The 103,236-nt window shown below is 36.0% G+C and overlaps 1 protein-coding gene and 1 non-coding gene across 5 annotated transcripts; one reads left to right on the top strand and one right to left on the bottom strand.

The window, feature by feature from the left end:
* Nucleotides 1–4,539: 4,539 nt before the first annotated feature.
* PGAP1 (post-GPI attachment to proteins inositol deacylase 1) lies at nucleotides 4,540–95,960 on the top strand. 4 transcript variants are annotated; one of them, XM_078328067.1, is made up of 28 exons: nucleotides 4,540–4,803; nucleotides 18,425–18,578; nucleotides 22,243–22,418; nucleotides 26,438–26,609; nucleotides 30,174–30,331; nucleotides 31,209–31,258; nucleotides 34,115–34,167; nucleotides 35,284–35,350; nucleotides 38,947–39,052; nucleotides 39,798–39,853; nucleotides 41,046–41,129; nucleotides 45,399–45,445; nucleotides 45,801–45,852; nucleotides 51,129–51,206; nucleotides 55,718–55,793; nucleotides 58,101–58,174; nucleotides 58,280–58,331; nucleotides 58,915–58,981; nucleotides 59,382–59,490; nucleotides 60,956–60,994; nucleotides 65,096–65,189; nucleotides 80,433–80,523; nucleotides 81,274–81,471; nucleotides 82,455–82,590; nucleotides 83,876–83,926; nucleotides 84,378–84,565; nucleotides 86,449–86,553; nucleotides 87,609–95,960. In XM_078328067.1, the coding sequence occupies exons 10-28, from the start codon at nucleotides 39,806–39,808 to the stop codon at nucleotides 87,745–87,747; spliced, it is 1,728 nt and encodes a 575-aa protein (XP_078184193.1). In that variant the 5' UTR covers nucleotides 4,540–4,803; nucleotides 18,425–18,578; nucleotides 22,243–22,418; nucleotides 26,438–26,609; nucleotides 30,174–30,331; nucleotides 31,209–31,258; nucleotides 34,115–34,167; nucleotides 35,284–35,350; nucleotides 38,947–39,052; nucleotides 39,798–39,805; the 3' UTR covers nucleotides 87,748–95,960. The 4 variants fall into 4 exon arrangements, with proteins under 4 accessions (XP_078184193.1, XP_002749633.1, XP_035161093.1 ...); XM_002749587.6 differs by lacking the exon at nucleotides 31,209–31,258; XM_035305202.3 differs by lacking the exons at nucleotides 4,540–4,803; nucleotides 31,209–31,258 and adding an exon at nucleotides 5,187–5,383.
* LOC118154832 (U4 spliceosomal RNA) lies at nucleotides 80,204–80,342 on the bottom strand. Its single transcript, XR_004745090.1, has one exon. It is a non-coding gene; the product is annotated as a U4 spliceosomal RNA (small nuclear RNA).
* Nucleotides 95,961–103,236: the final 7,276 nt, after the last annotated feature.

Genomic DNA, 103,236 nt, shown 5'->3' with positions numbered 1-103,236 from the left:
GTGTCAAACACTTTAGATGTATTAACTGAATTAGGACAGGATGAAGATAATGAACTTAGGAATGAGGAGCTGAAGCAATGTGCATCTGAAAATCAAAATTATCTTTGCAATATGAAGATAAGGTTAGTACTAAAAATTTACTAAAAGAGAAGTAAGAAGAAATGTAGGGAGCTTAAAAAGTAGTGGTCTGAAATTTAGAAGAGGAAGGTGGTGACCAGAAACATATACAAGTATTTTTTGGGACAGTCTCATTCTGTTGCCCAGGCTAGAGTGAAGTGGCCAGAGCTCGGCTCACTGCAACTTCTGCCTACAGGGTTCAAGCAATTCTTGTGCCTCAGCCTCCCCAGTAGTTGGGATTACAGGCATGTACCACCATGCCTGGCTAGTTTTTGTATTTTTAGTAGAGATGGGGTTTTGCCATGTTGGCCAGGCTGGTCTTGAACTCCTGAGCTCAGGAAGTCTGCCCTCCTCGGCCTCCCAAAGTGCTAGGATTGGGAGGCATGAGCCCTGTGCCTGGCCAAGTATTTTTGAAGAGTAATGCAAATGACTGTGTCATTTTCTCTAGCAGTAGTCAGATACAGTAGTGTCAAAGTTCAGAGCCAGATTATATTGTTCCAAGGTTGGAAGTTTGTAAGTAGAGTGGGATAGAAAGGCAAGCATTCAACATAGTTGACAGCTCTGGCAGAGGGTGGTTGAACTGATGCTCAGTAAGGTTAGGTTAGATATAAAAGGAAGTAAAGCTAGGGGTGAATAATGATGGATAGGAAAAAAGACAGTAAAATATTAGAAGGAAAATTACAAACATGAAGAATCTATTGACTCTCTATCCCACTCCTTTCTGAGTGAACAGTCAATGCGGCAGGTTGCCACAACTCATGAAGGACACCAGAAGAGGAAGTGCTGTCATCTTGGAATTCAGGGATTCCTCCATAGAACAGAGTCCTCAGGCAGGACAGGTCTGTGCTATTCAAAGTGCAGTCCACTGACCAGTATATTTGGCATCACCTAGGAGTTTGTCAGAAATGCAGAACTGCCTACCCCAGAACTATTAAATCAGAATCTGTCTTTTTTCTCTTTTTTTTTTTTTTTGAGACAGTCTCACACTATTGCCCAGGCTAGAGTGCAGTGGTGTAATCTTGGCTCACTGCAACCTCTGCCTCCCTAGTTCAAGTGATTCTCCTGCCTCAGCCTCCTGAATAGCTGGGATTACAGGCACACACCATGCCTCGCTAAGTTTTTGTATTTTTAGTAGAGACGGGGTTTCGCCATGTTGGTCAGGCTGGTCTTGAACTCCTGACCTTGTGATCCGCCTGCCTCGGGCTCCCCAAGTGCTGGGATTACAAGCATGAGCCACTGCTCCCAGCCCAGAATCTGCTTTTTAACAAAATTTCCAAGTGATTCATATGCACATTAACTTTAAGCACTGGGATAGACAGATGAGGGGGTATGAATTCACCCTGGGTTTATTTGTCATAATACTGCTCATAACATGCTAGGAGAAATAGAGGAGACATTCTGCCCATGATGTTCTCTAGCAACCAGACTCAATGTATTCCTCCCTTTTATCTATTAACTTAAAGCCTTCCTCAAATGATTTGTAATCCTCTGCACTCACTGGTAATTCCATTCCAAACTCCAAATGCCTTCTTCTCTTTTACGGTCAATAGTGTCAGAACCCTATAGTATATATTCCTTTTTATCACATTTCTCTTTTAACGTCTTGTTGATAAAAAAGTTCTTTTTGATAATGCAGTCATGTTGGTGTAAATCTACAAATTTAACACCCCCCCTTTTTTTTCTTTTTGAGATGAAATCTTGCTCTGTTTCCCAGGCTGGAGTGCAGTGGCGTGATTTCAGCTCACTGCAACCTCCACCTCCCAGGTTCAAGCAATCCCCCCTCCTCAGCCTCCAAAGTAACTTTTACAAATTACAGACGTCTGCTACCACACCTGGCTAATTTTTGTATTTTTAGTAGAGACAGGGTTTTACCACATTGGCCAGGCTGGTCTCAAACTCCTGACCTCTAGTGATCCACCAGTCCTTGGCCTCCCAAAGTGTTGGGATTACAGACATGAGCCAACGTGCCCAGTCAAATTTAACACATTCTATACCTATCAATAGAATATAACAGACATGACATTCTCAAGTGAACTCACCACCTCATAAAGAACTTCAGGCTATGTGCCATTGCTCACACCTATAATCCCAGCACTTTGGGAGGCTAAATTGAACGGATCACTTGAGGACAGGAGTTTGAGACCACCCTGGCCAAAATGGCAAAATGCCTTCTCTACTAAAAATACAAAAAATTGAACCAGGCCTGGTGGCTTATGTCTGTAATCCTGGCATTTTGGGAGGCCGAGGTGGGTAGATCATGAGGTCAGGAGTTTGAGACCAGCCTGGCTAACATGGTGAAACCCTGTCTCTATTAAAAATACAAAAATTAGCCAGGTGTGAGGGTGCACACCTATAATCCCAGCTACTTGAGAGGCTGAGGCAGGAGAATTGCTTGACCCAGGGAAGCAGAGGTTGCAGTGAGCTGAGATCACGCCACTGCACTCCAGCTTGGGCAAAAGAGCAAGACTCTGTCTCAAAAAAAAAAAAAAAAAAAAATTAGTCGGGCTTGGTGGTGCACACCTACCTATAATCCCAGCTACTCAGAGGGCTGAGGCACAAGGACTGCTTGAACCTTCGAGGTGGAGGTGGTGCCACTGCACTCCAGCCTGGGCAACAGAGCAAGACTGGTCTCAAAACAAAACAAAACAAACAAAAACCTAATACAGGACACATTTCAATTACATATTACTTAACAATTACCCTTGCAGACTTATCTCCTTACAAAAAAGAGACTGCTTCTGCATTTCCCCATTTCTGTCTGTCTCCATCAATTTTTCACATTCAGTAGCTAGCTGTGTTTGTTTAGACTTGCAACTGTTTCTCTGTAAGGTAAAGAATATTTTGGCCGGGTTCGGTGGCTCACGCCTGTAATCCCAGCACTTTCAAAGGCCGAGGCGGGTGGATCACGAGGTCTAGAGATCAAGACCATCCTGGTCAACATGGTGAAACCCTGTCTCTACTAAAAATACAAAAAATCAGCTGGGCATGGTGGCGCGTGCCTGTAATCCCAGCTACTCAGGAGGCTGAGGCAGGAGAATTGCCTGAACCCAGGAGGTGGAGGTTGCAGTGAGCCGAGATAGCGCCATTGCACTCCAGCCTGGGTAACAAGAGTGAAACTCCGTCTCAAAAAAAAAAAAAAAAAAAAAAGAATATTTTGATTATCAGATCACTTCACCTCTCCTTCATAGTTTTGTAATCTGAATATCGGAGTGTTGTACAAGATAAACTATAAGCTTCCTTTCAGTTTTAAAATTATTTGATTTTATGTATCATAGCCAAATTTCCTGTGCGCGGAAAATATACCAGAAAATCAGCCCAAGTTCTTTGAAATTCAGTTAGTGCCAAATGCCATTCCAAGAAACCTGTAGTTAGCTACACACATACACACATTATCTATGATTGAGTGAGCTTTAAAGAGCGAGTCTTTCTCCTAACATTCTAGTGTTTTGAAGCTGCTACACGTTATTATGATTTCGAGCTACTTTTTTTTTTTTTCTCCTCCCCCGAAATTCTTCCAAACGAATTAAATCACCTGTGAATCTGAATGGAAGCTGGACAAAATTATCTCCTCAAGTTAATGTGGAACCGATTCCTCAAGAGATGGAGGTTCTGGGGAGCAAGGCGAGTCAGCGTCAAGCTGATCACGCAGATACCTGTTGGGGACGTCAGTGCTAACGGATATTTTGGTAACATTTTTTAAGGACTAACGATGCTTTTTGTGATTCAGGCTTTCATCTGATCCAAGAGCAGAATCTCGTCGGCCTGTAGGTGTTTTTTTATGAGCCGCTGCTTTTAAGCGCTGTTACCTCCTGGGCCCAAGCACGCGGTGGAAAAGGGGAAATAAAGCTATTTGTTCCCTCCTCAAGCTAATTGCTCCAGAGAGCTGTGAGTGTGCTCTATTACCGCTGGGAAAACCGAAATTGCGGAAGCCCGAGGCGCTTCAAAATTGAACGGGAAGGGTTTTTAAACTGCCGCAGGGATAGGCGTAGGCGACATGACAGCTGATGACCCCCTGGGCTTTTAAAGTCCTTCTCCCCTCTCTCCGTCCGCTCACAGTCCTTAATCGCCTCTGGGTTCTGGGATCTGGGCTTCAGCCCCCTCCCCAGATTAACCCATCTGTTACCCGCCTCCTGCCCTATCCTCCCCCCTACCCAGGCTCTGCTCCAGGGCTCCCGCGCTCTGCCCATCCCCCTCTGGATGCCTCCTAGCTCCCTCTTCTTTCCCTCCCTCCAGCCACTCCTCGCGCCTTCCCCTCCCCACTTTTCTCCCACTTCCTTTTCCCCCTCAGATTCGCGCTCCCGCTGCAACATCTCCTCCCTCAGCTCTGGGAGTCGCCAGGCCAGAGGCGCCGCGGACCTGGTGCACGCAGGCGCACTGAGCGGCTGGCGAACGGGCAGGCCAGGCATCAGCGCAGGCGCGCGCGGCTGGGGCTCGGCTCCGGGGCTGGCGGTCGGACAGTCCTCGGGCTCGCTCAGTCCGGGCTTGGGGCCCCGCGGCGGAGGCGGAGGTAGAGGGGGCGTCGGCGGTGGCGGCGGCACCATGTTACTTCACTCAGTCAACCTCTGCAACCTGGCGTTTTATGTCTTCATGGTCTTCATAGCAACCCTGGGGCTGTGGGATGTCTTTTTCGGCTTCGAGGAGAATAAGTGCAGTATGAGCTACATGTTTGAGTACCCGGAGTATCAGGTAAGGTTCTGCCCTCTCCTTGGCCGGGTGCTCCAAGACTCTGGCCCTTGGTGCCTTTTTCCTTCTTGTGGGTTCATCCTGCCTTGGCTCTCGGCGCCTCTCGGGCCCCCTGTCCCGTCCTCGCCTCTGTTTTCTCCGCCCAGGGAGACTCTGCATCCCCTTTCTGCCCCCCTCACCTACGCTTTGTGTCCTTTCTCCACGGTGAGGTGTTTGTCAGACGATTTCCCGAGAGCATCCTCGTGGTTGCACTGGTAGTTACTCCGCTGACCCTCCGCCTCCTCCTGAGTCCCAAATCCTGGGCGCGAGCTCTTCTGACTGGCCGGGCCCAGCCCCAGTCACACCCAGAGAGGCAGCCTCAACCCTTCTCCCTAAACCCAAGCTCCATTCCTCTCGCGTTCCTGCCTTAACCCGTGCCCCAGGACCTTCCTTTCCTTCCCACGCGCCTAAATTCTTCCCCTCGCGCCCAGTGATTTGCGCGTCAGATTTCGCATTTCTGCAAAGGGACCGAGCGTCTGCAGAGTGTATATTGGCTAGATAGTTCCCAAGGCTGTTTTTGGAGACTCCAGGGTTTTGCCTAAGGGTAAGCTGGTGAGTCATGAAATTGGAAACTAGATTCCCTTTGAAAAGATGTTGCGGATCCTCTTGTTTTGCGGGTTAGGGTGCTGTGCGTGTGTGGGCTTGCTTGTATGTGCATACCTGTGTTTATCTATGTCTCCCAGCTGCCGAGCCTCTTACTAGTTGCATACAAAATCTATTAAATGGTGCTATTTTTTTTTTCTCCCTGGGTTCGGAGTTTAAGAGACACGCGACCCTTCTCTCTCCACCCCCATTGCTTCCATGCCATTTTGAATGTTTTCAATCAATGGCTTCGTTAGTTCGGCATCGTAGAATCTAGAATTTCATTCATGACTAGATGTAAAAACAGGCGCAGACAAATTACACAACTGTCCTAAGATTTTTTTTCCGAATGATTCTTTTATTTCTAAGTGCATCTCTTAATTACGGACTACCTAGTAATTCCCTACCATAAATGTATATGTAATAATAGTAATAGTAATTCCCTACCATAAATGTATATGCACTATAATACATATTGTAAAATACATTTTTAGTATACTCTTAAAATCACAGCAGTTCTTTTTCAGGGTGAAGGATGTAAGTCCTGATTGCTTCTTTGTACAAGTCATTATGGAGGAAACCTATTATTTGATTATTCTGCTATTATTTTGATCTTAAGACTACTTAAGGTTTAAATTGCTGAATAACATTCTTTCCTATGGACAGAATTCTAGTAAATTTAGATTTCATTTGTGTTTAGATCCTTACCTTGGTTTTGCATTTATGATGATAAGAGAGTGGAAACATTTGGTCGGGATGTTATCAAAGGAGAAGATTTTGACATGTTACTATCTCTGTTCATTTCTAAGCAAACCTTTTTAGTTTAGTTTTTTAAAAACGGAAAATAGAGCCATCATAATTCCCTCCTTATGTTTGGTTTAATAATAAGGGACCTCCTAATAAATTGAAGTAGGTCACTTTAGTTTTGTATTGCATTGAAGAGTTTGGTTAAAATCATTTTGGAATAGTACAGTACTAACCCCCATTTATTTTTAGATTTCCTACAATTATTGAAGCTATTTTAATATTCACAGAAGTAGAAATTGTTCTCCTTAGTGTTGGGAACAAAACATATGGATCTCACAGATGCATTTCCTGCCTCATAAAATTGACTGGAAAGACAGAAAATTAGTGTAGCTAATGGTGAAGAGCTCTTTGGGTTTTTTGTTGTTGTTGGGTAGTGGAGGTTTAGTTATTCTGATTGAAGTTGCTTTTTTGGGATTTTACACTTCTATCTGCTAATACAGCAATAATCACAGTGACAGTTTTTGATTTTTAGCAGATTTTATTTTTATGACATAAAAAGCTGTGTTAATTCATGATAGTATTTATATTGTATTCTTAGTCTTTTTATCTTGCATACCAGGTCATGTTATCTTACAGATACAATAAAACCTGCCTATAGAAATGAGTCATTTTGAACATAGTGAGATTTTTGAATAAATGAGGCCATTCTGTTAAGAACCAAATGGCTTCCATGAATAAAAATGTTTTAAAGATATTTTACATATTGCTTACTTTTAATTATGTTTTATAGTCAGCTCTCTAATTGTTCACAGGTTGATACCCAGATGTGAGATGTCCAGGTCATTGGCTTTTCTTCTCTTTTTGATGTCTTTCTTCTTTTTTATTGCTTATTTGCATCTTCTTTAGCTAGCCAGCAGAAATAGAAAGTTAGTTGAAATGCACTCGATTTTCTTCTTCTTTTTTTTTTTTGTAAAAAAGAAAGATGGACCATAAATTTGAAGCTCTTTGCAAAAATGAAGTTTTGAATTTAAAATTGTTTGATTATCTCTGTTAATATTCTACCTCTGGTTTTCCCAGAGTCACTTAGTCAGAGTTAATTAAACATCTCACAAACCCATATCTCAAACCTGTGAGGCAAAATATACTTTTCCTTTGAAGCTTCTTGCCCTGTTATGACAGCAAGGCAAAACTTTTATTTGTTAGTAAATGGTTTTAGGCAAATTGCAGAATTTTAGAAGAAACATCTGAGTTGTTTTCTCTCATACAGTGATTTGTTTGGCTGTCTCCATATGTGTAACCTAACAGTTGCTCTCTGGAAGAAAGTGTTAGTGTGCGCCTGTCGTCCCAGCTATTCAGGAGGCTGAGGCTGGAGAATCGCTTAAACCCAGAAGGCGGAGGTTGCAGTGAGCCAGTATTGTGCCATTGCCCTCCTGGTGGGGTGACAGCAAGACTCTGTCTCACAAAAAAAAGTCATATATTTTGTTATTAAGTGTGTTATTTATTTAGAAAGTCATTTATTGAATGAGCAGTCTTTGCCAGGTATATCTAGATACTTGGTGTAGGTGAAAGGGAATTAGAACCAAATCAGATCTTGTGTCTTTATGTCTTTATAATACAATGGGCGAAATGGACATGTAATTTTTAATTACAATATAATGTACTGTTATAATTTCACAATAAGAGAATATGTACAAAGCATTTCACAGAAAGGAGAGTCTCCAAGTTTTTCTTGGGTGTTCAAAGGCTTTAGGGAAGATACAAAGTGAATTGGGCCATGGAGGGTGTATAAAGTAATGAAAGAACATTGCAGGCATAAATAGTATATGTGAAGGTGGTAATGCACCAGGACATGTTGCATGAACAGTATTTATAATATATTACCATTATATCAAAACTAAAATCTATAAACATATTTGCTTGTATATATGTAAAATATTTCTAGACGCACACACAAACTGGTAACAGGTTGCCTTCGAGGGGAGGTCAACTGGATGGCTGAAGGACCATGGGCAGGAGAGATCCTTTTCAATATATATCCTTTTGAATCTTGAATTCAAAAACATATTAAAAATACATTTTAAAACATGTCATGTGTAAGTTTTAAGAAAGTAGGTAAAGGCAGGGCAAGGTGGCTCACACCTGTAATCCTATCAATTTGGGAGGCCAAGGTGGGCGAATTACTTGAGCTCAGGAGTTAGAGACCAGCTTGGATAACATGGTAAAACTCTGTCTCTACTTAAAAAAAAAAATACAAAAAATTAGCCAAGTGTGATGGCATGGGCCACCTGTAGTCTCAGCTACTCTAAGGAGGCTGAGATGGGAGGATCACTTTAGCCCAGGAAGTCAAAGCTGCAGTGAGACAAGATTACACCACTGCACTGTAGCTTGGGCAACAAGAGTGGGACCCTGTCTCAAAAAAAAAGTAGGTCAGAATTATTAGAGCTAGATTTTAAAGGACTCTCTCTTAAGCCGTGTGTGTGTGTGTGTTAGTAGTGTGAACTATGGATTATAGAAGGGAGCCTATGGCAAGGAGAGACAAGTCTGAAAAATTCGGTTGTCCTTAAGGCCTTTTTTTTTTTTTTAGAAGGGGTCTAGCTCTATCACTAGGCTGGAGTGCAGTGGCACGATCTTGGCTCACTGCAACCGCCTCCTCCCTGGTTCAAAGGATTCTCCCGCCTCAGCCTTTCAAGTAGCTGGGATTACAGGCATGCATTTGTAAAATACAAATTGTTGTATTTTAGTAGAGACAGGGTTTCACCATGTTGGCCAAACTGTTCTCGACCTCCAGACCAGCCTGACCAACATGATCGAGGTGGGTCTCGATCTACCCACGTCGGCCACCCAAAGTGCTGGAATTACAGGCATGAGCCACTCTGCCCAGACGCCCCTAGAACTACTCTTATTGGGGGTGGTAAGCAAAGGGCTGACTGAGAGCTCTTTGAGAGAATTTAAAAACTGTGTATTCATCTTGATCAAAGTTGTTTTTCTTTTTGGTTAGTTATGGAGATCAAACTTTATTTTTCAGTTTAAGTTCACAATTAAATAATATCATAAAATAGATTAGTTTCTTGAATCAATGTTTTTCTAGTACTTGGGAGTTTGTTAAAAATTTTGTCTTTTGAGAGAATTTATGTAGAGCTAAGAAGAACTCAGAGTAGAGTCAAGGAAGGAGGACTGGAGAGGTAGGATTGTGGAGATAATATTTAAATATAAAGGTAATTGATCTTAATATGGAGGAGGTGTTGCTTATTTAAAATAAACTATATAGAGGCTGGGTGCAGTGGCTCACGCCTGTAATCCCAGAACTTTGGGAGGCCGTGGTGGGCAGATCATGAGGTCAGAAATTCAAGACCATCCTGGCTAACATGGTGAAACTCCATCTCTACTAAAAATACAAAAAAATTAGCTGGGCTTGGTGACTCATGCCTGTAGTCCCAGCTACTTGGGAGGCTGAGGCAGGAGAATTGCTTGAACCTGGGAGGCGGAGACTACAGTGAGCCGAGATCATGCCACTGTACTATAGTCTGGGCGACAGTGCGAGACTCCGACTCCAAAAAAAAAAAACTAAAAAAAACTATATGGAATAAAAAATTTACATTGGAGTCCTGCTCCCTTAAGTATTTTCCTTTTAAATCCCTTGACCGTATTCTGTTTTCTTATCAGCAACCTTTTTGTCTTTTCTGTCAATCTGGTAAATTACCTCTCCTGGGTCTTTCCTACTCCCTTTCAACTTGAACTCTGTCTGGAAATGGAGTTTTGCCATTGCTACAACTCCCACCATTCTTGCCTCTTCTCTTATTTTTTTGTTCTACCTTCTTTTTCCATCTCCATACTTTTTTAAAAAAACTCTGTATACATTCATATTTTTAAAAAATATTCTTTCTCACTATAAAATTGCTTTCACAGTAGTATTTCATGACATATATCAAATATATTTTTTGCTTCCTTTTCTGTCTCAAAAAAAATTAAATATTTCTTTTTAGATGTATTTATAGTTTCCTGTTTTTCTGAGTTCATTTTCAACTAGTCCAAACTTTGTTTATCTACTGTTCCAAAAGAATAACGGTGTACTCAAGATGGCCCCTTTAGGAGCAGCTCAGGATTGCAGCTCCCAGTGAAAGCACAGAGGGTGAGTGGACACCGCATTTCCAGATGGATCTTTATTGCCCACAGACCAGGAGATTCCTAGGCGGAGAAACCCTACAGGTTGCCAGTGCGGCTGATTTGGTCAGCGCAGCTGTTTTAGTGGGCACGGCTGTTTTGCTGGCGCCGTGGTGCAGTGGCTCTCCATACAAAATACACTGGTCTGGTTGCCCTATTAAGCTGGCCAGGAGATTCGCAGGTAGCGCCATTGTTTCAGCCGGGGCAGTGGGTCGCCATACGGGAAATCACACAGATCCCGGTGCCCTTTCAGCAGGCGACTGGAACACCTAGGAGAGAGTCAACATTTCAACTTTAAAAAAAAAAACGGCTCTGAGGCAGGGAGCCAGGTGATCAGGCTCAGTGGGTCCCACCCCCACAAAAACAAACAAAAAAACCCAGCAATTGGAAATGCTCTGGGTTGAGAGTTTCACGGCAAGCACAGCTGAACCCAGGATGGTGCAGCTCAGTGGGGGAGGGGTGTCTGCCATTACCAAGGCACTCCACCCCTACGGAGGTAGTCCCCCATTGCTGAGGCAGCTTGCTGTTGCCAAGGAAACCCGCCACAGCAGAGAGAGTCCGCCATTACAGAGGTGGGCCACCATTGCTAAGGCAGTTCTAACCACACCCATATAAACAGGACTACAGGGAAGCTCAATGGCAGCAGAGCGGAGCTCAGCAAAGCCTCTGCAGGCAGGCAGTGACTAGGCTGCCTCCTTGCTGGCAGGGCAGCCCTGGGGAAAAAAAAGGCAGCAGCACAACAGATACTCATAAATAAAGCCCTAACTCCCTGGGACAGAGCACCTGGGGGAAAAATGGCGGTTTATGAGTTCTACTGCAGCAGACTTAAATGTACCTGCGTAGCAGCTCTGAATGAACAATGGAGCTCACAGCTCAACACTTGAGCTCCTGTAAAGAACAGACTGTCTCCTCAAGCAGCTTTCTGACCCCCGTATGTCCAAAGTCACCTCACAAAAGACTGATCAGACTGACATTTGGCGGGCATCATTCTGGGATAAAGCAGAAGAAGAAACTGGTAGCATCCCTTACTGTTCTGCAGCTGCTGCAGGTGATTCCCGGGCAAGCAGGGCCTGGAGTGGACCTCAGCAGTTCTACAGCAGAGGGGCCAGACTGTTAGAAGGAAAACTAAGAAACAGAAATAACTTCATCATCAACAATCTGGATGTCCACTCAGAGACCCAATCGGAAAATCAGCAACTACACAGACGACAGGTGGATAAATCCACAAAGATGGGAAGAAACCAGTGCAAAAAGGAGGAAAACACCCGAAACCAGAACGCCTCGCCTCCTACAAGAGATCACAACTCCTCACCAGCAAGGGAACAAAGCTGGATGGACAATGAGTGTGATGAAATGACATAATCAGAATTCAGAAGGTGGGTAATGAGAAACTTCTGTGAGCTAAAAGAACATGTTCTAACTCAATGCAAAGAAACTAAGAACCTTGAAAAAAGATTTGAGGAAATGATAACAAGAATGGACAACTTAGAGAGGAACATAAGTGAATTGATGGAGCTGAAAAACATAACACGAGAACTTCGCAAAGCATGCACAAGTTTCAGCAGCCAAATTGACCAAGCAGAAGAAAGGATATCAGAAGTCGAAGATCAACTCAATGAAATAAAATGAGAAGGCAAGATTAGGGAAAAAAGCGCAAAAAGGAATGAACAAAGTCTCCAAGAAATGTGGGACTATGAGAAGAGACCTAATCTACGTTTGATAGGTGTACCAGAATGTGACAAAGAGAATGAATCCAAGCTGGAAAATACTCTTCAAGATATTATCCAGGAAAACTTCCCCAACCTAGCAAGGCAGGCCAATATTCAAGTCCAGGAAATACAGAGAACACCACAAAGATACTCCTCAAGAAGAGCAACCCCAACGCACATAATCGTCAGATTCACGAGGGTTGAAATGAAGGAGAAAATGCTAAGGGCAGCCAGAGAGAAAGGTCAGGTTACCCACAAAGGGAAGCCCATCAGACTCACAGCAGATCTCTTGGCAGAAACCCTACAAGCCAGAAGAGAGTGGGGGCCAATATTCAACATCCTTAAAGAAAAGAACTTTCAACCCAGAATTTCATATCTAGCCAAACTGAGCTTCATAAGTGAAGGAAAAATAAAATCCTTCATGAACAAGCAAGTACTCAGAGATTTTGTCACCACCAGCCCTGCTTTACAACAGCTGCTGAAAGAGGCACAACACATGGAAAGGAACAACCAGAACCAGCCACTCCAAAAACATACCAAATGGTAAAGAACATCAACAAAATGAAAACTCTGCATCAACTAATGGGCAAAACAGCCAGCTAGCATCAAAATGGCAGGATCAAATTCACACATAACAATATTAACCCTAAATGTAAATGAGCTAAATGCACCAATCAAAAGACACAGACTGGCAAATTGGATAAAAAGCCAAAAGCCATCAGTGTGCTGTATCCAGGAAACCCATCTCACATGCAAGGATACACAGTCTCAAAATAAAGGGATGGAGGAAGATTTATGAAGCAAACGGAGAGCAAAAAAAAAAAAAAAAAAAAAAAAGGCAGGAGTTGAAATTCTCGTCTCTGATAAAATAGACTTTAAAGCAACAAAGATCAAAAGAGACAAAGAAGGACATTACATAATGGTAAAACGATCGATACAACAAGAAGAGCTAACGATCCTAAATATATACAGACCCAGTACAGGAGCACCCAGATACGTAAGGCAAGTTCTTAATGACTTACAAAGAGACTTAGACTCCCACACAATAATAGTGGGAGACTTTAACACTCCACTGTCAATATTAGACAGATCAACCAGACAGAAAATTAACAAGGATATCCAGGACCTGAACTCAGACCTGGAACAAGCAAACCTGATAGACATTTACAGAACTCTCCACCCCAATCCACAGAATATACATTCTTCTCAGCACCACATCACACCTACTCTAAAATTGACCACATAATTGGAAGTAAATCACTCTTCAGCAAATGCAAAAGAACGGAAATCATAACAAACAGTCTCTCAGACCATAGTGCAATAAGTTAGAACTCAGAATTCAGAAACTGACTCAGAACCGCACAGCCTCATGGAAACTGAACAACTGGCTCTTGAATGTTGATTGGATAAACAATGAAATGAAGGCAGAAATAAAGAAGTTCTTCAAAACCAATGAAAATGAAGACAAAACATACCAGGATCCCTGGGACACATTTAAAGCAGTCTCTAGAGGAAAATATATAGCAATAACTGCCCACATGAGAAGAGTGGAGAGATCCAAAATTGACACCCTATCATCAAAATGGAAAGAGCTAGAGGAGCAAGATCAAAGAAACTCAAAACCTAGCAGAAGACAAGAAATAACTAAGATCAGAGCAGAACTGAAGGAGATAGAGACACAAAAAATCCTTGAAAAAGTCATTAAATCCAGGAGGTGGTTTTTCGAAAAGATCAACAAAATAGACCACTAGCCGGATTAATTTAAAAAAAAAGGGAGAGAATAACCAAATAGATGCAATAAAAAACGATAAAGGGGAAATCACCACAGATTCCACAGAAATTCAAACCATCATCAGAGAATATTACAAACAGCTCTATGCACATAAACTAGTAAACCTGGTAGAAATGGATAAATTCCTGGACACTTGCATCCTCCCAAGCCTAAACCAGGAAGAAGTTGAAACCGTGAATAGAACAATAAGAAGATCTGAAGTTGAGGCAGCCTACCACACAAAGAAAGCCCGGGTCCAGATGGGTTCACAGCCAAATTCTACCAGACACACAAAGAGGAACTGTTGCTGTACCTCCTGAAACTATTGCAAATAATCCAAAAAGAGGGAATCCTTCCCAAATCATTTTATGAGACCAACATCATTCTGATACCAAAACCCGGCAGATACTCAACAAGAAAAGAAAACTTCAGGCCAATATCCTTGACGAACATAGACGCAGAAATCTTCAATAAAATACTGGCAAGCCGATTGCAACAGCACATCAAAAAGCTTATCCACCATGATCAAGTAGGATTCATCCCGGGGATGCAAGGCTGGTTCAACATGCGCAGGTCTATAAATGTAATTCACCACATAAAAAGAACCAAAGACAAAAACCACATGATTATCTCAATTGATGCAGAGAAGGCCTTTGACAAAATTCAACAGCCCTTTATGCTAAAAACCCTCAATAAACTCGATATTGATGGAATGTATCTCAAAATAATAAAAGCTATTTATGACAAACCAAGAGCCAATATCATATGGAATGGGCAAAAACTGGAAGCATTGCCTTTGAAATCTGGCACTAGACAAGGATGCCCTCTTTCACCACTCCTATTCAATATAGTACTGGAAGTTCTAGCCAGAGCAATCGGGCAAGAAAAAGAAATAAAGGGTACTCAAATAGGAAAGGAGGAAGCCTAATTGTCTCTATTTGAAGACGACATGATAGTATATCTAGAAGACCCCATCATCTCAGCCCAAAAACTCCTGAAACTGATAAGCAACTTCAGCAAAGTCTCAGGATATAAAATCAATGTGCAAAAATCACAAGCATTCCTATACACCAATGACAGACTTAAAGAGAGCCAAATCAAGAACGAACTGCCATTCACAATTGCTACAACAAGAATAAAATACCTAGGAATACAACTTACAAGGAACGTAAGGGACCTCTTTCAAGGAAAATTACAAACCACTGCTCAATGAAATAAGAGAGGACACAAACAGGTGAAGAAACATTCCATGTTCATGGTTAGGAAGAATCAATATCATGAAAATGGCCAAAGTACTGCCCAAAGTAATTTACAGATTCAATGCTATCCCCATCAAGCTACCAATGACCTTCTTCACAGAACTGGAAAAAACTACCTTAAACTTCATATGGAACCAAAAGAGAGCCCACATAGCCAAGTCAATTCTAAGCAAAAAGAACACAGCGGGAGGCATCACATTACCGGACTTCAAACTATACTACAAGGCGACAGTAATCAAAACAGCATGGTACTGGTACCAAAACAGAGATATAGACCAATGGAACAGAACAGAGGCATCAGAGGCAACAGAACATATCTACAACCATACAATCTTTGATAAACCTGACAAAAACAAGCAATGGGGAAAGGATTCCCTGTTTAATAAATGGTGTTGGGAAAACTGGCTAGCTATGTGCAGAAAGCAGAAACTGGACCCCTTCCTGACACCTTACACTAAAATTAACTCCAGCTGGATTAAAGACTTAAACATAAGACCTAACACCATAAAAGCCCTAGAAGAAAATCTAGGCAAAACCATTCAGGACATAGGAGTAGGCAAGGACTTCATGAACAAAACACCAAAAGCATTGGCAACAAAAGCCAAAATAGACAAATGGGACCTAATCAAACTCCATAGCTTCTGCACGGCAAAAGAAACAGTCATTAGAGTGAATCGGCAACCAACAGAATGGGAAAAAATGTTTGCAGTTTACCCATCTGACAAAGGCTGATATCCAGAATTTACAAAGAATGAAAACAGATTTACAACAAAAAAACAAACAAGCCCTTTCAAAAGTGGGCAAAGGATATGAACAGACACTTTACAAAAGAAGACATACATGAGGCCAACAAACATGAAAAAATGCTCATCATCATTGGTCATTAGAGAAATGTAAATCAAAACTACATTGAGATATCATCTCACGCCAGTTAGAATGGCGATCATTAAAAAATCTGGAGACAACAGATGCTGGAGAGGATGTGGTGAAATAGGAACACTTTTACACTGCTGGTGGGAGTGTAAATTAGTTCAACCATTGTGGAAGACAGTGTGGCGATTCCTCAAGGACCTAGAAATAGAAATTCCATTTGACCCAGCAATCCCATTACTGGGTATATATCCAAAGGACTATAAATCGTTCTACTATAAGGACACATGCACCGGAATGTTCATTGCAGCACTGTTTTCAATAGCAAAGACCTGGAATCAACCCAAATGCCCATCGATGATAGACTGGACACGGAAAATGTGGCACATATACACCATGGAATATTATGCAGCAATCAAAAACGATGAGTTCGTGTCCTTTGTAGGGACATGGATGAATCTGGAGAACATCATTCTCAGCAAACTGACACAAGAACAGAAAATGAAATACCGCATGTTCTCACTCATAGGCGGGTGTTGAACAATCAGAACACATGGACACAGGGAGGGGAGCACTACACACTGGGGTCTGTTGGGGGGAATAGGGGTGGGACAGCAGGGGTTGGGGAGTTGGGGAGAGATAGCATGGGGAGAAATGCCAGATATAGGTGAAGGGGAGGAAGGCAGCAAATCACGTGTGTACCTATGCAACTATCTTGCATGTTCTGCACATGTACCCCAAAACCTAAAATGCAATTAAAAAAATTAATTAATAAAATAATAATATATAAAAAAGGAATAATGGTGTACTCAATTGGGAGGAAATAGGAGACTATTTCTTTGTTCTCTTATGGTTTTTTTTTTTTTTGAGACAGAGTCTCACTCTGTGGCCCAGGCTGAAGTGCAGTTGTTGGATCTTGGCTCACTGCAACCTCCGCCTCGTGGGTTCAAGCAATTTTCCTGCCTCAGTCTCCTGAGTAGCTGGGACTACAGGCGTGTGCCACCCTGCCCAGCTAACTTTCGTGTTTTTAGTAGAGACAAGGTTACACCATGGTGTTCAGGCTGGTTTTGAACTCCTGACCTCCTGATCCAATTGCCTGAGCCTCCTAAAGTGCTGGGATTACAGGCATGAGCCACCATGCCCAGCCCTGTTTTCTTTTTGTTTAATTTGTCCCTAAAGAAGTAAACAATTGTGTCATTTTCAGTTTTGATTATATTCTGTGCACAATCAGTATTGGGACTAATATAATTGAAGTACATGTATTAAATATAAAACAAATAGTGGGGTTATTTCTGTATTTTAAGTTTTTGGGGAGGTAACTAAGGTTGCTAGTATCTTAATAAGCTTACAGTCTCTGCAGATGTTTCCATGGTGTTATTGGCATAGATTGTTTATGTTAATTTCCTCAAAGGGATATTTAGGAATGTGCACAAATGATCAGAATTTTTTTGTTTTTGGAACAGTGAGGGTTTTGAGCAGTCATTAGCAACATTTACAGGTTTTGAAATTCACTTTGTAGTTAAATTCTTTTATCAAGCACATACCACATGTACAGCACTGCTAGATCTATGTAGACATTACTATACAATGTAATTGATTTCATTCTTAATGGTTTCTGTCTTTTAAAATAAAAAAAAGAAAAGGAGCAAAAGGGTGTATATATACTTTACTACCACTTTTATAGAGGTCTACCTTTCAGGATGACATTAAGAGATGATTTACACTATGCTGAAAAAAATTTAGGTGAGTTACTGACTCAGTAGTTAGGTGAGCTGCTGTATTATTGGTATACAATAACATGAATTGCAGAGTAGTGTAAGGTTTGCCAACAAACCATACACCTGGTCCATGAAAATTGAAATAGATACTAATTCACTGGAATGTTTATGGTAAGAAGAGTGTATATATCTTGACTAAGACATGGCTATTAGGTTCAGATTAATTTGTTAAGCATATTGTAGGCCAAAGCATATTCAATTGAGAAGTCAGAAAGCTGCATTGTAAAACAATGTACTTTCTTTTGAAACTGTGACAACTGAAATATATAGTTGGGTCTGAGTAAAAGGAGGGACATTTCAAAATAGTTAAAACTGGAAAAAAAGATTTGATGACAGAAAGCCTTTATCATTTTGAAGTATAATTGATAGTTATCCAATTATGTTAGGATGTAACTTGTTGACATATACCAGTGCTTTCTGCCATTGTCAGTGGCCATTTTGAGTAATTTGTATTTGTTAGAAATTCAATTAGTCCTCTTTTATGTTTTCCTGAAGACTGCATGTTTCAAAATTCACACAATTCAAGATTTATTTTCTATGTGAATAAACTACAAGTAGAACTTGTTTTGTGTATGAAGTGTGGTTTTAATATCAGTAATATTTTTATATTGTACTATTTCAAATTTGCATAATTCAGAATTGCATATGATGAGGCTGAACTGTATTAATAAAATTGATTAACGTGAAACTACGTTTTTTTACATGTAGAAAATAGAACTTCCAAAGAAACTGGCAAAACGCTATCCAGCATATGAGTTATATCTTTATGGAGAAGGATCCTATGCTGAAGAACACAAAATTCTCCCTTTGACGGGTATTCCAGTTCTCTTTCTTCCTGGTAATGCTGGAAGTTATAAACAAGGTAAGTTTCACTGGAAGTAAGTTTTGAAAGCTATAAAATTCAACTCAAAAATTTGAATCATATCTATACTCAGTGAATCGAATAAAGTAAATGAAATGCATGCTGTGTTTGAAGTACTATGTTGGGCTTACAGAGAGACCAACATATGACATTTTCTGAGAGAATACATGTGAGAAGTACTTAGAAAAATTGAAGACCACTTTGCAAAGAGAGAAATAAGAATAAGATGGAGTGGGATTGGATAAGTAGATGATAAAGGGGGAACCCCTTGGAGAATCAGCAGAGGAAACACATTTATGTCGGAAATGAATGGTAAAGAGAACAGAAACTTAAGCATTGATTAGGGAAGTAAATCAGTGGCTAATGTTATACAAAATAAGAGATATTCATTTCCTTCTTTTGGAGTTATTTAAGTTAGAGAGATCTAGAAGTACTGGGAGTAACATAGAAAGGTAAGGATAGGGAAATTACATGTACAGATTCCAAACTGATGTTGGCTTGGAGATATAGCAGTTATTTCTGGCATAACAGCTAAGTAAACTGGAATTAATTTTGTTTTAAACTAAAACCTGCTTTCTTGTTATTTAATGGATTGGAATTGTTTCAACATATGCAGTTATTTATGTGTTTATTCACCTAGCACGTATCTACAGGTGTCTACCATGAGCCAGGCTGTGTTCTAGATATTAGGGATCCAGAGCATATCAAGACAGTTAAAGTCCCTCTCTTATCAAATTTATATGCTTATTGAGAGGACAGTGATCAAACAAATACGTCAGTAATATTAAAGGCTGGAAAGAAAAACAGACTAAGGAGGTAGAATATAAAAGGGTCAGGAGGTGGCTAGTTCAGATGAGGTGGTCAGGAAAGGCCATTGTGAGGAGATGACATTTGAGGGTTTGACTGAGGGAAGTATTGATTAGGGAAGCAAATCAGGAGGCAGGAACATGCTTTGTGCATTCAAGGCTACTGTGACTAGAGAAAGTGAAAAGAGATAAGACTGGAAAAGTAGCCACAGGCCATATCACATATGCTGTGGAAAAGACTTTGAATGAATGAGAAACTGTTGAGAGCTTTGGGTAAGAAAAATATAATCTGATTTTTAAAATTTATCTTTGTATTTGAAATATTACTTACAGAGAAATACATAGAACATAGATATTTGGTTACAAATTATTATAAAGTACATACCCATGAAACCAAACCTTAGTCTAGAAGTAGATTACCAGTGACCTAGAAACCCCTTATGTGCCCCTTCATGGTTAAAACTCCCTCCTCTCTTTCTTGATATAATTAAAATCCTAATGTTAAGATGGTAATTTCCTTAACTTTCTTTGTAGTTTTACTTAATATAATCTATTTATTTGAGGCTGTTTTTAAATTTTGTAATATGAATATAGTCATTCAGTATGTATTCTTTTGTGTCTGGCTTCTTCCACTCAGCATTATCTTTAAAATTCATCCAAATTCATTTTCCTTATTCTGTATTATTTGTGTTGTATGACTATACTATGGTTTGTCCATTCTGTCTTTGGACAGAATAAATGTTTACATTTATTGGCAATTACAAATGATGAATATTATTCCATATGTGTCCTGAAGTTACTGTGTTTCTGTAAGATACATACCTAAGAGTGTAATTCCATATTATAGGTTATGTGTGTCTTTTTAATCTTTACTGACTGTGCTAATTTATATTCTTACAAGCAGTATATTTTACTTTCCTTTGCCCCATGTCCTTTACAACACTGGAATTGTCAGATATTAAATTTTTAAGCAATCCGACAGGTGTGATTTACTTTTAAAAAAAGGTCACTCTGGCTTCGCTATGAAGAGACTTTCCTTTGCAGGGCAAGAGTAGAAGCAGGAAAGATACTAAAACATCATAAGTCATCAAAGAACTATACATAAAAATGAGATACCGCTTCATACCTACAAGGATAGTTGTAATAAAGAAGACAGATAACAACAAGTGTTGGTGGAGATGCAGAGAAATTGGAATCCTCATACATTGCTGGTGGAAATGTAAAATGTGCAACTACTTTGGAAAACTGTTTGGCAGTTCCTCAGAATATTGAACACTGAGCAATCATGTAATATTCCACTTCTAGGTATCTACCCAAGAAAAATAAACACATACCCACACAAAAACTTGTATATAAACATTCATAGCAGTGTATAATAACCAAAAGGTGGAAATAATTTAAATGGTCCTCAGCTGATGAATAGATAAATCAAATGTGGCATATTCATACAATGCAATATTATTCAATAAAAAGGAGGAATGAAGTACTGATACATCCCACAACATGGATGAACCTTGAAAACATCGTGCTATGTCAAAGAAGCCAGTTCCAAAAGGCCACATATTATACGAGGTGTCCAGAATAGGCAAACTCACAGCGACAGAAGGTAGATCAGTGCTTGTTAGTTAGGCCTAAGGGTTGGGAGGAATGAAGAAATGGGGAGTGACTGCCAGTAGGTACAGAGTTTTGATTTTGAAGTAATTAAAAAATACCTAATGTTAGATTTCAGAGATAGTTATACAATAAATACCAGAGATGGTGAATATACTAAAAACCATTTAATTTTACAGTTTATATAGTGAGTTGTATAATATGTGGATTATAATGCATCTGTTGTATATGTTTTTTAAAAATGAAATTGCAAACAGGTATTTTGTTTGCTAAACCATATGCTACAATTTTTATGCCATCTAATATAAGCAGTTTATAATAAAAGTTTTTAAAAGATTTGCAAAACAATAAGAACAAAAAGAGTGGAAGCAGGGGGACGAGTAAAGAAACTGTTAGAGGAGTTCAGACAAGAGATAATGGTGTTGGATTAGGACAGCAGTGATGGGAATGGCGAGAAATTTCAACTGGGGATATATTCGGAAGATACAGTGTGGCAGCCCTTACTGATGAATTGGATGTCCTTTTTAGGAGAAAAAGACAAATCAAGTATGGGTATCTAAACCAAATGATGAATGGATATTTCTTGTAGGAACCTTCTCATCTTTAAAATCCTCAGTAAGTTTGGCAAAATTTATATGTCTTATTCTTCAAAGAATCCTACTCTTTTAGCTATTGTTGCTCCCACCAAAGGAAAAGAAGGTAGAATAAATGATCTGCTTGCTTTTTATTTATTTAAATTTAAAAATATATAGGGCATACTGCATTCAAGGCATACAGTTGCTAGGTTCGTTTGTTCTAAATTGGTACTATTAATGAATTTCATCCTGAAATAGGTGGTTTATATTTGTGATACAGAATAAAGTTATTTTTTAAGAAATTCTGAAGAAGGAAGGGATGAAACATAAAAGTATTGTTTAGGGCAGGGCACAGTAGCTCACACCTACCCAGCACTTTGGGAGGCCTGGGTAGGTGGATCACCTGAAGTTGGGAGCTCAAGACCAGCCTGACCAACATGGAGAAAACCCATCTTTACTAAAAATACAAAAATAGCCAGGCGTGGTGGTGCATGCCTGTAATCCCAGCTACTTGGGAGGCTGAGGCAGGAGAATCGCTTGAACCCAGGAGGTGGAGGTTGCGGTGAGCTGAGATCTCATTGCACTCCAGTCTGGGCAACAAAGAGCAAAACTCCATCTCAAAATTTAAAAAAAGGTATTGTTTAATGTGCACTTCACTCTTTTCCTCTGCAGTTCGTTCTATTGGCTCCATTGCACTTAGAAAAGCAGAGGACATTGACTTCAAGTACCACTTTGACTTCTTTAGTGTGAACTTCAATGAAGAACTGGTGGCACTATATGGTGGAAGTCTTCAGAAGCAGACCAAGTTTGTACATGAATGTATTAAAACAATTCTCAAACTCTATAAGGTGAGAGATAAGTATGCAACCTATCAGCATCTTTTTAAAAAAGGGATTCAGTATACTTTAAATCATGTATTGGAAGTTGAAGCAGAGATGGTACAAAGATTTTTTTGTGAGAGTCTTTTGTCTTGGTCTCAGTAATGGTTTTGAAGTTTAAATTTATAAGAAATGTTTCTTACGGTGAATTCAGGAAGAAAAACTTTTTAAAACTATATATATATACATATATATATATATATATAAATTAAGAGTGCGATGCATTACCTAGAAACCATTGGTATAGATTTCTGCCTCTAGATATGACTAACTGGTACTAAGGTAGACTGCCTGCATTTGTAAACAACTATAAAACTGGTCAAGATATCTGAGGCACCTGATTTGAGATGTTGGACAACAGAACAGCAAAGGACTCTGATCCCTGGAAGAAGTGAGCTCCATGATTGCTCGGGTTTTTTGCCTGAAAGTATTTTCCAGATCATGGGGCAACATTGTTGTCACTTAGCTGAAGAAAGTAGAGAATTGAAATTGGGCGCTGCCGAAGCAGCTAAATGTGACACGGTATGGGAAAGAAGAGAGTGAGGCAAAGAAAGGGGCTCTAAAAATGCATATTTTTCAATCTTTGAATGCCATGCTACACAGGAAAAGTAATTATAAAACAGTGGCATGCTAAGGAGGAAGTGGTGGGGTGTGTTCAAGGCATAGTGGTAGTTTAAATCAAGGTGGTGGCACTTGAAGTGATGAGAAATTAAAGGCTGAGACATTACAATTTGCTGGCAGATCAGATATAGAAGGGCATAGTGAGAGGAAAAGAAGAATTAAGGATGACCCAAGTTTTTTTGGCTAAGCAACTGGAAAGATTGACTGCCATTAACTGACATAGGGAAGAATGTAGGAGGGACAGATTTGGAGGAGATTAAGAATTTAGTTTTAGACAGATTCAGTTTGAGATCCACATTAGACATTCCATGTATGTTACTGTGCAGGTGGTGTTCAAGGCTAGAGTTCAAGAGAAGGGGTATAGCCTCGAGATAATTACTGGGGGGTTGACAGTGTGTAGATATATTTAAAGCCACTAGACTGGAAGAGATCACTAATGGTTTCAACAAAGATATGAAAAAGAACTGATCTAAGGATGGAGGCCTGATTCACTTCAGTTTTAAGAAATGAGGAGAGACGGCTAGGCCTGGTGGCTCATGCCTGTAATTCCAGCACCTTCCCAGACCAAGGCAGGGGGACCACCTGAGGTCAGGCCAGCCTTGACCAGCCTGACCAACATGGAAAAATTCCGTTTCTACTAAAAATATGAAAGTAGCTAGGCGTGGTGGCACATGCCTGTACTCCCAGCTACTCAGGAGGCTGAGGCAGGAGCATCACTTGAACCTGGATGGCAGAGGTTGCAGTGAGCTGAGATCACGCCATTGCACTCCAGCCTGGACAAGAAGAGTGAAACTCCATCTCAAAAAAAAAAAGGAAAAGAAAAGAAAAAAGAAATGAGGAGAGATGAGAAGGAAGCAGAGCCAGAAACTAAAAAGGAGTAGCCAGTGAGGTAAAGGGAGAACCAGGAGAGTTTGTTGTCAAAGAAACTAACGTAAATATTTCAAAGAAGGAAGAAGTGATCAACTGTCTCAAATGCTGCTGATAGGTCACATAAGATGAGGATTAATAATTGTCCATTGTAGCCTAGGCAACCTAAGGAGACCCTGTGTCTACAAAAAAAAAAAAAAAAAATTAGCTGGATGAGGTGGTGTACACTTGTAGTCCCAGCTACTTGGGAGGCTGAGATAGGAGGATCTGCTTGAAACCTAGGAGATTGGAACTCCAGTGAGCCCCAATGATTGTGCCATTGCACTTCAGCCTGGGTGACAGAGTAAGACCCTGTCTCAAAAAAAAAAAAAATAAAAAGAATTAAGAATTGGCCATTGGATTCGTTGGTGATCTGGCAAGGACAGTTTTGGTGGCATGTTGGTGTAAAAGTCTGATTGAAATGGATTTAAGAGTGTGTGGAAGTTGAGAAATTGGAAACAGCAAGTACTGTGTATACAACTTGCTTTTTGTTTTGTTTGTTTGTTTTTTGAGACAGGTTCTCACTCTGTCACCAGGCTGGAATGCAGTGGCATGATCTTGGCTCACTGCAACCTCTGCCTCCTGGGTTCAAGTGACTCTCATGCCTCAGCCTCCTGAGTAGCTGGGACTACAGGCACATGCCACCACACCTGGCTAATTTTTATATTTTTAGTAGAGACTGGGTTTTGCTATGTTAGCTGGATTGGTCTTGAACTCCTGACCTGAAGTGATTCACCTGCCTCAGCCTCCCAAAGTACTGTGATTACAGGCATGAGCCACTGTGCCTGGCCTGCAACTTGTTTTTAGAGGTTTGCTGTAAAGAAATGTAGAGAAGTTACTAAGGGGAAAGTGAGAATTAAAAGGGAGTTATTTTTAAGAGAGAATAACAGTATGTTTATATGCTAATGAAATGATATATATAGAGAAAAGCACCAATGCAGGAAGAGAAGGCTTGCTAGAGTGCTGTACTTGAGAATACAAGTGTATTAAGAGAGTAACAGTATATTTATACACTAATGACAGTGTATTTATACACTAATTGCTAGAGTGATATACTTAAGAATACAAGTATTTTAAGAGAGAATAGCAGTATATTTATACACTATGTTCTCACTCATAAGTGGGTGTTGAACAATGAGAACACATGGACACAGGGAGGGGAGCATCACACTGGGGTCTGTTGGGGGGAATAGGGGAGGGACAGTCGGGGGTGGGGAGTTGGAGAGAGATAGCATGGGAAGAAATGCCAGATATAGGTGAAGGGGAGGAAGGCAGCAAATCACACTGCCACATGTGTACCTATGCAACTATCTTTCATGTTCTTCCCATGTACCCCAAAACTTAAAATGCCATTTAAAAAAAGAGAGAGAAAAAAAGAGAATCATCTAGAGAGAGAAAAGCAATAATGCAAGAACGAGAAGGATTGCTAGAGTGATGTACTTGAGAAGGTCAAAGGGGACAGGTTTCAGAGCACAGTTGTAGGGGTTGGCTTTTGCTAAGATCGGGTCTGTATTTGGCGATCACCAAGGACTCGCTTGATTCCTAAATCAGTATATTATGACTTTGCTGAAATACTGTCCACAAGGGAAGCTCATTAGAGACTCAGTGCCCAAGGTTTTTACTGGGGTTGTATTACATAGATACTCTCTGCCTAGCACATACCAAAATTCCAGGCTGGAGGACAGCAGGTGTTCAGCATCAAACATGTTGTTTGCACAAACAATTTAGTCACTCTTATCATTTAGGAATGGTGGGAATCTCCCCCAAATATAAGGTTCCAGATTCCAGCCAAGAGCCAACCTTGTATCCAGTCCATGCCAAGGAGAGCAGTCTCAGGCCTCCTATGTTAACTCTTCCGCACAAGATTCAGTCTGCTCATTGAGAAGAGATGGTATATAGGAAGGATCAGTGTTGGAGATGATGAGTGAAAGTATGGTAATGAGACTGAGGAGATGGGTGAAAACAAAAGATCTTTTTGAAAAGCACTTCTCTAAAAAAATAAAATATATGTAATTGTCAGTGAATAAATGTTTGGAATGCTGTTTCACTTTTAAACCCAAATGCACAATATAGAATAATTGGATGAGATAAAAAATAATAATAACATGGGCCAGGCTCAGTGGCTCATGCCAGTAGTCCCAGCACCTTGAGAGGCCAAGGTGGGCGGATCATGATGTCCTGAGTTGGAGACCATCCTGGCTAACACAGTGAAATTCCATCTCTACTAAAAATACAAAAAAATCAGCTAGTTTTGGTGGCACACACCTGTAGTCTCAGCTACTTGGGAGGCAGAGGCAGGAGAATTGCTTGAACCCAGGAGGCAGAGGTTGCAGTGAACTGAGATCACACCACTAAGTTTGGTTTTCTTTTTCCTGTAAAATTGCTCATACGCAGAAAGAACTATTTAGTATTTTTAAAATGATACTAAGCCTTAATTATGACCTGGTGATTTCTTTTAATAGGGTCAAGAATATGCTCCAAAAAGTGTGGCGATAATTGGTCATTCTATGGGTGGCCTTGTTGCAAGAGCATTGCTTACACTGACAAATTTTAAGCATGATCTGATAAATCTTCTTATTACACAAGCCACACCTCATATTGCTCCTGTGATGCCATTAGATCGTTTCATTACAGGTGAGTACTGTTACATAAACATTAGCTGACCTCCCTATTGTTGCTTAGGATTAAATAAATAAATCCCTACAGCTATTCCCCTTAGAGTATGCTACAGATTTATCCATGTATGAAGCAACTCAATTGCAAACAAGCACTTCCAATACTGAGTGTCTCTCTCTTTATATCTTTGAACTTAGGCTTATAATTGAAACTACTGTTAGATTTTGTGTGTCTATAGCATCTTAACATGGTTGACATGTGTTTTATAATTCCTAGGCACTAGGGCTTCCATTTAGTTTTTGTTTGTTTGTTTTTGGCACAGGGAGTCTTGCTCTTTCACCCAGTCTGGAATGCAGTGGTGTAATCTCAATTCACTGCAACCTCTGCCTCCTAGGTTTAAGTGATTTTCATGTTTCAGCCTTCCAAGTAGCTAGGAATACAGGTGTGCGCCACCATCCCCACTAATTTTTATATTTCTAGTAGAGACAGGGTTTCACCATATTGGCCAGGCTGATCTCAAACTGCTGACCTCAAGTGATCTGCCTATTTCTGCCTCCCAAAGTGCTGTGATGACAGGTATAAGCCACCATGCCTGGCCAGTTTAGTTATTTTTGAGGACAGTACCCTGTCTCTTAAGATGTGTTTAAACTTCCTGTGCTTTGTTAACTGTTTTAGGACTGTATCGAACATAAGCTTATATTTAAGTAGAATAGAATAGTAGCTATGTCTAATTTTTAAATACATAGGTACACTAACACTTTATTTAATGAGGTATAATTCCTAATATTTATTGAAGTCAATATAATTTGGGTATTAAAGACTTCATATGATATATTACCATGCTGAATCCTCACTGCAGTCCTGTGAGGTAGGTACCATTATTATCTTCATGTTTATGGATAGAAAAAGGCCAAGGTAAAGTTCTTGCCCAGAGTCGTGTGGCAAGAAAGTAGTGAAACCAATATTTGACCCTCACAAACTTGCTTCTGGCCTTGTGCTGTTAACCTTTGCATGCTGTACTGCCTCTTAATTGAAGTATATTAGCATAGGAAATAAAACCATAGATAATAATATAATCTTGCAGGAATTTTGAATGAAAAATGGAAATTTGTGATTGATGTCATCTACAAATAGTGATAATGTCACAGAATAAGAATTAAATACCAGTTATCTCAACTTGTTAAAAAAAAAAAGCCAAACATTATCCTCACTGCTTATAGGAATATTATATAAGTAGAAGAAAATCTTTAGAAAGAATTCTTCCTGGTTAGTAAATGTATATAGCTTCTTACCTATTAAAATTTGCATTATTTTAATTTTGAAGAAAATTTTATTTGTAGTTAAGTGAGAAGTATTCACCAGTGACTCCATCTCAAAGTAGTTTTTCTAAAGTGCTCATCTTAACATAACAGCATTGCCAAAGAATTATTTATTTTTTGTTAAGTATCTGGTGCAATAGTAATTATTATGAGGCTCTGTTTTTCTGTTAGTACATTTAAAATTTTGCTTGTAGAAGTCTTTTAATGAGGAAACATTTTAATTTTAAAATAATGAAGTTGTTTAAATTTGTTGTAGTCTAATAATCTTAAATGACCTTAGGTTTGGGAAAAATATTAAAGGCTAAAAGTATTTGTCACCATAATTGAAAACTCTTTCTTTATATTATTGCATTTTATATGGTATATGTAGATGAGCCATGTAGATTAAATAAGAATGACTCAAACATATTTTAAAAATTATTTGAGGAATGAACCTTCAATAGGTTTTATTTCTTTGGAGGGTGGCACTGTTTTGTCTCTAAAAGGCTCAGACTGAAAGTGATTCTTAAGGTTGGGATGTGTTTCCTGTAATTAGTGAGTCTTTCCTATTTATTCTAGATTTATTCACTTTATTTTATTAAGTCAAAATTAGAATGAAACTTTTAAAGTTTTGAGAGACAGAGGTCCATATGACCTCTCAAGTAGATTCCTTTTATACTTGGTGAAAGTACTGCCTTTCAATAGGAGGAAGGAGGCCTTGCACTAGGATCTGCACTTTAGAGGCTCCTGCTGCTCTGCCCGTACCCTTTCCCAGGTGTGAGAAGCATGAAGGTTAAGTAGCTTCCCCATGTGGAGGCTGTGTCTTTACTTCTACATTGTGATCTAGCTAACCAAGCCTCCAGACTTTTCTTGTCTATATAATGTCCCAAGCCTGCTTCCAAGACCTGTATGGGTCTCTTCATTTTCTTTGTTTGGCTGAGGGCAGGTATGTAGAATCCTAAGCTTGAGTTTGGCCAAGGCATAGCTCTGCAGGAAGTACAGACAGAGCTTGCATGTGCACATGAGGCCCTTGCCATGCAGGGTCGACTGGGATGGGAAGAGAAGCACAGTAAGAGTCTAGAGATCTGCTCCCCTCCATTCTGCCACCATCCAGTGGCTAACTCTGAGGTGTCTGAGAGTTCTTAATTTGAACCTGGCCTTCCAGGTTATTTCAATTATATATTTTTCAAAATAGGCAGAAAAAACTGTATTTGATTTAACAAGTTATTAGATGGATTTTTTATTTTTTAAACTATTTAGACATATGGCATGTGTGCCCCACTGATACTTAAATCCCAGGTTCTCCAGATGTTAAGACTCAGTCTGCTAGGTGGTAATCTAAGTAAGTACTGCTGGGATCTTTAATGGGGGCAGCTTGCTGTACCCAATGTTTGAAACTCTGAGGGGGATCAAATGCCAGGATAAAAATGCATTAAGTTTTGATAATCAGGAAAAGAACTGAGAAATCCCCTGCCCTAGCCTCTGTTTAGTCTTTGACACTAGAATTTTCTCACCTCAATAGACAAAGTGAAAAATTGTCCGCAGGTTCTTTCCTTTGAACTACTTGTTACACTAAATGGGTTGAACCCTAACCCTGAGGTTTTCCACAGCAGCATAGTCCTAAGACTAATGTCGGTAGTATTGTCCTGATAGATTGTAAGAATTTAATTAGTACTCTGTGGTGGTGGTTGGCCACAGAGACTTATTAAGCCTTTTTAAGCTGCGACACTGCTATCATGTGGAGGGGTCTACAGCTCTTTTTTTTTTTTCCTTAAAAAAAAACACACACACTATATTGAGGGTAATTGATATATTAAATACTGCACATATGTAATATATACAGTTTGATGGGTTTGAAGATGTGCATATACCATGAAGCCAACACCACAAATGTCTACAACGGTAGCATAGTAAATTCTTATCTTTGGAAGAATATTAGGGTTTTCCCTTTTTGCTGTACTGTGTGACTCATGAGTAAGCATCATCCTTGTGGAATGTAGAAAGGTGTTTGCTTATGGATCCGAAGCTAGTAAAATTTGGGTATCTTTTTTTCAATTAATGCCTTTAGTAACTCTTAGTATTTGCACATTGATTTAATGAGGAAGTCGGAATATGTGTAAAGATAATGATTTTACTGAAAATAGGGAAATGTGAATAACGCACTCTTTATAGATGAAATGACTTAAGGAAAAATTCAGTTAAATGTTAATATTACTGTATAGATATCTTGTTGTTGCAGGGAATGGCTACTATTTTTTAATGTCTCTTTTTTATTCCCTACCAGATTTTTATATGACTGTAAACAACTATTGGATTCTAAACGCTCGACAAATAAATTTAACTACACTTTCTGTAGCTGGAGGATTCCGGGATTACCAAGTTCGTTCAGGATTGACTTTTCTCCCAAAATTAAGCCATCATACCAGTGCCTTATCTGTTGTGGTAATCTTTTTTTAAGATTCTACTGAAATAGTAATGTAATAGACCCAGTGGAACATGAAAGAAGAAATAATATATAGCTGCGTGGTAATGACTGCTGAGTTAGTGGCATAGGACTGCTGTATGTGCATGCATGTGTGTGTGTGAGAGAGAGAGAGGGAATGAGAGAGAAAATGAATGAATGAATGAATGAACATGAATGTGTTGGGAGGGTAGAGTTGTGGATGCTTATGTCCATAGGGAGTAAAAAGGATGGCCAGGAACCATCGCTTATGCCTATAATTCTAGTGCTTTGAGAGGCCAAGACAGGAGGACTGCTTGAGGCCAGGAGTTCAAGACCAGCTTGGGCAACATAGGGAGACCACCCCCACATCTCTACAAAATACGAAAAAATTTAAAATTAGCTAGGCTAATTTAGGCATGGTGCTGAGTGTTCATAGTCTGAGCTACTCAGGAGGTTGAGTCAGGAGAATCACTTGAGCCCAGGAGTTTGAGGTTACAGTAAGCTGTGATTTTTATCACTGCACCTCAGCCTGATGACAGAACAAGACTCTGACTAAAAAAAAAAAAAAAAGTACAAAGGATCTTAGAAATGTGGTAAAAATGACCCTATTATTGAGGAATAATGGTTTCTTGTCCAAAATAAGAGCCTATTCATTGATTAGAGTTGTAACTAGAAGAATGTGTGGATTGGAATCCAGGGGAATCTAGTTATATCTGTGTTACACTATATGTAATCATAGTGGAATATCAAACGTATCACATACTCCCAAATGCTAAATTTGAATGAAAGTTTACCAATCTTATAGTAACCTGATTAGCTTTGATAGTATAAGTAGAACGCTGATTAATTAATTTGCTACTTATTCTTCCCTGCTAGGACTTCCATCAAGTATTCGGTCTTTAACTGGGATACATAACCTATGTAAAGTGAGTCAAGTTTCCTTTTAGGACTTCTTTCTTGTATATTTAACCTTGAAGTCTTCAGTTAAGATGGTAGCTTCTTAACTCAGTAGACACATCATCTCCAAATGTAACTTACTTTCTAAAGAGAAAATGCATAGAATGTAGTCTGCCTGTTCCTTTTGCTTTTTAGGAGATAACACTAGAAAGTCACCGTTTCATAGTTGGACCTCTTCATAGATACTCCTTTGTTCATCTCACCTATTGTTGTCCTACTTTAGATTACTGTTCATTCATTAAATAGGTATTTGCTGAATGCTTGGCTTACATAGGACAAAAATTATTAAGCTACTCTGCTATTACCCACCATTTTCATATATCTAGAGGAATTGGGATATAGCCAGAATAGTTTTGAAACTAAATTAGTAAATCTATCAAACCTTGTTATTATAGGTATGAATGTTGTTATTTGGTGTTGAATATTTTGGTCAGATATTTGTTGGAAGTCCTCAAAAACCTGTATGTCAACTCTTTATAAACACAGATGATTTAGTCATCTGAAATTTGATGTAACTTATTTCCTAGAACTTGGCTGGAGCACAATGCTGTATTGATATCACATCATAAAGCTTATCTTTTTTTTTTTTTTTTTTTTTTGAGACAGGGTCTCACTCTGTTGCCCAGGCTGGAGCGCAGTAGCACGATCTTGGTTCTCTGCAACCTCTGCCTCCTGGGTTCAAGCAATTCTCCTGCCTCAGCCTCCCAAGTAGTTGGGATTACAGGCATTTGCCACTTCTGCCTCCCAAAATGATGGGATTACAGGCGTGAGCCACCGAGCCAGGCCCTAAAGCTTATCTTTTAAAGCACTTTGATCTTTTTAGTTGTGTGTGTGTGTGTGTGTGTGTGTGTGTGTACTTTATTTTTTCTAATCCATTTGATAATGTGTTGCTTTCAAGTCAGCTTGTTATCTCTGATTTCTGTATCTGATGAAGATATTTTACTTTTGGAACTTTCTCAGAACTGGCCATTGTATACCCTAAGATTTATTTTTTAGCCTCCAGATATTCTACAGCCTTTCATATAGCTGCATGTATATTCACTTTAAAAACTTATTAACAAGTAACAATTTTTGAATGATTATCTCAAGAATAGTTAAATGATGTTTGCATCCACTGGGATGGAAAAATCTTTTAAGTTAGACACTGTAATTATATTAAGAGGGTTGATTTGACTATATTGCTAAAATATAGTCCCACACAGGTAATGACACTTAAGCACAATAAAAGTTTATGTTTTGTTCATGTAACTGCCCTGCATGGGTATTTAGGTTGGTGGGTGGTTTTCTAAGAGGTTCCATTCAGGGACTCAGGCTGAGAGTAGGCATTTCATCTTGAATGTTTTACTTTCAGAGTTGCTCTAGTTATCGTCAACCACAGAAAGGAAGAAAGAGCATGAGGCAAATGTCAGGCTTACAAGTGGCACACATCTCTCCTGCTCACATACCATTAGAAAAAACTCAGTCACATATTAAAGCAAGAGAAGCTAAGAGCTGTAGTCTAGCCAAGTGTGCAAGCAAAGAAGAATGGATTTTGGTAGACATTTAGCAGTTTTCAACATAACAATCATGAGCAACTACCTTTTTGATTTCTGTTGGCTTTCCTTTTTCAACTCTAGCACACATGCGTTAATTAAAGTGAATGGAAGTAAACTGGTTTTACATTCTTGGTAATGGTAAATGCTGTCTACTAAGAGTTCTTACTCTACTGACCATTAATGTAATCAAAGAACGACAGTGAACTCCTATTGTCTATTTTTTTTTTTTAGTAAACTATAAGTAGTAATTTCTAAATATATCAACTACTTATAAGTTCATCAAGTAAAGTGCAGATTCCTCCCACTTCAGAACTTGGAACCCAAAGACACATATTATTTATAGACTTCAAGGGTGATAGTGATTCCTTAGAAGTTATACTTATCTATTTTTTAAGTTCATTTATTAAAGAGACATTTTTAGGCCTCTGTAAATTATCTTGCATCTACGCTATTAGTCTCCTCATTTTGTTTTGACAGTTCTGGTAATGACAGCTCCTTGTCTCTTTGATGGTGCATAGAGAGATGCTATGAAAAATAAAATCAGATTTACTTAATGAGCACCCATTGTGTGTAAGATGCTATTCACAGAGAGGTCATTATCTGGTGTGAAAAAGAGTCTCTAGTTCTTGGAGGGTGCTGTGCCATTGTTAGGAAGCCTTCTGCAAATACTTATATTTTTTAGGAGGCTTTTGTCCTTATACATACTAATCAGCTAGGGATTTTTTTTTTCCAAAATAAATAAGCCTGGAACCCACTTGTGAAAGTCTGATTTGGTAGTTTTGAAATTGTGATCAGGCATATTTGGTTTGAAAAATCTTCTTAGGCCTAGGAATTTCTTAGGTACACCACTGATGAAGAAATAACATCTTAGAATCTATCAAGTGGTAGTCTGGTCAAAATTAAAATTACTAAAATGTCTTTAGTAACTTACATTATGATTTATAAAAGAATCTTAAACTTATCTCTCATTAGAGTAATAAAAAAAGTTCGACATTAAATTTTAGGAAAGAGTTTGAGTTTGCTTTAATAATTTTTAAAGGGTAATTTAAACTTGACTAACCAGGAATGATATTTATAGAAAGAGTTACGTTTTATGCAGAAAAATTTTAATATATTTAGATTGCCTTTTATAAGAATGTATCATTTAAAAATGTCTAAGTGTCACAATATAGTGAAACTATGTTATGTGTTTCTAAATATTAGCTTATAACAATTTCAAACTTTTTAGAGAATAACACATGTATTTTTTGTAAGTTTGATTATTGTTTTTTCTTTCTTTTTTTTTTCTAGAGTTCAGCAGTGCCTAAGACCTGGGTCTCAACAGACCACCTCTCCATAGTGTGGTAAGTTAATACTTATATAACTTATTTTAATGATTTGTCAGGGGCCTATTTTCTTCTCAATGCAGTAATTTAATTGGTTTGTTAACCACTTTTTTAGTCTCAGTCTGTTGCCCAGGCTGGAGGACAGTCGTGCAGTCTCCACTCACTGCAACCTCTCACCTCCTGGGTTCAAGTGATTCTCATGCCTCAGCCTCCCAAGTCGCTGGGATTACAGGCATGTGCCATTAAGCCTAGCTAATTTTTGTATTTTTAATAGGGGTGAGGTTTCATCATGTTGGCTAGGCTGGTCTCGAACTCTTGACCTCAGGTGGTCCGCCCACCTCAGCCTCCCAAAGTGCTGGGATTACAGGTGTGAACCACCGCGCCTGACCTTGTTTGTGGACTTTCTTAGAACATCATCCATATATAAGACTATGGGAGAAATATTAACTTAGGAAATTGGAACTCTAATCTTGGTTCTTGTTTCAGTTTGACCAAGGTTCTCTTGTCAACATATAAAATAACCTCCCAAAAATCTAATAGCATTAGTCTCAAATGAAGCCAACTTCAATTACCAAAGTTTCTGATATTTTCCTAGTTGGGTGGAATCAATTGCACCTGTGGTAGGAGTTTCTGAGCTTCCGGCCAGTCACCATACTCAGATTTGGTTAATGGAGCAGTGACTATTCTAGGGAGCGGCACATGGAAAACCAAGTAGGAATTAAATTTATCTATACGGGTCAAGAAATAGGCAGACCCTAATATATTTCTCATTGTGTTTCAGCGTAAAGATTCTCTTTTGACTTTCCTCTGGCTGTGCAAACAGTAGTATCTGCTAGAATGACATGCTTCAGGCATATAGAGATGGGGTAGATAGTACATCTATAGCTAGGGTAGGTGAGGGAATTTAGGGAAAACAGAAGGACCCTGAAAATTCTGGCAAACATTCAAGAAGATTTGTTTTATTTTTGCTTTAAAGGTTTCGTCTTTAAGATATACGCTAAATAAGAATGATTTGTTACATAATTTTTGAGTTTAGAGCACTAAAGGAAACTCAGATGTTCCATTAAACAGTAAAATTGTATGAAAAGTGTATGTTTCATAAGAAAGTTTTATTTGTAACACTTTATTCCTCAGGTGTAAACAATTGCAGTTGACTACGGTTCGAGCGTTCTTTGATCTTATTGATGCTGATACTAAACAGGTATGTATTTTTAAACTAAAAATTATTTAAGCGAAAGCTTTTACTTTACTATATAATTTACAAGCGTGGTGGATTTAGTGTATTTTTTTTACCTTGATGAAAATAGAAGCATATACCTTGTATCAATTTTAATTAGTTCAAATATGGAAATATCTTTCTTTTTCTCATAATATTTGGACTGCTGTGAATAATTTGTAAAATGCAATGAACATGAAAAAGTGAAGGAACCTTAAATCTTCCCCCAGTTCTTCCCACTGTTTAAAGTTTGACATATAGCTTTTTTTTTTTTTTTTTTGATAGAGTTTCACTCTGTCACCCGGGCTGGAGGGCAGTGGCGCGATCTTGGCTCACTGCAGCCTCTGCCTCCCAGGTTCAAGCAGTCCTCCCACCTCAGCCTCCTGAGAAGCTGGGACTACATATGCACACCACCAGTATTTTTAATAGAGATGACATTTCACCAAGTTGGCCAGGCTGGTTTCAAATTCCTGACATCAGGTGATCCACCTGTCTTGGCCTCCCAAAGTGCTGGGATTACAGGCGTGAGCCACTATACCCGGCTTTCTTTTAATTTTTAAATGTAGGGGAAATGCTTCTTACAAACTATTTTATAAATTTTTTTTGTAATACCTTATAAACATCATTATCTAGCTTATGGCTTTTTTTTTTTTTTGGTGATTTTTGATCATTATCTATCTTATTAGACTTTTTTTTTTTTGAGAGACAAATTCTCACTACGTTGTCCAGGCTGGACTCAAAGTCCTGGGCTCAAGTGATTCTCCCACCTCAGCCTCCTGAGTTTATTAAACATTTTTGAACCATGTTTTTTTTTAAAGCACTTTAGCGTTCTGATAAGATTAGAATGTGTAATTTATTGAATAACCTAAGCTCACCAGAACTTAAATTATGTACTTCTGCAAGATTTACCTTCTCTATAATGAGATTTCACAGTGTAAACTCTTCAAACTAGTAATTTTTCAAATTGTTCAATTAGCAGAACAAATGGAAGCCATAGTATCCTTTACAGATTATCACATTCCTCTTTTATCTCTTTCTTGTCTGCTAGCAGATAAATGGTAGCAGGTACCAAGGATTTCAGCAAAATTCAGAGAATTATTTCCATTAACTTAAATTTTTTTCTGTGAGTTGGAAACAGATTGCCATTATTCATCTTCAACAGCCTTTTACCTCAGGTCATCTTGATACATGGAAATATATTTTGAGAACTATGGCTCTGGCTTTTTCTTTTGGAGAAAAAAATTTCTTATTTTTTAAGTAGTCTTTTTCATGGCAAAGCATTGCAACCCATATATTTTTGGAGTGTTTCCCCTGAAGGCTCCAATTCTTTGGGAAACTAATATGAGTGGCCTCTTGCTCAATAGGTCTCCAGGCAATACTTTTCTACCTATGAGGAAAGAACCTTTGTCCTTCTGTGTAGTCTCTTAGAAGGGTAGGGATTTTTTTTTCCTTAACTCTTCAGAAAGCTGCATAATCACTCTTAACGAGAATCATAGATACTTAGCTCTTTCCTGAAGATCCAAGTCATTTTGTGTTAACCACATTTTAAGCTGCAAGATTCGGTGTTAAGTTAGTGTATTTATTGATTTGAATAAGCTTCACCGAGTTGACACTGTGACTTGGTCAGGAACACAAATAATTTTTGGTTTATCAACATTGTTTTAACTGTTGAGACTTAGCCTTGGTAAAGCTGCTAAGCCTACTTGAGGGACTGCAACTGGATACAATAATAGAATCAATTAAAGTTGTTTGTACTTGCACTGAGGTTTGGTAAACTTAGGAAAAACCTTATTCCAACTCGTGAAGAACAGGATACCTCAGTCAGGTATATTCCTAAAAAAATTGGACATAAAACTAATTTCAGTAAATAAAATCATGTTTTTCCATTAACTTGTAAGATGAGAAAAGTACTATAGTACTAGTATATAATGAATTATAATTCCAAATGTATAAATATTTTATGCCATTTTAAGGGGAAAATGAGAAATTTTTGATAACCATATTGCTAAGAATCAAAAATACTGTTGATGAAACTGAGTTTTGTTTTAAAAACTCACTATTTGTAATTGACTTGACTAAATAGTAGAAAATAAAAACTTAAGGTATGATACCTAACCCTCGGGAAGCATATAGTCTAGGAGAAAAGCAGAACATATATATTCAGAGAAACTAAAATGCAAAGCATAATTAGTCCTAAGCATGGTGATAAGGCAGGAATCAGAGTAATTTTTGGTGGTTATTAGCATAAAATTCATAGCTAAAAACTTGTGAGTAGATGGATTGCCTAGAGAGCGAGTAACGTTGGTAGAATCCAGTCTTAATTAAGTTTTGATAGGCTGTAACATTTAATTGATTGCAAACAGATGTGGCCACTTAAGAAAATCACACAAATTTAGTATGCGATTGAGTTCTTCGAAGTAGAGAGTTTACATGAATTAATAAAAAGTTCCACTGGCCTCCACTCTGCTGACACCATATCAGAGAACCGTATTCTATTTCATGCATGATATTTTGAGAGGGACGTCAGCAAACTTGAGTTTATCCAGAGGAGGCAATCAGGATGGTGAAGGGACTAAAAGAGTTCTGTGATAAACAGTTGATATATTTGAAGTTGTTTTATCTGCAGAAGAAATGTTTTGTTTGAATGGCGGACATAGCAAGCTTCTAATTTTTGAAAGACTGTTTCCCAATCTAAGATGGCAGTGCAATAAGGAATCAGATATTTGCTCTAAAAAGGGTAAAGCATTCTCCTGATAAGAGTTGTTAAAATTGGAATGCACTGCCTTACAAAGTAGCAAATTAAAAATGCTCAAGGAAATGCTGAATGACTTTCAAAGGGCTTGGAAAGGTTTACTATACCTGAATCCTTATTACATCTTTGCCATTCTCATTCTGTTGTTGAGAAAAGTCACTTACCTGTCAGGGTCTCAATTATTAAACTCGAGAGTTGAATAATGGTTGATACCAAATGGATTTTACACCCCAGTACACTTTTTTTTAAGGGATGTGCTTGTATAAAGTTGACAGCTTTTTATCGTGCCAGGATATTTAGAAAACAAGTAGAAGGATAGAATAAAAGAGAGTAATTTCTATGGTAGGAAAGTCGGTAATATTTTCTCTAGTGACCAATGGGTTCTTTGTTGTGGTGTTGGAAGTATTCTGAATTTGAAAACTGGTGTGTTAGAATCATTAGACCAAAGAATCTCTAAATCTCTCATCTGGTTCTATACATTTTTATAATGTTTTATTCTTAACTGTAACTTGAGGGGCAGTATTACCTAATGATGAAAGCATGACTCTAGAGCCAGAATGCCTGGGTGTAAGTCCCAGCCCAGACTTAATAGCTGTGTGATCTTGGGCAAATTCCTTAATTTATTTGTGCTTAAGTTTCTTCACATTTAAAATGCAGATAATATCATTATCTTTTAGAGTTTTTGTGATTGAGTTCATGTACAGTGCTCAGAACAGTGCCTGGCTCAGAGTAATAAATGTTGGCTGTTGTCATTATTACTGAAGCAATGTTTCATTGAACTATTACAATTGATACAAAATGATACAGAATGTGTCAATGTGCTTTCTAGATAACTCAAAATTCCAAGAAGAAATTGGCAGTTTTGACTCACCACTTTATAAGACACCCATCAAAACATTTTGAGGAAAATCCAGCTATAATTTCTGACTTAACAGGTTGGTGACAGTAACATATTTTAATTTTAAATGGAGTATTATTAATTTTGGGTTAATTTGTTTGTAGGAGACAAAATCTTTGAAACTGTGATACTTCAAGTTTTAGGGTCCTATTGTATATGTATAATTAATTTCCCTATGATGATGCTGGTGCAGTTCTTGGTTAGGAAGGGAATAAGAGAAGCAACATGTAAGAGGTTGCTGATTAAAATTTTGTCCTGAAAATAACATGACAAATAGAAAAAAATTCAATTAAATGATTGTTCTCCTAACAATTACATAAAATAAGTGCCATGTTATTCTTGCCTCCTTTCAGTTTCTAAATTATCAGTTATTATTCATTCTTCTTTTGGATACCAACATATCTTTTGCTGATAAATTTTGTTTTTAAATATAAAGCAAAACAACTTGCTTTGTCTATTTAAATGTAAAGCAAATTATACCTGCTATATAATTAAATGTCTTGTTTGGAAAGTGAAATATTTATTTTCTTTATTTTCTTATTTTGATAATTCCTTAGAGTTAAAGGACACCAAACAGATTTATACTTTACTTGATGTGAATGCTAGTTGGTGATGAGCATATAGAAAATATATTACTAGATTTTCTGTTTTAATATAGCCAGTGTTCAGGAAACCACTTCTTTATTGTGACTGAGAAGTATTTCACCAGGATTCAAAGAAGAAAGAAACTATGTAGTATAAAAACAAAACAAGGCAAATAAATTAATTTCCTTTACCTTAAGGGACATCTATGTGGGTTCCAGTAAAAGTGTCCAAATGGACCTATGTAGCTTACAATGTAAGTATTCCACCAATGGATTTTTTTTTTCATTTTTTTCTCCGGAAATAATTTAGTACTTATCTTTAAAAGTTAAAGACTCTTTTAAAAGAGATAACTGCATGCCATTTCCCCATGATTTAATAGTAATTCCTTAAGAAGAATCTAGTCAGTAATCAGTTTTATCATCCATTTATTTTTGCTGTTTTCTTTGATTTCAGTTTGTTTTACATCAGGATCCAAGCAAGGCCTACACATTGTTATTGATTAATGTCTCTTATTCCTTTTTAATCTGGAAGACTTTCTCTTACCACCACCCTCTCCCTTTTTTTCTTGAAACTTATTTGTTGAAAAAAAAACAAAAACAACAAGTCATTTGTCCTCTAGAGTTTTACATTCTTGATTTTACTGATTGCATTCCTATAGTCATTCAACATGTTCCTTTGCCAGTTGTGGTCCTGTGATTTAGTAGTTGGATCTAGCTGCTTTTTCATATTCAGATTTTTATTTTGTTTTTGTTTTTGCTAGGCTCTATTTTTGTGATGTTAGCCACTGTTGATGAGGAATGCCTGGAGTTATTAATTAATTTAGGAGGATGCAAAAATGATGATGTTTACTTTTATTATTTATTAACTAGAATAGTACTCTAGTTAATTCTATATGCTTAGAGAAAAACTTCTGCCAATCTACTAATCAAAAGTAGAATGAATCATGTGAGGAATGATAATTGTGTGGATCTTTGGATATTAACTTATATTTACTCATTATCAGAATGGTGAGTTGGCTCACATGTATCCTCTTATCAATGACCATTAGAGGGTCTCAAAACCATAATCTGGTGCTAGAAATGCTTATAGGTATTGGATTGGCATTTCTAGGCCTTTTCAGTGGCCAGAGCTAAGAACTGCATAAAAGCTTAACTAAAAAGCAAAACAAAAACAAACAAACAAACAAAAAAAACACACAATAAAACAACAACAACAAAAAGTTCATTCACACTGATACTTCCAGGACAAACTGAGGACTACAGAGTTTATACCTAATCTTTCTCTTGCCCTTCTGTATCTTCCTCCTTCTGCTCCTAGAGTATTGGTTCTCAACAACACCGAGATGATAGAATTAGAATAATTACTCATTTGCTATATCTGGTTTTTGGAATGATTAAATTAATATACTCATTATAGCTATATTGAGTGTTTCCTTCTTTTTTTAGGAATCTGAGAAGATATATTTTACATTTCCTCTTGAAAATCATAGAAAAATCTACACTCATGTCTATTGTCAGAGCACTATGCTGGTAAGATAATTGGTACATTCTACGTAGATTTAAGAGGTTAAACTATTGTTCATTTTTCAGATTCTACTGATAGACCTAGTTAAATCTAAGTAGTTGAAAAATAATTTCTCTGGAACAGTGTTTTAATTGAAAAGTATTAATCAGAAATTTTCTATCACAGATACTATGCTATTAAATTGTAACTTTGGTTCTAGTTTAGGTCTTCCACCCTGTCTTTCTGCCTTAGTTTTACTCTGTTCAAGATGAAGAAATGGAATTCAAAACCCCTTTAATTCTAAGTTTCTATTAGTACTTTAAAGAATAGATGTAAGTAAGCAAAGCTATTCTATAGTAACTTCATAAAGTGAATTCTGTTTTTCCATTGGTTTCCATACTAAAATTTGAGGTACTTTTTATACCAAATATTCTGTAATATAATAGAGTAACTTTTACAGTGTTATCTAGATTTACTGTATCAGAATGATTTTGATTTTTGTGTTTCTTCTTTTTTTTTTTTTTTCACTTTCAGCTCAGGCTTTAGATTCATTGTGTTTCTTTTTAATGAGTATTGTTATGCACTGTTAAAAATTGTGATACTGTTTAAAAAAGCTGTAGCGTGCATTTATTATGATATTAGGAATGGAAGCCAGGTGTGGTAGCTCACACTTATAATCCTGTCACTTTGGAAGGCTGAGGTGGGTGTGTCTTTTGAGCTCAGGAGTTTGAAACCAGCCTGGGCAATGTGATGAAACCCCATCTCTGCAAAAAATACAAAATACTTAGCTGGACGTGGTGGCACACACCTGTAGTTCCTGCTGCTTGTGGGGCTGAGGGAGGAAGAGCACTTGAATCCAGAGGTTGAGACTGCAGTGAGTTGAGATTATACCACTTGTGCTCCAGCCTGTGTGACAAAATGAGACCCTGTCTCAAAAAGAAAAAAAAAAAAGAAGAAGAAAGTAATGCTTAAATAATACTTCAATAATTTATCTATATTTTTAACTTTCAGGATTTTTTCTTAATTTGGATTATTTTTCCTCTATTCTGATTTTTTTTTTGTCATGTCGCAAGATTCTTCACTTTATATTTCCATGTGTTCCTTCTTCTCCCTTTTGTTAAGTTATTTGTATTTATTTAGAACCAAAATCTAGTACTTTGCTGGAGATGCTGACATCTGATTATATAGTAAAATCTTTTTAAAAAGATGATAGGCATGTGGGCTGGGTGCTAATGAATACTACATTTTAGTGAAATTGCCAGACTTTTGTATCTCTCACAGAGACTAGCATCTCTCAGCCTAAAATCTAGATGGGCTCTTTACCCTGGCAGATTCTGGCCCTGCGAGTAATGGCTTAAAATATCCTTTCTCACTTAATATTGAATTTCAAATCAGAATGTCACTATTATATGGAGAAAAATGCCTGCCAAAGTGCAAATTATTCATTTGGCTGATGGGGGGATCTTTTTTTCTGTATTTAATGTTCACTCGTATTAATTAGCATAAAGTCACGTGGTGAATTTAAAAAATCTTTTTAATTTTTATTTTATAAGTTTTCAAGCATATGTAAAGGCAGAAAGAAAATATTAGAATGAATTTTTTTATAATCCTCACACAGCTTTAACAGTTATCAATACTCTGTCGTACATCATTTATTCCTTCCCACTCTTCTTGACTGAAGAATTTTAAAAGTAAATTCTAGGCATTTTATTAGTTCATCCATAAAGTATGTTTTTCTATAAGGATTTTACATATTACCATGCCATTATTTTCTCCAACCAAATTAATACTAATTCCTTACTATCATCTGATATTCACTCCATGTTCAGTTTTCCTTGGTTCACTTAAATTTCAGGTTTATTTGAATCAGAATCTAATGTATACATTGCCTCTGGTTCACAGATCTTAAGTCTCTTTTATAATAAATAGCCCCCACCCTTTTCCCCACATTCTGGGTTTAACTGATTGTATTCTCATAGTGTCTTTTAGTATGTATTTCTATCCCCTATATTTTCTATAAACTGGTAGTTAGATCTAGAATCTTGATTAGATTCAGATTAATTTTTTATAGTAAGAATGTTTTATGAGTAGAGCTGTGTATCACCTATTTCTTGATATCAGGAAGTACACAATGGCTTTACCACTTCTAGAGACAAAAATACTGGTGGGCTCTGTGGTGCCAGCATGGGTCCATCTATTATAAGGTACCCAGTCAATCTTTCACTTAATGATTTTAGCAGCCATTATAGGCATTGTTTTTTACTGTAGACAGAATTTTTTGAGAACTATAGATTTTTGATTAGCAGCATTTTCTTTCCTATACACTTTAGGAGTTAGTCAATAATCCCTGAGTAACTTCTAAGGTTTTTGTAACTAGTTAGCCTTTTGACACCTAGGTTATATCAACATGATGTCTTAGGGTGGGCTTGAGTCATACATTATCTATTCAATCCATTGATGAATGAATCAGAATTTCCTGTACACTGAAGTAGTGTGGAATATCAGCAATTTTTATAATGAAGGCTACGTTTGAGGATAGGCCCCCCTTAGTAGCTGTAAAAACCCTTTACAAAAATGGGTTAGATCTTTACAGGCTGCTAGATTTTCTGTGTCCAGGCTGTTTCCAGTTCTGTTGCCTTGCTTCTTTAATGTCATATTATCGTTCTGGGAATTACAGGGAACTGATACAGGACTCATAAAAATATTTTGCCTGCAGAGAAACACCACATTTTTTTGTTTGTTTCCTATCAGCTTTCTTTATATAAGCCTGAAAAATGTCTTAGCATTTTATTTAAGCTGAATGAGAGCAGAGACTGTGTCTGCCCGATTCAACATTTTCCTGAGGGCTTAGCATATAATTCCTTGGCCCTAGAATGGATTTTATAAATATCAGTTGAATAAAAGGATTGATTTCTTGATTGTCCCATCTAGAATTCAAAGGACAAATGTATTTAGCTATCTGAGCAGTGTTTCTCATCCTCTTATGTGTTGGTAGGATTTCAGTAGTTAGATAATTATATATCAGAACATTGTTCTTACTTCCTTAAAAGTTGCAGTGAAGATCTCAGGTCACACTGCTTTTAATTGATTAAAGCTAAATACAGATTGTGTTAAAATGTCATAATATCTCTGCAGCATTTCCAGCCTGTGCTGATGAATCTAACCAGCTTTAGTTTGGAGCCCTTGGAATTATGATTTAGTCCAAACACATTCTTGGTTGTGTAAAAGTTATTTGCTGGTCACTTTGGGATAGTGTTGGGCGGATCACAAGGTCAGGAAATTGAGACCATCCTGACCAACATGGTGAAATCCTATCTTTACTAAAAATACAAAAATTAGCTGGGTATGGTGGCGCCACTGCACTCCAGACTTCATCTCAAAAAAAAAAAAAAAATGTTATTTGCTGTTAACCAAATGGGAACTCAAATGATAAAGTGAAATGCAGTGTCTAAGTTAGTTTCATTTGGTTGGCTATGGATTTTAGTTTGTTTAAAAGTCTACCTCCAGCTTTTCTTTCTTTGTTTAAAAAATGTAGATTACTTTCTATCTAATTAAAGTATGGACATTACTGATCTCTTTGAAAATTTTGGTTCAATAATTAGAAATGCTTAGGTGATATGCTGTAGAGAGATGGCAGGGCATGGTGGCTCATACCTGTAATCCCAGCACTTTGGGAGGCAGAGGCAGGCGAGTCATTTAAGGTCAGGAGTTTGAGACCAGCCTGGCCAACATGGTGAAACCTCCTTTCTACTAAAAATACAAAAATTAGCCGCACGTGATGGTGGGTGCCTGTAATCTCAGGAGGCCAAGGCAGGAGAATCACTTGATCCCAGGAGGAGGAGGTTGCAGTGAGCCAAGGTCACACCACCTGGGCAACAGAGCAAGACTCCATTGAGAGAGAGAGAGAGAGAGAGAGAGAGAGATTGAGAGAGAGAGAGAGAGAGAGATTGAGAGAGAGAGAGAGAGAGAGATACAGAGAGAGAGAGAGAGAGAGAAAGAAAGAGCAAGAGCAAGAGCAAGAGCGAGTGCTGTCAGGGCAGTCTTTCTCATACTCTTGCTCCAGGATAACCACTTACCTATCAATGTTGACATTAGACTTCTTTACCCATCCTTGATTTGTTTGACTTTGAGAACATCTTGGATATGTTTCTCAATAATAAGCTATTATTTATGTTTCACTTGCTCCCAGTCACTTTATACTTATATAAGTATGAAGTATTGAAGATGGATGCTTGTTTCATATAATTGTGTTCTACAATACTTACTGTGTTTTGTTTTGTACTGTTAATCAACAGGATACAAATAGTTGGATTTTTGGTTGCATAAACAGCACTTCTATGTGGTAAGTCTTTTGAACCCACTGTTCATTTATCTAAACATAAACAGTACTTGGAAATCACACTTTAAGAATAGCTTCATACATTGTTATTATCATTTTGATGCTATGTGAAATTATAGTATTGTTTTTAAAATGAATAGTAAAGGAAATGAATATACTAGTAATTTTTGCAAACATTGAAATTAGGAAAAACATTTTTGTTTCTAAGGGAACTATGTGGACAGAGTATATTGGATTAGACTCACTAGACATCTCTACTAGGTGTAGAGATGATTTCTTTTTCCTTTGAATCTTATTTATAATTTATAATACTTCCATATATTTGTCCTTTAATTATGTTTTCATATTTATTTCAAAGCCGACAAGGTGTTGATTTATCATGGAAAGCTGAACTGCTGCCAACAATTAAGGTAAATTATGGCTTCAGAATTTTAATGTTCAGGTGAAAAAATACTTGAGTCTATATACATTTTAACATATTCTTTTTCATTAGCTTATCTTGATATTAAATAAGTTTGAGATTTGCTAACCTATGTTTAAAAAATATTTTTCCTAGAAATACATTTGATAGGGAATAATATGCAATTAGTGTTATATATATATATATATATATATATATATATATATTTTACTTTCAGAGATAAAGTATATATATATATTTTACTTTCAGAGATAAAAACTGTAAGTTAACAATCTTCTAAATCTCTGTCTGTTATAGCTTCATACCAAAAGAACTGGATGGATTTCTAACATTCAATTTGAGGATATGTTTGAATGGCCTGCCTTAAAATATGAGCTGAGTAGTATACTTAGAATTCATTCTGGGAGGAAGGGCCTGCAGTAGGAAGGTGGACATCTCAAAAAGATATGATACATGGTCAAGCACTCGAATAACTAGTTTATCTAGTACTTCCCAGGGTGATAAGTCACATCAGGGATTTATTTAATAGTTGCTTATTATTTGATTAACCCACTCTGGTGGGTCAGCAAGTTCTTTTATAAAGGGCTTATTTGTGTAGTCTCAAAATCTATTGTTGAAAAAGCAAAATAATTATAAAATTTGATGAAAATATCTGTTCTGATTTCCAAATTGTATTTATTGTAATTGATAATGTTATATCAGGATTGATAGTTTTCAGTCTTCAAGTAAATCTATACTTTAAAAATAAAACACCGTTTCATAATGAATCCTAAACTCATTCATTGACTTGAAAGTGAAATCATCTGGTGGTGCCAGTCATTTCACACACAGTTAACTCCAATTAAGTTAGTTATTTTTGATCATGAATATTTATAATTATTTGTATATATAGTCAACTCTATACTATACAGAGAGTGAGTAACTTATACTAACAGAGAGGAATGATGACAAAAAAAATAATTGCAAGTCATGCTTCCCTTTGGAATGGTTGCAGTTCTTTTTGTTACCTTGCTAAATCTTATTTGTACATATTCATTTGTGCGACCTTGAGTTTATCAAACAAATATGATAGAAAAGTAAATTGACTCATGAACATTTTGAAGGTCTCTCACTGGTACTATTCCTGACCAGGATCAAAACAAACAAAAGTATTAGGATATACTTACTGATCAGTTATTTATAAGGTGTAATTAAATATTTCTTCAACTTATTTTTTTTATTTCAATAGCTTGAGGGGTATAAATGATTTTTCATTACATGGATGAATTTTATAGATTAATTTAGCAATTATATCCAGCCTATAAGAAGAAATAAATTATTAAAAACTCAATAAAATGTATTTTGCTCCTATGCTTTAAAAGGTATTTCTTAAATCATAAAATTTTTATATTATTCTTTTAAATCTCCAAAGATTAATCAGTTTCTCCATCAAACACTAGGTCCCTATGTTGTTTGTTCTGCCTGTAGGAAACAGCTGGCTGAACAGCAGGAGAACAAGTTATTTCAGCTGCCTACTTTTCATGGCAAATACTGAAAGAGAGAAGTTAGAAAACAGGAATTATAGCATTCTGCAATGTTACGTGCTCACAGCTTAAGAGGATAGATTTTTTTTATTGTAATGAAAATCAAAATTGTATGTAATATGTATTAGCCATTTATAAATAGCACACAAAATTGTTTTGCTGTGAAATTGGAGGAATGACTAAAGCAAAGAAATTTTGTAGAGTTTATTCATATTAATACCATCTCAAAAAAAATAATGTCAGATGAGAATTATATCACCGTTAGACATTTCTGTGGACTGAACTTTTAATAAATACATGGGGCCCTCCATCAAAGCACATATAAATTCAACACTTGGCCATTGTTGAGAAAAAATACTTAAAAGCTATTAGAGTGAATAGTGGCACAGATTACCCAATTAATTAATTTATGTTTCATATTAGCTACCATTTTGGTAGCTAATTTAGGTCTTAGCTCCCTGTAGCTGTGGTTTATATGGCTCTTTTAAGTCTTTTTAATTTACATTAGAACATATGAGTCTGTCACAGGGACTTTGCTAAGTTGGGGCAAAGCCCAGGAGTTTATGTTTAATAAGCATGCCACAAGAATCTGGTCAGGTTGTTAGAAGGCTACTCACTGATGGGACTTTAGCTTGAGCATCTCTGTCCTACTTGCCTACACTGGTGCTTCTGAAGAAGATTGGAGAAAACAAAGAGTCTTTAGAAATGTTTTAATGCAAACATATTGTTAGAACGTATAACTACTTTCACCCCACACATACTTCCATAACAAAACTTGATTAAAAACTTTATTTGGGTGATTCATCACATACACAGAACTTAAGACAAAAGCCACATTATTATCTATTATCTCAATAGATGCAGAAAAGGCTTTTGATAAAACTCAACACCCATTCATTTTAAAAACTCTCAGTAGACTAGGTATTGAAGAAACATACCTCAAAGTAATAAGAGCCATCTAATGACAAACCCACAGCCAACATCATACTGAATGGGCAAAAGCTGGAAGCAATCCCCTTGAAAACTAGCACAAGACAACAATGTCCTCTCTCACCAGTCCTATTCAACATTGTACTGGAAGACCTGGACAGGGCATTCAGACAAAAGAAAGGAATAAAGGGCATCCAAATAGGAAGAGAGGAAGTAAAATTATCTTTGTTTGCAGATAGCATGATCCTATTCTCAGCCCAAAAGCTCCTTAAGCTGATAAGCAACTAAAGTAGAGTCTCAGGATATAAAATCGATGTGCAAAAATTACTAACATTCCTATTGACACCAACAACAGTCAAGCCAAGAGCCAAAGCAGGAACGAAGTCCTATCCACAATTGCCAAAAAAAAGAATAAAAGACCTAGGAATACAGCTAATCAGAGAGGTGAAAGATCTCTACAAGGAGAATGACAAAACACAGCCGAAATAAATCAGAGATGACATTAACAAATGGATAAACATTCCATATTCATGGATAGGAAGAATGAATATCATTAAAATGACCATACTGTTGAAAGCAATTTATAGATTCAATGCTATTCCTATTAAACTATTATGGGCATTTTTCACAGAACTAGAAAAAAAACTGTTTTAAATTTCATATGGAACCAAAAAAGAGCCCAGTTTAGCCAAGCCAATCCTAAATAAAAAGAACAAAGCTGGAGGCATCACACTACTTGACTTCAAACTACACTCCAGGGCTACAGTAACCAAAACAGCATGGTATTAGTACAAAAACAGACAAATAGACCAATGGAACAGGATAGAGAACCCAGAAATAAGGCCACAGACCTACAACTATCTGATCTTCAACAAATCTGACAAAAACAAGTAATGGGGAAAGGTTTTCCGATTCAATAAATGGTGCTGGGTTAACTGCCTAGCCTTATGCAGAACATTGAAACTAGACCCCTTCTTTATACCATATATAAAAATTAACTCAAGATGGATTTAAAACTTAAATATAAAACCCCAAACTATAAAAACCCTGTAAGACAACCTAGGCAGTACCATTCTGGACATAGGAATGGGCAAAGATTTCATGATGAAGATAACAAAACTAAAGAGCTATTAAACTAAAGAGCTTCTGCACAGCAATGGAAACTATCAACAGAGTGAACAGACAATCTACAGAATGGGAGAAAATTTTTGTAAACTCTGCATCCTACAAGTGTCTAATATCCAGCATCTATAAGGAACTTAAACAAATTTACAAGATAAAAACAACCCATTATAAAGTGGGCAAAAGACATGAACCAACACTTTTCAAAAGACATACATGCAGCCAACAATCATATGGGAAAAAAGCTGAACATTACTGACCATTAGAGAAATGCAAATCAAAACCACAGTGAAATACCATCTCACACCGGTCAGAACGGCTGTTATTAAAAAGTCAAAAAATAGCAGATGCTGGTAAGGTTGTGGAGAAAAAGGAATGCTTACTTGCTCTTGGCAGGAGTGTAAATTAGTTCAACCATTGTGGAAGACAGTGTGATGATTTCTTAAAGACCTAAAAATAGAAATACCATTTGACTTACCAAACCCATTACTGGATGTGTACCCAAAGGAATATAAACCATTCTGTTTTAAAGACACATGTATGCATGTGTCCACTGCAGCACTATTCACGGTAGCAAAGACATGGAATCAACCTAAATTCCCATCAGTAGTAGACTGGTTAAAGAAAATGTGTTACATATACATCATGGAATACTATGCAGCCATAAAAATGAATGAGATCATGTTCTTTGCAGGAACATGGATGGAGCTGGAAGCCATTATCTTTAGCAAATGAATGCAGGAACAGAAAACCAAATACTGCATCTTCTCACTTATAAGTGGGAGCTGAATGATGAGAACACAGGGACATGTAGGGAGAACAACACACACTGGGGCCCATTGGAAGGTGGAGAGTGGGAGGAGGAAGAGGATCAGGAAAAATAACTAATGGGTAACTAGGCTTAATACCTGGATGATGAAATAATCTGTACAACAAACCCCCATGACACAAGTTTCTTATGTTACAAACTTGCACATGTACCCCTGAACTTAAAAGTTAAAACCTGTGTTTGATGTCTTGGCTTTTCATTAAAGAGGCAGTCTTCTACCAATTCATTCCTCAAAATATGGACTATAGGATCTGGTCTTAATTTTGAGAAGTGAATACTCATTTGGTGAGGTACATTATTTAGACATACTTGTCTTTATCATTTGCTAAATAAATTCCAGGGGATGATGTGCAGATATGCCACTAGCCAGCAACTCTTTACTATTTGGGCTAGATCAAAATTATTTGATATTCAATTGTAACTCTTTCATTATATTTAGCATCCATTCATTCAACAGCTATTGAATGTTTTTTGTTATATACTAACAAAATAAATGTAGAAACAATACTGTGACACTATATGTAACAACCAAATTATAAAAAGATACCAAATTTGGAAATACTTATACAAAATAATTAAATTTAACGATTAACATCATTTGTTTTATGTGAAGGGATCCAGGGAATATTTTGGCAGTCCCTATTTAACATAATTATTAGGAATTTGATTTTCAACAGGATTATTGACCTGGAAATATAAACATGGGCATTTCATGAAGTACCTAACATAAATTGGAAGTCTGCTTTTTAAAATAATTAAGAAATAAGTGTAATTTATCTTTCTGTAAACATGTATTAATCTCTTTAAACATGTATTAAACATGAAATAAAAATAGTTTATCTTTTTTTTTTTTTTTTTTAGTCTCTGACATTAAGACTTCAAGACTATCCATCTTTGTCTCATCTTGTTGTTTATGTACCATCTGTTCATGGAAGTAAGGTAACACATGAATTAAGATTATTATCAGAATGTTTTGGGGATACATGCTAAATTTTACAGTTCTTTTCGATGAGTTATTCTACACAGAGTTTATCTAAAACAGTAGCCACTTTGATGATCGACCTAAGACTGTTAATTATTAGGATCATCTACTCCAACTTGAACTAAGCAGAATAAACCAAAGTGTTTTTGTGCCAAGTGAGAGCTGGTTTCAGTTTATCAATCAGTCTTTCAAAACCTGTGAATTACTAGGCACATAATAATAATTCATAGGTCCAAAACCTATGACTTATTTGGTACCCTTTAAGTACAAGGCTGTGTAGCAGGAATTATAGGAGGCACACAAATGAAGACATGACCCTGTTTTTTTTTTTTTTTGTGATGGAGTCTTGCTCTTTCACCCAGGCTGGAATGCAGGCACAATCTTGCCTCCTAAGTTCAAGTGATTCTCCTGTCTCAGCCTCCTAAGTAGCTGAGACTACAGGCCCATGCTATCATGCCCAGCTAATTTTTGTATTTTTAGTAGAAATGGGGTTTTGCCATGCTGGCCAGGCTGGTCTTGAACTTTTGACCTCAGGTGATCCCCCAACCTCAGCCTCCCAAAGTGCTGGGATTATAGGTGTGAGCTACTGCACCTGGTCGACATGACCCTGTTCTTAAATAGCTGCATACTGTTGGGAAGAGGGAGAGAAATGTAACTGGAGCAGAGGGAAGAGTGAAAAAAGAACTACCCAAATACACATAACACAAATCACAATATAGCAAGTACATGAAAAGAATGACATTATAATAAGGTGATATTTAAAATGGCTTTAAAGTGGGCATGGTAGCAGGTACCTGTAGTCTTAGCTACGTGGGAAGTTGAAGCAGGAGAATTGCTTGAAACCAAGAATTCAAAGCTGTAGTATGCTATGATTATGCCTGTGAATAGCCACTGTATGCAGCCTGGTCAACATAGTGAGACCCCACCTTTAAAATGAAATGAAACAAAACAAAATGGCCTTAACAGATAGTTAGGATTTTTATAAGAAAAATGAACGTTGTAGACCCATGCTATCAATACAGGAAGCACTAGCACATGTGGTTATTTCAATTTAAATTAATATAAAATAAAAAATTCTGCTCCCTAGTTGTCCTAATCACATTCCAGTTGCTTAATAGTAACATCATTGCTAGGAGTTATAATGGATGGCACTGTTTAGACAAAGCAACAGAGCAAAGTACGAAGTATATTTGAAAAACAGTGAATAAGTAAATAAGAATTTTGAAAGGATGGCCACCATGGGTAGAATAGTAGTGGAGGAAAAGTCTGGACAATTAGTTCATGGCCATATTATGAAAGTCTTGATTGGAGGATTCAGGACTTCACAGAATTCAGAAGTCACTAGGAAGCCCTAAGATTTTTCACTATAGTAGTAATAGTCTCAGAAATCATTTATTTGGGAAGATTTAATCTCCTTATGGTGTAGAATAGATTAGAAACAGAGTAGGCATCTCATAAGGGACTTGTACAGACTAAGCATCCTTAATCCAAAAATCCAAACTAAAACTTTTTGACAGATGAGGATACTCACCTCTGTAATAACGAGGATGCACCATCTAAAGACTTTTTGAGTGCTGACCTGACACCACAATTGGAAAATTCATCCCCTGACCTCATGTGGTGAGGTGTAGTCAAAACAGTCAAAATTTTGTTTCATACACAAAGTTATTAAAAATGTAAAAATTACCTTGAGACTATGTGTATATTTATGAAACATAAGTGAATTTCATGTTTAGACTTGGATTCCATCCCCAAGATATCTCATTATATTCCAAAATCTGAAAAAAATCAAACACTTGTAGTTCCATGCATTTTTGATAAGGTATCCTCAGCCTGTACTAGGGAAGTGGGAATAGAAAGAAAAGAATGGTGGTTTTGATAGAATTAGTGGGTAAGAAAGAAAATGGAGGTAAAGGGCCCTTTGGACTCCCCTTTTCCTGTTTCACCCAGCAACTTCATTCTTCAGGATCTAACCCATGTTTCTTTGTCCCTTTTCCAGAGTCCCTCAGTACTCTTTTACTTATTCTCATGATACTTTGTTTATAACATCTTTGAAAAATTTATTATATTGAATTATAATTTATTTATGTCTTAGTTGCCATGACCATATTGTGGTGAACTCTTTAAGAGTAATGAACAGATAGGTTTTATTCTGCTTTGCATCCTTACCCTCTGTGACTAACGCATAAATGCTCAAGAAAATGTTTCTTTCTTTCTTTCTTTCTTTATTTTTTTTGAGATGGAGTCTCGCTCTGTCACCAGGCTGGAGTACAGTGGCGCAATCTCAGCTCACTGCAACCTCCCCCTCTCAGATTCAAGTGATTCTCTTGCCTCAGCCTCCTGAGTAGCTGAGACCACAGGCATGCGCCACCACACCCAGCAAATTTTTTTGAGAGACAGGGTTTCACCATGTTTGCCAGGATGGTTTTGATCTCTTGACCTTGTGATCCACCCACGTTGGCCTTCCGAAGTGCTGGTATTACAGGTGTAAGCCACTGGCGCCTGACTGAAAAAATGTTTCTTGAATGAGAAGGTTGATAAGATTTGTAGCCAAAATAATTAGAGAAATTTGGGAAAAATAAAGAAAGGAAAAGGAGGATGTAGTTGGGAGTCATCTCAATGACTAAATCTCACAAGTACCTTATAATGCATTCATTGTTCTGTTTTGCTTAGCTCAAGTGAGAGGTAATTCAGCATTTTCAATACTAAAAGTTCTCTTTAAGGGTATTTCTGGCAGGTAAGCTGGTTTTGAATGAATCTAACATTTTTCTCAAACTTGAAAAGGCCCTCTCTGGTTATTCCAAGAAATTAATGAGCCTTTCTGCAAATAGACAGTCTTAGCAGCCTAATAAATATGTAATGCATCTTAATGCTCTTTGGAAAGTGACACTGCTGATTCTACTGTTGTACAATCCTGTCTCACTAGAATTATAACTTAAGTCTCTCATAATTTTTACATGTCTATATATAGCTCATCATCAGAATGTAACATATATTCAAATAGTGTGAAACATTTTTGAGTCAACTAGTATCTTAATATATTTTTAGAAATGTAAATATGGAATTATCTGTACTTTTTTGTAACAGAAAATGAAATAATTAAACCCATTAGAAATTTGCTTATTTTGGGTTTTTCAGAGACAGGCCTTTGAATTTTCTCTTTCTTGGGTAAGGTTTTTGTCATTATACAAAACTAAAGGCACAGACAAATTTTTAAGCAGTAATACAAATTCTGTTATTTTAAACTTGTTCAAAGTGATCAAATTGCTTTTAAAAATTGCTTCCCTGTCTGAGATAGACTTATCCAAAAGTACTTTGTAAAAATATAATGAATATTCCTGTTCAATAAATGAGTTATCTAATCTTTTAGCAGCTGTTTTCTAAAATGAAAATATCTGTGTTCTTTGCCTTGTAAGTAAAGAGGGAGAAATAAAAGCAAAAGTTTTTTCTTTTATTCCCCCAAGTATATGCTGTAATCTAATAGCAATTTCCCCTGTCTGTTTTTTACTTTCAAAAACAATCAAAAATCTCCCCAAGAGGCAAACAAAGATATACTACTTCAGAAAATCCAAGGTATAGTCATTGGAAAAGCCTAGGATAGACCCCACTAGCTTTCCATTTTTGTAGATAGCAAACTACTTGCTAGCTACAGTTACGCATCAGATTAATTTTTCTTTAGCTTCTATAGATCAAAAAATATATTGTATTTTAGAGATTATTTTAATGAAATTATTCTTTTACCAGAAACAATTCTTGCCAATAAGTGAGAGCAGAGTTTCGTATGCAACTAATTGAAATGTTACCTAAAAAGAAATTTCACTACAAAAAATTACAATGATGCAGATGTCACATTGTAGTTTTACGTTTTTGGAAAGCATTTCTTTTTCTGGCTTCATACATTGTAAACCTTCTTTCTACTTACTGTAATAACTACTTAACCTGAAATAATGTTCCACCAATAACATGGGCCATCTCTCGATGAATGGCAGTATTTCTCCAAAAGCCTCTAATTAGACTATATTTAATAAACACAGGATTTTTTAAAAAGATATATAACAAAACCACATTTTCCTTTTGACTATGAAAGCATTAAGAGATATAGTATCCAAATTCTTAATTAATCTTAAATTAGCCTAGGCTTTTAATACTTTGATACATCCTTTAATGTCCCTCTTCTGCAAACACCTAAAGCTAACTATGAAAAAAACTGCTATGAATCTGTTGTTCTAGGAATGGCCCTCTAATAATTTATCTATTTAGTTAAGCTTATTTATGAAGTTTTCTCAGTATAGTATCTCTCCTTGAGAAATTCTTGCCACCTAAGTGTAGGTAGAATTATAGTGTGATAGATGATACTTTCTCTAAAGCTGAGGCTTATAGACTTATTTTCCACTCAAACATCAAGTAAAGATATTTTACCATAAATTTAGCTTTACTTTTTCTAATAAATCAGTGTTTTATATTTCAGTTTGTTGTAGATTGTGAATTCTTTAAAAAAGAAGCAAGATCCCTACAACTTCCTGTAACTCATCTTTTTTCCTTTGGTAAGTAATTTGTTTTTAGAAAGCATAAGAATTGCTTTTATTTTTAACAGAGTTGCAGTAAAGCAGAGCTTTGTAACATAAAATATTGAATATTTCAAGTATGCTTCTTAGAATAACTATATGATGTGGTTCAGTGGTTTGATTCTCATTTAATACTGGTCTAGCAGTCATCTTCTGAGAAGTGAACTTACATAATCACATACATTTTCAGGTAATCACATGTGTGTATGTGTGTCTGTTCTTATGTGAAATTTATCCTATTGGCCCTTTTAGTACGATTTTAATACAGAATATAAATTGCTGTGTGTATAAGAAAGTTTCAAGATTTCTCCAAATACTCTTTTAAACTTTATTTTGAAATAATTTTAGATTTACAGAAAACTTACAAAAGAGTTCCTATATATCCTTCACTCACATTTCCCTAAGGTTGACCTTTTATATAAACACAGTACAGTTTTTTCAATTAAGAAAGCACTGGTGCAATACTATTAATTAAACTACAGGTTTTATTTGTTTTTCACCAGTTTTTCCACAGATGTCCTGCTTCTCCAGGTTCCCACATTGCATTTAGTTGTCATGACTCCTAAGTCTCCTATAATCTGTGGCAGTTCCTCAATCTTTCTTGTCTTTCACAACTTCGAAACCTTTGAAGAATACTGTTTAATTATTTTGTAGTTTGGAGTTGTCTGATACTTTCATTTTTGTGGAGGAAGTAGGGAACAGGGTCTCACAATGTCACTCACGCTGGAGTACAGTGGCATGATTTCAGCTCACTGCAGCCTCTGCCTCCTGCGCTCAAGTGATCCTTCCACCTCAGCCTCCTGATTAGCCAGGACTACAGGCATGTGACACCATGCTCAGCTATTTTTTTTGTATTTTTTGTAGAGACAGAGATTCACCATGTTGCCCAGGTTGGTCTCAGACTCCTGGACTCAGGAAATCTGCCTGCCTTAGCCTCCTAAAATGCTGGGATTATAAACGTGAGCCAACACACCCAGCCTAATACTTTCTTATGATTAGATTGAGGTTATGTATTTTTGCCAAAATACCACAGAAGCAATGAGATTTTCCTACTATATCATATTATGTATACATGATACTGATATTTCTAATTACTGGTTGTGTTAATTTTCCTTTCTTAGTTAAGGTGGTGCCTGCTAGGTTTCTCTGCTATAATGTTAATTGCTTTTTCCTTTTGTAGTTAATAAATAGCTGGGGTGAGATAATTTGAGAGTATGTAAATGTTCTGTTTTTCTTTAGAATAACCCACTATTTTTAGCATCCATTGGTTCATCTAGTATTTAGCAAATATCAGTCTGGTATTCTACGTTTAGTGGAATTCTTCTTGAGATAAAGGAGACCTTTCTCCTTACTATTTATTTATTCATTCATTCAATTTTTATTTATGTCACTATAGACTCAAGGTTATGTATTTTATTCATTGGGTTATAATCCAGTTCCATCATTATATATATTTTTGCTTAAGTTGTCCTAGCTTTGAATATTGGGAACTCCTTTAGGCTGGTTCCTGTGCTCTTTTGGTACGCCCATCCTTTAAATATATTTTTTTTACATTCCACTTATGAAAAGAAACTGTGTTACTTTGGAAAACTTTAAAATTTTTATTTATCCCCATACTCTTTTTTTTGGTACACAAATAGAACAGTACAGAAATGACAATTGTGAATTGCTCATATCATTTAAGATAACAAGCTTGTAAAATAAAAGATCTACCAAGAAAGTACACCTTTCTGAAATTGGAATTATATACTTGACTTTTTAAAAGCAGGTTGATGGCTGGGCGCGGTGGCTCAAGCCCGTAATCCCAGCATTTTGGGAGGCCGAGGCGGGTGGATCATGAGGTCAAGATACCGAGACCATCCTGGTCAACATGGTGAAACCCCGTCTCTACTAAAAATACAAAAAATTAGCTGGGCATGGTGGCGCGTGCCTGTAATCCCAGCTACTCAGGAGGCTGAGGCAGGAGAATTGCCTGAACCCAGGAGGCAGAGGTTGCGGTGAGCTGAGATCGCGCCATTGCACTCCAGCCTGGGTAACAAGAGCGAAAACTCCGTCTCAAAAAGAAAAAAAAAAAAAAAAAAAAAAGCAGGTTGATGTGATTGGAAGTCATAATAAAAGTCGTTTTATCTAGTTTATTGCAGGGGGATTAGATTTTTGGGAGTTCACTCCATACAGAAGTGAAAACCTGTAAACAAATTTTTAATTATTGGCATTGTTTAATGTTATCAGTACGTTTTTGAAAAATTCCTTGATATTCTAAGTAATACAGTACTTTGAATTCAACAGGATTGTCTTCAAGGAAAGTGGTGATAAATACAAGTGGCCTGTACTACAATATAGAGCTTCTGAACTTTGGACAGGTAATTAATCCTCACTACAACAAGAAGGATTTTATTTTAGTTTAATGTTTACTTTAACATACAAGTAAACTTTTATTTTTTGTTTTTGTGATCAAACTCTATTAGATATACCAAGCTTTTAAAATCAACGTGGTAAGCAAGTGCTCAGCAGTTAAAGGTAAATATATTTTCTAAAAAATACATAGAAAATTGATTGTTATTGCCCTTCTGAGTTTAGAAAAAAAAGAAAGAAAAAAAGAGGTTAAAAAATATATATAGATAGAAAGTAATATTGTCATTTGAAGACTCATTAGGTGTTAACTTGAATTTTCTGTAATACTTATTCTTCCATATGTTTTTATGTTAAGTAAAAGTAAATATATAATAGAAAAGTTGTTTATATTTCCAGAGGAATTGACATAGACCCTTTCTTAATAGTAAAGCATTTTTATCTGTTTCACTTTAAATATCCACATTTTAAAAATGCCATCCATCTTTATGTCTTATAGTAGTAATTCAGATTTAGTTATTTAATATTTTCCACTTTCTTCGTACTGCTCATCTGCCCTAATATCTATTATAAATCTAATTAAAGCATTATTATTTGGGAATTCTCCATAATTTTTTATCACATAATATAACCTGTATTGATTTTTTTAATGAAATGGACAATTGTATAATTAATTAGGTATTATAGTAGCTTATGTAACATTTAGGGCAACATATTGTTAATGATACAGTTTTTTTTAATGTTTTAACAGAAGAAATAACCAGTATCTATAAACTTCATATTCCTTGGTCTTATGAAGATTCACTAACCATTGCACAGTAAGTATTTGAAAGAATTTACTTTAAACTTTGGTATTTTGAATAATAGATCTTCTGGTTAGCTTAGTTCTTTAAATCATGAATTATTAAAATGCCTCAGTAAAATGTGTTTATATGTAGCATTGTTCCTATAATTTCATATATAATATTCTTATTAAATGATAGAGAATTTAAACTTTACCTACTTGTCAGCTGAACCCCCTTCCACCTTCTCCCAACTCCTGTGTCCTAGAGGGAGCATTCAAAGAATTGTGATGGGAAAAAGTGCCCATCCACAATTATGGGTCTGGTACCTAGCTTCTTCTACATTATTTGATTGTATTGTGCTGAGGATTAACTTAGCCATGGCTCTTTACCAGCATTTTGCCTTAGAGAATTGATATTTAAGTTATCTCTTCAGGGTTCCATCTTCCACAGAAATTTCTGTGAAACTCCATATTGCTCAACCAGAAAATGACAGCCATGTGGCATTATTAAAAATGTATACATCATCAGACTGCAAGTATGAGGTAAGTTGTATGTTTGCTTAATTTTTAAGATTTAGTTATAGAATAAGCTAGAAACATTCTTTTTATATTAGCTTCAGCTATATGGTGGTATGGAAGCTAATAAATATAAAAAATAGGCATTTAAATATTTTAAATATTCTTCCTTTTTCCTGTTAACACCACCTTAGCATTCCATAGCTGGACCATTTGAAAATGTATACATCTTAATAAGTAATATAAGATAAAGCCAAAAAATAAGACTGTAGATTAACCTTCTAAATTTGGAAGCCCAAGTTCAGAATCTTTATAAGATTCTGAACATCATGAAGTCAGCTGACATGGGCTTACTGCAGTAATTGATGTAATACTTATTGGTGTACAGCTCTACTGGTTGTTAACTTAAGGATCTTCTTTCCTTTTCACTAATTATTTTAAGCTCTTCTAGTCATTACCATATGTGATTTCATACCTATTGTGTTTATTTTATAATTAAAGTACATCTCTTTGTGTTAAGGGAAATAGAATTGAGAGTAACATTTTATTTACTTACGGATTCATGAATGAAGAGCCCCTAGATTCCCAATTTAAGTGGTTAAAGTACTTATTTCAGTGGTTATGACATCATAGGCTTCTGTGAAATATAAAACCAGCTGAAAGCTCAGCTCTTAAAACCAAGCTTAAATGTTTGTATTCTTTGTTAGAGCTAACTTTTCAAGGGTAAACTAGGATTGTTTCTGTCAAATTAATAGAATCTGTTCCTCCAGCCAAGTTTCAGTTGAACTTATATTATGAATTAATTTAGATTTCATGGAATTTATTAATGCTTTGATATCTTGCATTCTGTTTCTAACAGTTAAGAGTTTTTCAGGGCCATAGTAGTTTTTAACTTGCATGTTCATATTTATAATATTAAAGGAATATAAAAAATTGTGATAAAAATGTGGTTCCAACTAATGCATGCTCTCAAAATGTCCATGTTTTCCCAAATACTGCATATTTTCAAGAAGTCCATATATTGACAAAATTTAATCATTTTAAGTTTCCCTGAGAAATATTTATCTCCTTTCTATTATCAAATAGACTTCCTAATTGTTAAAAAAAAAAAAGTATATTTATGGTAGAGATAATTAAGGGTGAATTTCTTTTTAAAATATTACTTTGGCTTAAATTCCTTTAGCTGGCATGATCTGGTAATAAGATAATCTACTTAATTAAATATTTTAGGTAGTAAAGGGGCATAATAGCATTCACTCAACTGTCAAATAATTAGATATGTGGGAACATATATTAAACAGTAAAACTACACTTAATACAATTTACATGGTAGCTCAGAAGATTCCTTAAGATCTTGAATGCCTTTAAGTTTACCACTATGGAAAATTAGTTATTATGCTTAGAGATGTGCAGAAGTGCCCAATTTAATAAAATGTAAACTAAAGGAGTTTAAGTGAAACTAACCTTTTTTTCAATAATTGTTTTAAACTAGGTGACAGTTAAGACTTCCTTTTCACAAATACTTGGACAGGTAAGAGAGATTCCTGGCTGGTTGATTGTTTACTCTTTTATGAATAAATAACTGTAAGGAAGGGGTTGTAGACTTTTTCCATAAGGGGCTGGATAATCAATAATTTTTTTGCAGACCACATACAGTGTCTTTTGCTACTGCAACTGCTGTAGCTGCTTCTGTATTCTTCCTTTTTTCTTTTTCACTTTTCTTCCACTTTAATAAATCCAAAAATTTTTCTTGGCCTACAGGCCATAGTTGTCCATCCCTGCTTTAAGGTGATGCTTTCATGTTGGATACATCCAAAAAATGAGAGCTGATACTTGATTCTCAAACAAATTAATATTTTTGCCTAAATGAATTCTATATTAAGCCTTTATGGCAGGGCATGGTGACTCATGTCTGTATTCCCAGAACTTTGGGAGGCCAAGGCAGGAGGATCACTTAAGGTCAGCAGTTCGAGACAAGCCTGGCCAACATGGTGAAACCCTGTCTCTACTAAAAATGCAAAAATTAGCCACAAATGGTGGTGCATGCCTGTAGTCCCAGCTCCTCAAGAGGCTGAGGCACGAGAGTTGCTTGAACCTGGAAGGTGGAGGTTACAGTGAGCTGAAATTGCACCACTGCACTCTAGCCTGGGCAACAGAGGGAGACTCCATCTCAAAAAAAAAAAAAAAGAAGAAAGAAAAGAAAAAAGATTTCATGTTGCTCATACCACACTATAAATTCATAGTACAATAAAATCCATAGGCTCTGTCATATAAATGAATGTTTTCAAATAACTTTTTATATTGTGCATCCTCAGTTTGTAAAACGAAAAAAAAATTCTATTAAAGATAAATGTGTTGAATTCATTAATGTTAAAAAATAGTGCATAAAGCAATAGAACTATAGATATTACTTAGCATCGCTGTAATTTGCAGAATTGTGCAACCTGGACATAGATAAGTGACAGTTGATTAATTAGGAAAATTATATAGTTTTAAAATTCAGTCAAATTTGTATTACAGCTTTTATTACTTTTACTTTATTTTTTGGTCTTTTGTATTTTGCAATCCAGTCATAGTAGAATTTTGTTTTAACTCTAAGTCATTTAATACTGTAATAATAAAACTCCCAAGGCAAAATTAAATTAGAAACATTTGTTATATGCATTATCTCATGCAATCTCTGAACAATTTGGTGAGAACTAGATTACAATCATTATTACATTATAAGGATGTATATTATAACATTCTAAGTTAATATATAAAAAATCTGTGCTAAATTAGGAAGGGAAGGTTAAAGTCTAAGTTGGAAAATAGCATCATGGATAATTACAATAAATATTCTAAAATGTTAAGTGACCAATTATTAAATCTCTGTAATTTAGACCTTTGTATATTTAGTATGGCCAAAGGGCATGTTACTGTACACAGTGGTTTGGGATAGGAATATAACATACTCTTTTATCCATATAATTCCCATGTTTCATAATTAAGTTTAGTAACAAGAGAAGTCAAGTTAGCTTGATACGCTAGAGTCAAGCATAAGTGTCCACCAAAAGAGAACAGACCTCATATTCTTGTTTTGATGTGGAAATCCTTCTAAAGACTGAGGATGTACAGGTGTTACAGTATCAGAGGTGAATTCTTTCTAAAATGTCAATTAAAAATTTGTGTTATTGAAGCTTAAGCTTAGTTTTGTAATAATAAAAAAATTTAAAGAAAAAAAGAATTTGTATTAATTGAATTAAATTCTCAAATTATTGAAAAGACATAAGATGTTCTTCCTTCATGCTGGTTTAAAAATGTAGCTTGTAAGGAGTTGGAGAGTGAATGAAAGTTGTATATCCTACTTGTTTTTAAAAATAGTACTTTTTTTTTTTTTTGAGACAGAGTCTCACTCTGTTGCCAAGCACCAGGCTGGAGTACAGTAGCACAATCTTGGCTCACTGCAACCTCTGCCTCCTGGGTTCAAGCAATTCTCCTGCCTCAGCCTCCCAAGTAGCTGGGACTACAGGCACGTGCCACCATGCCCAGCTAATTTTTGTATTTTTTAGTAGAGACGGGGTTTCACCATGTTGGCCAGGATGGTCTCGATCTCTTGACCTCATGATCTACCTGCCTTGGCCTCCCAAAGTGCTGGGATTACAGCTGTGAGCCAGCACGCCCGGCCAAAATAGTACATATTTTAAATGTTGCTCACTCAGTTACAGAAGATTGAAGAAGAGGAATAAAGAGAAACTACTTGGGAGAACCTTCAGCCTTCAATAGATAACTTTTCATAAAGTTAATTTTTTTCTGAAAGACGAAAATATATTCACATATCTTATAGTCTGCTCTTACGAAAAAGAGGGCAAAGCATAAACTGAAAGTTACTTTCGCAGGAGAATTCCATAAACTCAGGTAAATAATTTCTGTGCAGGAATGAAGTCCAGTGTTGCCAGATCTTCAGCTTTTAAAAGAAACTAGAAATCTGAATTTTTAGATGAAATCTTTTAATTTTTCAATGTCGGTATGTAATTTGAAATTTAAAGAAATACTGTACCAAATACTAAGTATGGCTACAGTTTGACTATGAAACAGGGAGGCCAGTTTATGATTGTAGGTTTAGTAGTATCTTATATATCCAGCTGTATCTTGATACTCATAACAATGATGCTCTATCATTAAAAGAAATTTTATATTCACAGTACTCTGTGTAGGACCTCTTACAAGATTCTAAATGCAGTGAAGGGCATTGAAGGTAACAACAGCTAAAGTTTTCCAGTCAGTTACCAGGTACCAGTTACTATTCCAAATGCTTTATCCAAGTGTGAATATATTTAAGCCTTACATCCCTGTGAGATAGGTGCTGTTTGTCTCATTATACAGATGAGGGTATAGAGAGAGGGAAGGGAAAGTAATGGAGGGGGAACATAACTTGCCTAAGGATACAGAGCTAGTGAGAGGCAAACTAGCTAACTCCAGGAGTCTGACTCCTGAGCCTGCTATGATGCTTAACTTTCTTTTTATACTCTCAAAAGTGCATGTTTTTACTAGCATGTATATTTACAGTATATTATAGTATATTTACTAGCATGTCATGTATGATTTGCTATTAGGTAACAGAATGGCCTTTTTCCCTTTTACTCAGCTTTCCCAAATTTCCATGCAAAGCTGTAAACTATACTTCACAAGTATGGGCTGTACATTATCTGATTTTTTTCTCTTCTCTTTTTACCTGGAAATCCATGGAGGAACTTTAGGGAGACCCTGAACTTTCTGAAATTTTCTGCAACTTTTATGTAAGCTTGTACTTCCAGAGCTTTCCTCAGGTTGCCAGAGAAGTTTATACATGTTCTAAAAAAATTCTGTGGAATGGAGAACATGCTTTAAAGTAAATTTCCTTTTAATAATGTAACATTAAAAGAACTTAAGGCTTTGTTTTTGTTGCATGTATTTTATAGAGAGCTGATACAATGACTTGAGGCACCATAACATAATGATTATGAACTTAGGCACTAATTTTAAAACCTAGTTCCGTAAAATTTTCAAACACGATGAAGGACATAAAAAGTTAATAAAGCAGTTAACATTATCTGATAACTTGTCATATATGAATTAATATTCTGAATGCCTTACACAAATAAACATGTCTACTCCTCATAACTATCTATAAAGTACATACTATCATTGTTACTATTTACTGATAAAGACATAGGGAGAGCTAAGTAACTTGCCTACTATATTTTTAATTGTACAAGTTAGTTGGGCTCTCATGCCTGAATTTCTTTGTCTATAAAATAGGGATAAGAGCTACCTCAAAAGATATTGGGAGAAGGACATGGGATAATGCATATAAGGTATATACTGTCATGCCTGCCACGTAGTAAATAATCAGTGTGTCCTGAAAAGCAGTTTTGTAGCATGTGCTACTCAATGATATGTTCTGTTATGCCTTTGATGAAAAATTCAGTTACATTTTTAGTTTGCTATATATTTTCAACATTTATTTTACTAGAGTTTTTGATACTTTTACTGGAAATATCTTTGTGGCCAGGTCAGGAAAGGCATAAAAACAACTTTTAAATTTTATGCGAAAGTACATTTATTTCATTAACATGAATATTCAGGAGTTGCCCATTGACTTGTTTTTTAGGTAGTTAGATTTCATGGTGGAGCTCTTCCTGCTTATGTCGTATCTAGTATCCTTCTTGCTTATGGAGGACAATTATATTCTCTTTTCTCAACAGGTAAGAATGCTTCTAATTTTTAAATTACTTTTGTTTTGAATATTAAAGTAGCACAACTATTAGTTCTACATGTATGTTTTTATATATAATTCCATTGTATTGTATGAGGAGACATATTTAAGAGAGTTCTTTGAACTCCCTTTTTATTATTTTATGATTATGCCACATAATAGTAGTTGCTATTCTGTTCTTGAAAGCTCTTGAAAATATCATGTAATTTTATGATGAGTCTTCTCTGCATCTTTATTACTTTTCTGCTGTCAACGGCTAATCCCAAAATAGTTTGAGGAAGCTAGTCCAGAGACCTTCAATTTGTGGTTCCAAGACACCTGCAAATTATTAACATTCTCTTAGCTTGTCAGTTTTGTATCAGTGTCATTTTTTAATGGAAAAAATAACTTTGAATTTAACCAGATTAAGTAATTTTTTAAAATTTACATAGGAATCAAGAAGTATAATTATCTTCATATAATAATTTTGTTAGTATTTATGACTTAAAAAGGGGTAAAACATTTAACCATAATACACACCAAAAAATTAACAGTAATACCCTAATATTATCAAATGCATTTTTTTTTTTTAAGGCAGAGTTTTGCTCTTGTCGTCCAGGCTGAAGTGCAGTGGTGCGATCTTGGCTCACTGCAACCTCCGCCTCCTAGGTTCAAGCAATTCTCCTGCCTCAGCCTTCCAAGTAGCTGGGATTACAGGTGCCTACCACCATGCCCAGCTAATTTTTGTATTTTTAGTAGTGACAGGATTTCATGATGTTGGCTAGGCTGGTCTCAAACTCCTGACCTCACGGTCTGACTACTTCAGCTTCCCAAGTGCTGGGATTATAGGTGTGAGCCACCATGCTTGGCTTCAAATGACTTTTTAAAAAGGATTTTATTTTTAATTTATTTGGTTAAATTAAATATCACACGTACCCCATAAATAGGTACAATTTATATACTTGTACATATATATATATGTACATATATATAAGTACCTATTATATAAATAGGTACAATTTATATAATTGTACTTATTTATGGGGGTACGTGTGATATTTTGATACATTTATATAAATGTATAAAGGTCAAATCAGGGTAATTAGGCATCAACTCAAACGCTTATCATTTCTTTGTGTTGGGAACATTCCAAATCTAGCTATTTTAAAATACACAATAAATTATTAACGATAGTCATCCTGGCTGAGTGCAATGGCTCGTTCCTGTAATCCCAGCACTTTGGGAGGCTGAGGCAGGTGGATCACCTGAGGTCAGAAGTTTCAGACCACCCTGGCCAATATGGTGAAACCCTGTCCCTACTATAAATACAAAAAAATTAGGCAGGTGTGGTGGCGGGTACCTGTAATCCCAGCTACTTGGAAGGCTGAGGCAGGAGAATTGCTTGAACCTGGGAGGTGGAGGTTGCAGTGAGCCGAGATTGAACCACTGGGGCAACAAGAGTGAAACTCTGTCTCAAAAAAAAAAAAAACGTTAACTATAGTCATCCTACTGTGCTATCAAACTCTAGACTTTATTTCTTCTAACTGTACTTTTATACCTATTAACCATTCTTTCTTCATCCCTCCATCCCTCTTTTCCTTTTCCATCCTCTGGTAACCATCTATTCTCTAGCTTCATGAGATCAACTTTTTAAATTCCCACATGTAATGAGAGCAAATAATATTTGTCTTTCTATGCCTGGCTTATCACTTAACATAATGTCTTGTCAGTTACATCCTTGTTGCTGCAGATGACAGAATTTCATTCTTTTTATGTCTAAATAATATTCCATAGTGTATAATATATTACCACTTTCTCTATCCATTCATTTGTTGATAGACTTTAGGTTGATTCTATATTTTGGTCATTGTGACTAGTGCTACAGTAAACATGGGAATGCAAATATCTCTTCAATATACTGATTTCCTTTCTTTTTGGATAATATATACAGCAGTAAGATTGCTGGGTCATATGGCAGATTTATTTGTAGTTTTTTGAAGGGCCTCCAGACTGTTTTTTTTTTCGAGACAGAGTCTCACTCCGTCACCAGGCACCAGGCCGGAGTGCAGTGGTGCGACGTTGGCTCAGTGCAACCTCCGCCTCCCGGGTTCAAACAATTCTTCTGCCTCAGCCTTTCCAGTAGCTGGGACTACGGGTGCACGCCACCACACCCAGCTAATTTTTTTTTTTTATTTTTAGTAGAGACGGGGTTTTACTATGCTGGCCAGGATGATCTCGACCTCTTGACCTTGTGATCCTCCGGCCTCGGCCTCCCAAAGTGCTGGGATTACAGGCATGAGCCACCACGCCCGTCCCAGACTGTTTTTCATAGTGGCTGTACTAGTTGGCATTTGTAGCAGTAGTGTACTATTGTTCCCCTTTTTCTGTATCCTCAGCAGCACTTGTTATTTTTTGTCTTTTTTTTTATAGCAAGCCATTTTAACTAGGGTGAGATAATATCTCATTGTGGTTTTGATGTACATTTTTCTGGTGATTAGTGATATTGAACATTTTAAAAAATTTATCTATTGGTCATTGGCATATCTTCTTTAGAGAAATGTCTGTTCTGATCTTTTGGCCACTTTTAAAATTAGGGTATTTCCTTGTTTTGTTGTTGAGTTGAGTTCCTTATATATTCTGTTTATTAATCCCTTAACAGATGGATAGTTTGCAATTTTTTTCCTAGTCTTCGGTTTATCTCTTCACTTTGTTGATTGTTGCCTTTGCTGTGCAGTAGCTTTTTACCTTGATATAATCCCATTTTGCTTATATTGCATGTACTTTTGATGTCTTACCCAAGGAATATTTGCCAGACCAATGTCCTAAAGCATTTCTCCATTATCTTCTTCTTGTAGTTTCATTTCAGGTTTTAAATTGTCTTTATTTTGATTTAATTTTTGCATATGGTAAAACATAGGGATCTAGTTTCTTACTTCTGCCTATAAATTTCCAGTTTTCCCAGCACCATTTATTGAAAAGACTGTCCTTTACCCAATGTGTGTTTTGGTGTCTTTATTGAAAATTAGTTGGCTGTAAATGAGTGGATTAATTTCGGGGATCTCTATTCTGTTCCATTGGTTCATGTATCTGTTTTATGCCAGTACTTAACTGTTTTGGTTGCTATAGCTTTGTAGTGTATTTTGAAGTCAGGTAATGTGATCCCTCCAGCTTCTTTCTTTTTGCTCGGGATTACTTTGGCTATTGGGGTCTTTGTGGTACCATATGATTTTAGGATTGTTTTTTTCTATATCAGTGAAGACTGTCATTAGTATTTTGATAGGGATTTCATTGAAGCTATACATTGTTTGAGGTAGTGTAGACAGTTTAACGATGCTAAATCTTTCAATCCATGAACATAGATGGAATTCCTATTTTTTTGTGTGTCTTCTTCAGTTTCTTTCATTGATGTTTTATAGTTTTCACTGTAGAGATCTTTTACTTTGGTTAAATTTATTCATAGACATAATTTAATTGTAAATGGGATAACTTCCTTGATTTCCCTTTTTTTTTTTTTGAGACAAGTCTCGCTCTGTTGCCCAGGCTGGAGTGCAATGACACAATCTTGGCTAACTGTGAACTGTGGCTTCCAAGTTCAAGTGATTCTCCTGAGTAGCTGGGATTACAGGCATGCCCCACCACACCCAGCTAAGTTTTTTGTATTTCTAGTAGAGATGGGGTTTCACCACATTGGCCAGGCTGGTATTGAACTCCTTACCTCAAATGATCTGCCTGCCTCAGCCTCCCAAAGTGCTGGGATTACAAGCATGAACCACCATGCCTAGCCTCATTATTTGTTATTGGTCCGTTGAGGTTTTCAGTTTTTTTCTTGATTCAACCTTGGTAGGCTGGATGTGTCCAATAATTTAAATTCTCTAATGATCATTTGTATTTCTTTGATATCAATTGTAATATCTCCTTCTTTGTCTCTGATTTTATTTATTTGGGTATTCTCTCTTTTTTTCTTAGTCTAGCTAAAAGTTTGTAGATTTTGGTTAACTTTTCAAAAAAGCAACTTTTCATTTTGTTGATCATTTTTTTTTTAAGCTTGTTCATAGCTGACATATTTTTTCAGTCTTAATTTCATTTATTTCTGCTCTGATCTTTATTTTATTCCTTCTACTAATTTTGGTTTTCATTTGTTCTCGCTTTTCTAGGTCCTTCAGATGCATCATTAGGTTTTTATTTAAAGTCTTTTTACTTTTTTGATTTAGGCATGTATTGCTATGAACTCTCCTCTTAGAACATTCTTTGCTATATTCCATAGATTTTGGTATATTATGTTTTCATTTTTATTTGTCTCAGGGAATATTTTAATTTTTAATAAATTTCTTCATTAGCCCATTTATTGTTTAGGAGTCAATATTTTAAAAAAATGTTTAAAGAATTTTCAAAGAAGATCCACACAGTGCAGTTAGGTTTTTGTCAACTTAGATAACAGAGAGAGGCTCTCTAAAGGAAAATGATGTTTATTTGGAATAGGGCATTGCAATGGGAATACGTGTGCTACAGTAAACTTGTGCATATTCAGGGAGGTAAAGGAAGACAAAGGATGTTAAAGGAAAAATAAAAAATTCCAATTGTTTTGAAATGCTTATTCTTGGCTACCAGGATCAATAACAAGGGCGGTGAGAGTCTGAGGTTGAGCAGGCAGTTGCTGGGCAGATGTCCTCAGAGAAAAGTTTTTTGTATGTGTAAGGTTGAGAAGGCGTTTGTTCAAGGTTGCAGTTTTTGCAGTCTTTTGTGTTAGTTTTATTATCAAGACTACAAGTGTGAGAACTCTCTCTTCATAGCTTTCCACAGCTCTGTTTGTCAGGGTTTGTTTTTGTTTTTGTTTTTAACACAAATGACTCCATGTTGATTCTGGCCAGTTTCACATTTCCCTCTTTTGATTAAGATCCTCCTCTGAAAGCATCACTGATCAATCACCCCACTGTTAGATTTTGATATCCCTTGGTGCTGGAATAGACCTGTCCCAGGCTGCTGGTCTAATCCCACATTGTAATGATTGGTGACTTGGAGTCAGTGTCATAAACTTTATAGCCACATTTGGAGCACCTAGGGAGGTTTGAAGGGAGTGGCTCTGAGGCTAAGCCTACCTGGAGTTCATTATTATGTTTAGTTTTGTTTGTTCCATAGTCTTGCCATCATTTCAAAGTGCAGTGCCAGCATTTTCTGTTAGGATTTGTATTTCTACAAAAATTTTAACAAGTTAATAGAGGAATGCTAGTGATTTTTGTACATTGATTTTATATCCTGGAACTTTGCTGAAGTCATTTATCAGCTGAAGGAGCTTTTGAGCTGAGACTATGGGGTTTTCTAGATATAGAATCACGTCATCTGCAAACAGAGATAGTGTGACTTCCTCTCTATTTCGATGCCCTTTATTTCTGTCTCTTGCCTGATTGCTCTGGCTAAGACTTCAGAAAGGCAATCCCATTCACAGCTGCCACAAAAAGAATAAAATACCTAGGAATATAGCTAACCAGGGAGGTGAAAGATCTCCACAATGAGAATTACAAAACACAGCTCAAATAAATCAGAGAAGACACAAACAAAAACAGATAGACAGTTTAAAAAGGGAAAATACAAAGTAAAATGATCAGTTTGCATAGTAGTTTTGAACCCTGAACCTAGGCTTAAACACAACCAGTTGAATATATCAAATAACCATTATCCTTCAAGTAAAAAAAGATCATTAAGAAGGGTAAGGGTCTCATGATATGAAGTCTTGTTCTGATATCTTGGGAAAAGCTATCTGAAGAGTGAAAGTGTCAACTTCTCATCCTGGTTTGTAGTTTGAATGACTCTGATTATGACATCACATGGCTTGGTGAACTTTTCCTATGCCCCATATATCAAACATGATGCTTATTTCTTAAAATGCATCAAGTTTCAGCTTATAGGGCTTTCAGAACAGAGCAGTTCTCATTTTTAGTAATACCATAGAAGAAAGTTGGAATGGAAGAATCTGGACGAATTCAAGATCTAGTCTAGTGTATCAAGTCTAGTCTATCAAGAACTTGAAAACAATGAACAGAGCTACATTCTAAAACAGGTGTATTATAGCTTTTCTTTACAAACATAATTCTTTTCTCTCTACATTGATCACATAGCGATCTCAGATTTAAAAACCTCTTGAGGGCTGGGCATGGTGGCTCATGCCTGTAATCCCAGCACTTTGGGGAGGTGGAGATGGGTTGATCACCTCAGGTCAGGAGTTCAAGACCAGCCTAGCCAACATGGTAAAACCCCATCTCTACTAAAAATACAAAAAATTAGCCAGGCATGGTGGTGTAGGCCTATAATCTCAGCCACTCAGGAGGCTGAGGCACGAGAATTGCTTCAACCCAGGAAGTGGAGGTTGCAGTGAACCGAGATCATGCCAGTACACTCCAGACTAGGCAACAGAGCAAGGCTACATCTCAACAAACCAAAAACAATGAAAACCTCTTGAAGTTTTTAAGGTCTTAAGGTTCCTAGGTCTGCCATCAGTTGGCAGTTTTTATTTACTCACTATCAGGTTAGAATTAAAGTCAGGTATTCTGTGCATCTTCTCAAATACAACATTTTTTATTAAGCCTTGGTAATATAACTAACATTCAGTACAATATTTCCAGTTGTATCCTGTTATAAGGAGAGGCCAGATATTTACTGGACTTATGCAAAAAAAATCATACAGCCATAAGAATACTCAGATAGTTTCCAAATTTTGTAGGAACCAAGTAGAGAGAAAAAGTATATGATTCCATCTTTGTTCACAAAAGTATATTTTACTGAATTGGTAGCTTAAGAGAGAAGTTTTCCTTAAATCTGGAAAATAAAACATTTAAGTGAAGAACCACCATTTCAAGTAGAAGTCATAAAAACACTATCAGTTGGTCAATCACATGTAATTATTTTTTCTTCTACTTTATTTTGATTACTAGTTTCCTGAGCCCATAAGTTTTTTCATCAGAGTTTTGGATATTTTTATTTAGTTAATTGATCTTAAAGTTTTCAGAAATCTGTGTTTAAGAGTACTTGTGGCTGGGTGCAGTGACTCACGCCTATAATCCTAGAATGTTGGGAGGCCAAGGCGGGCGAATTATGAGGTTAGGGGTTCGAGACCAGACTAGCCAACATGGTGAAACCCTGTCTCTACTAAAAATACAAAAATTAGTCAGGCATGGTTGTGTGTGCCTGTAATCCCAGCTACTCAGAAGGCTGAGGCAGGAGAATTGCTTGAATCCATTAGGTGGAGGTTGAAGTGAGACAAGATCACGCCACTGTACTCCATCCTGGGCGACAGAACGAGACTCCATCTCAAAAAAAAGTAGTACTTATTGGACAGGTGTTGTGGTTCACTCAGTAATCCCAGTGCTTTGGGAGGCCGAGATAGAAGGATTACTTGAGGCCTGGAGTTTGAGACCAGCCTGGGCAAGATAGAAAGACCCCATTTCTACAAAAAAAAAAAAAAAAAAAAAGTAAAAAAAAACATTAGCTGGGTATGGTGGTGCATGCCTGCAGTCCAAGCTATTTAGCAGGCTGAGGTGGAAGGATCACTTGAGCCTAGGTGTTCAAGGTTGCAATAAGCTACAGTTGTAACACTGTACTCCAGCCTGGGCAACAGAGCTAGACCCTGTCTTTAAAGGAAAAGAAAAGAGGGGGAGGAGAAAGAGTTCTTGTTAAAGTTATTTCATGAAAAGCTTGATTGCAATACAGCTGACTGCAAATGCTTTTTGAGAGAAATTTAAGACAATAACTGTGGATGACAGAAACTTATAATAGTCATGGCTAAAATCTGATGAAAGCCCCCAGGTGACAAGGAAATTTTAGTTATTTCTGTTAACATGCAGAATTTTAAGATACCAACTAGAATCATGACTGACAGCATCATATCAGGACCATCAGATTTTTATCAATTTTACATAATTTTTAGAATGCTGACATCAATAAGATATCCATAGAAATATAACTTTAAAGAAGATTTAACATAGCCAGAATTATGACTGATAACATATTCAATTTCTATGAATTTATATAATTTTGTAGCATATCAATAACATGAATATAACTGAAAGAGGATCTAGTGTCACTTATCATTTGACAATGTTTCCGTGTAATTTACCAAATAAACATAATTGTTTAATATCTCTAGACGGTGAGAGATATATTCTTGCAGGCTCTTCAGTGGCCCAACTAGAAAATTGGAAAGTTAATTCTAGGTAAAAATGACTTAGTCTGGAATTTTCAGCCACATGTGTGGTGGCTTATGCCTGTTCTCCCAGCACTTTAGGGGCCTAGGCGGGTGAATCACTTGAGCCCAGGAATTCAAGACTATTCTGCGCAACATGGTGAAACCCTGTCTGTACAAAAGTAAAAAATAATTAGCCAGTTGTGGTGGCGTACACCTGTAGTCCCAGCCACTTGGGAGTCTGAGAAGGGAGGATCACTTAAGCGTGGAAGGTTGAGCCTGCAGTGAGCCATGATTGTGCCATCGCACTCCTCCACCAAAAAAAAGAAAAGAAAAGAAATTTTCGTCTTTGGGAAGCTTGCCAAAGATATCAAAAGTTTCAAAACCCTTGATCAAAAGAGGATCACAGGTCACTGTGAAATAATAGTAGTTAGTTTTTTTGTTTATTATCATACTTTAAGTTCTGGGGTATATGTGCAGAACGTGCAGGTTTGTTACATAGGTATACATGTGCCATGGTGGTTTTGCTGCATCCATCACCCTGTTATCTACATTAGGTATTTCTGCTAATGCTATCCCTCCCTTAGCCCCTCACCCCGCGACAGGCCCCAGTATGTGATGTATCCATGTGTTCTCATTGTTCAAGACTTCAAAAGCAACACAGAAAATTGTATGGATGTACAAATCTTAACCTTTTAAAGCTCACTTTTCCTAAGTAATAAAAAAACCTAATAAAAATAACACAGGAAATTTTCCCATAAAATGTCAGTACTATGTAATTTCCTGTGTTATCTTTATTAGGTTTTTTATTACCAAAAGGTAAAGAAAAGTCTGTTGCAGTGTGACTGTGTCTTCTGCATCTTATTATGGAAAACTCATTTAGATAACCCAGAACTTGAATGAACCTGATGAACAGGGTACTTGAATTTAATCAGATACAGGAAGACTGTATCTAAGGTTATAAGTGTAAACTCATATTACAGAGGAATATAAACAAGAAAACTAGTATTGGGAGCAGAGGAATACGTGGCTCTTAGATAAAGTAAAAACATTTGACATAGTTTCCTGATTACATGGAATAATTCGGACGTATCTTGAAAAGCCAAGAATGTAGAATCAAGTTATCCAAGAGGAAAACATTATTTATCTAGGCTTTCTAGATGAATATTTTCAGCTTTAAATAGTAGAGTTGGAACTGGAGAAAAAAGTTACAGGAGCTGACAAAAAAGGTTGAAAGAGGTTATCATCTGAGGCCTTCTCAAAGGAAGAGAGGAAGAGCAGATCTCAGGAGGAAATGTGGCAGAAACAGAAACTCTGTACAATGTAGAGGATGCCTATTAATGAAACAGATTTCAGATTTAAAAATCAAGATCTTTTCTAAGTGTAAACCTATATTCAAGAAAGCCTTGGTGCTTTTACATAGGTGACCAAATTTTTAGTTTTGCATTAGTATATCATTAGTATTGAAGTTTAATCTTTAGAAAGACACAAATCTCTTTTATAGCCAATTTGATCACATGCAAATTTTCTTTCATGAAGTCACTCTTTATAAACTTTTTTCATGACTTAGACCTTTGATAACATTCTTTACATCTCTCACTTACTGGTTTCTTTCACTCTTACTTCTATTTTTTTTCTAGATCTGTATTTTGAAACAACGTTTAACATCCAAATTAGACAAAATTATTTGTTCTCAATAAAGAACACATTTTTATGCCTTTCTTATAATTTTTCTCATCAATACTTTTAAAATATATTTTGTATAAATTAATTAGAATTGTTATTGTAATTTATATTTTTAATTAGAAATTTAACTCTTAGTACCTTAAATTTAACAGGTAATTTGAACTGTCACTTATTTTACTATTTAATAGAGGAGAACCAGCTTTTTTCTTAAAGATTTACTTAAGTCACTGAACTAAAAGACACCTGGGTTAATTAGTATATAATTTATATGAGTACTCATTTATTGAAGCCAATCTGAATAGAATTTCTTAAGGGGTTTTTGGCCAACTCTGCCAATACATTTACATATGTATAAATATAGCTGTACATACGCAGCCATACTCAAAGGCCTTAGAGCTTTCATTTTGGAATTTTAATTATAAAGTAGTAATACAAACTCACTGGTTTATAAACCAAATTATATTTCTGACAAAATTGGGACCTATTCATTTGGCTAAACTTTAACTCCTATATATAATTAAGACTGTGGACCAAAATTTGGGGTAAAGTGGTCTCCATAGTAATTTGATTTTTTCAAATCCTCTTTTACTCTTTTTTTCCTTTTAAGGGTTACATTTTCAATGTTTAGCTAGGACTGGCAGCAATTGTTTAAGAAAAACAAAATATCCAAGTAACCTTCAGTTTATCTTTTGTTTGTTGGTCTGGTTTGCTTGACTAGTCAGTGTGGGTAGAGAGACATTTTAGCAGGGTTTTCTTCTAGCTTTTTTTTTTTTTTTTTGGCTCCCGCATGGCAAAAAAAAGCAAAATTTTTATGCCAAACAAAGAGATCTTATATTATTGCTCTGAGCTCAATATTTTGACCTGTTTAACCTCAGAGCCTAACCTGTATAAATATTTATCTAGTTCTTTTTTTTTTTCTCTAAGATTATCTTTCAATTTAACTATTCTGTCATCCTAAGCAACTGTTGGTCAGGTAAACTCAAGTTCGCCTTTCCAAAAGGTGTCTAGATTACTAGTTACCATGGAACTGCTGTAATTTTTGAAGTGATTAACTTAAAGCCCTTTAAGACTTCTAAAAAATCTTGACCAGAATGCCATAAGCAGTGAGTTTTATCTCAACACCATAGAAAAGTCAGCAGATTTAAAGTAGACAGAAAAAAATTAAAAAAAAAAGAGCTAGAGAACATGGAAGTCTTTACATATTAACTCTGTAGTTACACAGTGTTTTAATTTGAATAATGGCCATTTGTGCTCTGAATTTTCCTTGATGTAATTTGCTTAGCAGTTTAAACTGTGAGAGCAGGCCATAGCCTGTTGGATTCCAATAAACCTGGCATCCCTTAATTAATATTTGAGAATACCATTCCATTTTTTTCTTAATATATTAAGAGTAAAGAAAATCCTATAAACCTGTTGGAGAATTTCAAGAGGTTGGACCAGTGATTTAGATAATAGTGACCGCATTAGACTAGTCATATGTCTAATGAGTCATTCTGCACCCACCATTTAGAATTTTATTTTGCTGTTAGAAGATTTTCATAAACACACAGGGAAAAGAGCCAGATCATGTACAGACACACAACCAAATCAAAAGAAACCGAGATAAAAATGTTCACATAAATTTTAACCCAAGATGCAGATCAAGTAAAATATTAAATTAGGCACACAGAAAACCAAAAGTAAATTCCCCAGAAAAGACATGTCTAACAGACAGAATGTAAATTCCATAGAAAGTAGGGTCCTCAAACCACAAAGAAATTTGTCTTTACACCAGGAAAGACTTGCCAGAAAAGACAAAAGGTCTTCTGTCATCCCAGGTGAGATGTAAGGTCTTTTATTTACCAGACACAGAATAAAGTCGAGAGGTTCTGCTTGATTTTAGAGAGTCTTGGCCTGACAAAAGGTGTGCTGTGGAAGCAGAGAACTCCAGGGGCTTGAGTAAGTACTGCACACCAGTTCTCAGTATCGTCAACTGTCTGAAAGTAATCCTATTCCATGTCCTACCTCTGGATACTGTTAATGTCAACTTAAATAACAAACAGAGAGAGGCTCTCTAAAAGAAAATAATGCTTATTTGGGAATAGGTTATTGCAGCAGGAATCTACAAATCATAGTAAATTGTTTGCAAATCCAGGAAAGTAAAGGAAGACAATGGGTGTTAAAGAAAAAATGAGGAAGGTTACATAATTGTTTTGAAATAATTATCCTTGGCTACAAGGATCCCGTTGAAGGGTGGTGCCAGCCTGAGGTTAGACAAGTAGTTGCTGGGCAGATGTCCTCAGATAAGTTTTGTTATGTTTTGTTTTGTTTTTTTGGTAAGGTTGCAGTGGCCTTTCTGCAGAGTTGTGGTTTTTGCAGAGTCTTATGTGATAGTTTTGTTATTAGGTATACAAGCATGAGAATACTTCCTTCATTCCTGGCTGTATTTGTCAGGGTTTTTTTTTTTTAAATACCGTGATGCCATTTTGATTCTGACAGCTTTCACAGTTTAAACATTGTTTCTTGATCTATTCTTCATCTTTTTCTCCCCTTATAATTTTTAATCTAATAAAACTTTTTTAAAATATACTTTTTCATTTTCCACAAAGTGGATTTTGCTAGTTTGGATTTTGCTGATTCCATTCCCCATGGTGGAGTTGAACATGTTTTTCTATTTTATATAAATTAATAATTAGAGCTATAGGTGTGATCAGATTCAGATTATTTCCCACCCATCCCCACCCCTATTCTTTTTTTTTTTTTTGCTGTTGCTGCTGCAGGAATAGTTCATAATACATATACTTCTAATAAGAGACACTCACTCCCTATTTCCTTCCATGTCATCCTAGTTTGTTTCCTTTTCTTTCTTTCCTTCCTTTCTCTCTCATCTCTTCTTTTTCTCTTCCTCTTTCCCTCCCTCCCTTCCATTTTTTCTTTCTTCCATTCATCTGTCATTCCTTCCTCTTTCCCTCCTTCCTCTCCTCCTTCCAACAGCCAATGCTTCATTATTACCTTTTCATCCTACATGTGGCTAAGGAAGACAGATGATTTCTTAAACTGATGGTCCTTCTCTCCCAAATTAGCAAGGATTTGGGAGAGCAGGGATCCTCTAAGTTTTAAGACATCCCCCCCAAAATTCTTCACTTGTGTTCTCCATTTTATACCCTGGCACTTGAAGTTTCCTTCCTGTAGTCTGAAGACTTCTTAAAGTGTACAGCCTCATCTCATTCTCCATTCTCTTCCTAGTGCCTATGATAATTCCAAACACACAGTAGGCATATTGAGCTGTATCAACTGTGTCGGTTAGGTCCTGGCATACTGAATGGAATTTTAATGAAGTATTTCAAAGGTATGTGCAGGGTTAGGAGAAACCAACAAGAAATGATAAGGTGCTAAACCAGCAACAGAGCCATCTGGTACTCAGAGGTGCCAGGACAAGAGAGGGAACAAACCTAGAGGGCTATAGGGGTGAACAGCATTCCTGGAGCTGTAGCCTTAGGTGCAGGAACACTCTAGCCACTGTCAACCTGTGGCTCAGCAGGAAAAAGACAAGAAAATACATGCACACTAACCTTATTTTCTCCTACCCACCTATCTGCTGATACTTCTAATTCACTGAACTGAACTAGAGGCCAGTCCATAAAAGTCAGCCTCCCAGAATTCAGGAAAAAGTGAGGGGTAAAGAATGGATCTGGAAAAGCAGATATAGAAACTGTAGTACAATGGGCAGAATCTTCCCTGGAGTGTAACAGTTATTACAGTTTCCCAGGAGGCTAAATTTTGTTTTGTTGGGCTTGGACAGTGATTAAGGGAGGCAGGAGATGAGAGGAAAGAGTTGGGCCCAAATATATTAAAGCAGTCCATAAATCCCCTCCACTCAAATCTTTCTGCAGCTACTCAGTGCCCTTCAGTGACTTTTATATGACTTCAGGTCTGCCTTTAGTGTTAATTTTAATCTGATTTACCGATATTCCAGGAAGGGGTAAGCAGTATTCCGTTGATCTGCCCCAGACCCAGCCTTTTAATTAAGAGATTATTCTGACTGACATCAACCAGACTTGAGTTTAAAAGTCTATCTTGTTTTGAAAGTCTGAAAAAAGTCTAATTTTTTCTTGGTTTCAACTGACTTGATCATTGATTCTCAAACATACAGAGTGTATATTTAGGGGATATTTGATGTCGGTTAATCTAGAGGCTTTAAGTAAGGGATTATGTCTCCAACCAATTAAAGATGTAGTTTTAAACCAAAGATGCTTATGAAAAATCACTTGTGGATTATACCCACTAGAATGACTATAATTTAAAAAGAGACAAATAATAACAAGTTTTAATGAGGATGTGGAAAACCTGGAACCCTCATACACTGCTGGTGTGAGTGTAAAATAGTATCACTACAGTGAAAAATAGTCTGACAGTTCCTCAGATGGTTAAAGGTAGAGTTATTGCATAACTCAGCAACTGCATTTTTAGGAATAGAATCAAGAAAAATAAAAGCATATATTCATACAAATGTTTATATGCAAATGTTCATAGGAGTATTATTCATAACAGCCAAAAAGCAGAAACAACCCAAGTGTTTGTCAGTTGATGAATGGAAAAATAAAATGTAGTATATTCATACAATGGAATAAAAGAAATTTGAATAAAAAGCAATTAAATGAAATACTGGTATGTTACAACATGGATGAATCTTGAAAAATGCTAAGTGGGAAAGTCTCTCACAAAGGACCACATGTATATGAAATATTCAGAATAGGCCTATCTATAGAGAGGGAAAATAGATTAGTGGTTGCCAAGGGGTGGGAATTTGTGGGGTGATAGTTAAAGAAAAACTTTCTTTTGTGGGTAGTGAAAATGTTCTAATTCTGTGATGATGGATGTACAACTCTGAATATACTAAAAACCACTGAATTGTATATACTTTAATTCAAAGAATTATATGAGAATTGTGTTCAATAGAGCTATTTTATTTTTATCACTTGTGGAGCTTTGTGAAAATACAGCTAGTGAAACCCAGCTTTGACTTCCTGAATTTGTTTTTATAAGTGATTGAATGTGTACTCTAATATAAGAACTATTGAATTACAGCTATTTTTAACCTTTCGAGAAGAGTCTCCATGATAGTAATGAAGACCCTTGCTTTCTCTGGCATAAAATATGTTGCTTTTTTTATTTCTTTAATTCAGTCTCTGTAGAGACTCAAACATTGCCAGTGCTTACTATACTTCAAGTCGTCATGGTGGGCTATTGGGAAAAGTTTTCAATTAGCAATAATCGTGCCTCAGATAAACCTCATTGGCTACGATATTGCCACTGTACAAAGCTAATATGTTGCTCTTCTAGAGAACATGGGATATAGTATATCTCATACTTAATTACTGTGAATTGCATATAAGTTTTTTTTTAAATCACCAGGTTGTTGCCTAGAATATGCTACCATGTTGGATAAAGAAGCCAAACCATACAAAGTTGACCCTTTTGTAATTATCATTAAGTTTCTGTTGGGGTAAGTTTTGTTATCTGTGATAATGATTTTAATTGTGTTTTACATAATATTATATTTGGTTCCATAATGCAATATAAATTTTCATACAGACTTGGTAGTTGACTTGTTTCATTAAATGGGATTTTTTTTCTCTTAGGCAAAGGCCTAATAAGTATATCAATGTTTACTTCAATAGTATGATCATTTCAAAAGTAATTATTCACTCTATATATATCAGTCCATACTTAGACTGCCTTTAATGTTTGCAAATAGGTCCATGATCTGTGAGTCCATGATCTGTGAGTATTCTATATTTAAACATAAATCATTACAGGGTATTGATGAAACAGTGTGTCTCTGATCATTTTTAAAAGTATATTTTAGACCTCTCTTCCCTAATTGGCATTCCATTCTTAATTTAGTCACATTTTATGTTTTTTGGTTAAGCATCAATATGTAGATCTCTTTTTGCCCTCATTACAACTAACTTGGCTTTCTAAAATAAAAAAGAGAGAGCATATTACTTTTTATAAGAATCAATAGAGAGTAGTAAAGCTGTATTGAAACTCAGATCTTCAAATATCAGTAGGCTCACGTGGAAAATGAATAACTTGTTCCAGACAAAGAATTAAAAATTTGTTTTTCAGTATAATTATCAATTAAGTATCGTGGAACTTTAGAGACTCTCTTGAATGGTCAGTCACCTCAAATATTAAGTCCTTAAATTTCAGTTGTTGGGTTTTTTGCTTTTATATTTTCTTTTCTCCACAGGTATAAATGGTTTAAAGAATTATGGGATGTATTATTGTTACCAGAATTAGATGCCATCGTTTTAACTAGTCAGAGTATGTGTTTCCCCCTGGTATCCTTGATTCTCTTTCTTTTTGGAACGTGTACTGCCTACTGGAGTGGCCTGCTCTCTTCTGCATGTGTGAGACTTCTTTCTTCATTGTGGCTTGCTTTGAAAAGGTAAACAATGAATGATTAACAGCTTTCTTATTGCTTTAATTAAGCAAAATGTATATATTCTGATAAGAAACCTGAAATTAATTATTTTGACTAAACTATTTTCTATGGAAAAATATATCACTAGCAAAAGTATGGGTTAGTGTTCAAAGTTATATCTGTGAAAGGTAATCATTTATTACAAGTTAAATGGTACCTTTAATTTTAACCTTAGTGTTCAAGAGTTAATAAAAAAATGTTTGGCAAGTTATGCGGATAGTTTTAAATGTCATGGTTGTTAATCTTTCCCAGGAGGGATTGTTTCTCCCATGGTGTTGCTTTTATATGCTGAATTCTATAATGAAACCAGGGGGCAAGAGACTGTAATCCAGATGTTAGGCTCAGATTAGATGAGATGTATAAAAGCTCCAAAAACATCGCCTAGAGTTTTATTATGGGCCCAATGACACAGTTTGAATCTGAAGTTACTGGTAGGCTTTCCTAGATCATCAATTTAGTGCCTATTGCCACTCCTCTTTACCAGACATGTCATGTGATTTCCTGTCCCAGAGGGGATTATGGTGTGGTGCTTCTTCCTCCACCCTTCTGAGATGCTTCAGATAGCGGTTCTGTTAGTAACACCACCAAGGGTCTGAGCAGTCTCTAGGCTTTAAGAAATAGAACATAGCTTCTCCTCCTGTCAAGACTGAAGATGTATGCCACAGGGTGTATAATTAATGGTTATCTTTGGTAACATTTTTTCACCTGTAGAACAAGTATCAGCTATAGAGTATCAAAATGGTAGACAAGTTATCACAATATATTACAGAACTGAAAATCAAATATTTGAGACCACTTCCCTTTATTTAAAAAATACCTTACTGTTTACCTTATGTATTTACATATAAGCAAGAGAGACTGGAAAGGAACTATATTGTTTTCTTCTTATATATGACTACATAAATATCTGTTAATGTGTATTTTAAACTTTATTCTTATAATTCCAGACCCTCTGAACTTCCTAAAGATATCAAGATGATATCACCAGACTTGCCTTTTTTGACAATTGTTTTAATCATAGTTAGTTGGACAACTTGTGGAGCACTTGCCATACTTCTTTCTTATCTTTACTATGTGTTTAAGGTATGTCAAATCAGTAAAGCAAAAATGATTGGTTTGTATTAGGCACATGTAAGATGTACTGTAGGCATCATTAACAAAAATTCTCATTAACACGGTAATAACCTGTTACATAGCAGGTTTGAATGTAAAGATTTTAAAAAACATCTTAGTTATTTAAATTACATACAACTAACTGGAAAACAGAAATTATTGATCTCAGTTGTGGTTTTTTTTTGTTGTTGTTAAAAAGGAAAAGGAAAGGGGGAAGATATCATCTGTATCTGCTTGCTTCTTAGTCTTGCAAGTGTTAACTTTTTGTTTTACATTTTATATTATAAAATGGTTTATAGTCACACTCTTTTTGAACATGGGTAAGAGACGAAAGAAAAAGTAAATTTATATCAGTAGGATCAAGCTATTAATCATGCAGAGATAATCTAAAATGTTACAAATGTCGCTGAAGAATTAGACGATGACAATAAAAATAATTAGGCTAATAATTTTACTGAAGAAGCAGAAAACACTTCTGATAAAGCTGACAGCTTTGCAAAAAAAAAAAAATCTAGGAGGTGATACAGATGCATTCTCTCCATGAAATTCTTAGGAATAGATGGTTGACATCAGAGTAGATAATGCTTTTTTTTCCCGAAAAAGGAAATTTTTTAAGATGTAAACTAAATACATGCATATCATAGATTATTTTCAGTTTTCCAAAGGAAATTTATATGCTTCTGAAAATTATTTATGGCTACTTTGATTTATAATGATTTTAGTATTTTTTAAAGTAGGTATTTCAAGCCACTGACCCACTAAGCAAAGGTTTCTTAAATACTTAAGTAACCCTAATAAATTAAATTTAAAGATTTTTTTTCCAGTTCTTATAAACATTTCACCACTCTATATAATTGAGTTCTGTTTTTTAAAGACTTAAAATATTTAAAATGTATTACATTCTTTTACTGTATTGAAGATAATGAAATCTTTGACTTACAAGAGACATTAAGTTGCCGTAACAAAGCATCATTCAAACATAGGCTTTTACAGGCTATAAAAGGTATAGGAGTATATCCTCTTCCCACTATACTCCGGAAGCTTTGTTGTTTTATTTCTGTTTCCGTTTGTTTGTTTGTTTTTTCCCATGATAGCCAGCATGTGTAGTTGTTGTTTTGTATAAGAATGTTTTTAAATGACCTTTTTGGTTCACATTTTAAAAATTTCAGATTACAGTGCTTCTCATTTTTAATGCCAAAGGTTTATACTTTTTGTTTCAAAATAAGGGTGAAATTAAACAGTGATTTTTTTTCAGATTGTTCATCTGCAAGCCAGCTTAACAACTTTTAAAAATAACCAGCCTGTGGTAAGTTTTATTTTCAAAAGTCTACATAACTTTAAAATGAAAGAACATGGGGAGATAGGAGTTTATCTATTTTTAAGGTTAGGATTTCATAGTGTTTAAAAGATACAGTATTATGAATTTAAGTAAAGTGAACTTAATGGATATTTTAAAAGATTTATAAATTCATCTTCCTCAGTACCTGTGTCATTTTTTACAAGTTATTATCTATTAAATTTTATTTTGAATAATTACTTAGAGGATATATATTCTCAGGAGTATAACTAGCAAGTCAAAAGAATAAAAGTTTTATAACTATTTTAAAGTATTTTTAAGCAAAATAATTTCAAGATTTTATGTCAGTTTGGTAATGGAAAGATGTATTTATTTAGTTATGTAGTAATGAGTATGATTCTAAATAAAGTATACTTTCGTTTAGTTAGAATTTTGGTATTTTTACTTTATTGTTTTATAGAATCCCAAACACTCCAGAAGAAGTGAAAAAAAATCCAATCACCATAAAGACTCCTCAGTACACCACCTTCGTTTATCTGCCAACGATGCTGAAGATAGCCTTCGCATGCACAGTACTGTGATTAACTTATTAACATGGATTGTATTACTCAGCATGCCTTCTCTAATTTATTGGCTAAAGAATCTTAGGTGTGTTTTATTTATATAATTAGTGTTTATGTGGTTCAAACAATAAATATCCCTAAGCAGAGCCTTGCTGGATTCCTAATGGTTCATGAAAATTCCTCAGGAACAGGAAGCTACATATTACCTGAAATTAATTAATTAATTTTATTTTATTTTATTTATTTATTTTTTTGAGATGGAGTTTCGCTCGTTACCCAGGGTGGAGTGCAATGGCGCGATCTCGGCTCACTGCAACCTCCGCTTCCTGGGTTCAGACAATTCTCCTGCCTCAGCCTCCTGAGTAGCTGGGATTACAGGCATGCACCACCATGCCCAGCTAATTTTTTGTATTTTTTTTTTTTTTTTCTGAGACAGAGTTTCGCTCTTGTTATCCAGGCTGGAGTGCAATGGTGCGATCTTGGCTCACCACAACCTCCGCAGCCTGGGTTCAAGCAATTCTCCCGCCTCAGCCTCCTGAGTAGCTGGGATTACAGGCACGCACCACCATGCCCAGCTAATTTTTTGTATTTTTAGTAGAGACGGGGTTTCACCATGTTGACTAGGATGGTCTCAATCTCTTGACCTCATGATCCACCCGCCTTGGCCTCCCAAAGTGCTGGGATTACAGGCTTGAGCCACCGTATTTTATTTTATTTTATTTTTTTGAGACAGAGTCTCGCCCTGTTACCCAGGCTGGACTGGAGTGGTGCAATCTTAGCTCACTGCAACTTCTGCCTCCTAGGTTCAAGCAATTTATTTTTAACACATTCACATTTCCTCTCTTGCTATGTATATATAAACTTTGGGAATATAAATTTTCAAAAAATCAGCCCAAAAGGGTGAATCATATTTTTATTCATTGGTCAATGGCTAAATAAAAGGCCACTTCATCCAAGTAGTAGATGAACCCCTACTCAATATAGTTTTCAAAAATAATATAAAGCTTTCAAATTGTCTAAATACTGGGAATTTTTTTAAGTTGGTGGAATCAAAATAAGTTCAAATTAAATCAAAGGTTACCAGATTTTAATATCCTTCTTTTGTTCCTTAATTTAGTCAATATCCAGATTTTCGTTCACAGACTTGCTGTCAGAATTATTTGAGGAGCACAATTTTTTTTTTTTTTTTTTTTGAGACAGAGTCTCGCTCTGTAGCCCAAGCTGGAGTGCAGTGGCATCATCTCGGCTCACTGCAACCTCCGCTTCCCAGGTCCTGGTTCAAGCATTCTCCTGCCTCAGCCTGAGTAGCTGGGATTACTGGAGCACACCACCATGCCCAGCCAATTTTTATATTTTAAGTAGAGACAGAATTTCACCATGTTGGCCAGGCTGGTCTTGAACTCCTGACCTCATGATCTGCCCACCTCAGCCTTTCAAAGTGCTGGGATTACAAGTGTGAGCCACTGTGCCCTGCTGAGGAGCACAAATTTTTTATTCTGAAAGGCTATAGACATCTTATAGTCAATGAATGAGAGAAATTAATTGGATTTTTAAAAAAGATAAGGGACAATTAACTTTATGAGCCTTCATTTTATCTTTTTTGTTAGAGTATCACTCATGTATTTTAAGTAATTTGTTTTTTAAAAAAACTTTACATGTGCCCTTTTAAACATATACTGCTTATAAAAAGGAAGTGCTTTTATACTGGATATTTTTATTTCCTTTAGTAGTTTCTGGATATTTTTATTTCCTTTAGTAGTTTCTGATCATAATTCTCTTTATAAAACCATGGATACAAAGATCATATAGAGCAAAAATTACTTATCAGATATTTCATGAACTGTGTAGAGTTCTCTTATATCCATATTGCTACTCTAATGTTTTTAATGATATTTATTTTATTGACTCTGATAATTTAAAATAATTAGGTCATTGTTGATTTGTGTGTGTGTTTTTTTAATATTATAGGTATTATTTTAAACTTAATCCTGATCCATGTAAACCTTTGGCATTTATCCTTATTCCAACTATGGCAATTCTTGGAAATACTTACACTGTTTCAATAAAATCAAGGTACAGTAGTTTAATCTTCCTTTTTCTCATATCTGTTCTTTTCCTTTTTCACCCTTTATGTCTAAAGCATACTTTTTATTTCTAATTTATTTGACTATTCCTAAAAGTAAAGCTGCAACAGTATTATGGTTTACATGCAAGTATATTATATTTGCTTTCTTAATTATAGGTTTTACTTGATAACATATAATACAGTATTTTTCTTTATGAAGTTAACCCTTAAAAGACGTGATATCTAAGATTTACTTCCCAAAAGTATAAGAGAAGTGGATGGGGATATAGCTGAAATAAAATTGGCTATGATTTGATAATTTTTGAGGCTGGGTAATGGTTGCATGAAGGTTTATTACACTGTTAGTGTAATACTAACAACTACTTTTGTAGTTTCAAATTTTCCATAATAAAACTTGAGTTTTCATTCACTTGTTTGCCCTGGGAGTCTTTTCAGTTGATTCTGACAGATATTTGTAGATACTCTAGAATCAGGCTTACCTGGAGTTTAAATCCTGGATGTGCCATTTAATAGCTCTGTCTTTAGCCAGATTTCTTAACCCCTCTTATTCTCAGTTTCTCTATTTTCAGAGTAAAAAGGTAATCGTCTTTCCTGATAGTATTTTTCTTTTAGAGATAGTATCTTCTATACTCCTTGTTTTGGGAATTTAAGATGGTTCTTTTTTTGTTTGGTTGGTCTTTTTCTCTTACAAGTAGGGTTAAAATAAACATTTCTGTAGCTATGTCTTATTGAACATTATTGATTATTTTTGTTAGGATAAGTTTCTAGAGGTGTAATTACTAAATAAAAGTCTAATATTTTTCTATTTTTAAAATTAGACTAAATGAAACTGGCTATTTTTTAAATAGCAATATTTTTCTTTTGTAGCCACATATAGCTTGTATTGATCTTTTTAAAAATTATAAATAGGCAAATTTATAACATAAAAAATTCATTTAAAATTACTTGGAATATCCCAAAACTGTATAAAAGATTGCTATATTCCATTTTGGCTCACAATGTGGTTCACATAAGTGATGTATGTTTCTCTGTCTCTTTACAGTAAATTGTTGAAGACTGCTTCACAATTTCCACTTCCTCTGGCTGTTGGTGTGATTGCTTTTGGGTCAGCACATTTATATAGGGTTCCATGCTTTGTCTTCATTCCTCTTTTACTCCATGCATTATGCAATTTTATGTAAGATTGGACTCAAGGAATGATGAAGATGATTTATGCAGTTAGGGCCAGTGATAAGAGGGAACACACAGATCCATCAGTATGGACAGCAAGATCCGTTGGAGAAGACAAGTCTATTTTTACAATATTGAAAATAGGAAGTTAGTTTTGTAATGTTTGAGGGAAGTAGTTGAAGCATGGTTTTGTTTGGTAGTATGGAATCCATGTACTAACTGTTTTTGAAAATGTATGAAGGGATATATGGTGATCACTGTCACTGATGACTGCTGTGCATATCAGATAGTCTGTTTCATCAACCATACAAGAAGTCTGATCTTAGAGATTTAGTAGATGCAGCATTGTTTATAATCTCACCTCAAGCATTTTGCTCATTTCATCAAACTTTTTTCACAAAGGAGGCGATTTTGAATTTGCTATAGTTTACCTATTAAGAAATAAGTCTTTGAATAATTGATGAAATGTAATGAAATGTACAGCTGTTTGGTTTCTCAAAGGTTAAATAGCCACAAAAAGCCTTTGGCTAGTTTTTGGCAGCCACCATGAACAAAGTGGATCTTGTCTTCTTACACCTATGAAAATAGAGCTTTGAATAAATGGTAAGGAGACTTGTTTTCTTGGTAACCATTGCAAGATTGATGGATGGAAACATGATTCAAACTTAAACAAATTTTCGTGCTGTTTTTCAAATATGAATTTTATTGTCTATTCTTGGAGAATATCAGGAGACTATTAAAGAGGTCTGTTAAATTTAAAGAAAAAGTGCTCATAGCTATTTGCTTCCTGGATTGGAGCAGTTCAGTTGTTTAGTCTATACCATTGGATTTAATTTATTGCCCCATGGTTGCCAAAAGTGCCTAAGGTAATAATGGATTGTTAAAATAACTAAGTTCCAATGGTTAGAAACTCTAGATTTATACCATTTTTTCTACTTGGGAAAAAGAACAACATGATCAAGGTAATGCCACATTTGATGTATAATATTATACTATTAATGCGTTAACAGTGGACAACTTGACAACGGTGGACAACCGTCATTAGTAGCATGAGTATAAACAGTACATCTGAATAAATTGGAGACATTAGCCACTAGGTTTAACAGTGGAATCTTGATTTGCCTATGTGACTTTTGGGATTACTGTTTGACAAATAAAAGAGTAACATTTTATTTCATTTCAGAATTTACTTCACTTTTAGCTACAAGAGTAGGAAGAAGGTAATCCAGTAAGGCAGAAGAGTATATTCTTTGCCTTAGGATAGCGTAAATTCGGACTGAGACGTACCTGGCTGACAGAATTCTTTTAGATGTGTAGGCTATAAATGCCCAAAGCCTCTCAACTAAAGATTCCACAAAACCTCTCATGTAAATTTCCAGTGATTCCACCATTGCACTTAGGAACACACATCCTTGTTAGTACCCATGGATGTCCTCAAGTGCCAGTTTCATTTTATCTGCTCTTGCATCTGGATTCCATTACAGCCTCTCAGCTGTTACTGCCTGTGGATGGTTACTTCTACTTCACTGCCTGTAGAGAGTTACATAACTTCTCTTCTCAGTTCTCCCTCAGATCCTGGCTATTTTGGTCTCAGTTGAAGAGGCTCTTGCTGTCACCTTTGAAGGTTGTAAGTTAGTTTGATCCCATTGTCGTCTTTTCCAGCTTTGTGCCTCTTGTTCAATATTCATATTTTCACTTGGTACATTAAAGGGAAATGATAAACTCATGGTGGGGATATGGCAGGCATACTAGGTGCTTGTTTGTTTGAGATAAGTAGTAGAAGGGATAAAACACAAAGTGCTATATGTTTTAGCTGGAGAGGAAAGAGAGCATTTATTAGATTATATACTTGTCCTATGGCATACCACATATATATTTAAATAGGGATACATCTGCCTATGTTTAGCTATACTTATAGACAACTTTGATACATGTTGCATCTTTTGTTCTGTCACTTGATATTTTAGTGTATCTCCAGTTACAGATTAAATATGTCCTTTATTTCTGAATTTGGACTTAGTTCCGTATACAGAAAGAACGTTAGAGAATTCATTAATTTGAATCTTCTATTGATAGCCATAAACATTATGTTTATGTGATCTAAAATCTCTTTGTTTAGTTAGTACTGTTCATGAATGTAACAAGTTTAAGTTTCTCATTTGTGATAGTACATTTACCTTTATTTTGAGACAGAGTCTCACTTTCGCCAGGCTGGAATGCAGTGGTGTGATTTCAGCTCACTGCAACCTCCGCCTCCTGGATTCAAGTAATTTCTCTGCCTCAGCCTCCCGAGTAGCTGGGACTACAGATGCCTGCCACCACAACCAGCTAATTTTTTTTTTCTTTTTTTTTTTTAAGTAGAGACAGGGTTTCTCTGTGTTGGTCAGGCTGGTCTCCAACTCCTGACCTCGTGATCTGCCTCCTTGGCCTCCCAAAATGCTGGGATTACAGGCGTGAGTGTCCATGCCTGGCCATACATTTACTTTGTAAAGCAGCAGACTAGGTACACTAATTCTCACTGAAATATTTTCATGTGAATGTAGTATTACCAAGTCCTAAAGTCTTATTTATGCCAAAAAATTCATTTTAAGTGCTACAAAAAGGATTCTAATTAAACATTTTATAAACAATATTAGTTTGGGTCTTTAGCCATTATATATGTATATATACAGACACATATGTATACACTTACATTTTGACAGGGTCTTCATTGAGTCCTGATGCACTTTAAAGTAAATTGCTACCAGAGATGTGAAGGTAGGCTCTTTGAAGATTCGCAAAATGGCTGTTTTTACTTGAGAAAAGGAAAGCCCTTTGACCTTAAATTACACAGTTTCCATCATGGTTACAATCTATATATTTGGCTAGTAAAACAGCACTACCCTATTAGCAATGTTAATAAAAATGAAATTATTTATTGGCATTTATAGATTATCCGGTTCAGGAAATTTCCTGAGGTCAACTGTTACCGCAGCTGTTAATGGCTTTCTAATTTAGCAATTATTGAGTTGCGAGTAAATTTTGTGCTTATAAAATAACTCCTAGACCCTATTGTTAATAACCAGATCAAATATAAACAGTACAGGGAAAAACACTGGATACATTCAGTGTTTCTAAAGTCTCCTTTGGAGTTACTACTGATTGTAATTTGGAACTGATAATAGGTAGAGATTGTTTACACTACTTTTTTCCTGGATCTTTTTTATGCCAGAAATTAAACAGGTTCTGCTTTTTTTTCCTAGTTATCACCAGAATGAAAATATTTAAAGTGGTGACTCTAGAAAAGCCATTAGTCCCTGGTTAACACTGATTTTGAGTCTTTTCAACATATATTGATCATGTATTGATTAGTCTTTATTTTTTTCATACTTTGGCTAAACAAATTCAGATCTACATAATGGAATACCCCTTCTTGAGTGAGCTGTACTAATATCTACATGATTATAGTAAGGAAAAAAGAAATAACTGTTATAGGCATAGTAAATGTTGTTGGTTTTCTTGTCACTCATGTGATACACATTTCCACAGTACACACAAACTTATATGAAGCAGATTATTTGTTTTGTTCATTATTTAGTTCCTATATGATTTTTCTTTAGAAACCGAGTCTCATTCTGTCACCCAGGCTGGAGTGCAATGGGGCAGTCATAGCTCACTGCAGCCTTGAACTCCTTGGCTCATGTGATCCTCCCATCTCAGCCTCCCAGAGCAAGTTAGAACTACAGGTACATGCTACTGTGCCTGACTAATTTTTTTGTAGAGATCAGGTTTCAGTTTGTTGCCCAGGCTGATCTTGATCTCCTGGTTTCAAGTGATCCTTCCACCTTGGCCTCCCAAAGTATTGAGATTACAGGCATGAGCATCTGGCCTAGTTCGTATACTTTTCTTAATTCTTCAGACTTCTCACATCTAGCATAGGGCATTCATTTCACCTTGCTGTTTATTAGCACCTTTTGTGGAAGGTGACTAAGAGAAATAAAAGGTGGTAAAATTCAGTTTTCAGTTTAGTTCTTGAAAGTTCTGGGAAATGGAGGAAACACAAAACTATGAAATAAACTAGGGCTGTCGATTTCTGAACCCCCCCAGATAAATGAGTTGGCCCACATGTTCATTTTGGGTATTAGGTTCAAATTAGTATATAGTCTTGCATTATTATTAGGTTTAGTGTGAAACTTTACAGTGCTACATTTGAAGTTTTAGTAACTGATTATTAAAATCATTTGGGAAAAATAAAAATGTGTTGAGACTTTCTGTGACTAGGCATTTGTTGTTTATTTTTCATGATCGCTTTTTGTTTTCTCATTGTGTAGGATTTGTGAACTTGTATATCATAGGAAACAAATATTTTGTAAAATTTATTGGGAAAAATCCATTTGGAATGCATGACACTTGCCAGGTTAAGAAAGCAGTAATACTACATTTGTATTATAAAATTAGACCCTGCCAGAAAGCTTATTTTTCTAGTAAGGTCTGTATAGAAGGGACTTTCAAAACGTAAATTGATTAGGAGCCAAAATTTTATCCCAGTTTTTTGACCTAAGAATGTTTTAAATTATGTAATGAACTTTTATGTGTACACATTACTCATGCATTTTTTCACAATGTGTTTAATTGCCTGAGGAAATGGGAAAGCTGTGAAACTACTCCCATTCTTTACTTTTAATAAGAAAAATAGGAAAGAAAAGTCAGGTCAGCAGTCCAAATCCAAATGTGTGTACTGTAACTGCTTAAGAATTAACTTTTTTTAAATAAATTGTATAGAGTACAGAAGAACATATGAATTTATTATGTTAATGACTTAGTTTTGACAACAGAATAAAATTTGGAAATTGTGAAAATAATCAAGCTGTTTTTCCATTAATAGTGAAAATTCTTAACATGTCTTTCAAAAGTTAGGTGATATTCTAAGCCGTCTTAATTGTCCATGGTTGATAATTTTTAAATCAAGTGCAGTACTTTCTGAAAGTGTTTGGCGTGTTTTGCTGCCAAAGCCATCTGTGTTTTGAAATACCAAGTAACCAGTTAATTTCTGAAGACTTTGTATAGGACTTGATATATGAGTCAGTATCTGTCTGTATTTGTTCTGTGCATTGTAACTTTGAACACTTATGAAAAACTGTATCTGTTGGTGTATTTTGATTAGTGTAGATTTGTTTGCATATTTGGATTCTGATTTTAGTTTAGGAGGTCTAAAAGTAGCCATTTTTGTAAAGTTCATATGCTATTTTATAATGTCATTTTGGTTTTTAATATTTATATAATAGTAATGTTACTAGTAAAAATGTTTATAGACAACACATAGAGCTATTAACTGTTCAAAAGCCTACATGATAGGCATATTTTGTATTTCATGTTGCACTTGTTCTGTTTCATATTGGACTTCTTACATCCCTTTTTTAGGTAAAAAAAAGAGACATTGAATTCTCTTTAGCATAAAGCTGTGCATTGGAAATTATATGACTATCCATATGGTTAGCAAAATACTCTTTGCCACCAAAGCTAAACGAAACTGTAAAATACCTCTGGATATTTGTGCCAATGAACTTTTCTTAGTATATTGGGATTAAAGCAAAAATAATCTTTTCAGTATGTTTAATCTAGGACTTACAATAAATGTTTGAACCATGAAAACTTATATTTCATACCCTAATTTTTCTTTGAAAATATTCAAGATTTGTAGCATAGTGTGTTCTATTTTGTGTGATTGCTTGAATGTTTTCTGATTTTATTGGGTAAAAGTTAGCCTGATCTTTCAGCAATTAGTTGAAATAATCATTTGAAGTAATCTTGCTTCAGATTTATTTTGTGATGTACATTAATTGTTGTACAAGCCACTTTAGTACAGGTGTCTCATTTATGTAGTTGAAAGTTGGCTGTGGAATTTCTTTTTTTTTTAATATATTTCCATTCAGTCTTTTATATAGTCACATGTTTCACAGGGGAAAATTGTCCACTGGAACCTAACATAGTACAATCTTTTAACATGCATATCTTAAATGAAAATATTATAAAACAAGATATTAATCCAAAAGTGTTACCATAAATATGTTGTACTCATGGAAAAGAGTAGAAAATATGATAGGCTCAGAAACTGCTGTTTTTAAAATCTGCATTAAATTCTCTGATTTCACCCCATAGAAATTCTAAGGAAATTTCAGTTCCTCCTATTACAGTTTTCCCCCAAATTTAATATTACTTACCATTTCTCTGCCCAGTAATGTTGATGCAGTTTGCATAAATAGCCTTGGAAATAAGGAGGCAGGAGAGAAAGCCAAATATTGAAATCTTTGGCCTTGATTTAGTGACGGTTTATTTTTCTAATGGGGACCACAGATGTTATTAGTAAAAAGATGATGTACAAGACCTAAATTCGGTGTACATTGTTCTTTGAAATGAGTTCGTCTTTTGTGTTAAATAATTTTATTCTAAGTAGGAGATGCCTGTATTTAACATAATCATGCTTTCTACATTATCAAATATGTATTTGTTGGAATACTGGTAGAAATACCCTTCCCCTTCTCTAGTGTGAAGTGGAAAAACTCCCAGTTTTTAGTGTATGTAAATTAGGAAATTATGTTACATAGTTACATTTTAAAAAATATTAAAAATGACAAAAATTACCTTGAAGTGATTGTATTACAGTTTCTTAAATTTATGACTGGCTATAAATGTAGCAACGTACCCATGAGAAACCAGACCAAAATTGAATATATAATCATCACTGTGACCTTGAACTTATAGTCATTTGGAATAAAACAGAGTGTGCCTTAATATGATAAAAGAATGCCCTGCAATTTTGTAACTGTACATTTTATTTTGGGTGGTCTTCTCAAATTGGCCCCAAATCCTCATCTTTGAGGTTGGTGAAATACAAGTTTAAAATAAAAGTTAACTGGTATTTCCTTAAATATTTGCAGAATTATTGTTCTAGAGGCCTCCCATAATTTTCAGAGTTCTCATTTTGAATTAAAATAGATTTACACTGCATAGATGTAGAAAATTAAGTTTGGCTAAGTTTTCTGAAAAAATATTCTAGGAGGAGGTGGTGGCATTGTTGTTCTGAACTTATTACACATGGGAAAACTAATCTTGAAATGTAATTTTTTGTCTTATGGATGAATCTGTCAAATACATGAATTCTTCTCCAACTTGTACTCATTCCTTCTTAAATTATTGAGGCTTGTACTTGTATATATCAAATGGGGTAATGTATACAATAATTTTTCAGTAATTAATAAGCTCATATTTATGTAGTTTATTTTAAAACATTATTTCCCCTCATACTTCCTTCTCTCTTTTCCTCCTGTTTATTTTTAAGGTATCAAGAGAAAATGGGCTTCAGCTTATAAATAAATGTAGACTTGCATTTTTACTGTGCTTATTTAAAATAATGGATATAATTTATATTAAATTCCAAATTATTTCATTAAAGGATAATCATAGTCTCTGATAAAAGATGCTCACATTTCTGTGTACTCACAGTTGTTACATATTTTTCAGTTTCAATTTTGAACATAAACTCAACAGATTACTTTCCCATTTTGCTTCCACTACCTCCCCACCAGACAAAAATATAGATTTCTCTAAAAATATATACAAAGAAAATGTTTTTTCTTAAAACATGATCATATTGACATGAAGGTAGTTTGAGCAAGGGTATGAAATAAAATATAATAAATGGCTCTCGACCTGCATGAATTTTTATACTGTAGTTAAAAATACATAGAGGACAACCTGTGGGTTATGCTGAGATAGACTCAGTAAGTAATCATTTATTTGCAAATTGATAGTTTTTTTCTCATCCATCCGGAAAGTACAGTGCAGCAACAATACTTAATTGCCAAGGAACCTGTCCTGTAGTATATACTAAAGAGTGATTGCCACCTTGCCAATCGTTCCATTTAAACATGCATGATCTCTAGTACTTTGTGCAATGTATAGTATATTAAATACATTTATGTGTAATTTTTGTGTGTATTTTTATATGGCATAATACTATATTTATGTGGTTGTGATTCACAAAAAGTGCTACTTACTGTATTCTGTAGAGTGTGTTGTGAATGTTTTTACCTGTGTTTCAGCATTATGGTGTAGATTTAATAGTTGAATATTTGCCTTCAGTCTCCGCTCAGGTATTAATGTGTAGTAATTTTTGGTGCTTTCTTTTTAATCTGTCATAATCTGGTGTTCTGAATGTTCAAAAATAAATTTGGTTGAATAAGCACATGTGGTACCAAGATTGCTTACCAATTGACATACTTTCCACAATACCATCTTGGTAAAAACTCTTTAAAAAGGATTTATTTACATACCTAGCATTTTAGAAATTAGAATGCCTAAGCCTTGGACATGACACATTACAGGTAAACATTGGAAGCACGACAAGTAAATTACTGTATTTTTCCACTTTGTATTTTGTAGTTTTCTGCATTCATTTCTGTCGACATTTCAGGGGTTCACATTCTGTTTTAAGGAACTGTAGATATTTTTCTCCCAGACACCATGCTTTTTTACTTTTCTTATGCTAATTTGATGTATTCCTGATATGAGAAAATATTTTAAATGGTTCATTTTCAAGGCATAATAAATCTGAGTACTGGCAGCCAGGCTGCAGATGTAACAAACTGCATGGCTTATGCACCTAGAAGGTCACAATAAGTGAAGAGAATGTAGAGTAGGGGTCAGCCCATAAAAGGAAATAAAGTTTTGTTACTAGGAAATCGAAACGTAAGTGGGGAAAGGGTTGGGGTATAACCTGATAAGGAGGCTAATGAAACTTAGGCGACATCTGGGAAGATTATAACCTCATAGTACTCCACCAGTGAGGAACTGGGGGAAGGACTTGGGTGCTAGGAAAGAAATTACCTGTTGTGACTGCCCTGGGTGTGGCTACCCACCAGGCACCCGATCTTGCAAGACCATTATTACAAGTCTCACTTTGGCTGTTCTTTGTGCCTCTAAGTCCATTCTTTGGGTTAGAACTGGTGAGCATGTCCCTCACAACCTGATGACTTGTCCAGGATCTCTGTGCCTGCATGGAGTGGGAATCCAGCCAGGAGGGGATATGTGTCTCACCCAATTCAGGTGACCCACTCTGTCTGGGCATCCTGGCTACCTGCAGGAGCCATAGACAAATCCGAGACTGTTATCCAGGAGGCAGCAGAGGTGACCCAGGAAGAAAAGACGGTACCACAGCAACCAGGCCACCTCATGCACTAGCCAAGGTAGGAAAATTACACTGTGAGTACTGCCTTGGTGGTTGGGCATTTTTGGAGGTCCTGGAGTGTACAAGAAACCTCCAGTAAGTGAGGTTAAGTACACGGGAAAACTCAGACACAGAGACTGGCTGAAAATGGGAGATAGGAATTCTAGTCTAGGGAACAAAGGAAAGAGGGAGTCAAAGAGACTCCCTCTGACATTCCCCCAATAGTCCTTTGGGGAGAATGTTGCAGGTTTGGAGAGACAACCCTCAAATCAGAGACAAGGAAAAGCAAAAGATTATAATAAAGTATTGCTGTTTTATCTAGTCCAAAGATCCCATTTGTAAGACTTCGGTCTTTTTGCCTAAGTTTGGCTCAGATGAGGATTGGGTGTGCCAGGCTTTAATTTACTATGTGAATGATAAAACCCATCCCCACAAGAAGAAATAGGTTGCGCCTTCTGTTAGATTAAGAAATTTGCCCCCATGTTGCCCCTCGAAGAAGAAAGATAGCCTAGTAAAAAGCCCTTGCCGAGGGAAAAGTCCCGGGACCCGCTATCATGCTTTCCCCTTCATATGCCTCACAAAATAGGGGACAGGAAGATCAAGGGGCAGCAGGAGGGTGAGAGGAAAAAGACCTGGAGACCATGGGGGAACCAAACCAACTGCCCTTTTAAATCCTCCTACGAATTTAAGAAAATAATTAAAACAGTGTAAGAGGGATATTGAGAACTTACCTATCCCTTCCACAGAAGGCATCTAGCATGTTCCATCTTAGGGAAGTTCCTATGGGACTGGGAAAAATTGGCTTTATAAATGCTCCTCTTACAAGTACTGAAGTTAGGAATTTCAAGGAGCAAATGAAACCACTCCTACAAGATCTCCTCCATTTAGCAGACCAGTTTCTGGAACCCAGCTTTTACATCTGGGCTGAAATGTCTATCATGAATATCCTCTTCACAAGAAAAGAAGTGGGGAATGATTAGGAGTACTGTTCTTTGTGCCTATTAGTTTATTCTTTGGGTTTGGACAAGTGAACATGTTTCTCACACTGAATGCCCAGTTTCTCAACTTAGTAGGAATGAGGATGATTTAGACATTGTTTGTAAACAGATTTTCAGGTCACTGTAGAAATTTGATCTTTAAGGGAGGGACCTGGAATTCTTTTAACAAGTGCCCCAAAAGTAATTCTCAATCAAGTTGGGTGAACATTGCCTTAGTCAATAAAATTAACTTGCTAGGACTCCTAGAAACAACTAGGAATGCTGCTCTGAGAATTACAAGGTACCAAAAGAAACACTAAATAATTTGAGAGTTTTAATACAGATTCCCATTTTATTATAGAACATATGGGAGGAGTACAATGGGGTGTCATATTTTGAGGGATGAGTACCTTCTAAACTTTTAACCAGCATCATTAAATATATGAACATTTATGAATCATCTACCTGTACTAATGTTGTGTTGTTTTTGCTGTTTTTTTTTTTGAGATGGAGTCTCTTTTGCCCAGGCTGGAATAAAGTGGCAAGATCTCCACTCACTGCAACTTTTGCCCCTCAGGTTCAAGTGATTCTCCTGCCTCAGCCTACCAAGTAGCTGGGATTACAGGTGCCTGCCACTATGCCTGGCTATTATTTTGTATTTTTAGTAGAGAGAGGGTTTCACCATGTTGGCCAGGCTGGTCTTGAACTCCTGACCTCAAGTGATCTACCACCTTGGCCTCACAAAGCGTTGTGTATGTTATTAAATATACCCCAAAAAAGTACATTTTTAAGGATGAGAAATACTTAACTAGAAACTTTAATATTTTATTTGGAGACCGAGGAGATTACCTTGAATGAGACCACATCAATTGAGAATCCACTGAATATACAGCATGAAAACCTCATGGGTCTTCCTCACTAGTTTTTCTTTTTCACTTCCTTCTGGAAAAGAGGATGAACATAAAGAAGAAAGTGTAAAAAGATTGAAAAGAAATGTGTGCGTTTATGTATATATGTGTACATGTGTATATATGTGTATGTACGTATATACATACACAATTATATTCACACATACAACATACATATGTTATATATGTGTTAATTGCCGCATAACAAAAGACTACAATTTTAACTGCTTAAAACAACACCCATTTATTTGCTCACAATTCCGTGGGTCAGAATTCCAGACATAGCCCTAGTGGGTTCTCTGCTCAGAGACTCACGCCTCTGAAATCAATGAATTTGACCAGGCTGCTGTCCCATCTGAAGCTCATTCAGTTTGTTGTCAGAATTCACTTTCTTGTGGTCCTAGGGCTGAGGTCCATGTTTTCTGGCTGTCAACCAGGGACTCGAGCTCCAGTGCCATGTCCTACCACACAGCCTTTTGACAACATGGCAGTTTACTACTTCAAAACCAGCAAGAGAGTTTCCCATTTTGAATCCCTTTAGCTTCCTCTGTTACTGACCTTTAGACCTAGATTTAGAGGGCTCAAGTGAATACCTTAGGTCCACTGACATAATTTCCCTTTGAATTAACTCAAAGTCAACCTTAATTATATCTGCAAAATCATTTTTTGTCATGTAAAGTTAACAATCATATTCACAGTATATTCTGTAAATGAAAGCTTCAGGTTTTGCAGAGCTATGTGCTCATCAGAATTTCATCCACAGTTAAGAGGAGGGGAGAAAGGTATGTACACCAGGGGTGAAAACCTTGGGGGCCATTTTAGAAGTCTGCATACTACACACAACATGGAAATAAGTGTTTTTCCATAATTGCTCTACTTAATATTCCATAGTTTTAACTCAAGGAGCTGATGAATTAAACATAAAATGTTTCAGTGAAAGAAAAGTCCCCTACTGAATTTTAGACAGCTCTTAAAAAGAGAAGTCTCCCACCCTTATATTGCTAAGTTGCTTTGCGTGTGTGTGTGTGTGTGTGTGTGTGTGTGTGTGTGTGTGTGTGTGTGAGAGAGAGAGAGAGAGAGAGAGAGAGAGAGAGGAGAGAAACAAACGGAGACGGAGACATAGATTCTGATTCATTTAAAAATGTATTTGCTCTGCTTGCTTTGAGCAGTCAGAATTTGGAGATAGCCTGAAATTAAGGAAGAGTAGATCAGCTTGCCTTATCAAGTGAGCTGAAGCATTTTGCTGTGCTTAATAGATGTAATTTCATATTGATATGAGTCAAAAGTAATGACTAAGTCAAAGAAAATTATATAAGGTCAAATTGAGCTTTAAAAAAATGCTTCTAGTAATTTCTTTTGACTATGTTTGGAGAAAGAATTAAGTTAGATGGACTTTCTAATTGTGCCTAAATCACAGTATATTGTGTAGATGAAAGCTTCAGGTTTTGCAGAGCTACATGCTCATTTGAGTATTCATCTTTGTAAATCATCCTTCGGTATGGAATAGTTCTATGAGGTATGTTCACATTAACACATACTCAACAACAAAAAAAGACAGTCACCATGCTTTTTACATTTAATATTTTGCATGTCTCTGATTAAGAAAAAGCTTTAGAAGGTTTGGAGAAAAAAAAACAGCTAGAATGATCTAGGGGCTAGAGTATATTTGACTGAAGTATTAAAGACCTCTTCACTCTGATTACATAAGTTCTGTGAGAAGGTGCTTGAAGCAGAAACTTTATGATTCAGTCTCTTCATTTCCTGGCTTGCAGGAAATACAGCATTGTACATGGTGGGCAATATGGAGACTGCTGCCCGAAGAAGGTGGTGTACAGGATTGGGGTGGAGGGGAAAAGAGGGAATTTATTTTCTGTAAAAAATTTTGACCTACTGGAGAAAAAAAGAATTTATGTTAAGAAAGAAGCAGATCACCCTTTTTAGAAAAATTTTGTCGTATAGTTACCTTTTAGTTAAGAATGTGTAACATTTACTGTATTTTAAATTCTTCTTTCTAACTAGTTTTTTCTCCCAATGTGTTGGGGGTTTTTCGTTCTGAATTGTTCTTTTTTTTTTTTTTTTTTAAGACAGAATCTCGCTCTGTCAACCAGGCTGGGGTGCAGTGGCACGATCATGGCTCACTGCAGCCTTTGCCTCCTGGGCTCAAGTGATCCTCTTACATCAGCCTCCCGAGTGGCTGGACTTTTAAAATTTTTTGTAGAGAAAGGAACATTAAACAAGAACTCCTCATTCCCCTCTCTCCTGAGTCCCTGGTAACTATCATTCTCATTTCTATTTCTGTGGTATTAATGTAAAAACCTTTAGTTACATAAATAAATTATAAACCTATAGAATTCCATGAAGGGAAATAAAAAAGTCTGGAAAATCATCTCCATACTTTTTTATTGCAAACTTTTATTGTTAAAAAAAAGTTTAAATATTCCCCCATAAGCATACTACTACAATACTAATATGTAAATAAAAAATTTAGAAGGTCGTGATGAAGATAATATATTTTTAAGTATTTTGATAATTACGATAGTATCATAATCAGCTGATATCGCAAGACACAATGTATTTAGGGCAATAGTGGATGCCATTGATTTTTCAAATAATCTTGGTAATTTTTAATGGTTAGGGGTGACATTACCAGACCTGATTAAATTACAGTTTCCACTTCGTAATGAAGCTAGCAAAGGAGTAGATGGGTCAGTGCTTGTTCTTTTCTTTTGTTGGTTTGTGCTTACATTACTGGTATTATACTCAACCTGTGGTTTCTTGGAAGGAATGTTTTTAAGCTGTTTATTCATTTGTGGTAGTTACATTAGTTACAACTAAATAATATAATAAATATTTAATAATATAATACAAGAATTATATACTACATCACATTAGTCTTAAAGTGAACAAGCCCATGAACAAATAAGGGGTCCTGTCTTCCTGTATGCTGTAGAATTCTCACTGTTCTCTCGGGTTATCTCCCACGCATTATGAGCAGCCATCTGTGATAAAGGCTGAATGTGTGACTGCATTAGTGTCAATCCATTTATAAATGGTCGGTAATTTCATTTGTTAGATTAAAAACATGAAAGTGAATTATGTTTTCCTCCTACATCCCGATATGTTGTCTTGCACACCACTTAGAATGTACACACTCTCCTTTGGGGAAACTTAGTTTAGGATATATCTTGTAACTGGAACCCTTTGAGATTGTCTCCTCCAACAGTTTTACTGAGATACTATTGACAAGCAAAAAATGTACAGTTTTAAGCTGGACAACATGTTTCGATATATGTATACAATGTGAGATGATTACCACAATCAAGCTAATTAGCATATCGATCACTTCACACAGTTACCGTGTGTGTGTGTGTGTGTGTGTGTTGAGAATATTTAAGATCTACTTTCTTAGCAAATTTCAAATGTATAATATAGTATTATTAACTATAGTCATTCTAACATGTAAGGTGTTATCTCTGTGGTTTTCATTTGCATTTTCCTGATTATTAATAATGTTGGTCATTTTTTCATATACCTGCTGGCCATGTGTATGTCTTTTTTTGAGAAATATCTTTTAGTCCTTTACCCTTTTTTTTTTGAGACACAGTCTTCCTTTGTCGCCCAGATTGGAGTGCAGTAGTGCAGTCACTTGAACCTCCTCCTCCTGGGTTCAAGCGATTCTCCTGCCTCAGCCTCCCAAGTAGTTGGGACTACAGTCACATGCCACCAGGCCCAGCTAATTTTTGTATTTTTAGTAGAGATGGGGTTTCACCATATTGGTCAGAGTTGTCTCGAACTTCTGACCTCAGGCCCACCTCGGCCTCCTAAAGTGCTGGGATTACAGGCGTGAGCCACTACGCCTGGCCCCTTTACCCATTTTTTTTCAGGTTATTTTCTTGCTATTGAGTTGCTTAGATTCTTCATATATTTTGTATATAACTCTGTATCAGATCTATGGTTTGCAAATATATTCTTCCATTCCATAGGTTGTCTCTTTACTTTGTTGATAGTTTCTTTTGCTGTGCAGAAGTGAGGTTGCCTTTATATTTATGTATGGTGATAAAAAGTGAGGTTTTTAATATCTATGTATGCTTATATTATCCTGAAAGCAAAAATGAGGTTTCCGGAGCAGAACCTGGCTATTATTACTTAATGACAGCAAAGGGAATGGAGAGTGAGTGTTATGAATCTCTACTGTGTTTTCTCTTTACCTTGTTGCTGGACCTTACAGTTTCAAATTTTAAAATGTTTATTGTTCCAGTGAGACTATGGTACAGTAAGGTATTTAAGTACCAATACAACTAGCTGAAAACCTTAATCAGAAATGTGTGCTGTAATTCAACTTTGAAGAAAAAGAAACAAATCAGAAGAAACTAAAAAAGAGGTAAGCCGTTTTTTGTTTTGTTTTTTTTA

This window comes from Callithrix jacchus, chromosome 6 (genome assembly GCF_049354715.1).
Source record: "Callithrix jacchus isolate 240 chromosome 6, calJac240_pri, whole genome shotgun sequence".
NCBI lineage: Eukaryota > Metazoa > Chordata > Mammalia > Primates > Cebidae > Callithrix > Callithrix jacchus.
Note: the sequence above shows the minus strand (reverse complement) of the source record. Positions and strands in the feature narration are given on the sequence as shown.

Coding starts and splice junctions, on each gene's coding strand:
- PGAP1 (XM_002749587.6), top strand. CDS start 4,657: ATGTTACTTCACTCAGTCAACCTCTGCAACCTGGCGTTTTATGTCTTC. Junction 18,579..22,242: donor TGCTGGAAGTTATAAACAAG/GTAAGTTTCACT, acceptor TTTCCTCTGCAG/TTCGTTCTATTGGCTCCATT. Junction 65,190..80,432: donor ATATTCTCTTTTCTCAACAG/GTAAGAATGCTT, acceptor TTAAATCACCAG/GTTGTTGCCTAGAATATGCT.